Consider the following 144,179-nt stretch of genomic DNA (forward strand, 5'->3'; position numbering starts at 1 on the left):
ACTTTCTCTTCTTCCAAGTTATAAACTCCCACTGATTCTTTTTTTCAATCTACATCTCTACTTGTCTGTATTCCAGATTGAGTCCCTCTGGTGTGGTCAAATACAGTAGCCTCAAACTGGCCTTTCTGTCCCCAGCCTTGTGGCTGTATGACAGGCCCCTTCCTACCTCTAGGTCATCTTTCACAGGCCTGGACACATTGCATTCCAAGAGTACCAACTTCCTTTGTGTTCTACACACACTGCCTCCCCTTTAATGGATAGATGCTTCTGCTCATACTGTTTCTTTCTCTAGTGGTGGTTTCTTTGCTTTTCATTGTTGTTTTGCCATTCATACATCCCTAAATGAGAATGTAGTTCATTTTTGAACTTATAGGAATGCAATACTATTGAATATATTCTTTTAAAAATCTTTTTTGTTGTTGTTGACATTGGACCTTTATTATTTATTTTTATGTGGTGCTGAGAATTGAACCCAGTGCCTCACACATGCTAGGTAAGTACTCTACCACTGAACCACAACCCCACCTGAACATATTATTATTTTGTGCCTTATTTTTTTGAATCAAATGCTTTTATCTGTGTTATGTATAGCTGTGGTTTAATGATTTTTCCTGGTTGTGCAGTATTCTATTGTCTGAATATGCCACAATTTATCTGTTCCACTGTAGCTAGATATGTGCACTTTGTTGTTACCTATGACAAACATGGTACCATAAATATTTGTGTACATGTCTTTTAGTGCAGAGTTTCTCATTTCTCCAGGCCATCTCTATATTTAAGAGTAGAAATGCTAGATACTATGGTAGGTACGAACTTCAATTTTACCACATAATGTCAATTATTCTTCAAAGAACTGTATGAAGTTACTACTGGTGTACAGTCTTGCCAATGCTTAGGACTGCCGACTTTTAAAAGGATAGCATGGGTGTGGGGTCATATCTTACTGTGGGTCCAATGTATATTTCCCTAATTACAGATGTGGCTGAATTCCTATTTCTCCTCTCTATAGAATCTTTATTGTTTTGCTCTATATACTTAAGGCATACATGATATTTTTGATACACACATAGGGAATGTTATTATACTCAAGCAAATTAGCATATTCCTCATCTCATAGTTATCTGTTTTTAAAAATACCTAAAATCTATTCCTTGATCAAAAATACAGAATACAATATTATTAATTATAGGCCTCTAGACATCTCCATCCTATAACTTTTTTGCTCTAATGTAGAGGGACATAAAGCTCCAGAACATCCCTGAGTTTTCACAGCCAGGGGTTTCCTTTACTCACTTGAAGTGGTTACTCAACACATATACACACATGATTAGTAACTTCTTTAAATTGACTAGACTTGAATGATCCTGCCAAAGTAACAAAACGTTTTGTGTCCTGTGGTTCAAGTGTCTGTACTAGGTCAGCTGTCACCAGAGTGCTTTTTCCTGAGGGCTTCTACTTCTAAAATATATACTGGGTCTGCCAGTGGATAGGAAATTCAATTGGCCACTTACCAGTCAAAAATGGACACAATGGTTGCTAGTAAAAAGAGTGTATGAAATAGATCAGAAAATAAGATGGGAACCATGCACATTTCAAACACATACACAGTCACATTCCTCAAAATAGAGTGTTAGGTTTTAGTTAATGTATTTATTACAGCAGGTCTTTAGTCATTTTTTTTGCCATGAAAATGTTTTCATGAAATTTCACAATATCCTTTAAGCCATTAGTATTAGCTTTCTTCTTTGTATGGAGTGACACTTTGTTAATTTATGAAATATTTACAGCGTTTACAAAAAGCAGGAGAATGTCTAATAAAATTGCTTATACTTACAAAATTCATACATTATACCACTATATTTGAGATGTCTTATTTGGTAGACCAATTAAGCTATGACATAAAATAATTTACAAAGATATATTTAATCTCTTATCTTAATTCATTGAAAACAAAACCATATTAGGTATAAATAGTCCTTTACAAATCATTGTAAAACTTATTGTTTTATCTCTAGCTTTAGCTTTTACAAATATACTTACTAAATGAATTAGTTCATATATCAAATAGAACTGCGCATTTAAAATTTTACTTAATACAATAAAACAAAACAAAACAAAAAAACTGAAAAAGCAAACTTCCCGGTACTTCAAGTAAAAATTTGTAGAACCAGTTTTTATGCACACTTGCGGGGAGGGAAACCCAACACCATTTAAACCAAAATACATAAACATAATACTTTGAAGAATACGCTCAACAAATGTACATCTGGGGCATTTATCTCAAAGAATGATGCTCTAGTAGTAGCTTATATATCCAAGATGGTGAACCTACATTTTGGCAAATAAGCTGCATTTACTAGAGCCACGTTTGCTGAAATATTCACCTAAAGCAGCAGAATGCACCTGGCATCCTTAAATAGAGTTCTATATAGGATTTTCCACAACTTGAAAACCATTTCAGAATTTTAGGCAAGCTCATGAAAGAATTTAGAAAATAGAACTGGCAAAGTAAAGGAAAAATCAAATCATATTTAATGGGTCCCACTAGTTTTTTAAATATAAAAATACACTTCTCCTGAAAATTAGGGGAAAACCTTTAATATTTCAAAATTTCAGAATAAGGAAAAATCATCTACATAGCTATTTCTTCTTAATTCACCATTTATGATGATATAAAAGTTGGCAATTATTTAAACACCTTACTTTTGAATAATACTGCGGAAGCTGAGCTCAATTTGGTTTTGGCAGTATACCCATCTTTCATATTTGGATTCATTTTGGATAATCCAAAGCAACTATTCTAAGAAGTCTGAGGAAAATCCATTTCACAAATCTCTCTCTCTCTCTGACTGAAAATAATGTTGTCTCAATTAAGATACATATTGTATATGTATCTTATGTATCAAAAATACATATTGTATATGTAGCATTTCTATAAAGGTATTAAATTTAAATTTTATCTTTCAAAAACTGCTTTTTAAAGGTGTCAGCATTTTCCAGATTTTCCTCCTCTTGGCTTTCTTCTGATTGCCATGTAGACACTGTAGTTTCTTGTAATATGTATTCTAGAAGGCACATATTCAAGAGTTTAAGATAATGTTAGTTTAAGTTCTACCTGGAGGCAAATATTTAAATCTATTTGTACAGATGCCCAAAATGAAAGTCAACTAATTCCTTTATTCAGAGCTCAAAGGCAGTGCCAGCAGGGTTCCCCCTCAGAAGTGAGTCTGCACATGGGACATCATTTGTGAAGGACTGGACGGTGATGTTGGGGGATCAGAAAGCTTGGCAGAATTGGCAAGCTGCAATTCCTCAAGCCGCTTTATGTAATCATCACGCAAGGCCAAGAGCTCCATGTAACGCTGCTCCACTGGATTCGGCTGCTGGAGAGAACCACACACATTAGTTATGCATTAGGCTGGCTACAGCACAAAAACTCATCTGCCTATACATCTGCCACAGCCACTGCATTCTGAAGAAACCCTTATCTCAAGGGTTAACATACATGTGTACTTGATTTAAATGCTGCACCATTCACACATGCCAACAAGTAAACCAGAATTCTAAAAACACCCAGCTATTCACCACCACCACCAAGAAATAACTAATATACATATCTCCTCACACATGCATTGCCATTTAAAAAAATATCAACTTGGACAAAGCTCTGGTCTGCCATGTTGCTTGTCCCAGACCCACTGTCCTCTTTTGTTCTGAATGATAACTATTCTTCTTGCACGTGGCCTGCCTTCCTGTGCTGGTTTGTGACACTTTTCCTCTAAGTGAGCATCTAGATATAAGATGCAGCAGGCATTACTTTATACTTATCAAAGGTTACATCACTGGTATTACTGTGTATTTATCAATTAATATTCTGATCCATCATTGTTTTTTTTTTTCTTCTTCTTCTTTTTTTTTTTTTTTTTTTTTGGTGCTGGTGTTTGAACCCAGGGGTGCTTAGCCACTGAGCCACATCCCCAACTCCTTTTTTATATTTTACATAGAGACAGGGTCTTGCTGAGTTGATTAGGACCTCACTAAGTTGCTGAAGCTGGCTTTGAACTCTTGATCCTCCTGCCTCAGCCTCCAGGGCTGCTGAGATTTCAGGTATGTGTCACCACACCTGGCCAACATTTGTGTTTTTTTAATTCAAACTTTATTGAGTCCCTTTGAAGGAATAAACCAATAGATCTATCCCACTGCTATGCTAAGGATTATCAGTGATTTAGAGGGCTCTTCAGTAGTACACATGATGCACATAAACAATTGTTTTTCTAAGGAATCTTTCTAGGTGTGGGATTGATGAGAAATAGAGTATGGTCTCCTCAACTTCATTGCCCTCAAGGTGGGGATATTACTTCTTCCTTTTGTGAGTGATGCCTGGAAGTTCCTATAGCTCAGTTTACCCATCAGAACTTGGAAGCATAAGATTATTTTTTTGCCAACATGGGGACCAGAGCATGTTGTGTCATGATAGTCGAGGGGGTTTGCCTTGCTCTTGCTCCACTATCTTTCCACTTGCTTATTGCCTGTGTTAATACATGGCTGAAAGCAACAGCTCTGATGCTCCCCAGCAAAGCTGTGAATCCTGTTTGTCTCTTACCAGCTATGTACCTTAACATTCTGTGTGCTGTCAACCTACCTATAATATGGGGATTAAAAATAGTATGCTCTTCCAGCATTGTTGTGAGAGTGAAGTCAGTTAAATACAGTCTGTTTTGCTACATTTTCTTTAGTGAGCAAATAGGGGATCATGCTCATATAAAGGCAGAAGTCATGCTGAAGCATAATGTTATTCTCCCCAGCCTAAGCATTTTTGAAACTTTTGTTCTGAGCTATAAATCACACACAATGCACAAATCTTAAAATGTTCAGCACAATGAATTTCTATACAAGTATATACTTAGGTAATCAGTATCTAGGTCAAGGTATACAACAGAAAAGCTTCCCACAAAGTTAATGTTTTCAAGCAATTGGAAGCAAGCTTTATAGAAGGCTTGAGCAACATAAGAACACATTAAGAAAAAGCCCCCAAAGTCTCTCAAGTACCTTTCTTTAGCATGTGTATTGGCTTCAAGAATTGCCCTACATTCCACTGCATTGAACTATGTGCTGAAGCTGTGAGCACCAATGAGAAATCTGTGAAAGTCATGCAGTGACAAAGAAGGCTAAGGAGAGCAGTCTCTAGGAGCAACATGCCTGCTCCAGGCCCTGTATACAGAGAAGCAAGCTTGGGCCTTGGGGGCTTAAGACTGCTATTAGTGTCCTGTAGCTGCCCTAACAAATTGATACAAATGTGAGAGCCTTAAAACAACAGAAATTGAGTCTATCATTGTTTTACAGGGCAGAAACCAAAAAATCAAGGTGTCAGCAGGGCCATGTGCCCTCTGGAGGATCTTTGGGGAGAATCCTTCCCTGTCTAATCCAGCTTATGATAGCTCCAGGGCTCATGAGAGCATCCCTATTGTTTCTGCCTCTGTCTTCTCGTGGCCTTCTCCCCTCTGTGTCTGTGTCTCAAATCTTCCCCTCTTTGTCTTATGAGAACACCATCACTGGATATAGCCCCCATGCTAAATCAAGGATGGATCTCATTTTGAGATTCTAAACTTAGTTATAACTGTAAGTACCCTAGCTCAAATAATTTCACATTCATAGTTTCCTGGTGGATATATCTATTTTAGGATGAGGCGCCATTCAACCCACTACTGACCGCCAAAGAGTGGATCCACTCAGACTAGGGGCAAATGTAACTGCACCCACATTTCTATTGGAATTTTTACCTCCATTAGTGCTCTGATTACAAAGGTCCAGAGGTTTGCAGAGGTCTCCTCCTCCTAATCCTATTCTTCTCATAATCACTGCTATTTTTAGTCAGAGACTTTGCAATGTGAGGTTTTTCAGAAATACATATATGGCCTTAGAGTAGGGATGTTTGGTGTAGCATGCAACACCCAGTAAATGCTGCTCATTAATATCCCTTGCCCACATTACTGTGTCCAATTGAGGTCTAGATGCTGCTCTAGGTACTTGGATCAGTAAACTAAGTTTGTTTCATGGCATTTATCTTCCAGCAGGGGGAGACAGACAAGCAACAAACATAACAATCCTGTGAATTATTAGAGAGACAATGTTTGATGGCAATCAATACTAGGCATGAGGTGATAGATAATCAATACTAGGGAAAAGTAGAGCAGAATAATAGAGTGGGGAATGGATGGGCCACTAGTTACACGCTAAATTGGGTGCACAGAGTGAGTCACACTGAAGACAAAGGTGACTTTTGGGGAAAGTCTTGGAAGAGATGAAGGAGGGAGCCAAGTATATATTGGAGTGTCTGAGGAAGAGCAGGAGCCAGTGTGCCTGAAGCACAGTGTGAGAGAAAGAGCTCTTGTTGAGGAGGCTAGGAGATCAAAGAGGGACAATGAGGGTTACATAAGGCCCCAGTGGCCACTGTAAGGACTTTGGCCTTGACTTTAGGTGAGGTAAGCAGCTACCTGGCCAGTTTTGAATACAATAATGGTATAGTCTGAAGTCTGCTTTACAAGGACTGCTTTGGCTGCCACTTTGAGGAGAGTCAAAGGAAGCAAGGGTAGCCTCAGGGAGTGCAGCTAGCTGCTAGAAGCCTACTGCCACCGTGTGGCCACTCCAGGGTGTTGTTTAGACTCCCAATGGGCTCTCCTGACAGATTGGACCTGGGGTGTGAGAAAGAAAAGGAGTCAAGGATAATCCTAAGGTTTCTGGCTAGAACAACTAGGATGGATGGAATTGCTCTCAAATGAAATGGGGAAGATAGGAGGAGGAGATCTTAGGGCAGGGCTTCAGGAGCTCTGGATTGTAGTTTTTGCAGTCCCAATACCATTTACTGAATGAATACTCTATCCTTTCCTCTGTGTGCTACGATGCAACTTTTTTACTATACCAAGTCACCACATCCACATGGGTATGTTTCTGGGCACAATTTTATTCCATATAAATCTTGATGTATAGTAGGACAAGTTGTTAATTTTCTCCCAAATTGTTTCAGTTATATTATCAAAGCCTCCCCTTTTCATATGAATTTAGAGTCAGTTTGAGGATTAGAATTAGTTTGTGACAAGTAATTAGATAAAAAAAGAAATCAGCAGTAACGGTCATTTTTGCAGATGACATGACTGTATAATTAGAAAACCTGAGAGTAAACAGAAAAACTATTAGAAATAAAAAGATAATTCAGTCAAGTAATGGGTACAAAATGTGTGGATGCCATTAGCCTAGAGATAAACGAAAACAACTTAAAGGACATAACAATTTAAAGACAGGTGACTTTAAGTATTACACTTCAATTTTCTTTTTGGTACAAGAGATTGAACCCAGGGGCACTAGACCGATGAACCACATACATCCCCAGCCTTATTTTGTATTTTATTTAGAGACAGGGTCTTGTGAGTTGCTTAGGGCCTTGGTAAATTCCTGAGGCTGGGGCTGGGGCTGGGGCTGGGGCTATAGCTCAGTGCCAGAGCACTTTGCTTAGCATATGTGAAGCACTGGGTTCGGTCCTTAGCACCACATAAATATAAACAAATAAAGTAAGATATTCTGTCTATCTACAAAAACAAAAAAAAATTAAGGCTGGGGATGTGGCTCAGTGGTTAAGCACCCTTGGGTTCAATCCCCAGCACCAAAATAATAATAATAAAGTCATTTAAAAAAAAGAGGGGCTGAGGCTGGGGATGTAGCTCAGTCGGTAGAGTGCTTGCCTCACATGCACAAGGTCCTTGGTTCAATCCCCAGCACCACAAAAAAAAAAAAAAATTGCTGAAGCTGGCTTTGAACTTGCAATCCTTCTGCCTCAGCCTCCCAAGCTACTGGGATTACAGGCATGTGCCACCACGCCTGGCTACGCCTCAACTTTTGACCTGGAAAATGAGTTATGAAGCAAAGTGTGCCAACTCAGCATGGTAAAGAAGACAGGCCATCAGCTAGTTATGGAAGTATTTTTAGGCTTCAAAATTTTTTCATTTTTCTTTTGAAGTCAATATGCCTTTTAACTTTCTAACTGAATTATTATTTTAGTATTTTCTAACTGAAAATACTATATAGGTCAGTCTATTAATATCTGACTGCTCATGTTCTCATCCTTTAGTTACCACTACAAAATTTGAATGCGTCCAGTGGAACCCTGATTAACAGCTACATAGAATGCAGTCGTTCCTAAAGTATAGTATGAGGCTCCATTGGAGCTTAAATTCCAGGTTTATGTGACAAATACAAACTTTTACTTTTGCCATGAATAATTTTCTCATATCAAAAGTATCAAATCTTCCTATTGATAGCTCATCAAATGGAAGCACTGGGCTTTCCATAAGCTCTGCTGAGTTGCATGTCACAGCAAGGGTTGGTGGATTTTGCTTTTAAAGACATAATAACCCTGTCTTTGTCAAAGTTAACAGCTAGGGAAAGGCTGTATATTATTTTGTGTCTTTTTAATGCTGATAGTACACCATTGTGCTGTGACTATTTTAGGTGTCCACTAATTATTGGTATACCTTCTGAGTCACACAATCAAATAATGATTTAATTTTCAAGTGCTTAAGTATGTTCTTATACATTTATATTATATAATTTCAAAAGTCATGTAATTTTACTTTGATCTATTTCTGTATGCAATAATGTTCTACATAAGCAGATCTTTAAGAAAATCTGATGTTCTTAATTGATACCTCTATTATCAAATTCATCCTTGTGCATTATAATCATCAGCTTATGTTACTGGCTACCCCCGCTAACCTGAGGGTGTTCTTGGGGGCAGGGACCACCTCTTCCTAATCTCTGTATTACCACAGTGCCTGACACATAGGAATATTCAATACTGGGTGGATGAAAATATATATACGTGCCTGAGAACATCAAGATGTATGTAGGATACTTCACATTCAGAAAATTACATAGAGGGGACATTTTCATTTTTGAGTAAATGTCAATGGAACATAATATAAAGCAATGATTGTCTCTAAGTAAAAACCTCTACCAGATAACATGAGCAATTCTAGCTGGCCCAGTTCCATTTTACTAAACCCTATGAAATAAAGGGGATGAATATATTATAGAAATTCTTCTAATGATATGCCTTCAAAATTGATCTTTCAGAAAAAGGAAAAAAATAGCACCCAAAAACCAAACTTGACTTGTCACAAAATTATCATCATTACCTTTCTGTAGTGAGAAATGAATTGCTCTAAATTTCTTGAATTTCAAGAATTTTTCCAAGTACAAATAGATCAAAGAAGACTCTGTACAGAAACTGCCAATACTTTGTAACTGCCAATAATTTTTTTAAAAGCCATGACAAATATAGAAAAGGCTTATTTTATAGGACAAACACAGTGCTCATTGATTTAGAAAAGTAATAGGAAAGGAACATGTTCTCTGAACCAGCAATTAGAACCCTGGAAAAAATTCCCATTTACCCTTTATTTGATATTCTAAACTCCAGAGCTACTGCTAAGTAAATTCCCTCAATGTACTTCTCAAATCCCAGACCAAACAAGTCAATGTTCTCAAGCCCTGGAACCTGTCACTTTTCAAAAGTATACACATTTCAACCATCACCAATTTGCAAAAGCCTTTCATGCAGTGGCAGAGAACTTGAAACAAGGGTGCGTCTCCCCAGTGAGAAGGGAGAGCACGGGCTGGCATGTGGCTAGTGTTTGAGTGGAATGAGCAACCTGAGAGACATGGCAGTCGCTGGCCAGCTCCTAGCAGGGTTAAAGATTGTGCTTGTGCTAGGCTGCACTGGAGAACAGGTAGTGGACCATTCTAACCCCAAGAAAAAGTGCAGACCTTTACCAAGAGCCATCACAAACACTGAGTATTTATAATGCTTAGAACAAATCAGTAAGTGAAGGTATTTCTGAGCCTCTACAAACAGGCCTTTTTTTTTCCTGTGGATTTGGGATGAAGTGGGAGAAAGGAAAGCCTAAATAAATGTCTTTAATAAAATACATAGCATTTCCCTTCAAACATCCTTATTTCTATTTTATGATTGACAAATGGCCAGCTGAATTTCCTATCCACTGGCAGACCCAGTATCTTTATTTTAGAAGTAGAGGCCCTCAGGAAAAAGCACTCTGGTGACAGCTGACCTAGTACAGACACTTGAACCACATGACACAAAACGTTTTGTTACTTTGATAGGATCATTGAAGTCTAGTCAATTTAAAGAAGTTTCTAATCATGTGTGTATATGTGTTGAGTAACCACTTCAAGTGAGTAAAGGAAACCCCTGGCTGTGAAAACTCAGGGATGTTCTGGAGCTTTATATTGCCTTACATTAGAGCAAAAAAGTTACAACATTCACATCGGCAGAGGAATTTAATTGCAACATCCATGGTTTAGTAATTATATACAAATTAAACTGTATTTAAAAGCAAGTGTTTTTTCCCTTCATAATTATAACATCATTTAATCTCAGAAGTAAACATTTGGTTTCTGTCTTTTAATTGTGCTACTTCACTTACTTGTTGCTTGATTCTGGGGTTCCATCTAATGTAGTAATTTACCCAGAGTTCCAAGTGACGCATGCTGGCAACTGGATATAAAACTCGATTGATTTCTTTTGTGTAGAAGGGGTTTTTGAATTTTTCTTTATTGACGTTGATTAGTGACCATAAAGAAACTGTTCTTTCTGTAACTTTCTAGAAGAGAGAGAAAGCAGACAGCCTAAGTAAACACGCACACAATCACAGAAACCATTTTGTAGCCCATGACAATCCAGTTCAGCATCAACTTGAATCACACATTTACATTATCCCCATAATAGCTCAAAAAGGTCAAGGGCCAGTGAGTGCTCACAGCCACTTACAGACATTTGCATACATAATGGCCTGGCTTGAGAGCCACTATTTCTGCCAGAAGACAGGGGTGCAGGATGCTGCACCATTAAATGCAATTCACTGACCTAAGAAGACTATTCCTGGCTAGGTAAAACATTTATGAACAGATGGGCAGTACACTCTTTTTAATTCAGTGAAAAGAAAAATAATCCTAAGATCCCACTGGCTTTTAAAATTTTTGTGTTTGTTAGAACTACAAAATCTTAACCTGTGTCTACTTGACAGCAGGCATTTAGACATTAAGTCATTTTATTATAATCAATCATCCAAATGCTTAATCCACATCATATCGACATGCAGACATTTGAAAACATCTGGATAACTGACCAAAATGTCTTCACTTTTTAACCTGGTATTCATTATCTTATAAAAATTCTCATATTTTCATTGTTTTTTATAGCTTTTTACCAAAATTTGACCATCAGTTTGGGGACACAATGAAGCTGGCAAACTAAAAATTTAAGAATTAAAATTACCATCAGTGAATTTTTAAACATTTCTTAGTAATGACTTCAAATAAGGAAGAAGAAATAAACTAAACCTAAAAACTAAAAAGAACACCCTTAAAATAAGTGACTAAAGGTTCCTTGGTATAGGTATTTCATTAATATGAATGATAATAATGATAGCATCACTTTGCCTTCTTCTGAATCTACCTAAAACTTCAATTGCATGTTTCTGGTACCAAAATGTATATTGCTTTGTGTTCATTTGAATTTTGTTTTTATTTTTATATATGCACATAGCTTAAAAAGCCATATACGGGCTGGAGATATAGCTCAGTTGGTAGAGTACTTGCCTCCCATGCACAAGGCCCTGGGTTCAATCCCCAGCACCCCCCACACACGTAGTTTGACAATGTTGATATAAATAAAAGTCTCACACATTTATGTAGAAGCAATTATATTTTTTCTCAGCTTTATTAAGGTATACTTGGCAAATATAAATTGTTTTGATAGACCCAACCTGATCTTTTCTTAAAATTGGGAGCCATCTTGCCACAAAGCCATGAAAAGCTAATTTCGGCTTTACTATAAATTACTGCAAATTCTGAACCTGCTTGGAATGCCTGCCCATGCCTTGAACTCACCCATGCCTGGCTCTCTGACCAGACAGCAGCCCTCTCTGAAACTTTAGTGACACCTCATAAATATTGGCCTTCCCTGGCCAGACAACGACCTTCTCTGAGGCTCTAATGGTCTTCATAAATTCTGATGTTGGGGCCAGCAAAAAACCAAAATGTAAACTACCATTAGTGTGATGCTTGTCAGAGTTCTGTTATCTGTAACCCCCCTTTTGTGTAACTTTCTGGGCTATAAAGTTGGGCTGTAGGAAAGGTGGGGCTGCTGTTTTGTTCCCGCGGTTTTGGGTGGGAGAGGCAGCCCGGCCGGTCGAAATAATAAGCTTGCTTTAATTTGATTTTAATTGGAGTCAGTGGTCTTTTCTTGCGTCCTGGTCTAACATTTTGGAGGCCCCAGTGAGATGACCCTGCCCGACCAGACCACAAGACCAGACTGCTGGAAATTCTGAAGCCGGCCTTCGCTTCAGGGCTCCAGGGCTGGAGAGCCACCCCAGGGGGTGCGCAATTTGAGACGTTCCAAGGCCTCGGAGTGAGCCTTCGGTCCCCGGAGCACTGCAGTGAACTGTCGCACTAAAACTATCAGCAAGCACCTGGTGGAAGAGGCCTCCATAGGTAAGTGGCGCCTTTATAACATCTGGTATCCGGTTAAGGGAGATCTCTTCTGATGACAGAGAGGTGGCCTGGCGAGGCTCACATATACTCCTGTCCTGACAGTAACGAGAAATCGTTCTGTCTTCTGTTCTGTTCTGTAGGGAATTCCTCTGGAAGGGTAGAGAGGTGCCGACGGGCATGCACGCGCTCCTATCCCGGAGCTTTGGCAAGACGTTGCATTGCTCCTCTGTTTTTCTGTTTTGGCGCCGGGTTTCTGTTTTCTTGTGTTTTGTTCTGTGTTCTATATGTTTTTTGTTTGTTTGTTTTTGTGCGTTTTGTTGTGTGATTTCTGTGGTAAAAACTTAAGGATATTGGACATGAAAATGGGTAATAAAGCAAGTCAGCCTGACACCCCTTTGGACTGTGTTTTAAGGAACTGCGATGAACTTTATCCCCCTTTGTTAAGCAGGAGGAGAGAAGCCTCTGGCTGGCTGCTGGAGCACACCCACTGCAGAGGGCAATGCCTGCTGGGGATCTAAGAACTGAGTATCTCCCAGGTTAACAAGTGAACCTCCTTTAAAACCCCTTGTCCCTCCAGATCAAGAGAGTCCCCTGTGTTTCTCCTTTGTTAGCAAAGCAATAAACCTCCCTTTTTCTTTTTCTCAAAACCCTGTCCTCATTATTAAATTGGCATTAATTGGCTTCAAGGTCAGGAACCGAACTTTCAGTTACAAATTTTGATACCCCCCCCCCACCCCCAGAACTTTTTGAGAACTGACTACTGAAATGTTAGGAGATGCAATGTGCCTGGGGTGGAACCGAACCAGAGGAGCTAATCCTGTAAGTAAAAGGAGGGACTGAGGGACTCCCAGCAGCTGCTGAAGCCCTGTTGCTTCGGGGAATTCCTGCCTTCCTTCCCTGTACTGTAAGGATTATGCCACCTCTGTCTTCTTAAAAAAAGAGAAAAAGAAAAAGGGGACACTAAATGCAGTAAAGTCACCATTGAGACCCTTGATTTTACATTTGAGGTTGCCCCTCTGTGAAAACATCTGGTCCCCTTGTGGGGACATCTATGGTGCCACTGGTGTAGGAGATTTTTCTCTTATCTGCTCTGTTTTAAAGGTTTCTGTCTGTCAGCCATAGTCTGGAGCTCCTTTCTGTCTGTCTGTCTTGTGTCTTTGTTTCTGGCCCTTTAAGACATGCGCAATAGTGTGTTGATATTATAAAATTGTTTCTCGGGAATGATCTTGGCTGAATGTGTGTCTAAAAGATGATGTTTTATTGTAACAATGTGGTATCTGAATGGGTTTTTGAAGCATTGCACAATCTTGCAGTTAAAAGTTGGGTTTAGGTAATTGTTTAGTTTATGATTTCAGATAATTCATGCCAGAGAACTTAAATACTTAGGATGGAAAACTAAAGAACTCTACTTCCAAGCTGGCAAGTAACTTCCCAATCATTCAGTCTTTTTTTTCACCAATTTTGAATTGGGTAGCCTGAGAAAATGTTACTGTGTGTACCAGTGCATTAATTTGGACAAGGATAGTAAATCATAGTATGGTATCTGTTGACAAAACAAGATGTAAAGATATAAAATTTTGTGAATTGTATCTTAAACTTGTATCATAATTTTCAACATCGGAACCTGAAAATTATGACTTATGGTTAAAATGCCTTAGGCCTGAGGTGTCTGCTCAAAATAGCAGTTTTTCCCTGCTCCTTCAGACCTCAGCCAGGACTTATGCTGAAATGCAAATGAAAGAAGCCTGCAAGCTCAGTAGGAGACTGATCTGAGACCTAAGGAAAAAAAAAAAGTAAATTGTACGGTATTTACTAATTACTGGCCAGTCATTTTTACTAGGACTCTTGTTTTTTCCTTAGATTCTGTATTTTTTTTGAGCTCATGATTTTGACCCTACAGACTTAGATTAATGTTTTTCTGATTAGTCCTATCTTTGACCAACTGTGGAGTTTTTGAAACACTGCAATGGAGATTTCACCTGCGAAAAGCTACTAAGGCCTTTACTATTGTTATGTGTGCACACTTTTGTTATGTGTTGTATGTCTATATATACATATGTCTGTATATCATATATATGATATACAAATTAACATATATAAGGAGCGCTCATAAAAACAAATTTTAAAAAATGGATCCAAAAATCTTTAATTCATGTGATTTAAATGGTTCAATTTAAATTGGATAAACAGATAAAAATAAATGTCTTTAAATTTAAGCTTACAAGTTTTTCTAGGTGTTCAAAAAACTCATAAAATATTAATGTCTATAAAATGTCTAATATGCCTTGGTTCTAGGACTTTTCCTTCAACCAAAAAAATGGTTTACACTGTTAAATACATTTGTCTAATATTTTGATAAATAAGTAAAGTAAATTTGATATGGGATTACTCATTCATGAGTACTTTTGTTAGATATCTGATTGATTTACTAAGGTCTGTATAAGTTTGTACTAAAGTCTGTATAAGATTGTAAAAATCAGTCATGTGTTAAAGAGACAAAAATTTCTTAAAACATAAGTTTACCCATAACATTGTGTTTATTAAGTTTTATTTTTTTTCTGGAGCAAGCAACCGTAAAAATTAAACAACTGGTTAAATAAGAACTGTTATTTTAGAGCACTGTACTGCCATTTCTTTAAAAGCTAAACTTGGTTAATGTAGAAACATCAATGTAATTGTGATGCTATTAATGTGCTCATATCTTCCAGGTATACAAGTCTGTAAGGTAGAAACTTTGAAAGAGCATTATATCAAGCTGGTGTTCGGAAGTTGTATGGTAAAAAATATATTGGGGATTTATTTACCTGTTATCAATAAGATATGTAAAGTTTTGTTACTTCTTACATTGGGGAACAATTTAAATGTATTTTTAAGTTAATGAGAGCCTAATCTATGTAAAGGTTAAAAACTTTCAGCCTTTCTTTAATTCATGTTTTAAATGTGATATCATATGGTGTTAGCTAATGTTCATGTGACCTCAAACAATTTATGTAAACTTTGTAAAATGATAATTAAAAATACAAAGATCAGCTTTAGAACTAAAACACTTAAGATTTATAAAGAGCCCTGCCTTACCTGAGATGAGGCTCTGTGTCCCATCTTACTACATGTGAGAATGACTATGAAAACAGTAGGCCAGATTTTAGTTCATTTAAAGTTATGTTCAAAAGTTTGTTTTTTTGTTTTTGTTTTTTTTCTGTCAAGATTACTAGGATCTCAAACAGGGGATATAATGTATAACTCAGCCAAAAATTCAGGGTAGCTGTTACACGAACTAAGTGTTTTTACTCTTGTTAATTTTATTTTGTAATTTCCTTATAAGTGATCTAAAGATTCCCTGTTAGTGTTTTACAGAAGTGTTGCTTTAAGAACACAACATGGGTTAGTTTGAGATAATAAGCCATCACCTACAAGACAGATAGGATAATACAGATCCCAATTAATAAAAAGATGAATAATTATAAAATTATAGACATTAAAGCCCAGTACTCTTAATATAAGGCTGTTAAAATTTATTTGCTGGATGTTTAAGATTAAGTTTTAAAATTAAAGTTAAATTAAAAGGGCCAGAAAAACCAATATTTGGCTCTTGCCCTCTGAGTCAGTCTGAATCCAGGGAACAGGGGACTTCTCTAAAGAGCTTTGCAACTCTGGGCCACATAACCTCTTGATCAGGGAGACTAATGAGACCACTGGAGAACAGAAAGCCAATCAGTGCATTTGCTATGAAGAGGAGAGTCATCAGAGAAGGGAGACATCTCTGATGCTTCCAAGGGAAGCCACATGGTCAAGCAAGACCTGGACCCATCCTAGCGCAAATGGCACTAGCAGAACTGAGAAGTTTCCCCAGGAATGACTCCCATAAAAGCTCAGCTGACTGTTAACAATAGATAGAAACAAAAGTCAGTTTGACTGCTTCATCTTAAACACTTAGCAAAGACAGTTAAAACCAAAATACAGCCATTCCTGGGCATTTAAAATAATAATGATGATGATAATAATAATAATAATGATTATTATTATTATTATTATTATTTAAGGTATACACTTTATGTTAGCCTCCCAAAATAAGTAAGACTGGAGGCTACAAAGAAGGATTCTCAGACAGAAATGCCTGATAACTATAAAAAGAGACTATGAAGAGGAGCTGCCAGAGACAGAAGTTTTTTTTTGTTTAAGGCCTACAGATATTCCTAACCTACACAGGTAGGCTTCGTGTTTGCTAGTATGATTATCCAGCCCTGAGTAACAGAATTAAAGGTTTCTCTATTAGACACAGAGCTCATACTAGTAAAAGGATTTTGCAAGATCAGATGACATTAAATTATTAAACTGTATCTTATGGGGAAGGACATCTGTAACACTAAAAGTTAAATGTTATGCTTACAGTCCTGATAACTGGAGATGTTAAAGCCTGGTGAGGGAACTTCTATACAGTGACACGTTCCAGCTGCTGCAACATTTACTCAGTACTCATGGTTTTTGTTTCTCTCATAGAAGCACCCATGCCCAGATGAATTTACAACCTGTTCTTCCCCAACCAGACTTCAAACCGAACTGACTTCTAAAAGGCAACTCATGTCCCTCAACTGACTTCTAAAAGGCAACTCATGTCCCTCAACTGACTTCTAAAAGGCAACTCATGTCCCTCACGCCATGCCCCCTCACGTCACCCTCTCTTAGCTCAGAAGAAGCCAAAATGAGTGACGCCTGTCTTCTTACAATAATGGAGCCAAAAATAAATAGATTATCAATATAAGTAATTAATTAAGTCAGGTAAAATCAGGGAGACAGGTTTTGGGTGAGTTCTAAAAATTTGGAGACTGTTACCTGAGGGATTAAAATTCCCTCAGTGCTCTTCCCCTACCCTATCAAAGATTTGAAAGGGACACATAAGAAAAGGGGGGAATGATAGACCCAACCTGATCTTTTCTTAAAATTGGGAGCCATCTTGCCACAAAGCCATGAAAAGCTAATTTCGGCTTTACTATAAATTACTGCAAATTCTGAACCTGCTTGGAATGCCTGCCCATGCCTTGAACTCACCCATGCCTGGCTCTCTGACCAGACAGCAGCCCTCTCTGAAACTTTAGTGACACCTCATAAATATTGGCCTTCCCTGGCCAGACAGTGACCTTCTCTGAGGCTCTAATGGTCTTCATAAATTCTGATGTTGGGGCCAGCAAAAAAACAAAATGTAAACTACCATTAGTGTGATGCTTGTCAGAGTTCTGTTATCTGTAACCCCCCTTTTGTGTAACTTTCTGGGCTATAAAGTTGGGCTGTAGGAAAGGTGGGGCTGCTGTTTTGTTCCCGCGGTTTTGGGTGGGAGAGGCAGCCCGGCCGGTCGAAATAATAAGCTTGCTTTAATTTGATTTTAATTGGAGTCAGTGGTCTTTTCTTGCGTCCTGGTCTAACAGTTTCTACTTAGGTTATGCAATTTATATATGATTTTTAATTTTTTAATATTTAATTTTTGTCATAGTTGGACACAATACCTTTATTTATTTATTTTTATATGGTGGTGAGGATTGAACCCAGGGCCTCACGTGTGCTAGGTGAGCAATGTACTGCTGAGCCACAACCCCAGCCCCTTGATTTTTAATTTTTTAAATTTATATTTTTGAGACAGGATCTCACTATGTTGCCCAGACTGGCCCTGAACTCCTAGACTCAAGTGATCTGCCTGAGCCTCCCAAACTACTGGGACTACAGGTATGCACCAACTTTCCCAGCCAACATAATACTTTGATTTGTGCACATTGTGAAATAATCACCACAATCAAGCTAATTACATATAGGTCACCTAACACAGTTACCATTTTTCTGTGGTGAGAACACTTGAGATCTACCTTATTAACCAATTTGAAGTCTATAATATGCCATTATTAACTCTAGTTACCAAGCTGCACATTAGGTCTCTAGTACTACTCATCTCTTAACTGAAGGTTTACACCTTTTGAACAATATCTCCTCTTCTCCCCTACCCACCTTGAGCCCTTGGTAATTATCCTTCCATTCTCTGTTACTATGGGTTCAACATTTGTTTAGATTCCATAGAGAAAAAAGATCGTACAGTATTTTTTTTTCTGTGCCTGGTTTATTTCACCCCAGCATAATGTCCTCCAGTTTCATTCATGTTATTGCAAATGGTAGGATTTCATTCTGTTTTATGGCTGAATAATATTCCATTGGGTATATGTACCACATTTTCGTCATTCATTCATCCATTGATGGATACAGAGGTTGTTTCCATTTCTTGGCTATTAGGAATCGTGGTGCCTGAACACGGGAATACAGATGTCTTTGACATATTAATTTATTTTCAACATATACTTCATAATGGGATTTCTGGATTATACAGTAGTTCTATTTTTACTTTTTTTAAAAAAATTAATCTTTACATTTTAACTGAAACATAAAATTGTACATATTTATGGGGTTCCATGTGATGTCTTGATATACATGTATAATATATCACCCTTGAGATCCCTCTGCCTTTTTCTATTTAGGCTTATTGTTATTGTGGAGTGCATACATTTCAGTTGCTTCCAGAGAAATAGTATAGTATGGGAGGCACTCTTGCAGCTGTGTGTATCCAAGAATATTTCTGTTCTACCTTCAAATTTTGTTGACAGTTTGGTAGCTATAGAAAGCTAGGTTTAAGCCACTTTCTTTTAGAATTCTGAATGCAATGCTCTATGCGGTTTCTAACTTCCAATACTGCTGTTGAATAATCCAAAGTCTTCCTGATTTCTGTTTCTTTGCAAACACAGGTTGAGTATCACTTATCCAAAATGCCTGGGACTGGATTTATTTTGGATTTAGGATTTTTTCCAGATTTTTGGAATATTTGCATATACACACTAAGGTACGTTTTAGAGATGGGATCCAAGTCTAAACATGAAATTCATTATGTTTCTTATATACCAAATACACAAAAATTAAAATTAATTTTATACAATATTTTAATGTGCCCATGTTTTGACTATGGCCAGTTACATGAAAATAGATATGAAATTTTCCATTTGGGTCATGTAAGTGTTCCAAAACTATTTAGATTTTGAAGCTTTCACACTTTGGATTAGAGAAGCTCAACCCATAACTCATTCATTTTGTCTCAGAGAAAAGCTGTGGGATCTTTGTCCTTGGTGATCAGAAATGTCACTAAGATGTGCTTTAGTATAAGTCTCTTTTCATCTACCCTGTTTGGCACTTCGTGAGCCTTTAAAATGACTTATCTATTTCAATTCTTTGAAATAGTCTTAAATTATTATTTAAGTTAAACTTTCTTCTCTCTGGATTTCCTCTTTTTCCCCTGTTTTTCCTATTATTTTGGATATTGGACCTTCAAGACTAATCTTTTTTTTTTTTCATTTCTTTTCTATTTTTCCTGTTTTTATTTTCTGAGATTTTTTTTTCAACTTCATTTTCTACCTCTTCTTGGTTTTTCATTTCTGTTGATACCATGGCTTTTTTGTTTTGTTTTGTTTTTTTGTGGGGGTGTTAACTAGGGATTGAACCTGGGGTTGCTTAACCACTGAGCCACATCCCCAACTCTTTTTATTCTTTATTTTGAGACAGGGTCTCATTAAGTTGCTCAGGGCCTTGCTAAGTTGCTGAGATGGTTCTTGAATTTGCAGTCCTCCTGCCTCAGCTTCTCAAGTTCTAGTGTTATAGGCATGCCTCACCATGCCTGGCTGGTATCATGTTTTTAATTTCAAAGTTCTTTTCTGGTCTCTAAATGTTTTTCCATATACTATCTCCTTATTTTCTGATGTTAATATTTTTCTTATTCTTCTGAGGATATCAGATAGTAGCTTCTTCTCTGTCTCCCTTCCTCTGTTATTTTTTCCAAGTTGTTTTTCTGAGAAAACTTAGTTTTCCCAGAGATAATTTTTTAAACTGATGTAAAAATCACATACCACAAAATAAAACATTTTAAAACTATAGAATTCAGTGGCTTTTAGTTCATTCACAATGTCATGCAGCTATCACCTCTATCAATTTCCAAAACATTTTCCCATTTACACAAATGGAAAGCCCATACCCACGAAACAGGCACTCCCTATGCTCCCCTGCCTCTAGCCTCTGGCAACTAATGTGCTTTCTGTCCCTATGGGTTTATCTATTCTGGAAATTCCACACACATGGAATTGTATTTTATGTAATCTTTTGCATCAGGTTTCTTTTTCTTAGAACAATGATTTCAAGGTCCATCCTAATTGTGATATGAATATTTCCTTCACTTTTATAGCTGAATAATATTATAATAATATCATCATATGGATAGACCACATTTTGTTTTATTCATTCATCCTGACAGATATTTGGGCTGTTAACATTCTATTGTAAATATATACATGTGTAGTTTTGGTTTCAACTCCTATTTTCAGTTCCTTAGAGTATATACCTAGGAGCGAAATTACTGGGTCAGATGATAATTCTGTATTTCCCTTTTTGAGGAATCACCAGTTTCTCATAACAGCTGTAGCATTTTCCATCCCAATTAGCAATTTAGGAGGGATCCATTGTCTCACTATCCTCACCAACAGAGATGGCTCTTTGGTGCTCCCATCTGAATGATGAAGACCTGGTTCCAGAACACTGGGAGGGAGTGAGGGAAGAGAAGTGGGGCTATCACAGTGCAGCACCTCTTCAAGCACCCTCTCTTGGCAGGAAACCTCTGCCAGAGTCTTTAGTTCCAGAGAGGAATGGAGGGAATTTGTGTAGCTTATTCTAAAGGGCTCTTCAAGGTATCTTCCTCCTTCACCCCAGATACTTACCTGGTAGAGTTCAACCTGGAGTTGTCCAGGGTTCATGCAATTCAAAGTGGCTTGGTTCTTGGCTTCTCTACTGTTGGTGTGAGATCTTGGTTTTCTGAAGCTAAATTATTAATCACTTATCTATGGGATTCCCAGCTTTTAAAATTTGTTGCTATATCTCTTTCTTTCCCCTATTATTACAAGGTTTATGACCTTTATAATACAATTCATTTCACCAACATTATCATGGATTTTGGGAGGGAAAACCTGCATGGCTTTAAAGTCATTCCTACTTTTTGTGGGCAAAGTCAGCATCTCACAAACTCTCATATTCTTCTTGATATATGGCACACTAGATACATCTTGGCAAGCCTTTACAGAAAGATTAGCATTTTTACTCACCTGTCTTTCTCGAGCAGATTCACAGTTGAATAGGAAAGTACCAAATCGGCAACTGTACAGATGATCCAAAATTGTAATCAAAAACTGTTCATTGAATTCAAAAGCTGTAGGGAACTAGACAAAAACAAATAAGCAAGCAAGGTATGAATGGCTGAGACTAATATTTTATAGAACCAAAAAGACCTATGGTAGGAAGGACCAAATGCTGCCACACTGTAGGGTTCTGAGAAGGACAGCAGGGCCTGCACTTTACACAGAACTGAGAAATTTCAATATGCATCAAGTAAAGGGAAAAGATGAAAAGGTGTCAAGAGTTTCATTTTCTGGATTTTACTTGAATTCTTTAAGGCATTACACGTTAGCAGACATGCCTACATCTAAATGCCCATATAGAATGAATATAAAAGACAGTTACATTGATCTTCCACTAGCAGAGATAATGCAGATAAAATTTAAACTTGAAAACTTTATTATGGGGGATTCCAGACATATGAATAGTAGTCACAATAATAAAATGAACTCCTGCATAGGCATCACTTGGATTCAACAATTATTCACACATGGCTGATTTTATTTAATCTTTATCTTGTCCTGCATATTTTGGGGGTAAAACCCAGATATTATATAACACAATATTCAATTTAAACATTAAATTGACTGTGTTTTAATCTCATATATTCCTTACCTGTTTTGACATCTGCCATACACAATCAATAAACTGAAGAAAAATAGGAGATCGGTCAGCATCAGCGTGGTTTTTATCACCATGACCTATTCTCTGAAATGAATTGGTGAAGATGACTTGTTTAATTCATGGGTATAAAACTGAGAAAGCATATAAGCCACAAAATCTGACTATACAATTCAGCAATCTTCCTTCTAAATGCCAAGTTTATCATAGTTAATAGTATATATTTCTGTGAAAATATAGATAAATAATAGAAGGTTTTATAATAATGGAAATTAGATATATAAACTATAAAATACCACTAAAATCGGTGAAACATCATAATCCTATGTTATTACTACAATTATTCTATATAACTACAGTTTTGTAGGAGTTGTGGACAGCTATAGATAGAACACAGGACTGGATTACCCTGAGCAGTGTGGTACAAGACATCTAACATAGTTATTTCTGTCATAAAGGGATTAAGTTCAAAGTTTCAAGGCTTGAAATCATATCCCAAAACTGTGATCATTAGAATTAAAACTTCTTTTGCTCTTAAAGATGAAACCAGCAACTTCACAATGCATTCACTTGTTAAATCACAATGTTTTCTACTTGAAGATGTTATTCATACATTCATACTACTGATAAAATATGGCTGAAGGTTAGGAATGGTGGCGCATGCCTGTAATCCCAGTGGCTCAGGAGGCTGAGGCAGGGGGATCTCGAGTTCAAAGCCAGGCTCAGGAATGATGAGGCCCTAAGCAACTCAGTGAGACCCTGTCTCTAAATAAAATACAAAATAGGGCTGGGGATGGGGCTCAGTGGTCCAGTGCCCCTGAGTGCAATCCACAAGTATCAGAAAAAAAAAAGGTGATGTCTGGGTTCCCTTCCTGTGAATCAGTGGGAAGCTGGTTAAAACACTTATTCAAAGGACATCTTGAAGCAAGACCTGAGAATATGGATTTTAAGAGATTCTCTTGATGATTTTTAAATGTATATCAGAGAAAAATAATAAAAAGCCTAAACTAAAATCTGGCATTTCTATAAAACATATTTGGCCTTATTAGCTATAATATTAGTTCAGAGTAAACTGTTATCTATCTTCTCTTTTTTGTGAAATTTCAATTTAAACATTTCTATGCAGACTCTATTACTTTCAAGTGAAACTATAAAGAGTGCAGATGGATAAACATGTCTCCTAAAACAACTTTTATCAACCTACGGCATCACACATTTTCAAACCTGTAAAGTGTTTCTTTATTTACATTTCTCAGATTTTTGTTTTGGTATTGAATACATGGCTTAGCAACTAGTGTTTCAATCCCAAATGGCAGTGATTTGATTTTTTTTAAATATTAGTTTTATTGGCCAGGCATGGTATTGCTTGCCTGTAATCCCAGCAGCTTGGGAGGCTGAGGCAGGAGGATTGCAAGTTCAAAGACTGTCTCAGCAACTTAGCAAGGCCTGAAGCAAGTTAGTGAGACTCTGTCTCAAAATAAAAAAATAAAAAGGGCTGGGGATGTGGCTCAGTGACTAAGTGTCTGTGGGTTCAATCCCCAGTACCCCTCCCCAAATTAGTTTCATTGTTAACTTACAGATGCAAATTTATGTCCAAAACTTATCCACTCTTTTTGTACCAGTATTTCAAAGCCTTCGATGCTCCTGTAGTAGCTATCCAACATCAGCATGGCCAGGGATGTCAGCTGAGCGGTCCTGTCCCATCCGTCACTGCAGTGCACAAGCACTGAACTCTTCCCTGAAGAAACTTTGTCTGCAACTTGAATGGCTCCTGTCAGAACAAGCTGTCAGAGAAAAATATGTGATTCAGAAGGCAGTGCTAAGATACTGCTTAAATTTAAAATATAATGTTCTAACTATATACAAAGTCCCGCTTTAAAATATCCATCAGTGTCTAGAAGAGAGTGAAGAAGATGGAACACTGGGAACCAGTGGATCTGTTGATTTTCGTCTGTCTACAGAGACTGCTTTTGGGTGTGTCTAGATGTTAAAAAACAGAGCCATACTGCATTTTGACAGTATTTCCATGAATGTGATTGTTATGTTTATCAAGGCTGCCATTACAGAGTACTAAAACTGGGTGGCTTAAACAATAGAAATTGGTTGTCTCACAGTTGTGGAGGCTGGAAGTCTGAGATCAAGGTGTAAACAGGGCCATGTTGCCCTATCTATGCAGGAGCTTGTTGCGTGCCACTCTCCTAGCATCTGTAAGTTCCTGGGCTTGTGGCAGCATAACACAAATCTTCACCTGGCATTATTTCTGTGTGCATGCCTCTGTGTCCAAATCATCCCTTTTTATGAGGACACGAATCATGTTGAAGTGGGGACTTACTCCTTAAGTCTCATCTTTTAAATCATCACAAGACTTTATCTCAAATAAGGTTGTCCTTTGAGGTACTAGGGCTCAGGACTAACATACAAATTTCGTGGGCACCATTCAACCTATAATAATTATGGGATTAAATTTAATCATTGGCTAAACAGGTCTATTCTACACTTTAAAGGCCTGATACAATGGAAATAACCTTTTGGCCTTTGAATTGACAAAATATGGACTCTTATTTGGCTCCTAAGCTGCAGAAAGAATACTTATTCAAAAATTAAATATTTAATTTAAAGATATGTGTTTTAAAGATAAAAAATTGAGACTTAAAAGAACCACTAAATTTTATGAATAATTGCTATGATGTCGTTTTTTGATGATGCAGGTATTTAGAGACAGTATGACAAGATTCAGTAAATTAATACAATTGTGCTATCACCACCACAATCCAACTATTGTACTTCATCACCCCAAAAGTTTCCTTGTACCATGTGAGATCAATCCATGCTCCTTCCCTCAGACCTATACACCCACTTATTTGCTTCTTGACTCTACAGTTTTGCTTTAATAGAAATTTCATATAAATGGAATCATACACTATGCAGTCTTTGTTATCAAGGCTCATCCATGCTGTAGCATGGATCAATGCTTCATTCCTTTTTATGGCATCTAATATTCCATGGTATGAAGAAACCACATGTTACTTTTCCTTCATCAGCTCAGAGACATTTGGTTATTTCTAGTATTTATTTATTACAAATAATGATTCTGTGAACTTTTGCAAACAAGTCTATGAAAGGGCATAGCATTTTCATTTTTCTTAGGAAAATAGCTAGGAGTGTGATGATTGGAATCTATGGTAGAATATATGTGTCATTATCAAAGTAATTGACAAAGTATTTCTAAAAATAGTTGTACCATCTCACATTCTCACCAGTGTTTGAAGGTTTCATCTTTTTATGTGCTTATCAGCAATTTGTATATATTTTGTCATTTTGACTTTTTTTTTCTTTGTTTGTTTGTTTGGTATTTTGTGGTACTGGAGACTGCAGTAGTGGGTATACCAGAGACTATTTCCTGTTAGACAAGCACTCTACCACTGAAGGACATACCTAGCCCTTTTTAAATTTTATTTTGAGACAGGGTCTAAGTTGTCCTTGCTGGTCTTGAACTTCTGATCTTCCTGCTTCAGCCTCCTGAATAGCTGGGATTACAGGTGTATACAACCATGACTGGATGAAGTTGAGTTTTTAAGATTTTATGCCACAGAGCTCTCGAAATTCTAACAGCCATGCTTAGATATATATTGCTGTCATTTTAACTAATTTAAGGAAACTGAACTACTAATTTATTTAAACTAATTCAAGGAAAAGTCAGACCATGTAAAAATCTGACATGCAGAGAATTTTAAAACAAATGTAACTTTATTATTTTTACATAAACAGTAATGAGAGATAAGTAGACAAAGTAGTGCTGAGAAGGAAAGGTTAGAGGACCTAAGTATGAGAAGCCATCAATTACTTGTACAAAACTCATTGCTTATAAAACGACTGGTGCAGTCCATTTGTTTAGGCATATTGTATTCTCCATGCAATCCTGTTTACAATTTTAATTTGAGGTAATTCTGAAAAAAAGGGCTGTTGAGAAGCATTTTCACAGAGGGCAACTCTCACCCCACATACTTCTCTCACAATAAAAGGGATTCAATCTCAGTTATATATATTATACACATGCCAGAGAAACTGCATTGGATGTTGTTACGCATGTCCAGCTGGACTCCCGAGAATCCTCAGATTTCCTCTTATTTCATCAGAGGACGGTGACAGTTTTTAAATTTTTTTTTATCCTCCTCACTGTGGACAAAACTATAAAATCTGACAAGGACCCTTTTCATTTTCCACATTTCTGAAGTCCTAACTTCCCACCTTTATCTTTTGCAGATGGCCTTCTACCTAATTTCCTCAGGCATCTGAGCTGTTCAATGGTCCCTACTTTGAACCAGAGTAGAGCTTACCCACCTCTCCAATAACTCCTATACCTGGACTTTCTCTTTTTAAAAAGTCTTTCTACAGGGCAGGTTTGTGGCTCAGTGGTAGAGAACTTGCCTAGTATGTGTGAGGAGCTAGATTCAATCTACAGCACCACATAAAAATAAATAAATAAAATAAATGTACTGTGTCCATTGACAACTAAAAAATATTTTTTAAAAAGTCTTTCTACCTTCTTTACTGAAGTGATACGTAATCATGAAAAATGGAGCAAACAAAAGGACAAAGAAAATAAAAATAAACACAATCTTTTCAGTCTGAAAAAATACATTTTTACATGTTGGTAGATACCTTTCTAAACTTCTCTATATACAAACATATCCCCTTGCCCCATTTTTGGCATCAGGGATTGAACCCATGGGCACTTAACCACAGAGCCACATTGCCAGCCCGTTTTATTTCTGAGACAGGGTCTAGGGCCTCACTAAATTGCTGAGGCTGGCCTCAAACTTGGGATCCTCCTGCCTCAGCCTCCCAAGCCACTGGGATTACAGGTGTGTACCACCAGGTCCAGCCCTATCTTTGCTTTATTTGGGGTTTATGAAGCATTTTTCACTTTTATATACTGAGCATTTTCTCAGGTACTATATACTAGATTACATAATTTTAATGGTTATACAGTATTTAATTATATAGATGTTTTCCTGCTTATTTAAGTACATTTATTTTATTTATTTATTTTTATTTATTTATTTTTATTCCTATAAACATCCTGGTATAACCATCTTTTCAGATCTGTGTGATTATTTCCTTAAAAAAAAAAGCCTAAAGTGAATCTTTTCTTTTGTCCACAAAACAGGCTGAAGCTTCCCAAGATCTGAAAAGTCCTTCCCCTAATCACATGATCCTCAACCCCCAACTATCTAGCTTTTTGAAAGAATAGTCTATGTTCACTATCGCTATTTTTCTTTTTTTTATTATTGGTCATTCAAAACATTACATAGTTCTTAATACATCATATTACACGGTTTGATTCAGGTGAGTTATGAACTCCCGCTTTTACCCCGTATACAGATTGCTGTATCACATCAGTTACACTTCATTGCTTTACATATTGATATACTCATGTCTGTTGTATTCTGCTGTCTGTCCTATTCTCTACTATCCCCCCTCCCCTCCCCTCCCCTCCCCTCCCCTCTTCTCTCTCGACCCCCTCTACTGTAAATAATTTCTTCCACTTGTATTATTCTTCTCTTACCCCTCATTTCCTCTTATATGTAATTTTGTATAACCCTGAGGATCACCTTCCATTTCCATGCAATTTCCCTTCTCTCTCCTTTTCCCTCCCACCTCTCATCCCTGTTTAATGTAAATCTTCTTCTCTAGCTCTTCATCCCTACCCTGTCCTTAGTTACTCCCCTTATATCAAAGAAGTCATTTGGCATTTGTTTTTTAAGGATTGGCTAGCTTCACTTAGCATAATCTGTTCTAATGCCATCCATTTCCCTCCAAATTCTATGATTTTGTCATTTCTTAATGCAGAGTAATACTCCATTGTGTATAAATGCCACATTTTTTATCCATTCATCTATTGAAGGGCATCTAGGCTGGTTCCACAATCTTGCTATCGTGAATTGTGCTGCTATGAACATCGATGTAGCAGTGTCCCTGTAGCATGCTCTTATTAGGTCTTTAGGGAATAGACCGAGAAGGGCAATAGCTGGGTCCAATGGTGGTTCCATTCCCAGCTTTCCAAGAAATCTCCATACTGCTTTCCAAATTGGCTGCACCAATTTGCAGTCCCACCAACAATGAACAAGTGTACCCTTTTCCTCACATCCTCTCCAGCACTTGTTGTTTGACTTCATAATGGCTGCCCATCTTACTGGAGTGAGATGGTATCTTAGGGTGGTTTTGATTTGCATTTCTCTGACTGCTAGAGATGGTGAGCATTTTTTCATGTACTTGTTGATTGATTGTATATCCTCCTCTGAGAAGTGTCTGTTCAGGTCCTTGGCCCATTTGTTGATTGGGTTATTTGTTATCTTATTGTCTAATTTTTTGAGTTCTTTGTATACTCTGGATATTAGGGCTCTATCTGAAGTGTGAGGAGTAAAGATTTGTTCCCAGGATGTAGGCTCCCTATTTACCTCTCTTATTGTTTCTTTTGCTGAGAAAAAACTTTTTAGTTTAAGTAAGTCCCATTTGTTGATTCTAGTTGTTAACTCTTGCACTATGGGTGTCCTATTGAGGAATTTGGAGCCCGACCCCACAGTATGTAGATCATAGCCAACTTTTTCTTCTATCAGACGCTGTGTCTCTGATTTAATATCAAGCTCCTTGATGCATTTTGAGTTAACTTTTGTGCATGGTGAGAGAAAGGGATTCAGTTTCATTTTGATGCAAATGGATTTCCAGTTTTCCCAGCACCATTTGTTGAAGATGCTATCCTTCCTTCATTGCATGCTTTTAGCCCCTTTATCAAATATAAGATAGTTGTAGTTTTGTGGATTGGTTACTGTGTCCTCTATTCTGTACCATTGGTCCACCCGCCTGTTTTGGTACCAGTACCATGCTGTTTTTGTTACTATTGCTCTGTAGTATAGCTTGAAGTCTGGTATCGCTATACCGCCTGATTCACACTTCCTGCTTAGCATTGTTTTTGCTATTCTGGGTCTTTTATTTTTCCATATGAATTTCATGATTGTTTTATCTATTTCTACAAGAAATGCTGTTGGGATTTTGATTGGCATTGCATTGAACTTATGGAGAACTTTTGGTAATATTGCCATTTTGATGATGTTAGTTCTGCCTATCCATGAACAGGGTATATTTTTCCATCTTCTAAGGTCTTCTTCTATATCTCTCTTTAGGGTTCTGTAGTTTTCATTGTATAAGTCTTTCACCTCTTTTGTTAGGTTGATTCCCAAGTATTTTATTTTTTTGGGGGATATTGTGAATGGAGTAGTTGTCCTCATTTCCGTTTCAGAGGATTTGTCGCTGATATACAGGAATGCCTTTGATTTATGCGTGTTGATTTTATATCCTGCCACTTTGCTGAATTCATTTATTAGCTCTAATAGTTTCTTTGTAGACCCTTTTGGGTCTGCTAGGTATAGAATCATATCATCTACAAATAGTGATAATTTAAGTTCTTCTTTTCCTATTTTTATGCCTTTAATTTCTTTCGTCTAATTGCTCTGGCCAGTGTTTCGAGGACTATGTTGAACAGAAGTGGTGAGAGAGGGCATCCCTGTCTTGTTCCAGATTTTAGAGGGAATGCCTTCAATTTTTCTCCATTCAGAATGATGCTGGCCTGTGGCTTATCATTGTTTGTTTTTACAATGTTGAGGTATGATCCTGTTATCCCTAATTTTTCTAGAGTTTTGAACATAAAGGGATGCTGTACTTTGTCGAATGCTTTTTCTGCATCTATTGAGATGATCATATGGTTCTTATTTTTAAATCTATTGATGTGGTGAATAACATTTATTGATTTCTGTATATTGAACCAGCCTTGCATCCCAGGGATGAATCCTACTTGATCATGGTGTATAATTTTTTTGATATGTTTTTGAATCCGATTTGCCAGAATTTTATTGAGGATTTTTGCATCTAGGTTCATTAGAGATATTGGTCTGTAGTTTTCTTTCTTTGAAGTGTCTTTGTCTGGTTTAGGCATCAGGGTGATGTTGGCCTCATAGAATGTATTTGGAAGTTCTCCCTCTTTTTCTATTTCCTGAAATAGCTTGAAAAGTATTGGTGTTAGTTCCTCTTTAAAGGTTTTGTAAAACTCTGCTGTATACCCATCAGGTCCTGGGCTTTTCTTAGTTGGTAGTCTTTTGATGGTTTCTTCTATTTCCTCTATTGTTATTGGTCTGTTTAGGTTGTCTATATCCTCCTGACTCAATCTGGGCAGATCATATGACTTAAGAAATTTATCTATGCCTTCACTATCTTCTATTTTATTGGAGTATAAGGATTCAAAATAATTTCTGATTATCTTCTGTATTTCTGAAGTGTCTGTTGTCTGAAGTGTCTGTTTTTCAACTCTTGCCCCACCCCACTGCTAGACACCTGTGCAGGTCTACTTCCAAAGTCATCAAGGATCTCCCTAACAAACTTTGAAGTATCACTGTTTCTTCTTGGGTCCTTTCTTGACATTCCAATACGCTCTCTTCATTCCCTAGTATCTCTCTTTTGCCTCCTACACTGAGCTCTACTTCTCACCTCCTGTTCTGAATACAAATGTGATCAAGGCCCTGTTATGAGGATTCTAATCTTCTCATTCATCTTCTTCCTCAGCTTCCATACTAAAGGGCTTGACATGAGTACATTGCCTCACAGCTTGATTCCCAAACCAATATGTCAGCCTTAACCTTGGAGTTCCACTTTGCATGAAAACTTGCCTATTAGACATCACCAGGGGATAACTGCCACTACCCCAAATGCACATATGCCAACCAAGGTCCTGATGAGGACTATCCTTCATCTGCAAATGGTGGCATCATTCTCTCAGCTAGGCTCACACTCTTGACATTGTCCTGCATTTCTTTAGGAGAATCACAAGTCCTTCCTTGGTGTTATGGTTTAGATAACAGGTGTCCCTCAAAAGCTCATGTGTGAGACAATCCAAGAAACTTGAAAAGTGAAATGACTGGGTTATGAGAGCTAAACCTAATCAGCGACTTAATCCCCTGATAGGGTTTAACTTGGTGGTAACTGTGGGCAAGTAGGGTGTGGCTCAAGGAGGTGGGTCCTTGCAGGCATGCCTTTGGTGTGTGTGTGTGTGTGTGTGTGTGTGTGTGTGTGTGTGTGTATAGTACTGGTTGAGCAGAGCTGTCTCTCTTTCTCTGTCTCCTGGTACCATGTCCTGACCTGCCTTCCTTTGCTACATTCTTCCGCCATGGTGCCCTGCCTTACTTCAGGTCCCAAGGAATAGAATCTGCAATGGACTGAAACTTCTGGAACTGTAAGCTCCCAAATATATCTTTCCTCCTCCAATTGTTCTTGTCAGGTCTTTTGGTCCCAGTGGGGGAGGGGGAAACTGACTAAAATACTTGGCAACATCTTGTGTCTATCCCTTTTCTAGTCCCCTCAGCCCTGCACTGGTCATCATTACCCCTTATCTTTGCACTATTGAGATGGTTCTGTTTTCTCTGTCTTCATGTTCTTCCCTTTCCTGTCTATTCTATAAGTAGCTACCAGAACATTTTCGTAAAGTACACAGCTATTCTCAAACCTCATGAGTCTCCCCACAGTCTATGTTGACAGTCAAGGCCCATGACCAGGTCTCTGCATCCATAGAAATCCTCAATCTTGCTAACTTGAATTCAGCCATTTCTATTTCTGGATTTGACTGTCTACTTTTTCTAGGATGCAGTCCCCTATTCCTCTTCAAGGACCAGATCCAGTCCCACTGAATTCCAAAGGGCCTGTTCCTTCCATTGACTTTGATGTGAAGGCCCATTTGGTGTGGAACACATGGTACACTAGAATAGTAGAATATTATGCTCCTCAACCACACATGAACCTCCCTAGAAGCAAGAAATATATCTTCTCCTTGTTCCCATTAACAGGGTCTGAAACAATAAGCTCATGAGCCCCACCTCCATGTTTGTTTTTTTTTGGTACCAGGGATTGAACCCAGGGGCACTCAACCACTGAACCACATCCCCAGACCCTTTTCATTTTTTAAATTCAGACAGGTCATATCAAGTCACTAAGGGCATTGCTAAATTGCTGAGGCTGGCCTTGAACTGTGACCCTCCTCTCAGTCTCTTGAGTTCCTGGAATTATACATGTGCAACACTGCATCTGGCCATATGAACCCTTTTATAAAATAAACATTTTAATTTTAGAATAGTTTTAGGGTCTGGTGATATAGTGCAGTGATAGAGACCTTGCCTAGCAGGGCCCTGGGTTTGACCCCTAGTATCTCAAAAAAAATAAATAAATAAAATAAAGTAGAATAATAAATAAATAGTTTTAGATGTATAGAAAACTTAGAAAGTACTATAGAAAGATAGTTTCCATATAGTCAACCCAATTTCCAGTCTTATTGACATAGTACAGATGTTACAACTATAGTGTATCATATAATATCATATGTTTGTCACAACAAGTGAACCAATATCAATATACTATTAACTTATTATTAATGAGTTTATTATTAACTTATTATTTTATTTTATTTTTTATTTTTTTTTTATTCTTTTTTTTTTTTTTTATTGGTCGTTCATAACATTACATAGTTCTTAATACATCATATTACACGGTTTGATTCAAGTGGATTATGAACTCCCGCTTTTACCCCGTATACAAATTGCTGTATCACATCAGTTACCCTTCCATTGATTGACATATTGCCTTTCTAGTGTCTGATGTATTCTGCTGTCTGTCCTATTGTCTACTATCCCCCCTCCCCTCCCCTCCCCTCCCCTCCCCTTTTCTCTCTCTACCCCTTCTACTGTAAATCATGTCTTCCATTTGTATTCTCTTGACTTACCCCTCCTTACCTCTTATATGACATTTTGTATAACCCTGAGGATCGCCTTCCATTTCCATGCAATTTCCCTTCTCACTCCCTTTCCCTCCCATCTCTCATCCCTGTTTACTGTACATATTCTTCTCAAGCTCTTCGTCCCTACCCTGTCCTTGTTTACACCCCTTATATCAAAGGAGTCATTTGGTATTTGTTTTTTAAAGATTGACTAGCTTCACTTAGCATAATCTGCTCTAATGCCATCCATTTCCCTCCAAATTCTATAATTTTGTCATTTTTTAATGCAGAGTAATACTCCATAGTGTATAAATGCCACATTTTTTTTATCCATTCATCTATTGAAGGGCATCTAGGCTGGTTCCACAGTCTTGCTATCGTGAATTGAGCTGCTATGAACATCGATGTAGCAGTGTCCCTGTAGCATGCTCTTGTTAGGGCTTTAGGGAATAGACCGAGAAGGGGAATAGCTGGGTCAAATGGTGGTTCCATTCCCAGCTTTCCGAGAAATCTCCATACTGCTTTCCAAATTGGCTGCACCAATTTGCAGTCCCACCAGCAATGAACAAGAGTGCCCTTTTCCCCGCATCCTCTCCAGCACTTATTGTTGTTTGACTTCCGAATGGCTGCCAGTCTTACTGGAGTGAGATGGTATCTTAGGGTAGTTTTGATTTGCATTTCTCTGACTGCTAGCGATGGTGAGCATTTTTTCATGTACTTGTTGATTGATTGTATGTCCTCCTCTGAGAAGTGTCTGTTCAGGTCCTTGGCCCATTTATTGATTGGGTTATTTGTTATCTTATTGTCTAATTTTTTGAGTTCTTTGTATATTCTGGTTATTAGGGCTCTATCTGAAGTGTGTGGAGTAAAGATTTGTTCCCAGGATGTAGGCTCCCTATTTATCTCTCTTATTGTTTCTTTTGCTGAGAAAAAACTTTTTAGTTTGAGTAAGTCCCATTTGTTGATTCTATTTGTTAACTCTAGCGCTATGGGTGTCCTATTGAGGAATTTGGAGCCCGATCCCACAGCGTGTAGATCATAACCAACTTTTTCTTCTATCAGATGCCGTGTCTCTGATTTAATATCAAGCTCCTTGATCCATTTTGAGTTAACTTTTGTGCACGGCGAGAGATAGGGATTCAGATTCATTTTGGTGCAAATGGATTTCCAGTTTTCCCAGCACCATTTGTTGAAGATGCTATCCTTCCTCCATTGCATGCTTTTAGCCCCTTTATCAAAAATAAGATAGTTGTAGTTTTGTGGATTAGTTACTGTGTCCTCTATTCTGTACCATTGGTCCACCCGCCTGTTTTGGTACCAGTACCATGCTGTTTTTGTTACTATTGCTCTGTAGTATAGCTTGAAGTCTGGTATCGCTATACCGCCTGATTCACACTTCCTGCTTAGTATTGTTTTTGCTATTCTGGGTCTTTTATTATTCCATATGAATTTCATGATTCTTTTATCTATTTCTACAAGATATGCTGTTGGGATTTTGATTGGCATTGCATTGAACTTATAGAGAACTTTTGGTAATATCGCCATTTTGATGATGTTAGTTCTGCCTATCCATGAGCAGGGTATGTTTTTCCATCTTCTAAGGTCTTCTTCTATGTCTTTCTTTAGGGTTCTGTAATTTTCATTGTATAAATCTTTCACCTCTTTTGTTAGGTTGATTCCCAAGTATTTTATTTTTTGGGGGGATATTGTGAATGGAGTAGTTGTCCTCATTTCCGTTTCAGAGGATTTGTCACTCATATACAGGAACGCCTTTGATTTATGCGTGTTGATCTTATATCCTGCCACTTTGCTGAATTCATTTATTAGCTCTAATAGCTTCTTTGTAGACTCTTTTGGGTCTGCTAGGTATAGAATCATATCATCTGCAAATAGTGATAGCAATACTAAAGCATAAGCTAGGCCTGAATGACCCACCATGCTCATTTGACATCATGAGAGCTGAGAGACAGCTGGGGGCAACTGATCTCAATGTGGCAGGGTTTACAAATAGCGCCAAGAAACTGAGTTCTGTTAGATATTGCTATGAGCACAAAATGGCTTGTATTGGTTCTCAGTTCACAAAGTGCAATAAGAACAGAAGAAATGCAGTTAATCCTGGCACCAAGCAGAGCACTAGTAGGCTCGATTTCACTGACAAAGAACAATTCTTCCTACTTATAATCTTATAGAAGATTCTTCTACCAAATCACTTCTCCAATCCCATTAAATAAAAAGAGATCAAAAACAGTTGAATCAATTGCAATACAAAAATAAGACCCTGCAAGCACCAAAGAGATTGTATGAGTTTGGGGGTGATTATGGAGACAGTAGCTTTTAAATGAAAGCTCCTGATAAAAATCTTGGTTTTTTAAATTTATTTTCCCTTTCTATAAAGCAAGAATTACATTGTATCTGGGCAAATGGCTTATAATATTTCACAAATTCTGCAAAGAAATATAAATTTTTGAAGTGTCATTTTCTATTAATATTCTTATAGAAAGACTTTTAGCTGACAATCCCATAAATCTTTGAGACATACTATTATGAAGTTGCCACAATATAGGCAAAAAGGGTAGGTAACTTTCTTTTTTTCTTTTGTCCAGATTAACAGTGTTGTTTTATATTCTGACTCTTCAGTAGACTTGAAGACAATCTGGCTTATCAAGTATTCCCTTTTAAGGTGTGTCCTTTATTTCTTTGGCATGCAAGGCTGACAGGACAGTCCTACTTCTACATACAAATAACCTTCTTCAACACTCAGATGATAAAAAACACCTTCATGTGTTGGGGTTCAGGCTAATGTTGAGAACCAAAAATCTACAAAAACTCAATTCATGTTTTTTAAATACTTTATATGGTAAAAATACAGCAAAAATAGTATCTTGTTCAAAGACGAAAATATATACTGCTATGGTCACGGTTCTAAGGATGATGTAAGTAGTCTCTGGCTCCTCAACTGTGCACTGTACTGTAGGTTAACTCCAACCACAGCTTCTCCGGCTTCAGTCATTTATCAAAGCTAAAATCATACTATAAAGATACATGAAGAAACAGAGCAAGTGGAAACCAAGTTTGATCATGGCTTCTTTCATGTGTGACTTCAGTTGCCCTCGATTGTGTATTTCCGTTGGATCAAACACTCCCATGTTGCCACTTGGTACCATAATAAAACGATATATATTCCAAGTAGCAACAGGTAAGTTGAGAAGGAATATGAACCAGTGCAATGAAACAAGCATTAATACAGTGACAACAGTATGGCCAATCAATTCTGGAATTACCCACTTGTTTAATTTCGAGCAACATGATCTAGCATTAATGTAATCACATTCTAAATCAGACAATGTAATTATGAAGTAGACTGAGAGGAAAATGAGCGCGCAACAATCGAGGAGAGAGAAGACGAACACTACTGCCTCCATCCTCCTCCTCCTCCTCCTCCTCCACCTCCTCCGCCTCCTCGGTCGCCGCCCTTAACTTATTATTTTAAAAGTTCATATTTTATTCAGATCCTCTTAGTTTTGAACCTTATGTCCTTTTTTGTTCCAGAATCCCATCCGTACACCACATTACATTTAGTTGTTACAATTAATTTTTGTGCAATTCATTTTTTAGGAAAAAATTTTAAAACTGAAAATATAAGAGGTAAAATTTTAAAAATTTCTATTAAGTAGGAAAATATAATTTCACTAGAGAACAATTCATCTTAATAATTCACCTCTTTAAAGTAAGCTTTTTAAATAGAATTAAATGGCTTCAAGTGTTAGTTCCCTTAGATAGCTTCAAGTACTTTTTAAGAATAGAGGGTTTTTAGGGCTGGGGGAGTAGCTTAGTACTAGAGCACTTGCCTACCATATGTAAGGCCTCAGGTTCAATCGCTGGCAATGAAAAAAAAAGACGAAGAATTGGACTTTATAGAAGTATAAAACTAATTCTTTAAAATTATTCAATTTGAGATCATTTTTTAAAAAAAATTACTTCTTTGGAGGTCCATGGGGGCCATACCCAATAATGGCTAGATAATAAACTGGTTATTCCTAAATAAGCCTGCATGACAGACTGAACTATTTACTATTGACAAGACTGAAAGACACATCTTTCCAAACTCTAAAAATAAGCTAGAGTGATGTTATAAAATTTTTAATTTTGGTAAGCAAACTATAAAGAAACATAAAACTATCAAATGTAAAGTCCTCTACTATGAATAGTTTCACTGTTCAGTTTTTAAATATATAAGGAATGTATCCTGTTCCACTAAACACATGTTTTATTCTATATATACAAATTTTTAAAATATACTTGCCTTGATATGTTCCAACCAATGAGTAGACTCCAAACTGGACAACCAATGAGATTCTTCTACGTTAGGATAAACAATGTCTTTCACTTTTTTTAAAGATTCCCGCATAACATGAATATTATGAATGTCTAAGAAGGAAAGTTCTATGTTATGATATGCATCATCACTTTCATATCCTCCTCCTGTTGCCTAAGAAACAAGACATACAAAACAATAAGTTAGGTTTTATATTCTATCAGTTAAGTTGCACAACTATTTCAAGAGTTATTTTTCTTTCAAATCTCAACACAAACCCCTCCAATTTAAATAAATAATTGATGTGAATTGACTTCCTAACCAATAGTAAGCCTAAACATTAGTCATACTTTGAGTTAGAAAAAAAAGAAGGCAAGCAATTTTCTGGGGATTCATGAGTCAAAATTCTTCAAAGTACACTGTAATTACTGGCTGTTCTTCTAGATCTGGAAAGAAGTTCTGAAAGATCCTTCCCCTCTATTATCAGCTTTGTAGCTATAATATTACTTACTCGTCTGGGGAGGTGGAGGCAGTGAAATTGACGTAGCAGCAGGCACCCCTGGCTGTGTCACAATACTCACATAGGACAAGATAAGTTAGAGGAAGATGACAGGCTTTGAAGTCAAACAGACCCAGGCCAATAATGAGAAAACAAACTGAGAGATGCTATTTAAAGCTAGTGGAATTTAAGTCTAATGTACCTTCAAAGCTGCATCTTTTCTATTACATCATGACTACCTCTCTGCTATGCAAACATGAAGGACAGAGCACTGCATGTAGTGTGATCTCAAATAACACAAAGTTCCTGGAGGTGACAAGATGGCCACTACCTAACATAGCACCTGCAAGTATTAACTTGTCAGGGGAGGGTTTGGTTCACTTCCAAAGCATGGTGAAGAGTGTCTGTTTTCCACATTGACAGAAAGAACAGTAGTGGTTTTGTTTAGGAACCTGGCTGTACTCTGCTTAAATGTTTTTAAATGCCATAGGACACATGGCCTCAGGCCCTTTAAGAAAAAGTTCTGAGACTTGAAAAGAAAGCAACATTATGCTAAGTTCTGACTGCTTCTAGAAGGAGAGCAGGGAAATACCTGCCTAGGGCCAAAGAGGAAAGAGGAAGTCCCCAGACAAATGTGCCTTCACTACAACATGGCTTTTCTTTTTCTTTATGACAGTGGAAGGAATATAAGCTTGTATCCAGGTTGGGAAGGGACAAAGTAACCTACAGTTTTGTTTTGGAGTTTGGGTAGTTATAGAGAAGGCTTCCTGCAGTAGAAGGAATGTTCCCACTTGAACTTCCAACCTGGAGACCTATGTAGCCATCCAGAGGCCTTTGATCTCTAGACTCTAGGTGAGGAAATATATTCAGGCAAAAATATCTCTTTAGCACTTACTCTAAGCAGCATCAGTAGTAAGTAGACAATGAATCTTTGCCTTGCTGTTTTTAAAGAGCTATTAGCTAATAAATAAGCAGACAAATGGACCAACTTCCTGGCCTCTTGGTTATCCAGGCCTCAGGGAAGAGTGTAGGGAGAGGCACTCCTGTCCTCCTGGCAGTCACTTTTGTAAAATGCAGGCAGAGAGTGTGGAGGAAGGGGCTGGCCTATGTTTTGATAGCTTTGAAAGTGTGTAATACAATGACACATGTCAGCCTCCCAGCAGAGGACTTGCTTCTTCTGCACGTGTGCCTTTTAAATAATTATGGTGGTTTTCAAAGAGATCCTTGACACTAGTGTTCCTTTCATAAATAACTGAAAATGTTATGTAAAAAAAAAAGAAAGAAAAATACACTTTTTACTCATTGCCAAAGCTTCTGACAAAACAGATAGTAATATGCTTCCACTTTAATTCATCATGATGTATTGCCACAAAAATAGAAGTGGCTTGGTGCTACATCTTAGCAACACCTGAGTTTTGTTTGTTTGTTTGATTTAAAATGATGTGATGTTGGGGGCTACATCTTGGATTGTAATTTCTATATATCTATGAGGGAAGAGCAATTAGGGTCAAAGAGAACAGAAGTCAGAAAGGGTAAAAATCAATTAGTCAAGCAGAGACTGAGTTACCCAAGGTTCAAATTCTCCAACTCTGGTTACTTTTGAAACCTCTCTTTGGTTTTCCTTTCTTTGACAGAAAGAAACAACCTAAATTAAGTAGTACAATGGTATGAAGGTTCAAGGGCCTGTTACTATAGATGTACATAATAAAGGGACAGATATGGCTTGGGGAGGAGGGGAACCCAAGTGTGGTTTCTGAAAGAATGATCCAGAGCTCTTTAAGGCTTAGTTTTTTTTTTTCCTTAATATTTTGCTTCCATTCATTCCTAGGAGGACTAGAAACAGAGGCTCATTTCCCAAATGTTAAAAGGGCACTCAAGAATTCTGTTGTCATATAGTTAATATAATGAAAGCATGCATTTCACACATTTTAGTATCTTAAAATATTCTTTCTAAACACTCATTTTAATGCTACATAATATCTGTTTCAGGCCAAATACATGGAAATATTGCATTTATACATGTATTCAGACCTAATTATATATGAAAGTTAATAGAAGCATAATATATAAAATTAAGGATAATCCAAGAAGGCATTTATATTTAACTTCCTAAATATTTTGTAATTTTATTATAATTTATATTACATTATATTTTATTATAATTCCTAATTGACTTATTTAAACATCCTGATTGCTTTACATAAAAAGTTCAAAATAATTTCTAAACAAAAAGCAACTGTGGTAACACTTATCTAAAAGTACATATGGGGTGAAGGGTCTCCCCAGGACTAAATGTATAGGATAGATGATCCATGTGCAAATAATGCAGAGCTGAGCCCCACACTCACCCACAGTCTGGCACACCCTAGTGGAGAAAGATGTCACAGATTCCATTTAGGAAGCTGCTGATCAAAAACTTGCTTTGCTTTCAAGTTCTTGATGTGTGTTCTGAATAATTGAAGATGTCATATAAATGACCTTGGAATAAGCAAAGTATTAAAGATGATGAAATTTAAGCCTACAGCTGATGAGAAACAATAAATCTGAAAGGCAGAATGAGAGTGGGTAACTCAGGGCAGGCCCACTGTGAACATTTGTAAGTGACAGCTGGCAATGATAGGAGGAAAAAAACAAAAAGGAGAAATCAAAGGTAAAAGGGCCATTTAGTACAGAAGCAAACAGCCTTCCACCATGCAGCAGCTTCTGAGGCAATAACAGGCAGTTACTGATGTTCAATGATGACCCTAATCAATTTCAAGTACATTTGGCATATTCTGCTTAAGCAGGCAAAAAAAAAAAAAAAAAAAAAAAAAAAAAAAAAAAAAAAAGATTGACAAAGATTTGTTTGAAAATATTAAACTTCTATGTATGTGTGACAGGAAAAATTCATATGTGTGGATCTATTCATTACTTGAATTATATTAATAAGAATGTACATTTGAGTGTGTGAGTGTATGTGTATGTACAGTTTGGACAAAGCTACAAATTTATGATTTTAATAATTGCAGCTTTTCACAATTTCTTACAGATGCCCCACTAGTACAATGAGAGTGATAGACCACAGCCAAAGAGCACCAAGGACATTCTAACTTGGCTGAGATCCAAGACAAAACTCAAGTTCATTATAGTTTATAGTTCTAGACATGCCTATTTACCTAAAGTTTATTTTCCTTTGATTATACACACACACACACACAAACGCGCGCGCAGGGTTATAGATGGACACAATACCTTTATTTAATTTATTTGTTTTTATATGGTGCTGAGGATTGAACCCAGTGCCTCATACATGCTAGACAAATACACTATCACTGAGCTACAACCCCAGCACTTTCATTTGATTTTAATCTAACTTTTAATTAATATTATTTTCTATTTAAGAACACTAGTTTTCCTAACTACTAATTTAAACTCATGTGCTTATAGTCCCAGCTAATTGGGGGCTGAGGCAGCAGGATCATTTGGGCCCAGGAGTCCAAGGCTAGACTGGACAACATAGGATGACCCCAACTCAAAAAATAAATAAATTAAAAGTAACAATAAACTCATGTGTTGACATACCATTGCAAAACCATTCAAAGAAGACACTACTGCACTCTATGTGAGCTAAGTTTCCATCATATCATCAAATGCACTCACCTTGTTGGCCACTGCATTAACACTGGGTCTTGCATCATAGATTGTGAGTTTAGAAATCTGTCTATTAGTTTCCCTGATCACATCGAGATATTTCTCATCATCTTTATTTCGTTTACCACTCATACCAACAAGAGGCTGACTGCAACGCACAATGACCGTCTTGTTTTCTGGATGAATCCATGACAGCACCTATGGTTATTTCAAAAAGTTTAAACTATCAAGAAACCGAGTCTCAGAAAAATAATTAAAAATGAAAAAAAAAAAATACTAACCATTATAAAGAAGTGAATCTGTTTGCAATTTCACTGTGTAAGTGCCCAGAAACACATGTTGAACACTAAGGACTACTTAGAATCAGACAAACCAATTGTCTTACTGGTCCCTTATTAATTAGCACCAAGAAGTTACATGTTTATCTCAAGAAAGTTTTATCACTTAAAGGTAACAGAAAGCTTCTGATATTATTTTAATTCCACAGCTTTCACTAAATTTGTTATCATATGGAAACAACTTCAGCAATAAGTGACAGAGGAAATAGTCTCTGTTATAATATGTTGCTCATGATTTTAATGCACATCTACAGGTCATTTCCCCAACAGTTGCAATTGCAGGAAGAAGAAAACTTAAGGAAACAAAGATCTTGGACTGCCAAGAGAGCGGCCAGTCTTTACAATGCAGTTTGGAAGATTTCTCTAACCCTTTTGATGCCCAGCTTCCTAGCTTACAGCTCATGAGAAATGAAACACGTGAAAAGAGTTAACAGCATAACATCCTGAAAACTACTGAGCTGAACACCTAAGCTTGGGAATGCTCAGAGGGAAGTAGATCTCTTGAAAGTGGAGAGGCCTATTTCTAATGTTCTCTAGGACCACAGGATAAATAAAATGGACAATAGTAAAATATTTCAAAATAGCTACTAGAGAGGATATCAAATGTTTCCAGAACAAAGAAATGATAAATTTCTGAGATGCCAGGCCAATTAGCCTGATCTCATCACATTCTACACACATATTGAAATGTCACACTGTATCCTCTAAATATGTACAATTACTATGTGTCAATTAAAAAGGAATTATATGTATAGATATAAATGGATGTGTGTATGTATATACATATTTGTATATATATGTATATTTATGTATGTATATGTATATATAAAAACAGAGAACTGCAGAAGTATGGTATAGTATAATATGTGGGCTTTGTGGGCTTTGGGGTCATGTGCCAGCTCTAAACTCAGGCACTTAACTCACATCCTCTCTGGTTTCCTTCTCCTCTTTGATTAAATGGGAAGAAAATCAGTGAACACAGAGGGCTACTGGGAAGACTGGATAAATGCCCTTAAGGTATGCAATGTTTAAACACAGACTCAACATTAGCTTCCAGAGGCGGGGCCAGCAGCTAATAATGTCATGTCCAAATATGAAATGCAGACACAAGAATAAAAGAAGCATAATCACTTGGGCATACTTAATATAAAATCAAATACCAAGACATTTCTGAAGTTGTCTCCCTATGATGGCAAGTGGCAAACATAAATGTTCATAAAAATTGATGTTTTATTATGACAATGGGCTTCTAAGGGGAGATTATATGATGATAATATTCATTCATTCTCAGAAACAAATAGCTAAGTCCTTCCACGATGCTAGAGGCCATTTAGACACCACTGCATCCCCTGCCTAGAAGTGTGTAGAGGCTCAGGACCAGGGATCTTCAAGAAAGGCACTGACCTGCCCTGAACCTCCCCCTCCTAACCTACAGTGCGAACATGAGCCCTGCCCTGCCTACCTCCTATAGCCCATGTAACAAGAGATGTAAAAGACATAAGACCTCCTTTAAAAAAGAAAATTACTACATATTTGAGAGATTTACTATTTGAGAAAATCTCTCACCAAGTTTGAATTTAACTTGGTCAAAGGCAATGGCACTGTCCTATGCCAATGCCTGCTCTTCCCCCCATCACACTTGTCTCTGTGGTGCAATGTTAGGAAATTCCACTCCCCAGAGTTGTTTTGCCTCACAAATTCTTTTGGGGGCATTCTGATTAGATTTTTTAAAAGAACGCTTATTATAGAGTTTAACGGGTACAAATAATGCTCATTCCACAGTATCACCTACTGTGTCATGTTAAAGTGTATGGTACTATATTATTCTTATTAAAATTAATATTTTGAATTCACAGATAACTAAGAATGTACACAAAAATTTATTGACTAAAAGATGTTTACCACAGCATTATGTTTTTTAAAATTTTAGTTGTAGATATACATAATACCTTTATTTTCTTTCTTTATTTTTATGTGGTGCTGAGGATTGAACCCAGTGCCTCACACATGCCAGGCAAATGCTCTACCACTGAGCCACAACCCAAGCACGTACCACAGCATTGTTTAAGAAGCAAAAAGTTAAAAAGAATCTAGGTATCTCACAATTGAAAACCAACTAAATAATACATCTACATACTAGAATATGAGCAGATCATATTTATCACTATGTAAAGGTCATCAGGATATATTGCTGGGAAGAACAAGTAGATTGAGATATGAAGCATAGGACAATTCCATTTTTTGGATAAATAAATAAATGCATGGAAGGAAGCCTGGAAGTATATATAACCAAAATGTCATTGCTCTCACTAGGTGGCAGACTCCCTTTTGCTTATCAGTATCCTCTAAAATGTCTGAAATGAACATGTACTACCTATAAAGACTTCCACAAAATCAAGACAAACGTGTTTGAGAACAAAGGAATATGTATTCCTAATGGAAAAACTAATGCATTTCTACAATTTCATTACCCACTGATATTTTATTATACTTTATATCTTATTTATATGCAAAAGAACAAGCTATTTTTCAACCACTTTATATTTTTATATGGGCTTTTTAAAAGAGCTATCAGGTCTGGGGCTATAGCTCAGTGGCAGAGGGCTTGACTAGCATGTGCGAGGGTTTGATCTTTAGAACCTCATAAAAATAAATAAATTAATTAAATAATTATATTAAAAAAGAACTACCAAAAACTAGTGATTTCACACTAAAGACATGTAGGTTTTAAGTGAAAGCTCTGAGACTTACATTCAAGAGTCAGATAGTTAGCAAGAATATTGGAAAGGGCATATTACCAGGTAAAATAATACTTAATAGTAGAGCATTATAAATATGTAAAGGTGAGGGGCAGCATTGCCTTAATATTTGTTTTTAGGAAAAATAAATGGGTAGCCACTATCCACAAAGTAAGAATAATTAATAAAATGGCTATATAAAAAAGGAGATTTTATCTGTTCTGCAGTGGAGTCCTATTCATTCATTATGATGGGGATCATTGGATCAAGATCACAGAACAGGCACAGTGGCTTGGGCACAGTTGTCTCATTTCGTCTCCTGCCCCATCTCCATGAAATGCACATAGATAACATACACACAAATATTTGATATAGTAGATGTGAAATAAATACTGAATGAATAAGTGACAAAACCAATCCACATTACCCTTGCCTGATTGTCCCTATGGGTAAAGCATGTACCAGCAAGACAACAGGCTACAGCTAGGATGTGGTCTATGGTTCTGGCACAGAAAAACATTTCCAAGCAGAGCATAAGCCTACTGAACCTGTAACCTTAGCTTCATGAGCACTGATTTCTAATAAAATGAACTGAAGAACATACTTTGAAGTATAATATATAACACAAAGATATGAATCGTCAGAGAATCAAGAGAATTTTAAAAGTTACGACTCATTTTAGGTTGACAATATACCAAGGTTTCTCACAAATAATCCTTTTAAGGACAAGAATGTCTAAAATTAGTAGTTTAAGGTAAGATGATATTAAATCTTAATTTCTTCAACCTTTGTTTCTAAAAATCTACTATTTTGAAACAAAACCCAATGTATTTATTATGACAGATCCTTACAAATTACTGAGTAAAAAAATCTCTAATTTTTTAGTGAACAAAATGTATGTACAATGGAGTCTGACATATCCATAAATATTTAAGGACTAAAAGGAAACTTTGTGAACAAGGTTCAATAATGTGTTACACAAATAATCTGTACTTGCTGTACCTTTAATAAGGGTACCAAGGCAGCCTGCAAATGTGATAAGGACAAGCTCATCTTAGTAACCATGTAAGAGGTTGAACTTATATACTCTACAACATAAGATAGTGTGTTCTTTCCATCATGATTCATCTGACTTTTATAAAGAGCCTATGACAGGTCAGGTATCGTGCTACAAAGACACCACAAAGAGCCTTTGTGTACATCCTTCCTTCCTTCCACACAGCACTTGGTTCATGTGCCCTCTCCCACATAGAGCTCTTTACCTCAGTTCCTTTTTAACCCTTGATTTGCAGGTGTTATCTTGTATCTTTTTCCTGTTTGACAAGGTGTTTTGCATTCAGAAGGCACTTGATAAATGAAATGAAATTTCAAAAAAGTGTTTCTCTGAATTACCTGATTACTGTTCTTACAGAATAAAAGGCATTCATTGACAGGAATGTTAATCAAAGTACTCACTGGAATTCGATTTCGGGATCTAAAAGTTGCAACCTTCCTGAGGTCTTCATCTGAGGCACGATAGGGAACCACCAAAAGAGCAGGGTAAGTATCACAGAGCTCATAACATTTATTAATAAAAGTTATCCTCCACTGGTGATTGGGCAAGCCCTGGAGGAAAAAAAAATCCTCAATCAGCACAGCATGACTTCATCTCTGGATTTGACTTTGGACCTCGTTTCTCCTTTCTAGCATTAGGTGCACATGCCTCTTTGATCACAAGGTGATGATGACCTACCTATTATTGTAACAAGGGTGTCAAATCAATAATCTAGACAACGTAAGAACACAAGACAAAACACTGGTGATTTCCATGATTCTAAACTATCTTTTATAAATACAGATTGTTTTGAATTTGAGGTCTTCCTTTATTTCATGACAACATATTCATTATTACTTAGAGAACCCAGATAAACCCAAGTTCATCCCCCACCCATGCATCCCTGCCCCAAAGAAAAGTACCATATGCAATATTAATCTCTGTCTAATTGATGAAAGAAAAGAGATCAGGCAACTTCCTCTCCCTGCTCAAAACAGAGAGAATGCTTCAGTCTGCTCCCAAGAGAAAAGGGGCTGGGCTCATGAAGAAAATCACAGAGGGGAAGTAAAGGAAAACCCCTCTGGGGAGGCTCATTTCGCCACCTCCAATGAGTTTCTTAAATCAAGTTGTTTGGGATTGATGATTTGCTCTCTTTATATATATATATATATATATATATATATATATATAGGTTGCGTGAGAAGCAGAGTCATCTGCATTTTAAGCACACTGCTAATGTGATAAGGAGACTCAAAAGACACCTCCCATCTATCATCTCCCCACAAAATTGTGTCTACTATGGACAAGATGCAGAGGTGGTGGAATATTCTCTCCCCATACTCACAAATGCACAAATACACACATGAAAGTGAGCTAGGTGGGTGTTTGCTTTGCGGACAGACATTGTACCTTTTCTTTAGGTCTGGCCCTATGAACCACGGACCAAACAGATGTTGAGTCTGATGTTGAGTCCAATTAGAGAGTTTTAAGTCCCATCAGAAAGTTATAAGAAAAAAAGATTGAATATAATGGCAGTCTAGAACAAAATATCTTCAACAGTTCATACATGCATGCAGTCTTAAAAACAGGAACTGTTTTTTTTCCAAGCTAGAAGCTTTGAACTAAAGAAAAGTCTTAATATTATCAATAATGCTCCAGAAATAAGGTAAATTATTTTAATACTTAATGTTAAAGAGGTTTCCAAAACGTGCAAAATGTTTTAATGGTCTTCCTTCTACCTCAGTAGCTGGTCCAGAACAGAGATCATTAAATAAGAGGTATACACAGCTTTCACAAACTCAACAGTCTCAAACTGATCTATGGAAAGAATAGGGCATACTACCTCGCCTGAATAAATAAAAAATGGAAATCAACCCAGGTTCATGGTGGGATAAGTAGTGGTTAAAGGCTCTTCTCAAGCCTATGGCTCTGCAGTTTTGTTTTACATTCACTGCCTTTTCAAACAAATCATGGGGGCTTGATCTGATTCTTCAAGTTCATTCAACAAAATTTTCCAATTATGTGAAGAGCTTTGTAGAAGAGCTATGAAAAAATCCATTCTGAAACTCCTAGCTACAGATTTGGTTATACCAGAGGTCAAATTGTGGCTCTTGTTACATAATATATTCCCGATCTTCACAAAAATGCTGTGAGAGATCTTTGTCCCCGAACAGCAGCAATATAATATCATGTCTCTTTATTATAGAAAATAAACATGCATGTAGGTGAGGTTTACATAGGAGAGCAGTATGATAATTACAATATCTACTCATCAGTGTTCTTGTGGAAGTTAGCCTTATAGGAAGATAGTACGACTTCATTTGAATCTTTAGTTCAGAATGAATGTGATTTAAATCTAATGGCCAGTAATAGTTAATCTCCCCAAATTAGAAATACATAGCAACACAAATCCAAGTAAGGTATAGAAGTTTGATTTTTTTAGACTCTAAACATACAATTCATTTCATAAACAACACAAAACTGATGTTCCTCATTTAGGGAAGGAAACAGTTGGAATGTGGCAGTGGAACAAGCTTATAAGTTACACAGTGATAGAACGAGCTACATGCCATTAAAAATATATTTAGAAAGGATGTTATTGGTTCTCAGAAGGCATGACTGATGACATTGTGTCACTATGCATGTTTGAGATGCAAGACATACCAGATAACAGTATCTATCAACTTACCTGCCTTCTGTATTCTTCCACTGGATTATAAACAGTCCACCCATCCACATTAAACTTCTCTTCATTTAAAAATGCAAATAATGGCTAGAAAAGGCAGAAAGTAACAACAATAAAAAGAATTTAATGTTCAGTGTGAAGGAGCAGTGTATTAATAGTACATCCTTTGATTTTTTCACAAAATAAATTTCACCAGATTTGTTGACCATGAAATTACAACCAAAACCGAGATATATAACAATCAACCATGAAAAATTCAGACCAGGCTTACACTATTTCTATCTTGAGTAACAATTACTTTTGAAACCTCAATTTTCTATGGCTGCAAATAGCTCTTTTCTTTTTTAATGCCACTCCAAAAAAAAAAAAAAAAGATTTCCAGACCAAAATGTCCATATTGATTTTAAAGAGTATTAGTGATTGATCAGCAAAAGAAGAAAATGAAATTCAAAGTGAATTTTAAACAGTGCAACTATCTCAAGAGTACACTGACACAGTTAGCTATTTAAAGAGAGATAGGACATTAGGAAAACTCTTAATTAACTGCTGACTGAATTTTGAATCAATGTGCTGGTCTCTGTGAAATGACAGGACACAGACCTCTCATCACTTCTCTCTCTATGATCACTCTCAAGGTGCTATTGATGGATTTCCTAGTTTCAAATACCATCTGTACCCTAGTGAACACTGTCTATTGCTCTCGAGCATACCCTCTGAACTCTGGACATGGCTATCCAAGTGCCAACTTCACAACCTTCCAGACTGCCCTCAGAGGCATTTGGGGAATTCTGAAGCTAACACCCAAAGCCAAATTCTTGACTCTATCTTACCAATCCTGCTCTTCCCAGTTTCCCCCATTTCAGTCAATGATAGCTCCATCCTTCTAGTTGACTGAGCCAAAAGCTGTCGAGTCATCCTTGTTCCTACTCAGCTACCAACCTGGTCTAATCCTAAATCATCTCTCACTCGGATTATTACAATAATCTCTAACTGTGCCTATCTTTATACCTCTAAGGTCAGAGTAACAGTGTCATAAGTCAGATCAAGTAATTCCTCTGCCAAAATCCTCCTGTGGCTTTCCATCTGGCTTAGAGTAAAAGTGGAAGTCCTTCCAATGGCTGACGTGGCTGTGTGCCATCTGGCCACCAACCCCCCCGAAAGACATGGTTTGTCTTTGCTCATGACCCTATTTACTCACTCAGCTCCAGCCACATTGACTTCCTGTGCTACTCCCTTGAAGGACCAAGCACGCACCAGTCTCAGGGCCTTGGCACCCACTGTTCCATCTGCCTGGAATCCTTTTCCCTCATGGCTTACTCTCTTAATTCTTTCACATGTCTGATCAAGAGTGACCATAATCAAGACCTTCCCTGACATCTTATAGAAAACCAACACACTACCCTTACAAGATCACCCCCTATTATCCTTCCCCTGTTTTACTTTCCCCTATCACTTATGACCATTTGACTTATTATCTAAGTACTTATTTACTATTGGACCCCACTGTCCCCTTATGTGGAACATGGGCTCCACATAAGCAAACACTTGCTTTGTTCATCTCCTCTATGTCCAATAATGAGAACAGTATCTGGTCCCTGGTAGGCAGCACACATATGAATGAATGAAAAAATGAAGCCCTTTCTCTAGGACGTGCCAGGTCTGGGTACTTTTCCTCTAGGTATCTCCTTCTCTTTCCCCTGCTAGCCTATTGTTTTGCCTACCAGTATCCTCTCCCTTACATCACAGGGATTTTCTGGAAAACCATTACCTAGCAGCAAAAGTTTTCTATATTTGAATGACAAGCTTACGGTAAAAACTGATCAAGAACATGCTGGAACCTTTTTTCTTCTCAAACACTCCCAAGCATGCAGCATCCTGAGCAGGTCTCAACTTGGGCAGTGCTAGGCCTGAGTGCTGTGTGCTCCACTGAGGCCCTCGCCTGATACCGAGTCCACAGCAATGCTCAACTACCCAGTACCACTGGGGAAAATAAAAGATTCCTGTTAACTGAAGTTTAACTCAGGGACTCTTGGTGAAAACAGAGCTAAAACATTAGGTGTACTTCTTTATTCATAAACAGAATCTATGGAGCACACCTAAGCATTCTCTTGGTAACATATCTTTGCTTTGAATATTTGATAATCTACTGGTAAGTACCTGGAACAGGTAAATGCTCAAAACTGCTGAGTGCTATGCTGTTGACATAGTTGTAGATGCCGGATGGTTTGAGATATAAGGATACATAGTCACTCACTTTAGAAGACTTCAACATAAATTTTTTGTTCCTATGCTTTTAGTTACTTGCATCTTTGGCATGGAACTCAGGAGAATATTGCAACCTTTTTAAAAAATTCCTGTTCCTAAATCAACAGCCTAGATAAAGGTTTTCTCCAGAAAAATTATCAAATATAGTAATGGTATCACTATTCTTTAACTTGCCAGCTGTATTTTCAAGGTAAATTACTATTTCTCAATTGCTCATAATAAAATGCGTTTGTATCCTGTAAGACACTTACCAATAAGTTTACAAAACTATTATCAGAAGATGAAGGCTATATGACCCAAATCAAAATTATCTCCATAATGTCCTTAATATGCTTAAGCGAACTTAAGCACAAGCAACATTAAATTGTTTTTGTCATTAGCATGAGAATGAGACAGTATCCCTATGGTACCTATGTATCAGGTGGCCTTTCTCAGGAGATTACTTCTACAATGACACTTCATACTGTGAATGAGGTTCAGAGGAGGCAATGAACTGGCATCCTTTACCCCTGGAACATGCCTATTACAACTTGGCGACAGAAACAGCTCCCAGTTGACTCTTCATGCTAAGAGCCAGGCTTGAACCTCAATTATTTCAGGAAAATTTATGAATCACATATCAAATATTTCTCATTATGAAATAATATGACAATACATCTAACATTGCATCAGAGCTCAGGATGGAAAAGACCAGATGTATAAACCAATATTTCCACCATCCAAATAAATTCACTTCTAATTACTGAAAACCATTTTAAAAAAGCATTACTGGTTAGGGTTTACATGGTGGTTTTTCTTTAAAAACTAGGCTTTCCAGGGGTAAGACAAGATAATACAAATGGAAGAAATGATTTACAGTAGAAGGGGTAGAGAGAGAAAAGGGGAGGGGAGGGGAGGGGAGGGGGGATAGTAGAGAATAGGACAGACAGCAGAATACATCAGACACGAGAAAGGCAATATGTCAATCAATGGAAGGGTAACTGATGTGATACAGCAATCTGTATACGGGGTAAAATTGGGAGTTCATAACCCACTTGAATCAAACTGTGAAATATGATGTATTAAGAAATATGTAATGTTTTGAACGACCAACAATAAAAAAAATAAATAAAAAACTAGGCTTTCCATATACTACTTGGCTCAAGTGAAGCAAGCATTAACAAAGAAGTAATGCTGAGATTTTCTAAAGTAAAATGTACCAGATATTTTAATTTTCCCTCTTTTTCTTAAAGACTCAGAAAAGAGAACAAAGCAAGGATCTTCAAATAGAAGCTGTCAGTGGAGTAACATAAAGGTGGATTATTACAAAAAACAAAACAACATTAAACATTAAAGCAAGGCTAACAATATCCATTCATCTGAACCTCATTATTAAACAGTGCAAAGCTCCCTGCAAGTGGTGACTGGTGACAAGCCTAATTAAAGCTCCTGTCTGAAAACTATTCAAACCTGAAATTAATGAGTTACATGTCTTGAGGTTTTTAGCTGTCATTTATTTTCTTTCCAGACAAGACATTTTTAAGGCTTTCGATTTTTTTTTAGTACTTTATGAATGGGTTGACATTCCAACAATTGTTCCTAGATATAGCCTCGGGTGGGTCTGTTTTGACCCTCAGTTCACGTGGACAGAGCTGGTTCTAGAGCATTTTCCATTCCAGCCACCAAGCAGGAAGTCTTATTTGCCAAGCGGGTAATGGTAAAGTCCACCCATGAACCCTCCAAGCACTGATTTCATTTCTCTGCCTACAGAAAACTCAGGAATGATTCATCCCCAACCTAGTAAAATCTTAGAACAGCGAGGGTGTTGGGTTGAGTGTTGGTGATCAGTAGATGATCAGTGTCACCTTTGCAACTTCCTTCTAGGGCCTACTCCTTGCCCACGGCTCTGCCTCAGAATTGAACTGGGGTAGGCCTGGGCCCTCTTTCAAGATGCCATAGGATGCCTGTGCCTTGCCTCACTCATACTGAATCAGAATCTCTAGGAGGTGACCTACCCATGCCCTGGACCTTGGATACACCAGAACCATTAGGAATCTGTAGTGAAGCTATTAGGGGGTGCTGTTTTACTTATATTTAGAATGATTTTGAAGTAATCATAGATTTGCAGGAAGTTGCAAAAAAAATGTATGAGAAGAACACATGCACCCTTCAGCCAGCCTCTCCCAATGTAAACATCTTTTATAACTAGAACACAGTATCAAAACTAGGAAACTGGCATCAGAAAACACATTCTCAAATGCTTAGCCCTTGGCTTCCTTGAGTGAGCAGGTCTTTCTTTATTTTGCTATTAATGTTGGGGTATGTCAACAATTATGATACTGGCTAGTGTAGAGATACCATGCATAGAGACTTTAAAAAAGCAATCATGTGCATTTTTCCCTAATTAAAAATAGCACAATGTAACATTCGAAAAATGTTAAAGGACAAAGTTGAGATGAAAATCTCTGATTTCACACTAGGGATTAAAAACAGCTCTGACATAGGGAATACAGCTTGTCATTTCTATTTAGCTACATTTAGCATTGTTGTATCTTATAGGGGAAAAAACTCTGAAATGACAACAGATTTTAGTTTTCACTTAATTAGCTATTATTTTTAAATAGCACCTTTATAAAGATGCACTGATTTGCTTAAACATCTACAGTGGAGTTTTTTGAATTTACAGAATCTTTAAATCTCAAACAACTCCTGAGTTGCCTTTGAGCAAGGAGAGCTATCTATCAGGATTATCCTGTCAGCTCAGGATTCCTCCATCTCACACAGCTCCTTCCTCAAAGACATGTAGTATGGGGTACAGAACTGGAGGTTTGAGAATTAGATTGGTAAAAAATCAATATAATTTCAAATGAGAGACAGTTCAGAAGAAAATCATTTTTATAGTATTCAGAGGAATAAACTGATCAGCTATGTACATTTAAAAGTGTTTTCTTTCAAGTGATGTTACTATCACATAGTAGCTACTCATCAATGGGCATGATTTTCAAGAGGAATATTACCCATTTTTCATGAACAAACTTGTCTCTGAATACCTAACCTGAAATTTTCAGGGAAACACTCACTACTTCTTTTCTAATCAATCTTTGTTATATATGAGCAAGAATTTATGTGAGTTTTTTTCTAACTTAATTTCTCAAATTGGAGACATTCACCTTTTGAAAAGCTTCCATCTACAATTTAAAGGTGCAGCAATGTATAATTACCTCATTTTCATCTTTTAGATTATGCTTAAGAAACAAGAACATTTAATCTAAGAAAAAAATTACTTTCATTGAAGTTGAGGTAGCTAAAATTTTTAAGAACCTGAGGAGATATTGAATTTGAGAAAGTATAATTCTAAGATCTTAATGCAAGCTAATGCCTTCAGTATAAGTATTTCAGATGACTTGACATAGCAAGGTCATTTACATTAGTGTGATGCACTTATTCCAAAAATCTGACAAAAGTTTCATAGGTCAAAAGAAGCTAGCACATAAATTATCATTTATACTTCCATTTGCATAAATAATTCTCCTGATTCTATTTCTACCACTGACAAAATCTATAATCCTGGGCAAAGTGGTTTAATATTCCTGGTCAGTTACTTTAAAATATATATGTGTGTGTGCGTGCATATGTATATATGAAAGGACCACAATCACAAAAGTACATTTGAAATGTCACTTGAAAACATCTACAATCGTAATCATTTAAGGCTGACATTTATCAGGGTCTGCACATTGCACCTCTTCTCACTGTAATTCTCTCTCCTAGCAATTTTGGCTACATTTATGAAAATGTCAATGATTACATCCAATCCTTCCAAGTAATCCTCTCCCCATTTCAGAACCCAAGGTCTATGGAGTCACCTACCTCCTAGATCTGTACACCTGGTTGTCCCATAGATACTTGTGGCTCAGTAAATGTGAAGGGGATATTTCCCATCTTGGTCCCTGGCCCCACCATCAGCTTGGTTATCCAGGCTGGACTCTATCATTCCATTCCCTTTCATAACTATATTCAATCATCAAATTCTACTGATCTTACAATCTAGATCTTTCTGAAATCCAGTCTCTCCTGTTCCTTTTATTGTTCCATTTCATCACAGAGCAAGGTGACTAACAAAGATCCCCAGAAATGGTCTCTTTCCTGCCTCCATTCTTGTCCTTTAATAGACTACCCTTGCACATAGCAGCCCGTGTAATCTTTTTGAAATAGAAACCTAATCATGTCATATTCTAGCTTAAAATCCTTAAATAGCCAGGAGTGGTCTGTAATAGTAGCAACTCAGGAGGGTGAGGTGGAGGATCTCAAGTTTAAAGGTGCTTCAGCAACTTAGCAAGACCCTAAGGAACTTAGTGAGACTTAGTCTCTCAGTTAATAGGGCTGGGGATGTGGGATGTGGGTTCAACTCCTGGTACCAAAAAGAAACCAACCAATCAAAAAACCCTTAAATGGTTCCCTTCACCTTAAGATAAAAAAGCAACACTTCTTGATAAGGCAGGTTGAGCTCTGAAAACTTTGGCCAGGCCTTACTCTGCACTATTTCTTTCTTTCCCCCATGCATATGGGTGCCCCGGGCACCAAATCCCTTGCAGGTCCAGTCTGGTTTTTCACATTTGCACAGACTGCTCCTTCAGTTTGGCATAACATTTCTTCCTAGCGAATGCCCATTTTTTCCCCAGAATCTTCCTCCTCTAAGCTTTCCTTTAATACTCCAATGACATCCCATGTGCCACCATACCACACTGATCTGTTTGGCCACATCACCCAGGAAAATGGGATTCCTTGGGGACAAACAGTAGGTATCAACTCTAGATCCCTGAGTTTAATTGTAATGAAGGCTTTCTGTAAATGTAGGCTTGCCCTCTCATACAGTATAACATCTTATAAGACTTCAACAGCTGGAATAGTGCATGAAGAGAAACACTTAGAAATCAGACCAAATTTGCAGAGGAATTGTGTGTGAAATACAGGTGTATTTTATATTAGTGAACTAGTCAACAAATGTTGTCATAACACATGAGAAGAAAGAGAGAGGTCCATATATACATTTTAACTCTGAATAAATTCCAAATTGATAAAATATTTAAATTTTTAAAAAGAAACCAGAATACTATAGGAGCACAAGAAAATTCTTATATAGCTCTGATTGGAGAAGACTTTCCTAACTGGTATATAAAACCCAGAAGCTATAACAAAAAAAGTGTGCATAAAAACAATAACATCACAGGCCCGAGACTGCTTTCTTTTGGAGGGCCTGCTTACATGATTGGCCCTTGGCTGACACCTGGGAATCTGGATTTTGGAACTGTTCCCATCATTCTCTGATAAGAGTGGTTTACTGTGCCTGAGCTGCTCATATAAACAATGTGGTTCATGATGAACCCTGCATTCCCTTCTGGAAGTCTGGAATTTAGGTTACGTGCAAGTCAGTGGGTGCCTATGTAACTAACCCCCAAGAGAAACCCCAGACACTTTCTGACAAGATTTCCTAGTTGGCAACATCTCAAACATGTTGCCACAACTTGTTCCTAGAAGAATTAAGTACATCTTGAATGACTCCACTGAAAGGGAATTCTGGAAGCTTAATCCTGATTTCTCCTTGACTTTGCCACATGTACTTTTTACCTTTGCTGGTTTTGTTCTATCATCTTTTTTTTTTTTTTTTGTTATTTAAGACCTTTATTAATAGGTGCTTGCAGTTTGTTGACTTTTTTTGAAAAAATCAAGTTGTAAACTTTTATTACAAATTAAAAATGAAGTTCTTAAAAATCTCAACTTGACCAGATATGAAACAATTTAAAAACCTTTAAAGGTGTATTGAGAAAAACCAGGCTTTTTTAAAAAACACGTTTGTCATTACCAAAAAGAGACGTCTTTAGGTAAAAATAATAAAAACCCCATGCTGCATAGATAATGCAGATAGTTCTAGTTATCTGGTCAACGGGCAAAAAGCAAGCACTTAAGGTCTTCAGCTCCAATCTTTTGTTCATTTCTTATTGCTGGAATTTCATATTCATTTCTTCTTGTTGGATGTCTAAACCGGATGATGGTAGAGATGGTAAGCCGGCATTTACTCAGCCCCGCCCTGCTCAGCCTCGGGAGCGGACGAATTCTCAGCTGGTGGATCGGCTGCTTTTGTCTCTTTGCCATCTTGTGGTTTAGGGTTTTCTGGGCGTCTGCGTCGGTAATTGAAGTTGCGTCGGTACCGACGTTGGGGTGGCTGCTGACCTTGGGTCTCATCTCCTTGATTTTCCTTATCCTCTTCATTGCCGTCCTCTCTAGGCTGTCTTTGGCGAGGAGGGCCCCTGCGGAATCGTGGTCTATAACCCCGATACATATTCTGTCTCACTGGTCTACCTTGTTCTCCTGCACCCTGGTTGTCAGCACCCTCCATCACTTCTCCCTGCACAGGAGGGTTGGAATACTGTGGTCGACGCCCATAGGGTCTCCGCATGTAGTAAGGTGGGAACCTTCGCCTGCGGTAGGGCCGGCGTTGTTGGGCCTGGCCTTCGGGAGCACTCTCCGATCCCTCATTCTTTTCCCCACTCTCACTGTTCTGATAATTCTGCTGATAATTGCGTGGAGGACCCCTACGACGTGGATAGCGTCTATAATGGTTACGGTCTGCTGCATATTTACTGCCTTGAACTGGAACTCCACCAGGGCCTGTAACATTTGCTGCCTCCGCACCCTTTTCTCCTTCAACAACATCAAACTCCACAGTCTCTCCATCTCCTACACTGCGAAGGTACTTCCTGGGGTTATTCTTCTTTATGGCAGTCTGGTGTACAAATACATCTTCCTTGGTGTCATTCCTGTTGATGAAACCGTATCCGTTTCTTACATTGAACCATTTTACTGTTCCCAAAACCTTCGTTGCGATGACCTTCTTGTCCCCGCCGGCAGGCGCCGCCGATGTAAGGCCGCCCGGGCCGCCGCTCCCTGCGCCGCTGCCCGTGGTGCCGGGCTTGGTGTCGGCAGCGCTGAGGGCGGGGGCGGCGGGGGGGGCGGCGGGCGGCTGCTGGGTCTCGGCCTCGCTGCTCATGGTTGCGGTGATGGTGACTGGGGCCGGCTGCGGCAGCTGCGGCTCCTCCCGGGGTGTGATGGTAACTAGGCCGGCGGCGGCGGTGGGGCTGCTCAGGGCTCTCTGGGGTCCGCTCTCCGCTCCCGCTCTCTATCATCTTTTGATGTAATAAAACATACCTGTGAGTTCAACTGTATGTTGAATCCTGTGAGTCTTCCCAGTGATTCAATGCACCTAGCGGTGGTCTTTGGGACCTCAATACTAACAGAATAAATTCTACCAAATAAATATTTCAAAGATTCTTCATAGCAAAACCACCACTGAGTATGGTCAAAAGGCATATGGAAAAATATTTGCAACACACAAGTCAATGTAGCTATTATCATAAAGAATATCTTTATTAACAAGAAAAATTAACCCCCTAAAATACCAAAAACCCTGAATAAAAACAGGCAGAAGACAGAGAATGTAAAAATAGAAATACAAATGGTTTACACCAAAAGATATTCAATTCTATTCAAATAAGATAAAAACAAAATAAAACTATGAATCTACATTTTCATGTATTAGACTGGCAAAGATCAAAAAATTAGAAAATAGCCAGATATGGGGTACATGCCTATATTCTCAGTGATTTGAGAGGCTGATGCAGGGGGGTTGCAATTTTGAGGCCATAAGAAACTTGGTGAGACCCTTGCTCAAAATTTAAAAAAAAAAATTAAAAGGGCTAGGGATGCGGCTCAGTGACAGAGCACCTCTGGGTTAAATCTCAGTACCAAAAAAAACAAAAACAAAAACAAAAACATAACAAAACAAAACAACAACAAAAAACAAACAAACAAAAAACATTGAGTCAATATAGTAGGCAGAATAACAGCCTCCCAAAGATGTCCAGGTCCTAATCCCTGGAACCTGTTATGTTACTACACATAGCAAAGAAGAATTGAAGTTCCAAGTGGAATTAAGATTGCTATCAGTTTACATTGAAATGAAGAGAGTACCCTGGATTAGCTGGGTGTGCCTCATGTAATCATAAGGTCCTGAAAGTGGAAGACAGAGGTAGAAAGGTCAGAGTTAGAAAAGAAGTGATGATGGAAGCAAAGAGTGATTCAGTTGAGAAGGCTTAGACCCACTACTGCTGGCTCTGAGGATGGGGCAAGGAACACAAGTGGTCTCTGGAAGCTGGAAAAGGCAAAGGAGAAGATTCTCCCTTGGAGCCTCTGGAATGAATGCAACCCTGTTGACAACACCTTCATTTTAAACTAGTGAGACCCATTTTGGATTTCTGACCTACAGAACTGAAAAATGAGACTGAACCACTAAGTCTGTGGTGAGTTGTTAGAGCAGAAATAGGAAATGAATACCTTGGCAAGGCTGTCTGGGAACAGGCACTCTAACTGCAACTGCAAACTATGAACAAAATATTAAGTGGAGAAAAAGAAAAGAAAGACATGGCTACCCTCTTTAAGGAGTTAGAAATGCTTCCAAGGAAAGAGACAAAGAGGACAAAAAAACTATGGATCATGTTGAAAGGAAGGCAGTTAAGTGTCAAAAGTGAGAGAGGAAAAGCATGTTGGGACTGTGCCAAGGTTTACTTCCTGACAAACAGGCCTAGGGAGACATTGATGACATTTGAGCTACTCTGAAGGATGTCATTAAAAGTAACTAAACAACAAAGAAGAGTAGTTTGGGGGGAATAAGAGAGAGTCATTTTAAACAAGCATTTGGTGTCACTTAAAGTTACATAGCAGCTATGGAAAAATATGAAGCTATAGATTTGGAAACCATGTTCAGAAAGGCAATGCTTATAGATATGAGAGTGAGAAGGACTATTGAGGGGGTAAGATGGGACAAGTGGAAGCACAGATTTTTCTAAAAAAAAAAATCACAACTTGAAGGAAGCAGGGGAACCAAAAAAGAAGTGAGAGGTAGAAGGAACATGAGATTAAGGTCTCAGAGACTATAGGGAAAGATAAGTTTAAAAAAAAAAAGAGGGAGAAGCATCTGGAAATATGATAGTCTAAATGGTATCTGAAGACTTCTGCTGAACACATTCAGAAGTGCTAGATACAACAGAAGTTTTTTTTTTTTCTTTTTTTAATGCACTAATGGGTCTGTGATGGAGGAATAAACACCCAGAAGCAGGAATGTAGAGAGCAAGAGAACATACTGGCTTTCCCCTTCAGGGTACTCACAGAACTGGTTTTTAATGGCCTCTTTGGGGTACTGGAGATAGGACATGAAGTCTCAGGCCCCCCAAAGATGGAGTCAAATTAGAAGCCTAGCCTCCTAAGTGCTACTACTCAGGAAAGGGATGAAGGGGGAAATAACCACCTTGAGGCTCCAAGAGAACTTACCTGTCTAGAATTTTGGGGGTTGAGGAAGGGAGGAAACAAATCTCTACCACTGTCTGCCACCAGGAATTTATAGCCACAAATCAGCCTTTAAGTACTTTATAGCCCAAATCATAAAACCTGGATGGACCCCAAAACATCAAGTGTAGAGTTAATTTATAACCTTCCCAAGTTGGTGGTGCCCCAAGATGTCTGGCAGAGAAAAACACCAATCTTCTTTCAGTAAAACTGCCTTCAATTTCAGCCTGTAAGTATTCTGCAGATAAAGTTCCAAGGAACAGGAGTTTCCAGGTGATAATCAAAAAACACACCAGGAAACTAAGCACCACTTTTTTGTAGGAAAAGGCCATAAAGATATTGGGTATTATATTGATCAGATGCCTACCATAAGCTCTGTTTAATATGCTTGAAAAAATAAAAGGGTCAAGATTAAGAGTTTATAAATAATGGACATACAGATCTAAGAGAATCAAAAACAACTTTTATAACATAAAAACATAATAGTGGATTGTCATGTATGTAAGAAATAAAAATAAATAAATAAATAAAAACATAATAGTGGAATGAAAAACGCAATAGATCAGTTAGAGTTGTAGTAGAAGATAAAACCAGAAGAAATTACCCGGCATGCATTGCAGGGGTCAAAGGATGTTCCTTTAATCAGTATTCTTCATATTTTACATGTTTTGTAAATGTTCTTTGATGTCTACTCAACATTAAAATGATAAAACTTTGAGAGGAAGGAGTGGTAAGAGTCAAATAACTGCACAGCTGAAGAGGGTAAAACAAAGGGACTAAAAGTTTTATAACTTTCAAGGTATGAATTGACATTCAGAATGGTTCCCCTGGAGCAGGAGCTCTAGAGATCTGGTTCCAATGTGTTATGGAGTGGATTCTGTGGGGGTGAAGGTGGGCAGGGACCTGATGCTTCTGTGGACAAATGAGACAAGAGCTCCATGAGACAGGCAGTGAGGAGAAGAACCAATCATGTTCAAAGGCTTAGAGGGACATGGCAGAGGTCAGAGATCAGAGAACGGAGGGCCCAGCCTTGAAGGAGGCAGGAAGGGAAGACATTCAAAAGCATGATTAGTTCTTCAATTAGCCAAGTTCACTGCTTATTCAAGAAAAAAAGTCCTGACCCAAAATAAAGCAGACAACTAAGACATGCTTTAGTCTTAAGGCCTCATCTGGGTGGAAAGAAGGAAGTGTGTGCAGGTACTTCTCATTTCAATCCCCATGTGAAAGTGAGTTTTTTTCCATTTACCTATTAATTTGGTAATAACCCCCAAAAGTAATGGTCCACTCAATTTCAGCTTCATTTATTTTTTAAAGATTTTTTCCAGTATTTTATTTACTTATTTATATGTGGTGCTGAGGATCAAACCCAGTGCCTCACACTATGCTAGGCAAATGCTCTACCACTGAGCCACAACTCCAGCCCTTCAGCCTCATTTAAAATGCCAGTGCAATCTTTAGTACTTTTCCCATTTCTCAGCAAAGCAACAAAGACACCAGAGGTGTGGAAGACTTCCCTCCCATCCTTTGGATGTGGGACACAGTGCAAAACCATCAGTTCCTGGAGGGCTACTTGGCACAGCAAAGGCCTTGCAACCCAGTTGCTTCTCTCCTGAAATTCAAGTCAGCAAGAACAAGGTCCCTCATGTAAAGGTTAAATGTACACCCTCCAAAACAAAAACAAAAACACCACCTTCATGACTATAATCACCTCGTAGAAGATAATGAGCAGGAAATACTGCAACACTAAGGAACTCAATCCAGAATGTCACAGAAAAAGGCAAAGTGCATAAACACAAACTTGACCAAATCATGTTCCCCTGAAAGCACTAAGCCTGAATAGTCAAATATGGAAGGAGAAAAGGGAAAATTATTTGTGAAGAATTTTGTCCATTATATAGCTCTGCTTCCCACATTTCCCATTTCTAATTCAGTTGTTTTCTGGACTTAATACTGTGAAATTGAAGAATTTCAACCAATACTTTCTCAAAGTACAACCTGTGGTTTATTTATAATACTACTAATCTTTATGTAGCATCTTTCCTTTGAAGGGCTTAAAGTGTTCCACATATTATCACAATTACTATATTAATAGTCTTGGGGGAAAGTATATTGAGGTAATCATCCTTATTCCTTATACCTGCTGGGAAAATGGTGTGCTAATAACAGAACAGCTGATATTTATTGAGCACTTATCACATAGCAGGTAGTGTCATAAGCACTTTACATTTAATCCTTACAAAAACCCTATGGAATAGGGACTGTTATTATCCCCATTACAGATAAGAACACTGAAGTACATAAATATTATGGGACTTCCAAGGTTGCAAGCAGGGACGTGAGTGAATTGGATTCACACATGGGCCATTGGACTCCGTGGTCCACACTAGTAACCACAAACTGGAAGGGCTCCCAAACAAGTCCCTTCAGGAGTCTCCCAGGCAGTGGCTGCTATAAAACTGGAACTGGGTCTTGGGCTTCATTCTTCTAGCTCTAGACTTCCTGCATGTGAGTGTGCATCCCATGTGTTTATTCACAAACACAATCTTCACTTCAAATTCAAGAAAATTCATGTATGCCTAGAGCCGTGAAGATAGATTTGAGCTTATTAATGCTGATGTTAACTTAAAATTAATGTTATTCTACCGTTATCTGAAATAATGTTTTTCAAACTTTCTTGACTATGATTAACAGTAAGCAACGCTCTTTAACACTATGAACACACACACACACACACACATACACACACTGCACATACACACATACATATACATACATACACACACACACACACCTGAAAGAAATGTTTCATGAAACCATACTTACCCATATTAGGTTATGCTCTTTATAGTTTCTATTATATTCATTTTAAAAATTCTGGTTGCAATCTAGGACACTGATTTTTTTAAAATTTTTTTTGATGCTGGCAGTTGAACCCATAGGTGCTTTACCATTGAGCCACATCCCCAGCTCTATTCATTTTTTTAAAAAATTTTGAGACAGGGTCTCACTAAGTTTCTTATGGCTTCATTAAGCTGCTGAGGCTGGCCTTGAACTTGTAATTCTCCTGTCTCAACCTCCTGAGTCACTGGTATTATAGGCAGGCGTTGCTGGGATTACAGGTGTATTCTGCCACACCTGGCTCTAGGACACTGATTTTATGGGTCACTAATAGGATGGTTTAACAAACTCTCATCTAGAATTTATACTATCTCTGTCCCATCTGAGTACAAAATGAGCAAACTATAATAAAGGAAAGCAATGAAAGAACTTTGCTCCTGAATACATCACCCCAACAAACTCTCTCTTTTTTTTTGCAGTGCCATAAGGTCCTGCTCCTGTGTGCACAATTTTGGTTTCTACCTTTATAAAATGACACAAATCAGGATTTCAAAATTTCTTTTACCTAAAACTCATATTGAGTTACATGCCATTTATGAAAATTCAGTACAATTTCTAGTGATTGAAAAGCAAAGCAAAGATAATTCAAGAAAAGAAATGCTTTGGTTAAAATAGAAAATATTATCAAAAAAACATTCAACAATCAAGTTAATGGTTTGGAGTGGACTCTGTGTTGCTAAACAGCTCAAGTTCAATTTGGAGTTTAAGTTCTGACTCAAACATACTGAGTGGTGAAAATACTAATGGGGAAGGAGGCAGAGAGAGCCAAAGGGGTGGTCTGAAGTAAGAAAGCCCACTCACAATCCATTCATCCCACGGCTGGGTTTGGAGCCCAGCTCTCTTGGCCTCCAGACACCATTTCATGGATACAACAGCAAGTTTACTTCTGCCTTCAAATGGCAGTGAAAATCACTGCAATAATCTGCAGCTGGTATAACAGTTGCAATAATATTCATGTAGTGATATTTTTCATGCAGGGACTTTTGTATTGTTCAATGCAATCGGGCTTAGAGCATGCTTCCAGGAAATCCCTTTTTGGCACATTCTCACATTCCCTACTGTGGCAGTTTGGAAACTTTTCTTCCCCTCCTGTCTCAGAGGAATAATTGTCCCTTCTCCTTTCCAAAACTGCCCTACAAATGGGGTTTAATCCCATCCCCCTCTGCCTTCTCCAGGATCTTGTTTGAGAAAGGGTCCCTTCTCTCTTGCCTTGAAAAGTGGCAAGATTTCTTTTCCCCTTTCCACAAATACAGTCATTCACTGTTCTCAGATGCCAAGGGAGAAAAACTTCTTCCTTGGCTATGGCTGCTACCCCTACTTTTTATTTCAACTACCTACTCTCCCTTTAAGCCCCTGCAAACCGTTTGGCTTCTGTCCCCTCTCTGAGATCCTTTCCTGGAGTCCTAAAAGTTAAACAAACTTAAAGCAGGCCATGGCCGAGGCACTGGGGATACAAAGATAATGAAAGAACATTTCTCCTCCCTTCCATATGTTTCCCCAATTAAAACCTTTTCTGAACTCCCTACTGTCAACAGCCTCTCATCCTTCCTACCACTCAAGCCCCAAACACAATGACCAAGGCAAATTCATCCCTCTTCTCCGACCTCTCTGATGAAACTGCTGCCCAAGTCTGTGAAATCCTTGTCCTACCCCTTTCCACCTGCACACTGGTTCAGGCCCTGCAGCCCTCTCATTTGGATCTCTCAGGCATCTCCCCAGCTTCCTTGGCTTTCCCTTCCCACGGGTTCTACATAACGTTGTCTTCAACAGTATCACTATTTCTGAACCTTCAGTATGTCTCCATTACTTCCTGAGACACAAGCTCCCCACCCTCACATAGCCTTCCATCAGGTGACTCCAAACCTCTCACTGCAGCCAAAAGCCATGCGTTTACCTTCTTAAACCCCTTGCAATGCTGTGAGCTTTCCCTCCACTGTGTGGAGAATCAGCTCTTGTCTCTATTGGAAATTCCACTTCCTCTACCTCCCCTGCCCACTGGAAATTATATCCATCCTTCAAGGCCCCACATTAACAACTATCAATCCCATGCAGGTTTTTCCAGTCTCCTTCCTGTGAGCCCCCAATGAACTTCCTTTCCCTTTCTCCCACACAACTGCATGCAGAGTATCCTACATTAGGCCATGCGTATTTGTCATATCACTTTCCCTATACCTCACATCCCCAAATGAAACTAGGTATCATTTGTCCTGTACTACTTTCTCAAATGCCCTCACTGCTTCCTGACACAGCTCAACACAGAATTCCAAAATGGAAATCCATTTCTGAAACAGTTGCACCTGTTGACTCGCTTATCAGGGACTGGCATTCCCCAAACAGTGTCAATACCAATCTGTTTAGATCTGCATCTTGTATTGTTTTGGTGACTGGCTTAAACATTTTTTAAGCATGAATTTTAGTGATTAAAACTTAAGAGAATGCAATTTCCAAAACTCTGTATGAGCAAATTGGGTCACTCCTTTTCTTTAGTTCATTACTTTATTGACATCCTAAAGGAAGAGATAGGGATTCTCAGCATAGATATGAAAAATATAGCAAAGTGCCACAGCCTGGAGAAAGCAAGCCCTCTGTGGAGGACTGCAGTAATAGCAACACAGAATCCCAAGCTCTGGTACTAGATCCACAATACTCAGAAACTGTCATCATCCTATTGGTTTCCATATGAAGATTTTCCATCATATTCTACTCAACATGAGTAATTAAAAAGCCATCATTATAAAATTCCCATGCAGTGGCTAGGTGTGGCTCAGTGATATATCACCTGCTTAACGGGTCTGAAGCCCTGGGATTCTATCCTCAGCACTGCAAACAAAAACACCAAAAACAATAGCAAACATTCTTCCCATACAGAAGTCATTATGCTAAGGGTGGAAAGACAGATAAAAGGTGATTCCTGACTTGATAAGCTCACAGTATAGTGGCTGTTAGTGACAGCAATTAAAACATAATTATTACATAAAGCAAACTGAGGTTAAGTGTTCCAACAGAAGGACCTGCAAACTCTAAAATGTGAGAGGTTAAGATGAACCCACCCAGAGGGTACACGCATGGCAAGGAAAAGGACCCTGGACTGAGCAACATATTGAAAAACTAGTGTGTGGAGGATGGGCATTTAAGAGACAAGGGGGGTACAGGTAAAGGTAATAGCAAAATCCAAACTTGGAAAGCACTGTGTGTGCCCGAAGACCACAGGGCAGTCCTGCATGGCTATAGTGTAGGATACAAGGTATGAAGAGATCACTAAGTTTTTGGAGGTAGTGGGCTGGGGAGGTAGGGACACAGAGACATGATTGTTTAAATTCAAAACAAAAACAAACAGAAAAAAGGGAAACCAGGTGGAGAACATTGCTAGATTAGGAAGCCCAAGGAGAAACAGGAAGAAACAGTTGAATTTTTAATGAGCAGAATCTATAGGAGTTGGAATTGATGCGCCTATGGGACATGATGCAGAGCAAGAATGAAAATAAGTGACTTCAGATTATGGAACTTGAGCAATTAAGGATTCTTGAACTTGCAGGACTTAAGAGGACAAAGAGCAGGCTTCCTGAACTGCAAAGAGGTAGGGCACCAAGGAGCTTACAATTCATATGGACTTCCTAAGGAATATTTTTAAAAATTTTTTTAACTTTATTTTTTTTATGTGGTACTTAGGATCGAACCCTGTGTCTCACATGTGCTAGGCAAGTGCTCCATCACTGAGCCACAACCCCAACCCTTTGTATTTTTGGGGGGGGCTACAGAGGCCACTCAGCCACTGAGCCACATCCCCAGCCCAATTTTGTATTTTATTTAGAGACAGGGTCTCACTGAGTTGCTTAGCCATTGCTAAGGCTAGCTTTGAACTCATGACCCTCCTGCCTCAGCCTCTGGAGCAGCTGGGATTACAGGCTTGCACCACTGCACCTGGCTCTAAGGAAGATGTTTGAAGGTTATACTAGTTACACTCACTCAAGGACTCTAACAGGGCAAGATTTAGAAGTCATCTACACAGCAGTGACAGCTTAAATCATAGGAGTAAATGAAGTCTTTGAGGTGCAAGTGGGTAACTCAAGAAGAGGGCTGAGAGTGGAACACTGACAAGATGTTTACATTTAAGGAGAAGGCACAAGCAGTAGACTCTATGAAAAATATTCAAGATGGTGTGGGAACACAGAAGCCAAGATGTTCAGGAGAGTATTCAAATTTGTTGAATGCTAAGGAGAGATGGCAGACAATTAGGATGGAAATGAGCCACTAGATTTGGCCAGTAAGAGGTTTTGAGCTTTAAGAAGATATCAGCAATACAGATGGATACTGATGATGAGGACAGGCTAGAATATTCTTCTCAGAATTTTGTCACTAAAGTGAGAGATGAGATAGTAGTTTAAAGAAAAAGCTAGCCTAATAGTTGACTTTTTTTAGGGGAAAAGATAGAGAACATGCCAGAGAAAGGGAACTGCTGATGATGCATGATTTCATGGAAGGTGGAACAAGGTCTCAGTGCCAAACCTGCTATGTGAGCCAGTCCTGCAATTTCTGATAATGAAGGGCCAGGTATATATAAATCAAGACAGAACCTATTTCCTAACCAAACTTTCATAAATCTCATTCTCACTTTCAAAATAATTTAGAAGATGTGTTCACATAAATCATTATATCCTAATAAAGTTAGAAATGTTCCATATAGAAATATTTTAAATCATGTTAAATCAGAAACTTAGAGAAGGGTGAAAATGGATTCAGCGATAATGCTATCAGTGAATTTGTTTTCAAGCATTACATTTTTATCTACAATCAACATGAGACTCATGGTGAGTACTTCATATCCTTCTAAACTCTACAGCCTCCGTGAATGGTTCCTCCTTTCCACCACACATGAACTTCCTGTAATTGGAACAACTGCAGGTGAAAGTCAGGGAAAAAGAAACCTTATCTCATTAGATTTGATAAACCTCTGACATTTATTGCAAGAAATACAATAATAAAAACTTAAAACAAAAATCCCCAAACATATTAAAAGACAGCTAAAGAGCTACAGGAAGAAAAGCTAGAACACAAAACAGCTCTTCTACATGATCTCTCTCATCACCTTCAGTTTAGTCTGCAGTGTTAATTATCCTCTACTTAAAATATAGGTGTAATATATCCTCTACTTAAAATATTTTTTGAAGAATTATGTACTTGCCCTCTACTTAGCAGGCATTCACCTCCATCAACCAGAAGAGGAGAGGGATAAGAAGATGCAAGCAAGGCATGACAGAAAAAAGGAAGCCAAGACTGAGACACAATATAATGAAGAACTGAGGGCAAGACTCATGGAAAGGTTTAGCTCAGTCACATGGTCAACGCAAGTGTTCCTGGATTGTTTGGTAAAGAAGTAGGAAATGTTTTAGGTAGACTTAACACTGGATTTCTGTTATAAATTGAATTTAGAATGACCTCCAAAGGCTCAGGTATTGAAGGCCTGGTCCCCAGCACAACCATGTTCAGAGGTGGGACTTTTAGAAAGCGACTGGATCATGAGGCCTCTGACTTCATCAGTGGAATAATTTGATCGAAAGTGGTAGAAGCTGTAGGAGGTGGGACCTAGCTGAAAAAGTGGGGCCTTGGGGTAATGTTCTAGGGAACTATATCTTGTCCCTGGTCCCTTCCTCTCTGCTTCCTGGCTGTCATTAGCTGAGAAGCTTTCCTTTACCACACTCTTCCACCACAATGTTCGGTTTTAACCAAGATTCAGAGCACAGGAGCTAGCCAACCGTGGACTAGAACCACTAAAACATGAACTAAAATAAATCTTTCTTTAAGTTGTTCATGTCAGGCATTTTGGTCACAGTGATGAAAAGCTGACTAACACACTGTATTTCCTTTTGGACTAAGTCATAGATTATAACTAATTAAATGTGAAATAAATCCATCCTGCAAATATATACTAAATGTTATGAAATGACATTTGAAATGTCATTATTTTACAAAATAAACCTGCCTGCTTATTCAGGTGCTGGATGTAGAACCTATATAACACATATGTATTTTAAAAGTACATTTGTCTAAATGGCATTTGGGATCAGAGGATATGTTCCCATTTATAAGAGGAGCCACAAAAGCCTGATAAACATTCTCCATTAGCACCAAAGTGAGGAACAATGAACTCCAAGAGCAGACCTCATAGTGATACACAGAGCCACGCCATCCTCTATTCCCTACATTTAAAAGGGCATAGTCAGGGCTGGAGAGCACAAGGCATCCTGGGTAAAGCTCCTGTGCTCAGGCAGGGCTCCCATTGGCCTCCTGGCACTGAGGTTCAGTCACCTGGGTCAATCCATCTTGCAGACTAGCAGGAGAGAGACTTACTCCTCCTGGAAGTGATTAAATCATATTTAATAAAACACCCCCACATACAAATCACACCAGGAAACACAAGGCAGTGAGTGAGTAAAAGAGAATCCCAGCCCACAGGCAGTTTACACAGAGAAAGCCTGAGAACCTTCTGATGCTTAGGAGAGCCCTAGAATTTACCAGACTGTGGGCCAGAGGAAAGGCGAATCTTGTGAGGATCTCAAACATATCTCTTCTGCTGTGGCCTTCCTGTTTCAAAGCAAACCTCAGGTTTCTCATATCCTAGGGGGCAAAGGAGAAATTTGACATTTCAGTCTACCAATAAAGTCACATGAATTAGCAAAAAATATTCCATTCAATTAAGGGATTAGAAGATTCACTTACCTAAAATGACAATGAATCTACACTAGTAAAAAATTACTTTACTTTATGTGGTATTTTGAAATAACTCGTTTAAGAACACCTGAAAATATTCTATTATAGACATGAAAGTAAAGACAAGACAAAGGAACAAGCAGTAACAAGAAGACAGAGCTAAGCATCATTTGATTAAAAGAAGGAAAACAACCCCTGCACATCTTCTACCATGTCTACATTTACTGGTTTCTAAGAGAATTTTTAAATTATCAAACGACATTCTATTCATACAAATTTTCAAAAGAGTACCTGCTATCAAAGATAATCTCAACATTGTTAAACATGTCATTAAAATACAGAAGCTCTCTCCCTAAATGATTGGCATTTTAAGCTCTCATACAAGTAATGGAGTAATATAATTTTACTATCCAATACTGCTTTCATACAGTTTCTATATAACCACACTAAAGTATCTCATATTAGTAATAACTTTACTTTCAGGAATTAATGATGATAACCAGATTTTAAAGGTAGCTTCCCACTATCATGTATAATTATAATGCACCAATGAAAATAATTAAAATATCTTCTAATACACATCTTTTTAACAGGCAGGAAAACCTTTTTTGAATCCAAATGAAATGAGCTACTTTAAATTTCAATTTGTATTATGTATAAAAATATAATACTCTTATTGTCAAGGCTGAATTGTTTTAAGGTTGTCTCTTTAAAACAATCAATCATGGTGCTGGGGATAAGGCTCAGTGGTAGAGCACTTACCTAGATACATAAGGCCCTGGGTTTAATCCCTAGTACTAAGAAAAACAAACAAGAAAAAAAAAAGCTTAACAAGCAGTCATGGTGACTCTGAAAACATTATACTTTGCAATAAACTCTGAACTGTCATTTCAGAAAAATAAGCACTGTGCTACGCCCTGCAGCTACCTCAGGAGTGAGTCAGCCCCAATCCCTGCCCTATTGGGCATCACAAACTTTATACTGTTCAGAGTGATTTTTTGTTAGTTATCCCCAGGTACTCTTAAAGATTCATAAGTCGTCAGTCTGAAGGACCAAAAAAGGCTTCATCATCTAGAAGACATCCCAAAGGGTAAAGGAAGTATGAATGAGACTCTCAGATCTCTAATGAATACCCTGAGATCCATCACTCTCTATACAATAACATCTACTGGGCCTTACCAGCTCCAGGATTCTGTGCTTTTTTTTCTCCTATCATTCTTGGGACGAAACCTAAGGCCTTGCACATGTAAGGCAAGTGGTCTACCACTGAGCCATATCCCAGCCTTTACTTTCATTTTTAACAGCATGTAACTGAATAAAATCCAACAACCAATTTAAATCATGTCCCCAATACACTGGGATGTTATTGTCAGTTCAAACACAAAGCAATAATCATCTGAAGGGAAAAATCATTTCAATGGGATGAGATATGCTAAAAGGTACAGAAATGGAGACTTGCAAACTCTGGGCTCAAGGACCTGTGAGGGACTTTCTTCCTAATAGCCATGGGTCAATGATAACTCTGCAGCATCATCCTTTTAACTGTTTGGTCAAGAATTAGACTATCTCTAACTTAAATATTTATTCTACTCTCTCAGGGATTTAAACAAGTATTTTTCATGTGCCAAAGCACAACTGATTCAAGCAACTTCTTTTTGCCATCTGATTCAGATGCAATTAAAGACACTTTCTTGCCAACAAGAAAATTGAAGTGGAAAAGGCAAATGACTCACAGGCAGTAGATCACCAAATCTGTAACAGAAATAGGAGCATACACTAACTGCTAAGTTCTACCTGGCCTCCTCAGAGTTTGACTCATCAGGGCAACTGGGAAAGATCTCCCAGTCAGATCTTCAATCTATTTATTAACTGGGTCTTATGCTGATATGATTGATTTAATGAGGTGCCAATTTCTAGAAAGCATTTCCAAAGAAACAACACATATCACTGCTGTCTTTGAGTCAAGTACATGAGAATGAGGAAGAGAAAGACAGAGAAGGCTCTGTAATAGTATGGTTTTGCTCTATTTTTTTTAAAAGATTCCAAATATTGAGCAGGGGCTACTATGAGTCCTGCAAGGCAAAAATTCGTATATGCAGAGCTACCTTCTCCCCTGGTACTGGACAAGGTCCCCTAGGACTTATGTTCACCATGTGAACATTGCTATTGGCAAGTATAAACCCTTACACGCATAGTTGGGATAGCTAAATGTGTAGGGGTTGTTAGACTTGCTTTGGAAGACAAATGCAGTTGTACTATGGTTATTGAGTGCAAGTGCAAGAGAACCTATGAGTGAGTCTTGATACCACTGCAGCAGATTTCTCTGTAACAACTTAAGGTCTGTTACTGACAATATGAGGTATAACTCTTGCAATTTTGGTGCATCTGGGAGATAATTTAGCTAAAAACCTATGCTACAACATTGTATACATATGTGTGTATGTTTGTGTGTATGTATGTGTGTGTATACATATATATTTGTATAAGTAAATGTAAAAATAAATTTTTTATATTTTATAAAAATATACATATATTTATCTGTACATATGTAAGATTTGAGAATTATGCCTAAATGAGTGTTACTAAGCATTTTGTTATTATAATAAACAAAGGGTAAGAATGTGCTTTTGTTTTATTAATTTGGGGAAATTCATATTTAAGTAAGTTTTCCTATTGATAAGGAAGCAAATAGAATTTTTAAAAATTCCTCCTAAAATTAGTCACTCCAAAGTCTTCAAAATATCAACCATGGACTGGGGCTATGGCTCAGTGGTAGAGCACTTGCCTGGTTTGAGTGAGGCCCTGGGTTTGATCCTCAGCACCATATAAAAATAAACAAAGTAAAAAATCCATTAGCAACTAAAAAATATTTTTAAAATATTTTAACCATATTTTTCCTTGAGTGCTTTAATGCATCACTCTACTTCCCAAAAATCCTTTTATGCAAAACTCAAAAAAGTCCTTCAAAGTAAATCTCCATACTTCTAGATTCCAAAGGGTAGACAGAAACCAGGATAATAGATGAGGCACAAAGGTAGTTCAGATAAAAACAAAAACCAGATAAGGTGGGGAGTAGTGGAGAATTTCAGTTCAAGCTTGTTTCTAGTAGAGTGCACTTGTTTTGATCATTTATAAATAGAGAGAAAAATACTGTACTGGATTCAGAGTCCAAACCTAAGGAGAAGAGGTTGGTCTTTAGAAATCACAATGCAAAAAGCCTTGGAATAGGAGACTTGGGTTTTCATTCTGGCTCTTCCATTGGCTCCTTGGACAACCCCAGGCAAGTCATGTTGTTTATCAAAGGCCTCATTTCCCAATTCATGGAATAAAGAACTTAGATTGGTCAGCAAACTTCAGCCCAGGTCACTTTTTGTATGGGTTCCAAGCCAAGAATGTTATTTTATATTTTAAAAGTGTTGGAAACAAAAACAAATTTAAAAAATTAAAAAAATAAAAGTGTTGGAGACAGAGAACACAAAAAAGAATAGGTGAAAAGAAACCCTATGTTGCCCACAAAGCCAAAAATATTTGCTATCTGGCCATTTAAAGATAAGGCTTGCTGACCTCTGTGCTAGAACCATGGGATGATTCACAGTCACCTGACACAGTTGGAAGCATTACAACCTTCCAGGTCCCAACCTTCAGAGATTATCTTAAAGTAGGATCTGGGGTAGAACTCAAAGACCTACATGTTTTTAAAGTTCCCTAGATTGTCCTGATGCATATCTAGGTTTGAAAACTACTGGGACAAATGACTTCCAAATCCCTTCCAACTCTTTCTAGAATTCGGCACTATGCTACACATAGTAGTCTTCTGATACCCAATAGCTGGAAAATGGGTTTCTTTGCCAGAAAATTTGGCCTGCTGTTTACAAAATGATTGATTACCTTACTGTCTTTGGAGTCCAGGTTTGGCAATTTTGGGGAAATTTTAGTAGTCACCAAACTCTTTGAGCCTTGGGTTTGCCATCTGCAATCTATCCACCTCTATGTGCTATGCTGAGGACTGAATGCAAATAACCTTGCCTGTTTTTGGATGGACATGGTTGCTCAATAAACAGTTACTATTTTATCTAAATTTCTCCCACTTACCACCCTAAAATACAACAGACCACTACCTCTGAAAACTAAGCAAAATTAACAAAGTTCATTGGAGGTAAGGGCACATCCCATTTAAAATCTCTTGAATTCCTTTTTCCTTTCATGGTATAAAGGTGTCTAAGCTAGTAACACATGACATGAAGGGTCATTCAGAACAGACTAGAGCAAAAACCAAAAATGTTTAGATTTCATCTATAAAGTTTTCTTCCTACTCAGTCACGCTAACAAACGGTCCAGTTCTTCCAGTCCTCATGCACGGTAACCACAGAGGGTCTCATAGATGAGAATGCACACTCAAGGCATTTCTGGAAATCTCAAATTATAAGGGGAGAACCATTTCTAGAACCTTACATGAACAAGAGATTTTGAAGTTTTAAGCCCACATTAAATTTCTACTATCATTTTCAACACTTATGTGTCTCTTTCTTTGTTTAAGAAAAGTACTGAATCTCTTACTTTACAAGTAATATCTAGACCATAGGAATTTTCTCCTCTACTTGTCGCGCCTCCCATTTTTTCAATTCTTGAGATCACACCCAGAGGAACATCAAGTATTAGAGCAGAATCCTGTAATGGACAAAAATACAAAAGTCAGTATTTCTGTTGGTATAATTAAAATATCAAAAACATGTAAAAATAACCATAAGATTTCAAGGTGGGTTTCTTTTTTTTTAGAAACCAGGCCCTTTTACCACTTTCTGAACAAAAATATGATATAGATCACACATGAAAGAGCAAGCATTAAGATGGCCATATATGCAATCAAAATGCATCCCTAAACATTCTCCATTGCACATTGCCTACTGGACAGAAACTAAACTCCTAGGTACATAATTCCAGGCCATGACATTACTCACAGTCTGTTTCTGTAGCTTCTCTCCCACAACATTCTGCCTCCAGCAAACTGAGCCCCTCCCACATTATTCAGACACTCCATCTATCATCAAGACATATATATGCTTTGCTTAAGGCATTTCTTTTGCCTAGAATGATTTGTCTTCCCCAGCTACCAAAATTCTCCCTATGGGTACAGCCCTGGCTTAGCAAGAATCATCTCTAATGAAACCTTGCTTCCCATTTAGATCGGCACAATTAACCACTTCCTCCTTCAAAGTTTCCACAGCACTTGAGACAGACTCCCATCACATCACTTTCTTCGCTCTGTCTTGTTACCATGACTTTATGTCTTTATTTCCCCATTAGAACCTGGAAGCAGCACTTGTCTCAAGCATGAGTGCACTTCCCAAAGCAGAAGGGCCCAAATACACAGCAATGCTTCTCTAGCATTTGCTAACCAATGCTGGGTACAACTGGTCCATAAAACTGCAGGCATGATGGAATCGGGTTAGTGAAGTAATACCGCAATCATAACAAGAGCAGCAGCTGCCACAGATGAAAACCTCATCTTGCCAAGTACTGCCATAGAGACTGTTGTATGCATTTTCTCATTTTCTCCTTACAACCATCCCAGGTTGAAGATGGAGGAACCATATTTCTGGCTGTTGCAACCAAAGTTTTAAGAACCTTTAGTAACTTGCTTAGTGAATATGGGGTAGGGTTGAGATTCATCAAAAGAGCCATAACAACAGCATTACACTTTGACCCAATCATTTCACTCCTAAGAACTACAGCTATCCTTCAACAGGAAGAGAAAAAGATACATGCATGAAGATGCTCTTTGGAGCCAGAGGTAGCTATCAGGGTAGAAAACGTTAATCAACTCAATGGAATGAGTTGTGGTACATGATCAAACAAGTCCAAGTGGAAAAATGCAGCATATCAGTATATAAAATTCACTATAACAATAACAATATAAAATCTATATTCATATGGTTGAAAGCATAAAGACTACATAGTTTTTTTCAAATCTTCATATGTTACATAGTTTTTAATCCAAAAATTTATTTGATGTTGTGTTAAGATGACTTTGACAAAAAAGAAAAAAATTAAAAGTTTTTAAATTTTTGTTCCTTAAAAATATTCTTTTGTGGGATATAAAAAAGTATTTCTTTTATTTTAGATGCTTCTCCTTAAAAGATCATATAAACACTAAGTTTCTTCATAAAATATAAATATAGCTCTAGATTATCTGGATTATCTAGAAATTCAAAAAGTATAATAGAAGACTGTGTTGCATCCATACTATGGAATGATACTCAGCAACAAAAATGATTGAATTAGCCAGGTACAATGGTGTACACCTGTAATCCCAGGAACATGTGAGGATGAAACAGTAGGATCACAAATTTGAGGCCACCCTGGGCAACTCAAATTTGCCTGTCTCAAAATGAAAAAAAAAAGTGAAAAGGGCTGAGGATGTTGGTCCATGGCAAAGCAGCCTTGGGTTCAATCCCTGGTACTGGGAAAAAAAAAGAAGAAGAAGAAGCAGTAGTAGTAGAAGAAGAACCAAAGATATATGCTTCTTGGATGAACTTTGGGGGCATCATGCTGAGTTATTAAAGTCAACCTCAAAAGATTACATACATAAAGTGAATACATAAAAAAATTAGTAAAATTCAAGTATGGTCAGAGTCTAGTTAACTATATCATGACAAACAACTTCTTGGTTTTGATAAAACAATATAATTATTGGGAGAGCTGGGTAATAGGTACAGGTAATCTCTCTATACTCTTTTTGCAAGTTCTTGTGAGTTCATAATTATTTAAAAATAAAAAGTCAAAAGAAGTGTAAGTATAGTTATCATGCAGAGAAAAGAGCACAAGCTCTTAACACGGACAAAATTGGAGTTTTGACATTTATTAACTGCACAATTCTGGCAAATCACTACTACCTCTAGGCCACATTTACCTGTAAAGTAGGGATGATTAGAGATAATGGATTTAAAGTACCTGGCACAGTGCCTGTCAATGATAGCTAGAAAACAGTGGAAGTCATTATTATTATCATCATTATCAATGATGACAAAGAACATCTTAGTATTTGGAAAATGTAATTGTGCTCTGCAAATATAGCAGATTGGTATGCTCTAGCAAGCAACTGACAGATCTCTCTGTAGTTATAAGGAGGCATTTTAGCTATTCTCATGGGGCCAGACACTTCACCACATATCTTAAATCGAAATGCTCAAAAGGAAAAACACTACTTATTAACAGTGTGCATACACAGCTGCATATGATGCTGTATTTACTTCTCACTACAGTCTAATTAATAAAAACATTTTGTTATGCTTAGATTATATTGAGATTTATGAGTGTGAACTGTATCTAAATGTCAAATTTACACACTAAATATATAGACTAGTTGCTAAATAAAAGTTTGATACTTTAATATCAACATGGAAACAAGAATGTTTAAAAGTGAAAGGAAACCTTGCTCTTCTCTGTCCTTTCCTAGAGAAAATTATATAGCTCAGACTGCTCTGGCCCTACACAAAAGGAGAAAACAAGACCATGAGGAGAACCAGCCAGGTCCTAATCAAAGGCACCTACAGTCTAATAAGACTACTTGCCACATTTTCCCTGAATGACACATTCAAGATCTGATAACTCAGCAGGCCAAACAGGAAAGTCCAGGAATAGGAAAATTAGCCTGTCTGGAGACCTGAGTCATCACTATCTAAATATCACTCAATATTAAAGAAGACTCAAAGGTCTGCTCTAACTTAAAATTCTGTGCCTCTATACTTCTATCTAAAATAGTTTAGAAACAAGTATAATAAACAAGCTAAAACAGTACATTAGTTTCCTCCCTCCCTTTCTCATGTACAGTAAGTAACAGGAATTGGGTAATGGGGTTCATGAGGATAAGCTGCACAATGTTATGGTTTGGAAATGTATTGTTCACCAAAAGCTCATTTATGAGACAATATAAGAATGTTTCAGAGGTGACACGATTAAGTTATGAAAGGTATAAACTAATGAGTGGATTAATCCATTGATATGGATTAACTGGGTGGTTAACTATAGACAGGGTGTGGCTAGAGGAAGTAGGTCACTGGGAACAAGTCTCTAGGGTCTATATTTTGTCCCTAGTAAGCAGAGCTCTCTGCTTCTTGGTTACCATGTTCTGAGCTAATTCCCTCTGCCACATCCTTCCATCATGATGTTCTGCCTTACTATGGGCACCAAGCCATGGAGTGTGTCGACCATGGAACCTCTAAAACGGTGAGCCAAAATAAACTTTTCCTCGTCTACATTGTTCTGGTCAGGTCTTTTGGTCACAGAGATGGAAAGGTAACTAAAACACAGAATTGATCTCAAGGAACTCAGGCCCTACCTCTACTTGTTATTTCAACAATGTTACATAAATGGAATCAAACAGCTTGTGACCTTTTGAGATTGGCTGAGCATGATGCCCCTAAAGTTCTATCAGGGAGAGAAGACATGTGTATCCAAATACACGTGATACAGTTTGTATCCACACAAATTCCCTGGGGAGTATGGCAGGGTTAGGCTCACAGTGAGAACCACGGAATGCTTTTTACACCTTTTTTTCCTGGTAGTGTGGATGAACTCAGAGCCTCACATATTGAAAGCATATGTTCTTGCACCAAGCTGTATCCCAGCCCTCTTTTGAAAAGAGGAATGCCAAGATCAAATGGTGTATTATGAAGATACGATTTATCTAGCAGCACCAAGCATTCTGGACTAGTAGAGAGAAGATGATGCCCACTCCTTGATATCATAGAGGCTCATGCTTTAGTACAAGTGAGAGACTGAGGATCTAAGAGTGGACGGCAACTGAGGTAGAAAGCAGAGAAGGAGATTAGCCTGGGAAAGAATCAAAATGACCAGAATTAGGCCCAGATCTCTGGGATGGATGAAGATGGTTCCACAAAAGATGTGAAGAAAATAGGAGAGGGTTTGGCAGAAAGATTGAGATGATCAGATGTAGACACAGAGTTTGAGATTGTGATGAATTAACCAAATACAGATGATCAGGAGGTAGCTGAAACTATAGAACTGAAAGAGATCCCACAGACACCTCACACTCAAAATGTCCAAAACCAAACATACGATTTTCCTTTTTTCAAACAAGGTTTGGAGAAATCTTCTCCAAGGTATTCTACCTCGGTAGCTGGCACTACATCCCTTAACCCCACAACCACTATTTCAAAAGCTACAAACCAGGGAGTCATCCTTGACATTCCTTTCTCCACTAGCCTTGACCTAATCACCATGTTTAGCATGAATCAATCTCCATTCTGTCAAACTCTCTCCAACTCTGCAAGCAACTTCTCTGGACCACTGCAATAACCACAATCGTTCCTGAATCCACCATGGTTCCTATTATTATCTGCCCTGACATAGCAGCCAGGGTGATCTTCTGGAGAAGCACATCTGATGCTATCATTACTCTGCTCATCCCCTTTAAAGCTTCTCATTGCTGAATTCTAAAAGCCTAAACCCCAGGATTGGGGGGGGCTCTTGGTCCAAGGACTCAAAAATTCAATTAGGTAGGAGGAATCAGTTCAAGAAATCTAATGTACAACATAGTGAGTGACAACAGTTAATAACATATTGAATTCCTAAAAAATCACTGAGAGAATAGATTTTATGTGTTTTTACCACACACACAAAAAATAAGTGTATGAGGTAATGTATATGTTAATTAGGTTGATTCAGCTGTTTCACAATATATGTTCCAAAACCTGTTGTCCATGATAAAGGCAATTTTATCAATTTAAAAAGTAATTAAAATAAAAATAAAAACTAAAACAGAAATCCTTAAGATGCTTGGTAAGACCTAGGTCATCTGGCCACCATCTACCTCTCCCATCTCATGCCTCTTGATTCTCCTTCCAGTGCAGCTACAATGTCATATTTCCATTCTTCCTTTGGTCTCGGGTCCTCCCACATGCTGCTCTCTCAGCTTCTTTTCACCTTCCCAGACCCTGCCTTGAATCTAGGTAACTCGCATTCAGTCTTCAGATCATAAGTACAGTACTATTTTCTCTAGAAAATTTCCCAGGCTCCTCAAACTCATGTGTTCCTATATTACTTTCACATGACATGCCTACTGCTAGTTATTAGGCATTGCTGTGATTACATAACACCTATCAATCCCATTGGGACCATAAGCTCTGTGAGGGAGAAGCCACATCTGCTATGCTCCCCACTAGATCCTAGTGCCTGGCACAGTGCTCAACATGCATCAGGCTCTCAAACTTTCCATGAATAAAAAATAAAAGATTAGGACTGGAGCTACAGGATAGGAAAGCAACTGACAATTGAGGAAAAGGACAGAACTTGGGGGAACCTATAAGTTTAGGAGGTCAGAAGGAAAAAAAGAAGCTGTATAGAAGGCAGAAGTGGGAGAAGAACCAAGAATGCTTGGAGAAAAGAACAAGAAAAGAGAAGTGAACCCTAAGGATCACTGCAGAGAAGTTAAAAAGTCAAGTACTAAACCAAGGCCTTTGGAGCTGAACAGTGAACAAGTAGTTTCAATAGGGAACAGAGAAGCCAGACCACAAGAAATTCAGGAGTCAATAGTCCCAAAGTGGAAGTGGCATGTGAGGATTATTTTTTTTAAGTTTGGCAAAGAAATGGAAGAAAGAGGATGATCATATCAGGAGTAGCATGGATATAAGAAGTTGATATAAAAATAAAGACTTGAGTAGACCTGCAGAGTTGGAGGCAGATCAAAAATGATGAGAACCAAAAAAATGTAAAACATAGAATAACCACTGGTTACTACAGCTCCAGAGGAGTTAAAAAGAGAAAGGTGGGCTGGAGATACAGCTAAGTAGAGACTGCTTGCCTAGCATGTACAAGGCTCTGGGTTCAATCTCTAGCACTGTGGGGGTTTTGGGGGGCGATTCAAAGAAAGGGATTTGCTATGGAAAAGAAGATATCTAGTTCATCCCTCTCATATTGGAGGGAAGAAAATGTGGTGCAAACAGACATCATAAGGTGGTGATGAAGGAATATATGGGAGCTCAGAGACTGATTTGTTCAGTAGTACAAAAGATGCAGTCAACTACAGCGAAAGGAATATTTGTCACTGAAGTGATGCAGATGGTAGCCCATAAACTCTCCATTGAGCATAGGATAGGAACAAGGGCTAAAGGAATCCAGGGTATTGACAGGAAGTTTTTAAAAAACTTGTTTTAAAACATCATGACAGATTTCAAAGTATTTCAGATATTAGATTAGGAATGTTCAATCTGTAGCAAGGATCCTATTTTCTCAGAGAAGTGCCCATTTATGGACACATTAGGATGTCTTATTATTATAGTCTATCTAGCATTATTTCACTTCCTTTAAAATGAAAAGAGGTACCAAATCCATTAGACTGAAGAACCTAAAAAAAGAAAATTTTAAAAAAGTTTTCAATGTATTTTCTGAATGAAAATTACTACAGGAATCCTTTTAGCTTATGATGAATGGGCTGGCCTTCTTCTGAGAAAAAATGTAGGTCTGGCTTTTAAATTCCCACAATGGAAGGTAAACTTTGCCTCCCCTCTTGGTCTTGGTGGTACCCAAGGCTTACAGCTCCAATGGCAGCCACTGAAGGCTATAAAGGAAATGAAGCTCTGCTGTGCTTGTTTGATATTTTTAAGTAGCATGATACCCAGCACTTGTCTGAAGGCTATTTCGAAACCAGGTATTTTAAAGACAGAGTTTCACATATATACAAGCTGCCCATCTTGATCCTGTAAGTTCTGTCTCTACACTGAAACCCAACAGAAAAGCAAAATAGTATGCACTGGCCTAGTCCTTCACTGAAGCAACTATAACAAGTAAAAAAAATAATGTTGTAAGCTCTGTTTTTATTGAGGGTGTTATTCACCTTTTCATCACCGTGATACAAATACCTGATGCAAACATCTTGGAGGAGGAAAGGTTTATGTGGGCTCACAGTTTTAGAGGTTTCAGTCCACAGTTGTCTGGCTTTATTGCTCTGGGCCAGATATGAGTTGGAACATCATGGGAGGACAGGGCAGAGTAAAGCTTCTCAGCTCATGACAGCTGGGAAACAGAGAGAGGGAGGGGAGAGGACCAGGGACAAGATGTAGTGCTCAATGGCATGCTCCCAGTGACATAGTTCCTCCAACCAGGTCCCACCTGCCCACAGTAGTACATTTGAATTATTTATCCATCAAACAGATGAATCCACTGATGAGGTTAGAGACATCATGATCTAGTAATTTCTCCAGTGAATACTGGTTGAAGACTTGTCCCCTAATGTGAAATGGGGACCAATAACACGAGTGTTTTGGTGACATTCCAGATTCAAACTATAACATAGGGTTAACAAAAGAACCACATAATTAAACATGATTTGAAACTCTTTTGGTAATACTCTACCTAAAGAATTGACTCACTGTTATCATCCTTTAAAGAAAAGTTAAACAACAAATTTCTCCTTGAATTTAGTTCAGGAAGAAAATGCTGTTTCTGACATTGTCAGAAAATGAAAGCTGTCTACCAAACATGCTTCTTATCTTGCCAGCAATCTTAAACCTAAAGCCAAATTCTAGTGCCCAAGAGTAATAATCTGCTCATCTGGAAGGCCACCAGTCCTTTTGTTTCCTACACATCTCCTATATTCCATTCTAGCTTCAAGAGATATGCGAAATAAATCTAGAGTGAGAAACACCAACTTTAGGAAGGTGATTACTTCAGGAATAAAGGGGAAGAAGAGGATGGCAGTTCTTCAGCTGCATACTGGATCTTTATAAGGAATGCCATGTAGGTGGGGCAACAGCACCAGAAAGGATGAGGCAAATACAAAGAAGACTGCAAAGAAATGAGGACTAGGAGACAGATTTAACTCCAGGGTAACAGGATAAAAAGTAACACCATTAAGACAAATAAGAACACCTACGGAAGGAATTAGGGGAGGGAGAAAGAGTTGAATAGTTTCACTTGACCCTGAGTGTGAGATGCCAGGAAGAAAGTCAAGAGAACTCTAGCAGGTGGTAAAAAGTGAGAAATTTGGGTAAAAAGGTTAGCACCAGGAGAAAAAGGATAGGAATGAGCCCAGGTAGCATCTGTTTTGCCTGCCAGTTGTCAGGCTCAAATGAAAAAGTGCACAGGAAAGGGCTTGGTAAACCCTAAGGAGCTTTGTCAACACACAATTTTATATTCAGAGAAGTGACTGAAGTCAAGGGGAGAGATGAAGCCATAGGGACAAGAATCAATGAAGAGGAGCTTGCTGAGGCCTGGAAGCTGCACAAGCTTTACAGCAAGGACAAGGAGGAAAGGAGATCAAGAGAAACCAATTGGACTCCCCTCTGCAGGATCTTTTCCCAATGGGGCTCCTCGGGGACACCCTCCCTGACCTATTCTCATTCTTTACCTTTCTGACCCCTGCTCCATTTCTGCTCCCTTCCTTCCTGAGATGCTAATCTCCTCCTGATTTCTACCACACCCTGTTCTTGGGAGCTTGTCTGTGGCTGTCATGGCTCCTGCTTTGTTTTCTCCATGTGCTCTTCTTTCTTTCCTCACCATGGAAAAAGGTTTATTTAGGCCAGGGTTTTCAGCTCACCCACGTCCCTTTTCATGCTACATACTCATACAAAGTGATCTCACAGACTTAGGTCATTTTCTTCATTCCCAATATACTATTAACTTCTGAAGCTTCAGAGTCATGTTTCCAACTGTGACTGAGACATATTCACCTATAGCTATATAGCTGTAAGCCCACATCTTCACAACTATTTCACCACTGGGCTAATATACAACATACTCCTTTCTGCTGTAATGTCTTTTTTGATAAATGATAGCATGTCCAATCATTCAAGTGAAAAACCAAGGGAGTCATTCTTGATTGGACTCTTTCCTTCAACTTCTACCTTCAAATGGTCACCCACGTTTCCGTTTCCCATGGCTATTTCCTCCTTTATATCTCTACTACAGCTGCATCAGGCCCTTCTCACTTACTTGGAAAACCAAAACAAATTCCTTGTGGGTCTTCCTGCTTTCAGTCATCCCTGCCACTATTCCGGTTATCTATGCTTCAACCAGAATTCTCCTTCTGAAATGTGTATCTGGTATATCATTCTCCATACAAGATATATACTGCTTAACTATGACTTATGCCAGGCATGGTGGTGCACACCTATAATCCCAACAACTTGGGAGGCTGAGACAGGAGGCTTGCAAGTTCAAGGCCAGCTTCTGCAACTTAGCAAGACCCTTAGTAACTTAGTGAGACCCTGTCTCAATTTTTTTAAAAAATGGACTGGAGATGTAGCTCAGTGGCAGAGTGCCCATGAGTATAATCCCCAGTCCCAATGAAAAAAATTGTGACTTATGAGACTCCTGAGGTTGCCTCTTCTTCTAGCCTCATCTCCTGTTGTCCCCCACTACTCTCTCCTGAGTTTTCAGCTCCCATAGAGCACTCAACCATCCCCATAGTATAGATATCTGTATATCAACATGGAAAAAGCACAACATGGATATGGAAACCCTCTACCTGCTATGTTCATCCTGTTCAGTTGTTACCATTTTTCCACATCTCAGTTCAAATTTCACCCCCTCTAAAAACATTCCATGACTCATCACACTGGAGTGACCATCCTCTTCCTTGTTTCCTCACAGCATTATGTGTACTACTGTGGGTGGGCTGTGTTGTATTTCATGTGTCATCTCTATGTCCCATAAAGCTGTGTGGGCCTGAAGGCATAGCATTATTCACCTGGCACAGTATATGATTCATCATGGTGCTCAGTGAATGCTACTGGTTGAACACATGAATATGTGAATGAGTACAGGGTTTTCTTTCTCATCCACCGCAGGACCTAAATCCAGTGTGTTCCTGTGTAGGAAATCTAGAAGCAATTTTTTTCATGCCAGTCTTCCAGATGGGTATTGTGTCCATAGTAGTCCCTTTTAGGGTCACAATATTAACCCAAAATCAAGTTCCTTGGCACCTTCAAGGTCAAAAAATAGCTATGGGATTTCTGAACTCCAGAGGCAATGTTGGTATGCAAGATGCCACAATTTGGTAGGGTCCACACTGTGGTCAACCCAGTGACTAGTCCTTCACAAATGTCTCAGGAACACCAACAACTAGAGCCTATTCCCTTAGGGGTTCACTTGAATATACATTTATTAAGCACCTGCTGTTTACTGAATGCTACACTAGCTAGGCCTGGAGGACCAAAAGGACTAAGCATTTGGTAAGGCCACAGACAGATCAGCAAGCAAATAGAATTCATTTGTTCAACACATTCTGACTGAGCACATATGCCAGGCTCTATCCTAAGAGCATAGAGAACACAGTGAACAAACAGATAAGCATCTCTGTCCTCAGACAGACAAACAATAAACAGGAGGAACCAGAGATATAAAATAGGAGGAAGTAACAAGTGCTCAGGAGAAAAAAAACCAAAGATGAAAGAGGGTATTAAAAATGTAGCTAAGGTGGCCAGGGAAGGTTTTATAGCAATAAGTATTAACAGAGGCTGCAGGGCTGTAAAAAAGAAGTGAGTCCTTCAAGGAAAGCTGGAGAAGGCTCTAGAGAAGACAAGACTTTTGAGGTGGGTTCTCAAGGACAAATAACAGCTTTTGAAAGGGACAGAGAAAGGGACATTTGGGTTTGGTTAGAACAACACATGCATGATGGGGAAAACGAAGGGGCTTTGTAGGGTGGGAGAATAGTGTGTTTGGGGAGGAGGGATGTGAGTCAGAGCTACAGAAGTGAGGATTTTATACCATATCAAGAGAAGTGATTTTATTCTATAGACAACAGGAAGCCAATGACAGTTTCAGAACTAAGAAACCAGTTGGTTAGCCTGGCATAAAGGAGGATCACTGTGGAGGTAGTGTTCAGGGCAGACTATACAAGGAGAGCCAGGTAGAAAGCAGCCACTGTGGCAATAAAGCATGTACCACCATTCCTTGACTTCCCAGGGAAAAGGGAGGCAGGGAATCTGTCCGTTACACCTTACAAAATAGGAGAGCTGACATTGAAATCAGACTGCACACATCTGCACTCATCTCTCCCACTACGGTGTTTACATACCTGCAACAAACAGGTGTCCACTTCAAAATGCCAGTGAGATGACAGCTTTTTGTCAAACACACACAAAAAAAATTTTCACATTTTACAGCAGAATCCACAATTAACGTTCTTGTTTAGGACTTTAAATGAAGAAACACTATATGTTGACTCTTTTTAGGCATCGAAATAGCATTCATTATATGATGATTTTCTGCTATTAGCTGTTTTCTTTTGTACTTGCATTAAATGTTACGGCCAATTGCTTATAATGCTCATGTCAAACTTAGTGGAAGAAGAAATATGTTAGCAATCACTGTCACACAGGCATTTGATTTACCCACTAAATGCTAATCCTTATCCTGAAGTGTGCCATATGAAAACAAAATAAACAAAATTTGTTAAGTGATTTCCCAGCTAAAAAAGTGATACATACTCATTCTAGGTATTTTGAAAAATATTGACAAGTAAAAGGAAGAAAACAAATCATGTGCAATTCTACTCTGGATATCCCAAGTGCAGAAACTTTTGGTTTATTTCCTTTTAGATTCTTCTAGACATTACTTTATTTGTTTTATGTAGTTGAGATCACACTATAGTTACGATCCTGTCATAGCTCTACAGTTTAAATTAATTTTCTCAGTTTGTCACCAGTGGCAATATAAAATGGAACTCATTTCTCTGTCCCTTCATTAACCTGGTTCTATTTGTCTGAACTCTATCTAGAAAAGCAATGTCCCTCCTAAAATGTGCCACCTGGACTTGAACCCATCACTTCAGATGGGGTTACCATCTCATTTTGTGCAGGCATTATAGTATACTTCTTTCTGTTAATTCACCTTCCAGATATATTAATTTTTAATCATTCATATCCCATAACTATTTCAAAATCACTTAGACCCATGTCAAGAAAGAACTTCTTCATCCTTTAATGACACAAATGATTTTTACTAAGTAAATGTTATCTATGCTGATTTTATATTATAAATTTTATATAGTTTTGCTCTAATATGCCAGCTGATTAAGATCAATTCAAATCCCAACTCTGTCATCTACCACCTTGACTAATTTGCTGCTTCTGACATGTTGGCTATGCATTGCATTAGGGGCACTGCAGAGGAAAGGCCTTGCACAGCAAGATGTTAGTGACCATCCTTCTTGGCTGGCATTAAGCCTTTAATACACAATCTATAACCCCATGTAAAATGCACTGCCACCACTTGGCACAGGTCTAATAGGGGTTGTTGTATGCCTTGATAATATGTTCATACCACTCCCATTGGTTTCTTTTTCTTCTAGTTACTTAAGTCATCTATTTAAAATGATGAACTGTAGAATTTTTACCAGTTGTTGGCAAAGGTTCACATCCATCTCATTGCTGTGAATTTCCAGAATCTTCTTTCCCATTCTGGAAAACTAAAATATTCACTTATCTCTGGAGTCTTACCTAGAAGTCTGACCCAATTCACAGAAATAAAATGCTCAGTCCCAGGACCCTGTGGCTTGCTCCATGTACCCATCCCTATGACTACCTTGCTCATAGGAGATACAAGACTTTACAAGTAGACTCTCATAGCTAAGGTAATATGGGTAAGAAATAGCACTTTTCAGAATAGAGACATAATAATGAGCATAATAAAAGAATTAAAAGTTACAAACTAATCTAGATATGAATTATCTGAAAGAAAAAGTGGGCTAAGAATAATAAAACAAAAGCTAGATTTTCTTCACTGATGGACTACTCTCTCAAGTGTCCTGAACCTATGTGCCCTAAGTCCATCCCATGGAAGTGTACCTACCCCTTCAGGCTAACATGAGCAATGACAAAGTGCCTCATCTGATACAAGTTCTGTGAGAGCCACAACAGCTATTCATTATCTCTTCTCCTTCTAGGGCATCTCTGTTCCCCATCATTATTCCATCAGTGGAACATTCCTTGAAGTTTTGTGGCCAAAAATTGAAAAGGTGCCAATGGCAGTAAGCCATACCAAAATGACCCTAGTTCTACACTGCTGCCTAGTTGCTTTGTAACTCAACACTTGGAAATCTCCACAGTGGTGGGCCTTCACCAAGGATTCATATTCAACATACTCCTCTGGGATGTTTTAGAAAATACTACTGTTCCTGGACCATAGGCCTCAACGTTCTGAGGCAGTAAATCTGGGGTATCTTTACTACTTGTAAGCTGCACAAGTGGTTCTCATCTATGCTCCTGGTAAAAACCACTGTTCTACACCAAACTAACTTCTCCAAACTACAAAAGGGTTATAGTTGCCAACCTCTCCCCATTACTATAAGGGAGAAAAAGTTGATTTTTTAGAGACAGAAAAAGTTTTGAACACGTAGTATGTGTTGGACATACATTAAACATTTCTGCATAAATTTTCCTATTTAATCCTCACAGTTACTCAAGGAGGTAGGTACTATCTACATGTTAAAGAAGAGGGAATTGAGGCACAGAAATTAAAAACCTGCCCATAAAATGTATTTTTAATATTTATTCTATTCCCTACATAAAAAGATGTTAGTGTGAAATGAGTTTTGCATAAGCAAAAAATTAAGAGTTGAGAAGCAAATCTATCCCCCATGTTAATCTGATTCATAGTCAATCTTGCAAGGTAGAAGAAACACAGTTTAGTATTATCTTTAACAGTTAGGGTCATCTTTATGGTCTTATAGTCTACTTACCATTTCCAAACTTCTTAAATAAAGACGATAATTTGTGATGTAAACTCTTCCCTTAATGGGGCCATTGAAAGGACATATGTAAATAACTTCTTTGTCTAGTAAGATAAAAAAAGTACCCTAAAATAATGGAAATATATACCAAGATACACAATAAATGGTACTAATTTAATATAAACTATTTGGCTAAGAATAACTACAATAAAAATTACTGAAAAGGTTGAAAGCAAGCACTGGCAATGTTTCCACATTACCACGCTAGGTTGTATCAGGGCAGTTGGGGAACTAGTGGGGCCACTTCATTTCCAGGCACTAGCAGTGCTTCCCTGAGTTTTCCCATAATGCTGTCACTATCTGGGGCAAGGGGATAACAGCTAGTGAAGCAGAAGTAAATAAGGGTAAAACTGCTGCAACCCTCAGATGATTGTAAAATAATTATGCACACTACTTCAATCAGAGGATGGCAATTTATATAGGATAATCTCATGGAACTACCTCTGACCACACAAATATCAAGTTTTTAATAAATGAATGCTAATCATAGAAATCTATCTATAGTCTATTTTTATTTTTTAATAGTCCAGAGAAGAGCTTAGCTATATTCTTTTCAAACATTTAAGTCATATAAAACAGATGGACAAAGGAATAGCACATCTTCAGAAGAATCAAACAAGGACAAACTTAATCAAAAGAATTAATTAATGATAAAGAAATATATCATTCTCTTATACTTCAAGGATGTCCTTGAATGTGTTAATGATCTTTAATTTTTTAATGAGTTTAAAATCCCTTTTCCCTCATATGCTAAATGAACAATACCCAGTAAGGCTACTTCACACCAATTCAATTGATTACTACCTTGATTTAGGTTTGGGCACTGATATTTAGCACCAACACTTTATATGAAGACCACTGAAAGTGAAAATATCTTCTTTTCTCTAATCCAAAAATTGAAATGGACACATCCTGTTGGTTTCTATTTCAAGACTAGAATTATATGTGCAACTCTGTAGACACAGAATAGTTTCTCATGGTGCATGGCTAATTCACAAAAGTATTTTTTGTCTAGGATCTTCATCTAATTAGTGCCATATTTTAACTATTTAAATTAAAAACCTTGATCTTAATAAATTGAAATGTTCCTTGAAACAATGGTAACCTATGGGCTCTAAGTACACTGAAATGTGAGAGGTGGATATCAACCCTAACATACATTAGCACTTGGCTCAGAAGATGCGGATGCTTGTGCATTCTTATGTCAGAATGATCTGGCCCTTCCAAAGTAGATACCCTCCTCTTGATATAAATTTATCTTTAAAATACCCCATATATCAAAATGTTACCTTGATATTACTAACTTCTATTTTCTGAAAAATTTAAATGTGTGTGTGTGTGTGTGTGTTTTGTACCAGAGATTGAACCCAGAGGTGCTTAACCACTGAGATACATCACAAACTTTTTTTTTTTTTTTGAGACAGGATCTTGCTAAGTTGCTGAGGCTGGCTTTGAACTTGCAATCCTCCTGCCTCTGTCTCCCAAGTCACTGGGATTAATGGCATGCACCCCAACATCCAGCTACAAATGAATATTTTTTTAAATACTCTTTTTTACAAAAGATTTTGATGGACCTTTATTTTATTCATTTATCTATATGTGATGCTGAGCATTGAACCCAGTGCGCCTTGCCCATGCTAGGCAAGCACTCTGCCACTGAGCCACAGCCCAGCCCCTACAATTTAAAACAAAAAGATCTATTATCTCACAGAGGAGAATCCATAAGCCTTTAAGTTCATCATTTTGAAGCATATTATCACAGACTATAAACCTTAATAGTATTTTGTTCTTATAAGTTTAAACCATGAGCATGTATAGCTCGGGTAAAAACATTCAAGAAATAATCCATGTTTTTTTGTCCAAAATCATTCTCAGTCTTTGGTACAGACAGAAGAATATCACTATCTCTATGAGTACAAAACTTCTGAAAGAACTCTGTTCAAGAAAGGAATGTGGAGCATTCTCTGTGTTAAGGCTTATAAACAAAGCTAGCCTATTTGTCTCTGATTTGTACAGAGTAAACGGTACTGAAGCCACCTGATCCTGCCGCACTGCTCATCCAGTTATGTAACCCTAGCATCCGAGGGTTCTTACCAGTAATTAGCATTTCTCCTGGGAGTCTAGGAACAGTCTCACTGAGATCCCGATTCACTCCATCTTGAGATGCCTGGAAAGGAAGGAGAGGAATCAGAAATAATAACATGACGTGCACAGGGTCTTAAAACAGCCAGGAATACAGCAACCAAAAATATACTTTTCAAAGAAAAAATTAAGAGATTTAGCATGTGAGAAAATTAGCAGAGAAAATTCAAACTGAAAATTCATACTACAGTCTTGGCTGGGGATATAGCTTATTGGTGGAACACTTACTGAGCAAGTATAAGGCCCTGGTTTCTATCCCCAGCACTGCCACCAAATAAAACCAATCTGGCATCAACATTTATTAGATGTGCTAACTCTCAGCATACATTTAAATACAGTTTACATGATTTTGAATGATACTAATTTTCAATTTTTAAAGTCAACATTTTTCAGGAAAATGATAAAATATAAATAGGATGTATTAGTTATACATTGTATACCACACCAGCTTTCTTTTTTCATATAAAATATTCAGTCATCTTGGTCATAGGCTTACTCAGTTGGTAGAGACTCATACAATCAGTCATCTTTTGTGAAGGGTAGGAATGAAAATTTTAATTCCAGGGACTTTAACTGAACCACAGGACAGTGATTGGCCAGCATTTTATTACAACGTCAGAAAATAAGTACCATGATCTTTTTGGTTTCTTGTTTTACTAAGACCCTTTCTCACTTTTACTTCCTCACCTTTATTAAAAGCCTTGTCCTAGACAAGAGGAAGGATGTTCTGTCAGAGGATTTTGTTTTTGTTTTTTTATGTGGTGCTGGGATTGAACTCAGAACCTTGTGTATGCAAGGCAAGCACTCTACCAACTGAGCTATATCCCCAGTCACAGAAAACTTTTGAGTTGATAAGGGCCTTAAGAACCATTTTAATTCTCCAGTGACTTTCCTATTCCTCTAGGTCTCCCATTTTCAAGGTATACCCTTCCAGGCATGGCCTCATCCACTTCAGAAGCTCTGCCAAGCAGGGAAAGTATTAACCACTAAAATTCACAGGCAACTTCTAGGAGTCTAGTTTACCAAAAATATCCACTGTGACCCGCTTGCCCAGTAAAGGCACCTTTCAAGGTATTCATGCCATCTAGTATAATGATCCATTATAATGTGGCATGCATTAGTTTTATGATGTATGAGGCACATTGATAACATCTGTTTGGGCAAAAGGCTTTTTCACTACTATTTTTAATTCATTTTTTCTAGTTGTTCTCCAAAACCAAATGACATTTCATGGATAAAGTTAGCTGTGCTGCCCTCAGAGGTGTTTTTTGTTTGTTTGTTTTTGGCAAATATTAACTGAAACAAAACACAGTAGTGCACCTTTATGAACTATTAGGGGCTATGCAAATGGAAAGATTTATTATGAAATAGGAGAAATGTGCATTGTATATTTAGATATAAGCTGTGAAAGTGAGGCATTTGCTGGATTTTTAATGGTTCTATCTTTTCTATTCAGACATAAAATTAAAATTGCTAGCCATTTCTAAACATTTTTACTACTTGTAAGTGTCTTAATTGGAGGGGGGCAGGATAAATTGTTCCCAGCCAGGAATTCCTTCAATGAGAAACAAAACTACACACCTTACATAAATGAGAAAACTGGAAAGAAATTATTATCCTTTAATACTGCCTCTAACTAAAAACAAATTCAAGGGGAAATGTTCTATTCAGTATGCTTTTTAAATACCACAGTTCAGGATCAATAGGATAAAGCATAATCCAAGCCCAAAATGAGAAAGTGAATGTTTGATTAACACAGAATAACATGGGATTAATACTTTATATCAGAGCAGTATCACTTAAGGACTTATAATTATATTCTTGAAGGTAGTCTTATATTTAGAACTGATTCTTGTATCAAATACCAAAATAAAATATGATAAAAATCTATAATAATCTGGGAGATGAAGAATGTCCTTATAGATAACAAAATAAAAAAGATAAAGATTGACAGATGTGATTACATAAAACTTTGAACCCCTATATTTCAAAATCAAAACAAAATACCATAAATTAAAAGGCTAACAATAAATCAGAAAATACATGCATATTATAAAGAGAGAACTATCATAATATAAATAACACTTAATCAATAAAAAAAATCCTCTCAAAACACCCCAAAGCAAACGGGCAAAAGACACAGTCATGTCACAAAAGAAATGGATGATAAACACAGTTTTCACCCAAAAGATCCATATTGTTAGTAATGAAGGAATACAAATTACAAGACAGCCTTTGGCTCCCTCTGATTGCTTGAGCAGCCTTATACACTGATGGATGGGAGTAGAAATTAACCTTTCTGGTGGATAATCTTAAAGGCTGACAGGGCCATGAATAAAGATGACTTTAAATTCACTCCCTTCTTTTCAATATATGTTCCCAAATCTCCCACTAATTGTACAATTTTCCCCTGGCTATTCTGAACCATTTTTCTGTTAAAGTTGTATTTGTTTTGATTATGCAACTCTTTCTTCATCATAATTAGAAAATAATGCCAATATTTAGAAAGGCTAGGTAGCCTGCTCAGTCGGCCTTGGCCTTCCATTACCTGCTTCAGAAAGCTTTCTGGGACAGAGGATTGCCTGGAACCTGAAATGTAATGTCTGACAGAAATTCATGAAACACAGGTTCCCAAAATAAAGATACAACTTATGAACTTAAAAACGTAAAAATCACTTAACACATAGAAGGTGTTCTATCTAAAATCTGTCCTTAAATGAGGTGGGACAATAAATAAGACCATATTTACACTATGTGAATGAAGAATGAAATTCATAATTCAATAAACCCCAAATGATTACCTAATATCATGCAGAGAGAGAAAGATACAGATAAATCTGGAAACTCAACTTACCCTCTTAATGGATTCATTCTCCAAGGAGTGTGAATTATACTTAGAAGTTGATGCAGAGGCCATAATGGAAACTCTACCAAGAAAGACAATGTTCTATATTAATTGAATTTGTATTATAATTTCAAACACAAGTGACATTAAAGATTTAAATATTTCAACTAAGACCAGTACTACTTTACAGGCTCTATTTCCTTACTAGGCCCCAGTAGAACTAACCAAAGCACAGGTAGTATGGGAAAAAGCTCTAATGAAGTTTCAGGAAACTTAGAAGAACAAGAAAAGTGGAACTAAATACAAAAGGGTAAATTCTATGGAAGACATCACACATACTCAAGGAATTTTTGTTCATAGTGTTCAAGTAGTTACAAAAAAAAAAATGATTTTTGGTTTCTTAGTACTAGACGTTGAACCTAGGGTCTTGCACATGCTATGCCAGCACTCTACCACTGAGCCACAACCCCAGCCTGATCTGATGTTTATCAATGGACAACAGGCCTTAGGTTTCCATACTTCTTAATTTTGAAAGATAATCTAGAGTCAGCCAAACAGAATGATAAAATGGTGGGCAATTTAACTCATACTATTTTCCCCTTCAAGAATTCTGTCTCCCCAAATTAAAGCAATTTAACGTGGCATGGACTTGATCAAAACCAAATTTACAAGATTTGATTTAATCAGTATTTTCTAGGGAAAGTACATACTTCATTTAAATAATGAATATTTATAACAATTCAGACATAAATGAAAGCATCAAATTCAGAACATACACAAAAGCATTTTAACACAAGTATTTAATTTAGACTTGACAACAGGAAACTAAATAATGTTTTGGTTATTTATCAAAAAAAGGTTTGTTTGGGCTGGGATTGTAGCTCAGTGGTACAGCACTTGCCTCATATGTATGAGGCACTGGATTCAATTCTCAGCACCACATATAAATAAGTATAAAATAAAATTCCATCAACAACTAAAAAAATATTTTTAAAAAAGGTTTGTTTGTTTTTTGGTACCGGGGGCTAAACTGAGGGGCACCCTACCACTAAGCTACACTCTCAGTTCTTTATATTATTTTGAGACAGGCTCTTACTAAGTTGCTGAGCCTGACCTGGAACTTGAAATCCTCCTGTCTCAGCCTCTGGGATAACAGGCCTGTGCTATCACATTCGGCTTTATTTATCAAAATTAGTGGCACATAGATAGATATGAAATGACTGGGAGGTAATCCATATCCAATTCAAAAAGGTAATTGTGAATATCCTAGGGCTAACTGCATTAAAATAACATTACTCCATAAAAAATAAGTATGGAAAATATCAAAACATTTTGGCACAAATCCTAGTAATTTGATAGTTTTACAGTCCTTAACACTGTCCTTAAGAATGGCCTGCAAGAGGTGACCAAGATGCAGGTAAGGAAACCACGAGGATGTGGACTAGTGGCCACCTGACAGCAATCTTATTATTATTAGGACTGTCAGGCTGCCCCCACAATAGACCAACTATACAAATAGAAGACTTCTGTCCATTTAGTTCATGGCCGTACCCTGGCACACAATGATGCTCATAATTAGTGAATGAATGGGTATGTGGAAAATATACAATATCATGAAACATTATGATAGGGCCAATTTCAATACTGGTTTACCCCATTCACAGAATACTGGACCTAGAGAACTATTATTAAGGCTTAAAATGAACAATTAGCAGGGCACAGTGGCACTTTCCTGTAGACCCAGCTTCTCAGGAGGCTGAGGCAGGAGGATCAATTGAGCCCAGGAATTCAGGGACTGCTTGAGAAACATAGTGAGTCCCTGTCTCAAAAAAGGGGGGGGGGAGTGAACAATTGAGGACATACTCAAATTAAAGAACTTGAAACTGCTCAAAGTAGGACAACTTAAAATTAAAATAACTTGAAGAATTGTGAAAAACTCCAAAATGAATTAAATTCAGACAAAATAGTGTATGATATTTTGAAAACCCCCTCTAACCTTAATTTCATGTCCAAGTAAAATAATCCATTCTTTTCAGAGACAGCAGAAATTGATGAGATTAACTAGATAGAGGTTAGATATATATGCCCTGAAATTATTGTATGGAATAAACAAGACTATATGCTAGGTGGGATTCTTCAGTAATGGATATGAAATTAGTTTTTTAGCAAAAAATCTACACTAATATCTAATAAGTCAATGTTTTAAAACCAAAGTAATCCGTCAGGTCAATAGAGAATTTTTAAAATGTCCAGTAATATGGTCCACTCAGTCTTCACCTTCCTTTTCCTATTTGTTCATAAATCATAAAAGAATGATGACTCCTCTTGTTTTCTTCAATTCTCATGAAATAATTCAATTGAAAATGAATATAAAGGAAGAAAGCCCTCATTTTCCTTTCATTTAAAACTGTTTTATTGAGATATAACTTACATACCATCTAATTCACCTTTTTAAAATGTAAAATTTATAGGATTCTATTTATCCAGAATCATGCAACTATAACCCAAATCAATTTTATACAATATTTATCACCTCATAGAGACACTGCATACCCATTAATTGTCACTCATCATTCCCTAATGTCCCAGATCCCCAGCAAGCATGGATTTACTTTCTCTTTCTCTCTCTCTCTCTCTCTCTCTCTCTCTCTCTCTCTCTCACACACACACACACACACACACACACACACACACTCGCCTATTCTGGGCATTTTATATAAATGAAATCATACAATGGGAGGCCTTTCACACTTCTGGAGTCATACCAGACACTCCTACTGTTAAAAGGATGATGATTAAGTATGAGCCTAAGAAATTGAGGGTCCAGGTTACATGTGCCAGTTCCATGATGAGCCATGCTTTCAAATCTCATCAATAAGCCTTTCTTTTTTTTTTAAGAGAGAGAGAGAGAATTTTAATATTTATTTTTTAGTTTTTGGAGGACACAACATCTTTGTTGGTATGTGGTGCTGAGGATCGAACCCGGGCCGCACGCATGCCAGGCGAGCGTGCTACCGCTTGAGCCACATTCCCAGCCCCATCAATAAGCCTTTCTGTTGAATGATTTCAACTAATTGCTGAAGTCTGCAGAAGCAGAACTACCTGATGTGGAGAACTAGACACCAGATCTGGCTCCATTCAAATCTCAACTGCAATGCATGAACCATATGACCCTGGGCAGGTTATTTAACTTCTCTGACTTCTGTTGTTATTATCCCCTATTTTACTTCATCATTGTTTGACAAAATGAATGAGTTAATACATGTGAAGAGCTTAGAGCCACTCCAACTATCTGTTAGCAAAGTATCAGCATTTTTAAATTTAGAAAGGATAATTATTGAATACCTACACCATAACCAATTCTTCTGCAAATTATTCTTGACCTTAGAAATACTGGGGAGAAAGTCCAATATTACAGGGATTTTGCACAGCTGATTGTGACTGCATTATAAAGCTTTTTTAAAAGTAATATAATGGCTGAAATAGGACAAGAGGCAGCAGAGTGGCACTGTGGAAAATGTGCTAGTCAGTTGACTACAGGCCCTGAGACGTCTGTAACTCACCAAGCAAGGGAAGTTCATTATTAGTATCTTTATCTATAAAACAAATATGTTGTGCTAAGTGCAGTTTGATAATAATCAGAAACTATAGTGAAGTTTACAAACCACACACATATACACACACACACACAAAAAAAAAAAAATAGCTGCCCTTTTGGTTTACAGAGCATTTTGTCCCAAACCCCTATTATGTTTTAATCCATTTTATTTAAAAAAAAAACATTGATTTTTCGCTATCCTGGCTTTAAAGCAAAAATTGAAACTTAATTCCCTATATATATGCTAATTACAGGAGCCTAAGCAAAGGTAGACTTCTATTATTTTTGATCCTCCCCAAAAAAACCTTTGTGATGATTTAAGCACAATTCTCTCCTGTGACACAGAAGACAAGGCCCTGATACAAGTTATTGGCAGGGCCAGCTCAGGACCAGGTCTCCTAATGCTGCGGCATCCTTTCCTTCTAGAAAAGTCTTCCAAACATCCTTTTAAAGAAACCAGGTGCAGATCTGACTGGTCCCAATCCCAGCAGAGGAGTTTTCAACAAAGAAACACGAATAAGAGAATTCAAGTCAACCAGCCAAAAGCAATCTTTGGGACCTCTTAGCCCCTTCAAATAAGGCTACATAATAAAGCTATAGCAAATAAACCAGATTTTTGAAAAAGACTGAATGTGGGAGCCCCTCTAAACCTGAGCAGTGTCTCCTGCTGAGAGTAAAGGCTGAGGGGCAGCTACCTGACCCTCTAGCAGACTGTTTGTCTATCACAGACTAAACAAATCTGCATATGTATGTCCTGCCTTTTGTTTCACTTTGTCACCTGACTCCTCTGAAAGCTTTGCTTCCCCTTCTACCTTCCTTCAAAGGTGGCTTGGAATGAAACCTATTTTCCTAACAATTTCACTGTGAATATTTCTGGAACAGTGAAATCCCTCCTCTCCCACTTGCAGGAATTAGTGCCACCCAACAGCATTTTTAAGTCACAGCATGGCCTTCATTTTCTCTGTTTAAATTCAAGACCATCTCAACCTTGGTGGGCCTTCCCTCCCTCCTTCTAGCACTTAGCACCTTTCAGATAATAATAGTGGTTACTGCCTACTTCCCCGACAAGGAAACAAACTCTCACAGGAATACAGGCCCCATCAAGATGGATACTGCAGATAAGGATTCCTGTCTGCTTTATTTACTGCTATATTTATAGCACCTGTAGCAATGCCTAGCCCCTAACAGATACTTAATAGGTATCTGTTAAATAAATGAAGAACTGAGTATAAAGACTTTGCCAAGGAACTTAGCGGTTGTTTACCCAATATTTCACTAGAGTCAGGAATTCAGGCAAGCATATATATATACACACACAAGTCCTTGGCTAATCAGGATGTTGTTGTGGGTATGGGCTCTGGGCAGTTGAACTGCAACATTCATTTATATCACTTTTAAAACATTTGCACCAAAAAGAACTAGAACAATACTAGCTTCCACTATAAACTTTTCCCAGGAAGCAGACATTTCAAATGAAGGTACAAGAACATCTTCTCACACACAAAAAACCTGTTTTCCCCTTTCTGTCCTATAAGAAACACAGATTACAAAAAACACCTAGAGTGGACATAATTAGAAACACTTTAAAACAAATGTGGGCCTATTTAGCCTTATTTTAAAAATCTAAAAGCAGAATTAGAAAGTCATTTTGACCTCTGCCTCACAGGGCCTTTGCTAGCAAAATCTGAACACCCAGGGTAGTTCTATTTTCTACAGTCACCTGATTTGAGATCAATGGGCCTTGCTGAGTGGTTTTGCTGAACTTTCTTGTGTACAGACAAAATAGTAACAAGAAGTATGCAGGCTTTCTCTTTTGATCCTCCTTAATGTGGCTTATTAATTTAAGTCAATTTGAGCATGCTCTTTCTTCTGAGGCTCCCCTGGTGGCTGTGGAAAACTAACCTGTCTTAAAGTCTGTCTTCTACAGGTTGCTAGAGAACAAAAAGGTATGAACAAACTGCCTCAAACAAACTGCCTCTGAGTTCAAAGTTATGGTCTTTCACAGATTGCTATCCTTACTCGGAAGTCTATTTTGAAAAAAAAAATATTCAAAATACTTAGGGCAGTGATGCTTAATACAATCAGGCCTGATACTCCCTTTGTTATAAAATAAATTTCTGTAAAACCTCTTTTGCTATATTGAAATGAGAGTTACAGATACTATCAATCTAAATACAATTTATTTAAAAATCAACATACTGCTTTAATTCCAGTACAAAGGAGAAATAAAATAGTGATTTTTTAAAAATGTATTTTTCTATACATTACACTAAAACCCAACACCCTTCCATTTCTGATTTGGCCTCTAGGGGGAGCATTACCCCCAATGAGGACCACTCTCAAAAGAGTTTCTCTGCTCTGTTCTTGGAGTGCCAGTAAATGCAGGATTTACAAGATTCAGTGTATCCTGACTTTGTGCATTAAGGCACTGTTGACTGTAGCCCATCTAGGAGGCAAGAAAATGAAAACACAGTGTGCAATGTACACAATCAAACCACTCTCTGGACAAAAAGAGAAATTCTCAACATCCCAGCCATGTTGAGATCATGAACACCATCAATTTAGTGTCTACATTTGCTTAGCTGAGTGGAGGGGTGCTCAGCCCACATGAAAATAAAGTATGATTTGCAAAAGTAGGAGTGTATTTCATTTTTTGAAATCTAGTTTTCTCTGAAGCAGGGGTTGGCAAACTTTTACTGTGAAGGGTCAGATGGTAAACATTGTAGGCTTTGTGGGCCCTAAGTCTCTGCTGCAACTACTTAAGTCTGCAAGGTAGCAATAGATCAGGGACAGAGAGTTGAATGAATGTGCTGGAGTCCAATAAAATCATATTTACAAAACAGGCTGTTACCCCCTGCTTTAAAGTATTAAAAGAAATTATTTCCAAATGAACTTTCTTCATCCAAAGCAAATAATAATCATGCCCTCTTAACTTCAAAATAAACAATTAACTCCAACATTCATCGTTTGTCCGGATGCCACTATGCCCAGCTGTAAAAGAGTGCGATCAGATCAATTTGAGATTCCAATCCCAATTCTGTCACTTAATAAGAAAGGTCACGCAACTCTGGACCAAGTGCAGTTCCCTGTCTTTCAAATGCACATGACACCATCCAACCTCATACAGTGTTGAGGGAGAACATGAGAAATGATAATACAGCAAAAAGTGTTCAAATACTAGTTCCTCTCCTCATACTATTAAGTGTTTTTGATGTTTTCTGAAGTTACTTGTCAAACTAGTGCAAATATACAAGGCTGGATGGCCAGAAATGGCACAGTCTCTCCAACTAACCAGCCATTCTGCAGACATGTTTTCTATGATCAATCTAATCTTGATAAGGCCCTGAGCAGCCAGAAAGCACTTTATCTTTAAAGTATGTCGACTTCCACTAACTAACACACACACACACACACACACACACACACACACACAAACTCCCATCCCACAGAAACTTTCCATGGGATCCCCATCACAGAGATCTCATCTCATTACCTTTTTTCTGGCTCTGGTCATCTAGAAATAGACTTACTTTAAAAATGTTCTAGATGGGCACAGTGGCGCAGGCCTATAATCCAGGCAACTCAGAGGCTGAGGCAGGAAGATTTTGAGTTCAAAGCCAGCCTCAGCAACAGTGAGGAGCTAAGTAACTGAGTGAGACCCTGTCTCTAAATAAAATACAAACAAGGGCTGGGGATGTGGCTCAGTGCTTGAGTGCCCCAGAGTTCCATCCCCAGTACCAAAAAAAGAAAAAAAACTTCTAGTCTAATCCCTTCAATTCAGCGGTTTACAAATAGACACATATAACCCATATGTATTAGAGTTTCTCTGTTTGTCTTGGACACTTCAAATCTCAAGGTTGAAGGTATTTGGTTTGATGTTTCTTTGGAAATTACAAAATTTTAAATAGTATTTCATTTGGAAACTCATATTTCATATCATCTTGATATTTGTGATTTGTCTCAAAGATACATTGACTTTTACTTCTTTAAATGCGCAAAGACCTTTGATTAAAACCAATATAATCCAGACCCAGTGGAGAATGCATTTTGAATTAGTGATAGTTTGGGATGATCCATTCACCCTATTTCTTGGTCCCCTCATGATAAATGGCACATCTTCAAGACAGCTGATTGGCTTTAGGGCATAAGCTGTGGCCATGGAAGAGGGTAACTTTAGAAATCCTTCATAAATTGAAATTGCTATAGCGAACATATTATTTAAAAAGTCAACTACCATCAGGGTATATTATTTAATGTAAAAAGCTACCTAGAGATATAGCAGACATTTAAACAAATCATTAAATTCACCAATGGATTTTGTAACAGTCAAATACCTGCCAGTAAACAGTTTTAAAATAGGAACAAGATCAAATTCCCATCCACCTGTCAATTCCCAAACCCACAAATCCAGCTGATATGCTCCATGCCAAAAAGTCTTGTTGATTTTCCCCAGTGAGAATTATTGCCAAAAGGGGCATCTAAATTTTTAAGAGGTGCCTTCTTAAGCAAAAGTTAAAATGATAATTGTTGAGGAGTAAAAATGTAAAGTTCTAATTATTACAATAATGAATATGGCAGTTCAAAATATCTCCTTATATTCTAAGAGCATTCATCAGCTCTGGACTATGGGACCCCAAAGAAAAACCCAGGGATTGGGCAGTAATGACAAATAACCTTCTGGATTTAGTGGTGGTGGGGGAAGAGATGAGAGAGGAACCCTCAAGTAGATATGCAGAGTTTTCTAGAAAAAGGGGGAAGGGCAAAGTTGCAGAAGGTAACCTACCATTTGAACCACTTCCCCTAGGGTTTAATTCAAAGGTAGAAGCAGGCACTCAGGAAGCTTTTTCAGCCTACTCATGCATTCACACACATACACACACACAGAGTCATACTTCATTTCTCTGGATGCTGCTCACATTTGCAATAGTTCACGTCTCATGCTATATGGTATCTACCCATTGACACTGTATGTCTTGTCTGTCAGAATTCTAGAGCTTCCTAAGGGAGGTAGTTATGTTTTCTGTTATGACATTAGCACTGAGCAGAGTTTGGGCAAGCAGTGCTTGGTGAAGAAATGAATCTAGCATTACACCTCATAAACTTCTATGACTGTGGAGAAGTTCATCTTCACCCATTACAGGTATTCCAACCTACCTCCCTAGGGTAGATTTTTGTGTAACTCCCTTGAATATTTTTATCATTTTCTACATATATATGTCACTAAATAGTATGATGATTTTACTTGTTTCTTAGCTTTTATGTAAATAGAATCATTCAACATTCTTCTGCCCCTTGCTTTTCTCCGATTGTTGGGTCATAAAAGTCGATGCATATTGTTGAGCTCCACTTATTTCCACTGCTGCATACTAGTTCATGGCTCCATACTTCTCTTTATTCTCTTTGTGGTTACCTGAACTGCTTCCAGGTTTTGCTATTATAAATAATGCTGCAATAAGCATTGTTGGAAATGTCTCCATTCCTAGCACATAGGTGTAAGAACTGAAATGGTATTTTAGGGTCAGATTTCCTTATATCTTTGCCTGATCTAGCAGCAAATATATTCTGAAAATCAGAGTATATGGAGAAGATTTATAATAGTCAAAAATGTAGACAAATCCAGGGCTGTGGTTGTGGCTCAATGGTGGAGCGCTTGCCCAGCATGTGTAAGGCACTGGGTACAATCCTCAGCACCACATATAAATAAATAAATAAATGTCCTTTGAACTAAAAAAACTTTTGTTAAAAAAAATGTAGACAACTCCACCACTTGAAATAAAAACAAATCACAGGCTTGTCTACACTCTAATCCAAGCAGTTGGGTAGTGTATTAGTTTCCTAGGACTGCTATAACCAAGTACCACAATCTGGATGGCTTAGAACAACAAACACAGATTTTTCTCATGAATGTGGAGTCCAGAAATCTAAAAGCAAGGTGTCAGCCAGACCAAGCACCCTCTGGAGTCTCTAGGGGAAGAAACTTTCTAACTCTTCCAAGTCTTGGTGGTTGGTACTCCTTGGCTTGTTGTTGTATCACTCCAGTTTCTATCAGTGCTGTCACATGGAATTCTCCTTATGTCTCTCTTTGCCCCTGCTATCTTCTTCGGAGAACACCTGTCATGTTAGATTAAGGAACCCACTTTCTCCACCATGACCTCAGCTTACTAACTAAATCGTAATAACATTATTTTCAAATAACATCACATTGTGCAATACTGGGGGTTAGAACTTCAATAGAGCTCTTTGGGGAACACAATTCACCCTCTAACAGGGCAGGAGGTTAGCTACAGAAATAAACAAACTACAAATAATCATATCAATATATGATTACATTCAGAACAATTCAGTTTGTCTATCTATAAGCATTCAGTGAACACATTAAATTTAAATAGTACCAAAATATTAATATGGCTTCTTAGAATAATGAAATTACACCAGGGCAATAATTTCTTAATTAAACATATGTAATTATTTAATCCTGTTTCCAAAACAGTTCAAAAATCAGCCAATAGATGTATCCTAGAAAACCACTCTGGACCACAATGGCAGATTCCCAAAAAGTTGAGAGAGGTTTTCAAAGAGCCAACAACAGTGTTGGGGAAATAATGAACAAATACAAGTTAGATGGCAATAAAGATAACTCATAGGCATAAAAAATAGGAACAAAGATGATAACAGAGGTGATATAATATGATTGAAGCAAAACTAAGCTGGGTGCAGTGGCACATGCCTGTAATCCCAGCAGCTTGGGAGGCTGAGGCAGGAGGATCATGAATTCAAAGCCATCCTCAGCAAAAAGCAAGACACTAAGCAACTCAGTGAGACCCTGTCTCTAAATAAAATACAAAATAGTCTTGGGTATGTGGCTCAGTGGTCAAGTGCCCCTGAGTTCAATTCCCAGTAAACCCCGCCCCAAAAAAGAGCATTTGATTATGGATCCTGATCATAGTTTCCATTTGCTGAATATCTGGGGAGTGGTGGTATGGATATGGATGTGGTAATATAATATAATACAATCAACTGGGCTATTAATACCATCTTCCTGAAGACTGCATCTGAGACATAATTTCTATAAACATAATTCAACATCCAATCATGACAACAAAAAAAGCTTCTAGCAAATTAGAAATAACAATATGAAAACTTATAGCTGACATCACACTTAATGGTAAAAATGAAATGTCTTCTCACTGAGATATAAATAAGGCAAGGATGGTCACTTTTATCACTTGTATTTAACATTTTAGAGAACCTAGCAAGTTCAATAAGTCAAGAAAAAAGAAATAAAAAGCATAATATACTGTAAGGAAGAAATAAAACTTTTTATAAACAACATGATTATGCATATGATAAATCATAACAATACTACAGGAAAGCTACTAAAATAAGTAAATTTAGTAAGGTCACATGCTACACAAGATCAAAAGAATTATACACTTACTGTCAACAGTGAACAAATAGACATGAAAATATTAAAATGCCACTTGTGATAACAGAAAAATTAAGGTATTTGGGGATATAGTTAACAAAATATAATAATAAAAATCATACACTTAAAATTATACAATACTGCTGAGAGAAATCAAACAAGACCTAAATACATGGAGAGATATGCCATGCTCAAAGATCAGAAGATTCACCATTGTCATATCAATATTGATCCTCAAAGTCAATGCAGTCCCTGTCAAAATCCCAGTGGATTTTGATTGTAGGAACTGATAAAATGATTCTAAAATTTGTTTGGAATGGCAAAGGAATAAGAATAGTTAAAAACCATCTTGGGGGAAAAAAGAGGACAAAGTTGGAGAGTACTTCCAATATCTGATTTCCAGAGTTATATAATACCTCAATAACCAAGTCAATATAGTATTGGTATGAGAATAAATCAATGAAACGGAACAAGACCATAATTAAGCACACTTTTTGGAGGTCCTAGCAATGATCACTTAGCTTTCAACAAAAGTACCAAGGTGATTGACTGAGTTGGGAAAATGATAGTGTTTTCTATAAATGATGTGGGGACAATTTAATTTCTATTTGGAAGAATAAATGAACTTTGATCTTACTTCACATAATACAAAAAAATTAAGCTGATATGGAACACAGGTATATTAGTTGAAGGTTGCTGCATGACAAACTTAGTAACCGTAAACACACATTTATTATCTTACAGTATCCATGGGTCAGGAGTTGGGGCCCAACTTAGCTGGGCTCCCTGTTCTGGGTCTCATAAGACTGCAGCTGAGGTGGTGGTAAGGCTTCATTCTCATATGGAGGCTAAAGTGGAGAAAAGTCTGTTTCTAAGCTCATTCATATGGTTGGCAGAACTCATTTCTCTGAGGCTGTGTGGTTGAGGGCCTTGGCATTTTGCTAATTGGAGGCTACTGGTAGTTCTTAGATACCATAGCCAGATCACTTTCTCAACATGGCTGCTCACATCAACAAGCCTTTGAGGAGAATCTTTCATGTCAGAGAGAACCAATTCACTCAAACCCAACTGTTTTCTTAATTACAGCTGTAGAATCCTTTCCATGTTCTATTGGTAGAACAAGCCCTAGGACCCACCCATATCAAGGCAAAAAGATGGAAATCAGGGTGGCCACCGTGGGATCAGTCTGTCACAGTAGATCCAAACATAAGACCTAAAACTAAAAAAAAAAAAAAAAAAAAAAAGGTCTAGAGGGGAACACAGGGGAAAAATTTTTTGTGAATTTAGGTTAGATGAAGATTCCCAGAAGACAAAAAGCACACAAACTATAATATCACAGAGAATAAATAGGCCTCCATCAAAAGTAAAAATCTTTGGCACAGTTAAGAAAATAAAACAGCAAACCATAGTTGGAGGGAAAAAGTATTTACAAATCACATATATGATAAAAAAAAAACTTGTAACCAGAATATGTAAAGAACTCTCACAACTTAATAAAACAGACAATTCAATTTAACCAGAAACAGGCAAACGAACCTGACAGACACTTCACCAAATAAGATAAGCATAATGGCCAATAAGCAAATGAAGATATGGTCCCTATAATCAATCATTAGGAATATGTAAATTAAATCACAAGGAGATACCATTTCCACAACTACCCAAATGGCTAAAACTTAAAAAAGATAATGAACGGGGTATGACAGTGGTGGAGCAGTTGCCTAGCATGCCTAAGGCTCTGGGTGCCATTCCCAGTACTGAAAAAAAAATCAGACCTTCAAAAACAAGCCACAACACAACAACAGGTATTTATTAGAATGTTCCAGAGGAACCCTCTTACTTTACCAGTGAGAATGCAAAATGGCACAATGGAGGGACCACTATGGAAAAGAGTTTGATGATGTCCAGTAAAGTTAAACATACACTACACATATGACCCAACAATGTTTTGCCTAAGTACAGTATTTACACAAGGCAAATGAAAAACCTGAGTCTACACAAAGATGTAAATGAATGTTCATAGTAGTTTTACTCTTAATGGCTCAAAACTGAATCAACTCAAACGTTCATCAACTAGTGAACATTATCACCATACTAGACTACTATTCAGCAATAGAAGGTAAAGAACAATTGATATGGGCTGGGGTTGTGGCTCAGCAGTAGAGCACTCGTCTTGCATGTATGGGACCCTGGGTTTGATCCTCAGCACCACGTAAAAAATAAATGAGTGAAATAAAGGCATTGTGTCCAAATACAAAATAAATATTAAAAAAGAACAATTGATACATGCAACAATATAAAAAAGAATATAAAAAAATTATGTTCAATGAAAGAAGCCAGCCATGAAGCACCACAGAAACCTATCCGTGACAAATTTGAAAGAATGGCTATAACTGACCCTATATTCTCTGGCCATGATGAAGTTAAGTGAGGAATCAGTTTTGAAAATTCATAGAAAATATACTTGCAAATTAAAAGTATACTTCTAACAGCTCACAGTTGAATGAATTAATTACAATGGGGATTAGAATATAGTTGATAATAAAAATGAAAATATTATGTTTTGAAACATCCAAACAGTGGAATAAGTCCAAAGAGACAAGAAGCAAATGAAGAAAAGTGATTTCTGGGATATATATATATATATATATATATATATATATATATATATATATTTTTTTTTAATTTATTTATTTTAAATCTTTATTTTTTATTTGTAGCTGGACACAATACCTTTACTTTATTTATTTTTAAGTGGTGCTGAGGATGGAACCCAGGGCCTCACACATGCTAGGTGAGTGCTCTATTGCTGAGCCACAACCCCAGCCCCATGTGGGAAATATTTTAAGTGAAAAAAATCAAGAGTCTGAATAGTATGTGAAATTCAATTTTCTGTATATAAGAAAAGGGGGGAATGCAAATATATGTGTTTTTATGCCTGCTCAAATTTGCAAAAGAACCCACAGAAGAATGAACTAATAAACTGATTATGCCAGCGAGTAGTATGTCTGGCTAGATAAGGAAGCAAGACTCTTCTGAATATATCTTACTCTAAATTTGACTTTAAAATCATATGAAGTTTAAGCTCATTAAATTTTTACTTAAAAACTGTAAAATACATGGAAACAAATGAACAATCATTATCAAGTTGATCCCATAATCACAAATGATAAACTTCTGGTAAGAGTAATTAAAAAGAACAAATGAAAAAAAGAAAAAAAGGCACAAATAAACCATAGTAAGATGCAGGAATTAAGACATCACTAAAGATATGGCAGACATCAACTAGTAGTTTCAACTCTTCCAGGCCGAGATGGATCTATGAGCAAGTTCTATTAATTCAAATAACAGATAACTCCAATCATACAAAAACTTCCGGAGAGCACTTACTTTATAAGGGTAGCATAATCATGATACTCAACTAGACAGTGACAATACAAGAGATTTAAGGCCAAATCTCACTATCAAATATAGATATGAAAACCCTGAAGAAAACTGTATGAATCAAATCCGGCAGTCAAGAAAGATCATGGCCACAGTGGGTTCATTATAGTGATACAAATTTAGTTATAGCTACAAAGTTGTATTCGAAATCCCTTAAAATGGCCCACATCAACCATCTCCTGCATCAGAAACTTGAGGCATGATGCCAGGGAACTTGTAGTGCTACACAAGCACCTCACGTGGTCCTGATATGGCTTGCCACTCAAAGTGGCACTCAGAGCAGCCACCTGGGCATCATCTGGGAGCCTGCTGGAACTCAGACAAGAGCACTCTCCTACCTCATCCCAGACCCACTGTCAAGGTGGTTCATACTTAACACAGAGAAGTGCTCTTAGAGCAGCTGCTCTCAACCTGAGTTGCAGGCCACCATCACCAGGAAGCCTTTAAAAAAAAAAATTCCCATGTCAGTGTCATCCCAGATTAATTAAACACAAATGTCTGTGGGTGGGGCTCAGGTGGCAGGTATTTTAAAAGTCCCCAGGTGGTTCCAATGAGCAGGAAGCATGGCAAACCACTGCTCTGTAGTATTCCCAAGAAGAGGAAACTTCTATTCAGAGACTCTGCACCCTCTCTGAAGAGCCAAGAAAGACAGATACACTCCTCAAGCCCTATGGCTTTACCCCCAGAAGAAAGCACGTGTTTGTCACACATGCCATGCCAACAGGGCTGTCTTCATGCAGCTTACAAAACTGACACAGAAAGAGAACTTGTAGTCCTGAACTCTGCAGAAGCTACAGCCCAGACTATGAACCCAGAAGTCAGACTCCCCTGGGTTTCCATCCTCTCGCAGCTGCTTCAAAGTGCATCACCTAGACCTAACTTCTCTGGAAGAAATTCCATAGTGATGTTAATACTTTCTACCTCAAAGCAGTGTTTAAGGACTCAAACAAGACATTCTGTAGAAGCAGAGGGCCAAGGGCTTGGCAAAGATTACGCCTAATGTTAATGTACATTACTACTGAGGCGGCTGGTCAGATATTGGCAACAACTCTAAATGAAATCATCAACAAATCCAGGCCAAAAGATAACTCTCCACACCATGCTAACACGGTAGCAACTAGTATGTGCAACTCCTGAACACATGTGATATGACTACTCTAGATGGAGATGTGAGGCAATAACAAAATACATCCAGGATTTGGACAACCTATTACAAAAGGGGTCATCTCATTAATTATGTTCACTACCTGTTAAAATGAAAGTATTTTGCACCAACTAGATATATTAAAACTGACTTCACCTGTTCACTTTTTTTTTATTGTGGCTAAAAAAAACTTTCAAACTTCACATGACTCACATTACCTTTCTTTTGGCTAGTACTGTCTCAAAGGCTTAGGAAGCCAGGGTGTGAACTGGTACTCTCAGATTAGATTGGCCTTTTATAACTTTAATTTACATATGGCCGCCTGGTGGGGGTCTCATTAAAATGCAGATTCTGATGGAATATTCTGCAGTGGTTCTAACTGAATGTGGGACCAGGCCTGAGATTCTACATTTGTCACAAGCCCCCAAGAGTGGCTACTGAGGAGTGAGGGCATCCAGACAGTATCAACAACAAAAAAATATTTTATGACAGAAGTGATGGGGGCCTCTGGGGAAAATTAGAGCTGATAACAGGAAGAAAGTAAATGTGCTGTAGGATCAGACTGAGCCTCTCACAGTGAGGAATACAAAGAAGTGGGGGCCAAAGAAGTGGGGGCCCATCTTGAACAGGTTGCCCTTAGAAGCCGGCAGCAGAGAAGGGGAGATGCATGCTTTCCTCTCCCAGATCAACTCAAAATGGAACACTGGCTGGGGTTACATCCAATGTCACACAACCAGTGTTAATGGCAGTGCCCTTCTAAGATCTTACTGAAATCAAGAGCAAACTTTCCTTCTTGCTGTTGCCCACCAATAGTAATGACCACCTCTGCACCGTAGCCTGGGTCACTGCCATACAGGTATATTTATTATCGCAGTTAAACAGCTAAGGCCAATTCCAGGCCTGCTAAAAGTAAGGGCAGTCCCCATTCTCCTGCATCCTCACCTGAGTAATCTCAGAGCTATAAAGGAATTTAAAGCACCACCACCCAATGCTAAGAATGTCCTTTAAAACCTACCTCTGCCTCAGTAGCTCCCATGGAGGGGAAAGGATGACACTGACCTGATGTTGCAGCCTATTCCATGTTAACAGGCTCAGAAAATGGATTGATTTCTTCTCACAGAAAGTCCAAGGACATGATATCAAAATATAACAATTACCACATGCTACAGAAAAGGCACCACTGTGTATTGTCAAGATTTGTACAGGGCTGAAGAGCTGAATGTATTACAAAAAAGTTCATTTTGTTCTTCCTTTCAATTCTTAATCTTTGACTTCCTCCTCTACCCCCCCCATCCCAAACATAACAGCAAGCAAAGCAAAAACCTATACTCAAAGCGTTCATGATGACACAGTGCAAAGATTAAAAAGCTGGGAGGAAAGGGGTGTTAAGCCAATGTGAGAGATCTGTCCCATCACTGGATTCTAAGAACCTTCTTATCCATTTTTTATTTGCCCATGGAGAGAAAGGCTAAGTACAAGCTCCATTTCATCTCACAGACAAGGAGCACAATCTTCAGAAGGATTAAAGTGAACATGTCCAAACAATGCTGTGCCCCCCCCCATCCAGTGCAAGTCAATGAATGTTTACTGTTTACTGTGTGCACTGGGCCATGTTCGGTTTCACACACCCAGAAAAATGTCTCTGACCTCAGACCTCTTTATTACAAGTTTGGAAGATGAAAAAAATTAATACTGAAATATGTAGGAGTTGCCTATAAAGAAAAAGAATCAAGGACCAATCATATAAAACTAGTGTAAGTATGTGGAATTGCAAAGTTAGGAGTCCTTTCAAGATACTGAGAAATGAATTCAAGGGCATTCAGGCCCAGGCCTGAGGTACTGACCTGATGAGCAATCAAGTCTCTGGATCTCTTCTCCAGGGCCCGGATCACTTTTCATCCTAACCTAGGAGCACAAGAATCCAGTCTATTATGGACTGAGGAATGCACAGGGCCTGAAGCTGACTGAAGAGCCAAGGTTGGGTCTTGATCAGAAAAAGGTAAGACTTCCATTCTGAGACACTTGGGAAAGGGGCAGGTAAAATTCCCTAATGCAGGAATCACCTTGCTATCACCCTGTAATTGTTGGTTATACAGTACTACCTTTTAGGAAAAAAATAAAATGAAAACTCATAAGGTAAACAAATGGCTTCAGGCCATTTTCACTAGGCACTAAAACATTTGCATATTTTAATGCTGACAGCTGTGAGAGACTGAGGCAGAGAGGCCACACCTATGGTTAAGGAGAAGATGAGCTAAGAACAGGAATGATGGTTGCCGTCACAACCAGTTCTCCAAACAACTATGACTTGTATAACATTATAGTGCAATCACGATAATGGTGTACAGCTTACAGAAAGCTCTGATGCACATCTGATTCTCTGAAGAACTCTGAAAGCTTGGGTGTTATTAGCTCTGTCTAACAAATGTAAAAGCCATCAACAGTGAGCTAAAATGACTTGTCCAGTGTCACAGAGTTAAAGCAGAGAAATGAGACTTGAAACCAGCTTCTGGAATCCAAATGCAGGAAGTTTCCTATCACATCACATGGACAACATGTTCGTTTACCACTTGTTCCTGTTAGAAATAGGAAGAAAGCACTTGTACATGATGCCAATTTTCTAAAGAGATGCTTCAAATTCATAAAAAGAATAATTGTCAAGGTACTGGCTATGAAAAAAACACACAGCAAACATTTCCAATGAAAGCTCGTCCTCCAGCTACAAGAGAAGGATCACAAGGAGGCATTCTTTTTCTATGGCTGTTGTTTGTGGTAACGAAAAAAACAAAACAACAACAAAAAAAAAATTTGGCCCCAAGTAAGCAAGGAATTTTTAAATCCAACTAGTAAAGGAAATTAAGCTATGCAATAACAGAAGACACTGCTAACAATGCCATCTGAAATTAAAATCTCGTATCAACAATGAAATGCAAAAGAAATGTCTAGAATATCCAGCTTACTGGATTTCTAAAATTTTATTAGGACATGGCTAGGAACATTTTTTTTCTCGAAAATAAGAGGTCCAAATAGTTCAATTTAATAACAGCTAAATTTTCTTGAGTGCCTCTATGTACAAAACTGTCCTAAGCATTACACACACACACACACACACATACACACACACACACACACACAATATCTACTCAGTCCTCCCAACATCCCTTTGAGAAGGTACTATCATTATTTTCATTTTACATATAAGGAACCCCAGGGACAGAGGCAAGTCCCTTGCCCAGGGTCACATAAGTAATAATAAAGCCAGGATTCAAATCTGTGGAGACCACCTAATCCAGAGCAATAATGCCCCCCATCTGCCAAAAAAATGAATAAATGAACTGAGAAACTAGAAAATAAAGAAAGCAGAACTCTGAAGGGGTCAGAAAGAGGGAAGGGAAATTACTAAATGACGAAAACAACCTATTATTCTGTTATAAAATTGAATAAACTTTAGAAATAAATAGAAACTCAAATCTTTGTAATCCTCTGGCCACTGGTTAAGAATGTCACCTACTGAGCTTTGAAGAGTCTCTGCTTTTCTCTTTATTTTGGAGCCTTCAATAAGACCAAGAGCTGTGTGTTTTCAGTGGTTTCTAAAGTAAGTACATTTTGTTAATCCTTTTCTCATTTTGGAGGAAGACTACTGGAGTATTTTTTGTAACTTTATTCATTTTCAGAATACGTAAATTTAAAAAATTTGCTTTGAAGATACTGAACATACAGAATTTGGGAGGACTGAGTGGTACCAAACAGATGAATTTTTACAGTGAGTTCTCACTAATGCCATTTTATTAGTGAGTGTTCTTGTTACTAAGAACTTGAGTGCTTCTTTACTCTGGAGCTAGTTCAAAATGAACTGGTTTGTCTTTACAAATCACACAATACAAAGATTGAGAATTATTTCAGATAACAGGTTCACAGTACAAACCAGCATGCAGGAAGAGGAACCATGGTATAAGGTGGCCTGAGAATCCAGCAGAGCCTTCTGTAGTTAGAGTCAGCTATCTACAGAAATGGGGATTTGAAAACCACCTTTCCAGGTGTATGGAAACACTGTTGCATGTAAAGAGGAAAAAAGCAAGGTTGTGATAAAGTTATCTAAGAGGCACTCTTGGGAAAAATGATGACTCCACAGAATCTGTTGGATTCAGACAGATTTGCTTTTGGATTTGTTTGCTTTAGTGGCGCAGCAGCTGACAATCTAAAACTAGCAGTTCAAAGTGATGTCCAACTCACTCTCGATCATGCCTGTTTGTTTTACTGTCATTGTAGAGATTTAGAGTTCATTTTTTCAACATTCAGCTCTGCTGGAAAATATCATTGCTTATTTTTTTTAATTGTCTGAATCCCCACACATAAATTCCAGAAGGCCTCCTCAGTAGTGCGCTGTCCTTAGGACACTGTGTGAACTTTATTTAATGAATGAAACCACTAACAATTTAATAAATATAAGTTAGAAGTTTAAGGTAAGGAGACAGGTCATTTAATAACCATAGTAGCTTCTATATGCCCGAATGAAGGTATTCACCTTCAAGCACATCAGGAGCACCACCACTTTGAATTATTCTCCATGGTGTGGAATCTCTTTAAGGTTTGATTTTGTTAAATAGCCAGAAGTCATTCAGTCAAATGTGATGAATACCTGATTTGCCCAATAGATATCCTGGATGAAAGCAAAAGGTGTCTAAAGTACAAGCCCGATCATCTCAGCTAGCTAGTAAACTGGTTTTGAAGGAAATCCAAAATGGTCTGAACCACAGTAAAACTTCTGGCTCAGTCTCACGACTATAAGATAGAGACTTCTATCTTAATAACATGGAGATGTAGTACAAAGAACCCAGATTAGACATATAATATTCTCCCTGATACCTAGCTTGTGATACTAGTTTTGCTATCTATATTAGTTAGCCTCTCTGGGACTCAGTTCTCCCATCCAGGAAACAAATTATGTGAACTTCGAGGTCTTAGTCAATTGTAAAATGCTACAATTCCGCTCTTGCAAAGATCTGTCTTAAAAACTAGTCACAACCCACTTCGTCTGATATGTTGTATCCATCCATAAAGTTCATAATATAATTTTGTGCAACAGATTCACTTTATAATACTAATTTTTTCACTTCCTGAGCGCAGCAAAAGGCACCCCGACCGAGGGCGCTTGCTCGTGCCTGTGCATACTTCCGACTGCGTATCAGGGAACTAACCGTTCCTTCTCAGACCTTCCCTCAACTGTAGCAAAAGCAGATAAATCTCCCGTGCATACACAGAAACACTGGACCAGAGCGACGATTATGGTTTCTCATCCAGTGTCAGGCTGAGTCCACTCCGCAGAGCCCACGGGGGATGCGGCGGGTGCCCACCCCACGCAGAAGGCTAGGGCGAGGACCAGCCGCAGCGCGTCGCCGAGGAGGCAGGGCAGCCGCCCGGCCCGCTCGCCTCCCCGGGACAGGGAAGCAAAGTACAGGCAGCACCTACGACATATGCTCCCCGCCTCCCGGCGTTGCAGCCCCAATTCCCGTCCCGACCTTCGCCCGCCGTGAGCCGAAGAACTGGGGGAAAACACAAGCACCTGTCTTCTGCTTCCCGGCCTCAGCCCTGCCCCGCGGGGACAGCGAAGAAGCTCGGGTGAACCCCACCCCCACCCCAACGGGTGCGCTGACGCCCCGCGCGACCCGGCGGCCCGTGGAGTCCCAACTTCCCGCTGCCAGTCTCCCCATCACAGGTCCCCGCAGCGGCCGGCTCACAGCCAGGCCAGCCGTGAGCGCGCACCCACCTTGGGCTCCCGGCGCCACCGCCGTTGCCAGGCTGCTCAGCTCCAGGGCCCTGCTCCGCCCCCTCCGCCACCCGCCCCGCCCCCGTGGCCTCCCCGCCCCTGGCCACCGCCTGCCGCCCTCCTCCGCGCACCGGTTGGCGGGTATGAATCACGTGACAGAGGCGGAGGCGGACGGAAGGCTCCGCGCAGACCTGAGGAGCCGCTCTAAGGGGCGGAGCTCTTCACCTCGAGGCTGCCGGGAAGCCTTCTATGTAAGGGTCCAGCCTGTAAAGGCAGCTGGGAGTCGTAGTTCGCGACTTTGTGCCGGGAATGGGCAGGGCCAAGATGCCAGGGGACACCCTAGTAAGGGAAGTTGGAGTCAGCGCCCAGCGGAGGCAGCTGGGAAGCGTTGTCACAGGACTTTTGGCTGGGTCTCACTGTTTTCCTAAAATAAGAGGGAAAACTTCTCTAGAAAAAACTTTTGCAGATGTCACCAAGGTAAGTCATTACCCAGTACATCGGATTGGCTGAATGAAGTTAAGATACCATAAGGAAAAAAGGAGATTTTCACTGCTGCAAGATCTGCAGTTCACAAACTCAGCTAATATAAACATTTCAGGTCAAATTTTCTTCTAATTTTTGAGGTTTTGGACAGATGACCATTAATACAGTAAATGGAGACAGAAAAAAGTTAAGGGAGACAGAGTTCAAGAAGAAAATTCAGAGTGTAATCAAATAAAACAGTCTTGTCACATAGAATAATGGCTATAATGTCCCTTGTGTGGTATAATAAAAAGAATACATATGAGCACTTCCATTAAGTGAAATTACTATATTTTGATCTTTTCCTCTTATATTTGTTAGTTCTCCAGTATGTAGAAACAGCCTGTTTTGCCCTGTACCAATCTGAGACACACATAAATACTCACATATCCTAATACAGCAGTCCCACCCTTATCCTCAGTTTCACTTCCTGTAGTTTTTAGTTATCCATGTTCAATATGGTAAAAATATTAAATAGAAGTTTCCAGAAATACACAATTCATGTTTTAAGTTTCACAGCATTTTGAGTTGATGAAATTTCTCAATGTCCAGCTCTTCTATCCCACCTGAGACATGAATCATCCCTTTGTCCAACATCTCCACACTGTGTAAAGTTCCTGCCTGTTAATCACTTAGTAGCTGTCTCTCTTTTTTCCAGTGCTGGAGATTGAACCCAGGGATGCTACGTCCCCAGCCCTTTTTATTTTTTTATTTTGAGACAGAGTCTCACTAAGTTGCCAAGCCTGGCTGTCAACTTGTGGTCTTCCTATCTAAGCTAAATTGTAGGGACTACAGGTGTGTGCCACTGCAGATGGCTAGTAGTTATCTTGATATCAGGTCAACTGGCATGGTATTGCAGTACTGTGTACAAGAAACCCTTGTATTACTTAATGTCCTCAAAGCCCAAGATTAGCAATACTTTTCATTATAATTGTTCTATTTTATTTTTCATTATTACTGTTAATATTTTACTGTGCCTAATTTATTAAGTAAACTTGATCATAGCTATGTAAGTATAGGGAAAAAACCTATTATGTGTAAGATTTGGTACCATCCAGAGTTTCAGGCATCCATTGTGGATGTTAGACTGTGTCCCCCAATGATAAGGGGGTCTTTTGGATATATACATATATACTCTACTAAGGATCTCAGACTTATAAGGAACAAAAATGCCCTTCTGAATCCAACCAAACCCATGCATCTCCCAGTATACCTCTTCTCTTTCTTCACCCCAAGTTCTGGTCTAGTCACAAGGAACTTCTTTCTATTCTCTGGATATTCCTGGTCCTTTCTACTTGTTCTTTTCCCCCAGAATAACAGTACTCCTGAAGAGACAGCAGAATAGCACTTGCTCCTGGGCCTTAGTCTTAGAAGCTCCTCCCAGAGCCCTTCTCATTGTACTAATGTTATCATTTGCTTGCAAGTCTGCCCTGCCAGCTCCCCTCCCCAGACTATGTACGTATTTGAATAACATTCATATTTGTGCTGGATTTCAAAGCATTCTCATTAAATCTGCATGTCAGAGAACCTCCCTGGTGGGCTGCTGAATAAACGGATTCCCAATATCTGTGAATTTGGGGGCAGAGGAATAGAGAAAAATGTGGGTGAGTACAGGAAAGATAGCAGCTGGATGGGAGACATTCTATACAGTAGACACGAGTATTGGGGGTAAAAATGGGAGTTCATAACCCACTTGAATCTAATGTATGAAATATGATATGTCAAGAGCTTTGTAATGTTTTGAACAACCAATAAAAAATGCTTCTCTTAAAAAAAAGAGTTCAAATTTGCAGGGAAATGGATGGCACTAGAGCAGATTATGCTTAGTGAAGCCAGCCAATCCCTAAAAAACAAATACCAAATGTCTTCTTTGATATAAGGAGAGCAACTAAGAACAGAGCAGGGAGGAAGAGCATGAGAAGAAGATTAACATTAAACAGAGACACGAGGTGGGAGGGAAAGGGAGAGAAAAGGGAAATTGCATGGTAATGGAGGGAGACCCTCATTGCTATACAAAATTACATATAAGAGGTTGTGAGGGGAATGGGAAAATAAACAAGGAGAGAAATGAATTACAGTAGATGGGGTAGAGAGAGAAGATGGGAGGGGAGGGGAGGGGGGATAGTAGAGGATAGGAAAGGTAGCAGAATACAACAGTTACTAATAGGGCATTATGTAAAAATGTGGATGTGTAACCGATGTGATTCTGCAATCTGTATTTGGGGTAAAAATGGGAGTTCATAACTCACTTGAAACTAATGTCTAAAATATGATATGTCAAGAGCCGTGTAAGGTTTTGAACAACCAATAAAAAAAAAAAAAAGAGTTCAAGGATGAAGCTGAAGCCCTTTGCTTGGGTTGAGCATTAGGGACTGGGGGAGGTACAGAGTAGAGAAGGTTCTTTTCCTAAGGAAATATGTGTTAGTCAGTTTTTCATCACTGTGACAAAATACCTGAGAAAAATGGCTGAGAGGAAAGTTTTATTTTGGTTCATGATTTCAGAGGCATCTATCCATTGTCACTTGTCTCATCACTTTGGACCTTTGGCAAAGCATAAGATCATAGCAGTGAGTATGTGGTGAAGCAAAACTGCTTACCTTGTGGTAGCCAGGAAGCAGAAAGAGAAAGGGGCCAGTAAAAACTATAGTCCCTAAGTAGCCACTCCCTCCAACTAGACCTCACCTCATAGGTTTCCATCACTACCCAATAGCCCATTAAATTATGAATCCATTGATAAAGCCCTCTTGATCCAATTACTTCCCCAAAGGCCCTACCTTTGAACCCTGTTACCTTGGGACCAAGCCTAAAATGTGGGAAAAATTTAAAATCTAAACCATAACAAGGTAGTTGCTAGAGAAGATTTCTCCAGGGTCCACCTGGGTCCAGCTCCCACCCAGCTCCATATGTGGAATAATGGAATCTAAGAAAGGGGCAGTAGAGAAGATTGGCCTCTGGTCTGTGGTAGTGACCCCACCTGTGCCTTACAGTATAGGTGGGGAGATCAAATGACCTGAAGAGATGTGGAAACTCTTTAAAAATTATAAGGGTTATGTTTTCTAGAGGAGTAACCCCCGTGCCCTTTGCAAAAATCACTGTACCAAATCCTACCCTCCTTCAGGTTAGGGCTGCATCTTAGAATTCATTGTGTGTGTGTGCGCGCGTGTGTGTGTGTGTGTGTGTGTGTGTGTGTGTGTGTGTGTTTGTGTTTTGAGGGATTCTTTAGGCTTCTCTGCACTTTACACACAGTCCCCAAGATGCAGGCACCTGTGGGGAGATAGTTGGCCTCCTAACTTGGAGCTCATGGACAATAGGGTGAGGTAGTAATGGATGTGACATGAGGCTGATTCTTCAACAACCTTTCTGGGCTGCACATCTTACACCTAGTGCCCCCCTCCATAAGTTTTTCTGCTTCTGCTAAGACACATTGGAAGAGACTCTTGCCCTCCTTATCTTTATTCTTTTCTCTGAAAATGGAGGAGTAGAGTAGGAAGGATCAGGAGGAGCCTGCACAATAATTCTGGCCAGGCATACCCTTCCTTCAAGAAGCTGACCTGAGAGAGATAATGCCAGCTTCCTGTTCCCTGCCTTAGCATGCCTAACACCTCAGCTCCTGAGCTCTAGGGCTTTCATCTCTCAGTTCCCACACTATGCCTTGGAAGGGATCCAGGGGTAGGGGAAGGTAGAGGAAAGGGAAGGGTATCTTTATGCAGGAAGGAGAAGTCTGAAGAAACAAGTATTTGGGAATAAAGACAAGAATGTAGCTGCAAAGCACCATGCTGTAGGAGGCTGCACTTGGATTTGGGAAACCCAATTCAGGTCCCAGAAATTCTACTGACAAGCTGCTGGACATGGGAAAACCATTTCACTTCTCTGATCATTAGCTGCTTCCTTATGCCATTTCTCAGGGGTGTTATGTCCTTGTATAGTGAAGATAAATGTGTCAATTTGGCAACATTTCAATGCTACCATAATGGTCACTGGGCAGAGAGTGGGAGAACACAGGGGATAAGTTTCTGGGCACTGGCATGAAAGCCCCAGAATTCAAATCCTAGCTCTTCTATTTGCAATGTGAGTGACTCTAGGAAATTCTGTCTCCCCAAGTCTCAATTTTTCTCAACTACGAAATGAAGATATTAGTATCTACTTCATAAGTTTGTGATAAAGAATGAAGAACAGTGGATGCCAGGAGTAGCTTTTGCCTTAAGGAGAACAGTAAGAGGTCCCACACTTCCTCATTTCAAAACTTACAACAAAGATATGGTAATGAAAATTTTATGCCAGAGGCTGTGGCTGTGGCTCAGTTGTAGAGCACTTGCCTAGCACGTGCGAGGCACTGGGTTCGATCCTCAGCTCTCATATATAAATAAATAAAATAAAGGTATGGGTCCATCTGCAACTAAAAAATATTTAAAGAAAGAAAAACTTTATGCCAGACCAGTGAAATGGAATAAACCCTCAAATTATATAATGCAATGATTTTAGACAAGGGTACCAAGACCATTCAATGGGGAAAGGAGACATCATTTCAACAAATGGTGATGTGGAAACTAGATAGTCACATGCAAAAGAAGGAAATTGAACTCTTATACCATATATGAAAATTAACTCAGTATTGGAGTGCTTACCTAGAACTTACCTAGTCCTGTGGTTGATCCCCAGCAACACACACACACACACACACACTCACACACTAACTCAAAATGGATAAAAGACCCAATACAGGAGAAAATCTTACTTTCTTTTCTTTTTGTAGTACTGGGGATTCAACCCAGGGTGCCCTACCAATGAGCTATATTCCCAGCCCTTCTATTTATTTATTTATTTATTTTTAAATTTTGACACAGGGTCTCGCTAAGTTGCAGAGTCAAAAAGTAAATAGCTTAAATTTCCATCAAGAGGGAATGGTTAAACAATGGTGGTATATGCATAAAATGGATTATTACATATCAATATAAAGGAAGAATTACAGATTTTTGCTACAGCATGAGTAAATCTAAAAAAAATCTAAAAAGTATAAAACTGTTGCTATAAACTAAAAATAAACTATGCATAAAATATTACAGACTATATGATTCCACTAATTTTGTTTTTGCAATGCTGGGAATTAATCCCAGGGCCTCAACATGCTAGGCAGGTATTCTACAACTGAAGTACACCCCAGTCGCTTATTACATTTTGGAAAAGACAAAATGATCATGATCAAGAAAGCAGATTTGTGCTTGATTTGGGTCAGAAACCAAGATAGAGGTGTGGGAGAGAATTGACTCCAAAGGGGCAAGAACAATGTTTTGGGAGTGATGGAAATGTTCTATATTTTGATTGTGATGGTAGTTATGCAACTGTATGCAACTGCCCAAGTTCATTAACCATAAATATGATGTGAGTGAAGTTTATTTTAAATAAGTTTTACTTCAATAAAGTTGAGGTTAAAGTGTGTTGTGAGGGGTAACCTCAGTTAAGGTTCTGAAGCTACACAGAAATTGCCAGTTTCTTTTTGTTTGTTTTCTAAGAGTCTTGGGACCTTGAAGAAGAAAGGATGGTGAAGCTTGTCCCATACATTACCAAGGATGTGCTACACCAAGAGTTTGAATGGGGCTAGGGAAAAGCATCCACCAGGAGAAGAGAAAACCCAGCCACATAGCAGTCGCACAGAGAGTGCCTACCTGAAATGAAGGAGACCAGGGGGCTGTATCCGGACAGAGGAAGCTCACCCTATTGGGCTCCAAGAACTAGAAATTTCCCCTACCTTTTCTCTGGGCTCCTGAATGCCATGGCAGCCAACCAGGACTCTTTACAGAAAATATGGGAGCACTACTGCTTCTCCTGGTATTTCACTTGTATTTTCTCATAGAACTGATGCTGGGTTGGGGCATCCTTGGGGACGCCCGTCAGGTCAGCAAGTTCTATTTTCCCAGGTGCTAGGTGGAAGTTCAAGCCCAGTAATAAGCTATGAAAGCTTTCACACCCAGAGAAAAACCCAGGTTCTTTGTACAAGGCATTCTTGAACGTGGGGGCAAGGCTTGCTGGGCTTATTGTTGTGACATCACAATGTTTCCAAAGATCCACCCTATTTACTTACTTCATCACTAGGCAAATCTAGGGTGACCATGGAGAACTTTGAGGTCTAGTCTACAAGAAGAATGGGGAGAAAACTGCCCCAAAGTTCAGTAAAAAATCAAAGCCACTGAGAAGAAATGCCAGCTCTCAAGATTCCCTCTCTGTGCCTCCAATTGTGAGATTATGGTTCTTAAATCTCAGTTTCTTACACTATTTTTTATAACTTTATTTGATTGATTGATTTATATGCAGTGCTAAAGGTTGAACCCAGTGCCTCACACATGCTAGGCAAGTGCTCTACCACTGAGCTACAACCCCAGCCCTACAATATCTTTATTTTATTTATTTATTTTTATGTGGTGCTGAGAATTGAACCCAGTGCTTCACATGTGCTAAGCAAGCACTGAGCCACAACCCAGCCCTTACAGTATTTTTTTTGAGGAAGTAAGCCCTATAAGTAAATGTAAAAAACAGATTTGAATAAAGGCCTTATATTTTTATTTTACCTATTTCATAACAATGTGGATGTAGGATGCTGCTTCCCAAACACAGAATAATTTGGATATTCAAGATTAAAATCAAAAGAGAATGATAAAAAAGGGAAAAATAAATATGAAAAACCCAAATGTCAGCAAGTAGTCACTGTACCTGAGTGAAACTGTTTAAGATTAATCAAAAAGTAAACTAGGTATAAACTTAATTAAGGAGGAAAAAGACTTGTACACTAAAAGCTATTGATGTTTAAAGAAGTTTTAAAAGACACAAATAAATAGAAAGGCAGCCCAGTTCATGGATTGGAAAGCTCAATATTGTTAGGATATCACTAATCCCTAAAGTAATCTACAAATCAATTCAATCCCTATCAAAATACCACTATTTTTTAACAGAACAGAAATAGAAAAAAAAAAAAAACCTATCGTAGAATTCACATGGAAATCAAGGGACCCAGAAGAGTCAGTCTCAAAAAAAAAAAAAAAAGTGAAATAAGCTAATCAGAAAAGCTCAAATACTTAGGATGTTTATATGAAGGACATAGAATATTCAAATTCATAGAGGCAGAAAGTAGAAACTTGGTTGTGGGGCTTGAGGAAGGGGAAAGGGGGTTGTTTTTTAGCGGGTATAGTTTCACTTTTGGAGGAGAAAAGAGTTCTAGAGTTTGATTGCACAATAATGTGAATGTACTTAACACTGTTGAGCCATACACTTAAAATTGTAAAAATGCCATTTTTAAATGTTATGTGTGTTTTACCACAATTGAAATAAAAAAGGATTAAGCCTTTCCAAGAAGCTGGAGCTGAGGAGACCAAAACCTCAGACTCATTGACAATATTCTCTGTGTTTTGTCTCAAGTGGGATTGTACCTCTCAAGGTCAGCCTCTACCCAGGATGAGAGGTCTTATGTCCTGCTTCAGAAACAAAGCCTCCCACAGGGAGCCAAAGTAACTAGGACCCCAAGACCCAGGCAACCAGAAGCATGAGGGAACCAAGAACATGTGTCCTTTCCAAAACAAATACTACCCACTCTTTGTTTCACTGCCAGAAACTCCTGAGGGTTGTGAAGGGGGGATCCTTTCCCAGAATATCTTCCCAGACCCTCCTCTCTTCTCAGGAGAACAAACATGGGAGAAAAGGCCAGCAGCATGTGCTGGTGGGGGTGGGAGGCAATGGAATGGCCCTAGAAATGGCCTGCTAAGGACCTCACCTACCTTCAGGAAGCGGGCATTGAGTGCTCCTCTGACAGGTTCTGATGAATGTACTCCTTTTCCCATTAGAGCTTCCAGGGATCATTTCAAAGAGGTCACTTACCAGTAGGGCACATGAGCACCCTTCAAAAGAAGCACATAAACCCTATGAGTGTTCATGTGGGGGCTTTCAGGGGTAGCTTTTTGGGGGGAGGGATAGTGTAGGTTAAACCCAGGAGTATTCTACCACTGAGCTACATCCCCAGTCCTATTTTGTATTTTGGGACAGGGTTGCTTCAAGTTGCCTAGACTGACATTGAACTTGTGATCTTCTTGTGTCAGCCCCCGTGAGTTGCTGGGATTACAAGTGTGGGTCCCTGTGCCAAGCAGGGTGACTATTTTTAATAGAATGGGGTCTCAGCAGCCTCCTGAAGCCCTTACCCTGCTCTATTGGGGCCCTATGGAGTTAAAGGTGTGCGTTTAGTGGCAGTGTTTCTACTGACAGTTGTAACACCACCCACTAACCCTTGCTTGAACTGTGGGGGCTCATGGGAACAAAGCTGAAATGCTAGGGAGTGGGAGTAGTAGCAGCTTTTCAGACTGCTGATAGTTTTCCAGAAGAGCCTGGGGATCCAGGAGTGCACCTGGAAACACACCTAGGCCCAGCTCCCAAAGCTGCCACACCTTCCTTCTACCCTGCCCCTGACACAGATCATTGTTTTGAGCCCTTTTTTAAACAGCCTTATTGAGATATCATTTACACAATATGAAATTCACTCATGTAAAGTGTACAACTGAATGGTTCTAAGTATATTTGCGGAACTGTACAACCATTGCGTCTATGTATGTCTAAAACACTTCATCATCTTCCAAAGAAATCCTGTATGCATTAGTAGCTGCTCTCCATTTCTCCCTCCCAACTACCACTTTCTCTGTGGATTTGCCTATTTTGGACATTTCATATAAATGTAGTCATACAATATACAGAGTTTCGTGCCTGGCTTCTTTCACCTAGCATCGTATTTTTGAGGTCCATCCATATTTTAACAAAAAGCAATGCTTCATTCATTGTTAAGTCTGAATAATATTCCATCATATATACATACAAACAATCGTTTTTTTGTTTGTTTTTTGTTTTTGTTTTGTTTTGTTGTTTACTGGGGATTGAATCCAGAGGCACTTAACCACGAGCCACATCCCCAGCTGTTTTATTTTGAGACAGGATCTCACTGAGTTACTTAGGACCTAGCTAAATTGCTGAGGCTGGCCTAGAACTAGTGATTCTCCTACCTCAGCCTCCCAAGCTGCTGGGATTACAGGCATGTGCTGCTGTGCCTGGCACTGACAATCTTTGGTTTATCCATTTATCTGTTGATAGAAATTTGGGTTATTTCTATCTGTCAATTATTATGAATAGGAGTATTTATGTATAAGTTTTTGTGTGGACACAGGTTTTCATTTCTGCTGGGTATATAGCAAGGAGCGGGGGTTACTAGGTTATCTGATAGGTCCATGTTTAACTTTTGAAGGAGCTACCAGACATTTCCATAGTGGCTGCCCCACTTTAAATTTTCACCAGCAATGTATGGGGGGTTCCAAATTTTCCACATTTTTTATCAATATTTATAATTATTCATCTTTTTATTATAGAAACTTTACTGGATGGGAAATGGCACCTTATTTTGGTTTTAATTTGCATATCCTGATAAGTAATGAAGGTGAGGAAATTTTCATTTGCTTAATGGTCATTTGTGTGTCACCTTTGGAAAAAAGTCATATAAAATATTTGCCTGCTTTGTTAAACTGTGGAATTCATCCTTTATTATTGAGTTGTAAGTGTTTTTTATATATTTTGGATACAAGTGCATTATCAGATACTTGCAAAAATTTCCTCCCATTTTGTTGTTTTGTTGGTTTCACTTTCCTTTCTGGATGGTTTTTATTGAAACACAAATGTGTTCATTTTGATGAAGTCCAACTTATCTATTTTCTTATTTCATTTTCTGTGCTTTGGGTACCATACTTAAGAAATCATTGTCAATCCACACTCATGAAGATTTATTACTATGTTTTTTTCCAAGAGTTTTATAATCTTATTTAGCTTTTATATGTTGGTCTATAATCTACTTGGAATTAATTTTTGTGTCTGATGTGAGGAAAGGGTCTAACTTCACATTTTGTATGCAGATATGCAGTGTGTCAGTCTCACATGTTGAATGTTCCTGTATTTAATTGAATTGGCATCTTTGTCAAAATTTGACTGACTATAAATGTGAGGATTTATTTCCAGATTCTCAATTCTATTCCTTTGATCTATACTGCCAGTACCACACTTCTTTCTTCTCTGAGTTTACTGGGAAGGCCACTTTGGATATTTCAAGAATATTCAGTGTTTTCAAATTCCCAAAGCACTTTCAACCCCTCCTATCTGACTCACACAATAGCCTTACAAAACAGAGTAATCATCCCTCTTCTACAGATGAGGAAACCAAGTCTCAAAAAAGCTGTGAGTAGCTCAAGGTAGTTGTGCAATAGATGGTGGCACTGGGAGCATAGCCCCATTTTTTTTTTTTACCATAAACCCAAGCTCCCTCCTAGAAAGCAGACTTTTTAAAGTATAAGGTATGATTTAGACCTGCATGAGACCCTGGGTTGGATCCCTATCACCAAAGAAAGTATGACTTTGTGTATACACAATGGAATACTATTCAGTCATTTGTACAAACATGGATGGAAGTAAGCAGATGCAAATACTGCATGATCGCATTCATATGTGGAATCTAAAAAAGTTGAACCCAAGGAAGTAAAGAGTAGAAGTAAAGAGTAGAATGGTGGTTATCAGGGAAACAGTGATGGCCCACACTGCCACTGGCCAGAAGCAAGTGATGAATTGCCATAATGGATACAAACTCCTCCAAAAGCTCATTGCAGTCCAGGTTATAGTTCTTGAAGGAAGGAGAGTCCAGAGCTCAATGAGAGCAGTGAACAGAGCCCTAGCCTAGTGAGGAATCTAGGGAACCTCTCCAAAGAAAGTCCATTTGAGTTGATGTCATAAGTGCTGTAGGTTACAAGTGTATAAATTGCTGTGGAATTCAGAGGATGAACTGATGAATTCTTAGGTGAGGTATGGTATATTTCACAGCAACATTGATGTTTGGAATGGGCTTTGACGAAGGAGTAGCAGGTAGAAAAGGAGGGGATGGTCGCTCTAAGCTGGAGTTAGCACAGACAAAAAATTAAAGTGAGTGCTAGAGTTGTGGCTCATTGGTAGAGTGCTTATCTAGCACATGTGAGGCACTGGGTTCCATTCTCAGCACCATTAAAAAACTAAATAAAATAAGTTCATAAAAAAATTATAGTGACCATGGAATATATAGTCTAAAGCAGGGCATTTTGCTGGGAAAACAGGCATCAACTTAGGTGGCCCTGATTGAGTACGATAAGTGGTCACCCTAGCAAATATACACAATGGAGAGTGCCGGAAGCATTTAGGGAACACAGCAACAGGTGGGAGGAGGGGTTGGGATGAAAGCTGAGTGCATTTGTTTTCTGGGCATCTTCAACAAAGCACCCCATATCTCTATGGCAACTTAAGTAACAGGAATTGATCTTCTCACAGCTCTGGAGGCTTGAAGTCAGAGGTCAAGGTGTTGGTAGGGGCAGGCTCCTCTGAAAGCTACTCTCTCAGCTTCAGGTAGTTCCTTGTTTTATGGTTGCACAACTTCTGTCTTCTCTGGATGGTCTCCCTATGCCTGTCTCTGTGTTCAAATTTCACTTTTTAAAAATTTTTATCTTTTATTTTTTGAGGAATCTCTATGTTTCTCAGGTTGGCCTTGAACTCAAAATTGCCCTGTCCAGTCCTCCCATGTAGCTGGGATTGTAGAACTGTACCACCACAACTGGCTTGAATTTTCTGTTTTTATGAGGACACTAATCACATTGCATTAGACCTCATCTTAACTTCAACATCCCCAAAGAGCCCACTTTCAAATAAGATCACACTCTCAAGTACTGAGATTAGGACTTCAGTATCATTTTGGGGAGACACAATTCAACCCTTAACAGTGAGGCAGAAGATAGTTACAGCTGTGAAAGAAGGATACACTGAAGAGTCTAGACTATGCTGGAGGTCACAGGCAGTTGATACCAGTTGGTAAACTTGATTGCAGCAAGACTTGTTTTGAAACAGTCACCCTAGTAGCCCAGCCCTTCCATTTGGTCCAATTAGAGATAGACAAGGCTGCTTTCCCCTCTCCTTTTGTTTGCTCCTCATAGTTACAAAATTACCCTTTTTAATATTATGCTTCCATTTTGGAAATCGAAGAAAGAGAAATGTACATCCCCAAAGCAATGAGATCCCTCCTCACTCTACACTCATTTGGAGCACCCTCGCCTATAGGATGACAATGGCTTTCTCCATTATTGTACACAGTGTAGACTGATTCCCAGCAAGTGCTCCTGCTGTTTCTGCACCCTCCCTGGCACACCCCAACAACACAGCTGCAGGAGCACAGCAATTTGCTGCTTTCTTGCTGCCTTGTCCTCTTTTTCACCAGCTCAGCATGGTCTGACCATAAGCCTGAGAATGCCATTGGGAGAAGTCTAGACAAGAAGGGGCAAGTCTGACCATTTCTGCTTCTCCACCTTCTTTCTCAAGACCAAGATGTCTCTCAGTGGTTACACAGTGATTATAGCAGCAGCTCAGGCCCTTCTTACCCTGACCAGGCTGGGCAACACAATTTTTGTGGACAAACATTAACCAAAGCAGCCCCTGCTCCATGCCTTCTTCCTTACATCCACTCTGCATACTCTCTTGTACATTCTCTGATAGGCCAACAGGAACTTGGGGGTGGTCAAGCCCATGCAGATGAGTTTTGGTTGCTTCAACTGTAGGATCCATAGTTTGGAAACCCCTTTTGATAAATCCATGTCAGTGAAGCAAGAATAGTAGTCATTGTGTGAATGAAATGCCTCAACCTGACTCACACCCTTCACTGTCTCAGGGCAATTTATTTGCTCCAATTGCCCCAAGAGTGCCCATTTCCTGGGCACCAAACATACCATATCTTCCTATATCTAATCTTGTTGATTTCCCACAGCTGCCCTGCAAGGCAAGGATAATTATTATGTCCAATTTGAAGATGAGGAAACAGAAGTTCAGAGATGTTTATGGACCTTCCCAGCACCACATGGCTCTTAAGTGGCACAGCAGTTTGAACTCAGGACTGATGGGCTACAGAGCCTTCATGTTCCCTCCATGCCCTGCTATGCCTCTTGTTTGCAGATAGAGAATGAGCTTCAGCAACAACCACATCAACCCAACCCATAGGCAGCAGCTTTCCTTCTCCTTTTCCTTCTTCTTCCTATTTTTGTTTGTTTGTTTGTTTTGTTTTGTTTTGCTACCAGGGATTGAACCCAAGGGTTTTTAACCACTGAGCCACATCCCCAGCCCTTTGAAAAAGTATTTTGAGACAGGGTCTCACTAAGTTGCTCAAGGCTTAGGTGAAGTTGATGAGACTGGCTTTGAACTTATTATCCTCCTGCCTTAGCCTCCTGAAACAGTGGGATTACAGCAGGCATGCACCACCACATCCAGCTTTTGCATTTATTTCTATTTCTAAGACCAATGGGCTGCCTCTAAAGCCCTCTAATTCTTACAGGAAATATATGGACAACCCTCCTTGGGGGTGCCTGTTTCAGAGAGCTTAGTAACTTAAAAATAAATTTCCTTAAATGCCTCTAACTTATGTAAAAGCACAGAATCATTAGTAGTTTGGAATTTACTTCTTATTTACAGCAGTGAGCATGTTCATTTTAGGCCAGATTAAGTTCCACTTTTATGTGGACTGTGTATACTTGTGTGTCTGGGGCCCTTCATAATCCATGTCCACAGTTAATTAGTTCTCACTGATGAACCCTGGTGCCCCCTCCTCCCTATTTTTGGTGATTCTGGGATGTGGTGGTTGTAGCTATGGTTTGCAGATGTTCTCAACTGAGAAGCCCCAATGTGGGAAAAGTTCAGGCAGCTCTTTCACAGACTGGCCTTCCCAGTTTGCACTGCTGCTCCTTCAGATAAGTGCTCATAGGGAAAGCCTGGCAGGTTTTTTCCAGATACCCTCAGAAGAAACAGATAATGAGGGCTGGGGATGTGGCTCAGCGGTAGTGCGCTCGCCTGGCATGCGTGCGACCCGGGTTCGATCCTCAGCACCACATACCAACAAAGATGTTGTGTCCGCCGAGAACTAAAAAAAATAAATATTAAATTCTCTCTTTTCTTTGTCCTCAGGCTCTTCACAGCTCACTCCTGTGGACAGGCAGACAGGTAACCACTGCCTTGCCAGGCTGGGGAAAATGATGATTCCACACTTGAGAGAGTTCTCAGGGCACTGTGTCTGTGTGTAGGCCCTGAATGCCATTTAGAATGCCTGCAATCATCTGGCCACCAGCCTTTTTCCTCGGGTGAGGGACAATCTTTCTTCCTCTATTCCCCCCTCTCCTGCTGGAGGCTTCCCTCCTTTGTCACTCAGGTTCACTCCTGCAGGAGGATTGAACAAAGAATAAGTTGGCCACCAATTGCCTGCCCTGGATACCAAGACACATTTTCATCAGAGGGGCCAGGACTGGGAGAATCTAATCAACAGGGCCCTTGCTCTTACCAGACAAGTTCACCTCAGCCCATTCTCCTTACCCCACAAAGTTGCCCAAATTGGAAAATAAAAACACAGGGTACCCAGTTAAATTTGCATTTCAAGTAAACAATTATTTTTTAGAATAAATATGGTCCATGCAAAGTTTGGGCTATACTTATACCAAAATGATTTTCTGTTTGTAATTCAAATGTAACTGGGCATCCTCTGTTTAATCTGGCAGCCCTCCTCCCATGCCCAGCCCAGCAATTCACCGTTCTCTGGTGTTTGCACAGGACAGCAAGTCAGACTCCCAGCCCAGGTTGGAGACCAATGCAACCAGCTGTCACGTCAACAAACATATTTGAGCTTTCCTTCCCTTCTCCACTCTTGCTCTCCACAGAATGCCTGGCCCATCTCAGACTGCGTAGTCTGCTGAGCCCACAGAGTCATGCCTGTGGCACAACCCTTACTGCCTTCCAGTATAATTATTACTTTTCATGTCTCATTCTCCACTGGGATTTGAGGTTTTTTGTTTTTGTTTTTTTTTTAAGAGAGAGAGAGAGAGAGAGAGAGAGAGAGAGAATTTTTTAATATTTATTTTTTAGTTCTTGGTGGACACAACATCTTTGTTTATATGTGGTGCTGAGGATCAAACCCGGGCCGTATGCATGCCAGGCGAGTGCGCTACCACTTGAGCCACATCCCCAGCCCGAGGTTTTTTGTTTTTTAGTTTTTGCAGTACTGGAGATTGAACCCAAGGGTGTTCTCTCACTGGGGTACATACCCAGCCCTTTTGATTTTGTTATTTTGAGATAGGGCCTTGTTAAATTACCCAGGCTCACCATTCTCCTGCCACAGCTTCCTGTGTTGCTGGGATTACAGACATGCCCACTGCACCAGGCTGCCTTTGAGCTTCTTGAGGGCTGGGAGTGGAACTGACTAATCTTTCTTCCCCTCCTTGTGGTGTCCAGCAACATTCAGGACCCAGGATGGAAAGAGGTCAAGAATAGCTGGATGAGTGAACACATGTGTAAATAAATGAGCAAATACTTCTGGTTGCATTTAATACAAAGGGGCTGACTTGTGAAAGGAAAGGCCTGATATGTCTTGCTTTATCCACTAGAACTGTAGGTTTCTAAGGGCAAGGTTTTGCTCCCTGATCTATCCCCAGCACTTCTCAGGGTGCTGGCATCCAGCAGGTGCTCACCCTACACTCATTGCATGAATCAGTTGTTTTATTAGTAGATGGCTGGCCCTAGAGTGTGTCCTACAGTGGAACTCTTTTCCCACCACCATTAACATTTCTGAGGTGCCTGATCCTCATCTCCCACAGAGCCAATGAGTTGAGTGGACAGTGAATCAGGGGCAGAGAAGTCCAAAGGACAGGGAAGAGAGCAGAAGGGAGTTGCACTGTCTCTACTGGGGGAGACTACAGGAGTGACTGGGGGAAAGGAGAAAGAGGCTCACTTAGAAAGGGAGCAAGCAGTGACTCAGGCCAGCAACCAAGTGGAGCCAGGGCATAGGTGCCAGGGAAGCAGCTGAAGTCCAGCTTTCCCAGGTCAGCTTTCCCCTGAGGTGGGAAAGGGATGGCACACAGTTCATACCCAAGCTGATGGGAAGGATGCCAGGATCCTGGGCATAGTGGTGGCTCTGTCATTGGCTGTAACTGCAACTGAGCATGTGACCCATCTGGTCAATGGGACAGGTAGCTTGGAACCTCATCTGCTGCTGGAATAGGCTGAGGTCTTGTGGGATCCTTGCCACCCCTCAGGTCCTAGGGAAGGGGTCTAGGTGCCCTGCTCCACCTCTGTAACCTACTTGGGTTAAGTCCTAACCCAGGAGGGTCAGAGCTTTTCACTGGTTGCTGTGTTGGTGGGAACAAGCAAGGTAGTGACTGCCAGGGACCCAGCTGAGATTCCCCCTAGAACCTAGTCCAGAGGGCCAAGGACACTCCCTCAGGCCTGCCCAGGGGAATTCTGGGATGGGTACATGTTACCCTCAGACTGCCACTTTCCAAGGCTCTGCATTGCCTCTCTTTCTAGGAGCTCTAAAGGCCCACCTCAGGTTATGGCAGGAACCAGATTCTGAGCACCCCTCCTTCCCTGTTGCAGCCTGAAGGGCAGTTGAAGAGATACCTAAGCCCTGGAGGAGGGTTATGAGAGGCCCCCATGCCATCTGCTATGAGGGCTGGGTTATTTCTTCATCCCTACACTCATTCCTAGCCTACCACACTACCTCACAGCTAGTAAACACTTAGAAGTGTTTGCCACTGAAGAAACAAGTGGATGAAGGTATGGTACCTGGCAGCTGTTGCTGAGGGTGAGGTCTGGTCCTTTGTGGGGGTACCTCCTAACTGCAGGTGTCTCCATCTGGGTGACTGTGACAATTCTTCAGTGCAGGGCCATGGGAGAGGAAAGTTGTCCTCTACTAACAAAGTGGGCCTCAAGCCAAATAACTGCAGTGCCCACTTTGAGAAGTGTCACAAGTTTGAACAATGTGGTAAAAGAAATCTTCTTGTCCCAAGTCCACTACTACTAGTGCCTTTGTCCTTTAGCAGAGCTTCATTGATTTCCATTCTGGGAGCACACCATGGGACCCTACTCCCGTACCTCACACCTCATTGCCTTAAAGGTCCTTTAGTTCCACCAAGGCAACTGCCTGTACCTCTTTCTGCAGAAAGCCACCCACCTCCTTGCACCAAAGGCAGCAGTTCCTTCACTCCCCAGAATATCCCCAGAGTATTGTGTTGTGTGTGGTTCCACCCTCTGAGCACTTCCCATTTCCTGGAGTCTGAGAAATGTGGATTGGAATACATCCCCACTTCCTAGCTTATATTTTTGAGCCTTTTATCTGCACCTGTAAAATGGGACGATCCAAATAGCACTAGGATTACTATGACATCTGAGCACAATGACTTGTATAAAGTGTCTGACGTAGAAGTAGTTCTTGAAGAATGGCAGGCTTACAGCTCCAGGAGGATAGGTGCTATATCTTGTTTACCTCCATATCACTTTCTGGTGCCCAGTAGACAGCCTGGTGTGTGGTAGGCATTCTAGAAAAATGTATTGAGTGAACTACTGCTATGTTGTCTTGCTTGGCCAGGAGTGGTTCCCAAACTGGGCAGGGCTGAGCTTGCAGGCTACTGATGGTGCTGGGGAAGGAGCAGGGGCTGAGAATCCCAAGATGTAGTTAACAAAGTACCTTTCACTGAGACCAATTATTTTAAAAATTGGGTGTAGAGAGGGATCAGCTTCCTTTGGCTGACTTCATGGCCCAGCACTGAGAGTTCTTACTGTGCCTGGCTGCCTCCCTATTCAGTGCAGTCCACAAGATGGCTGCTTCTGGAGGTCTGGGCAGAGCTGGGCTGAGCTTAGGGAGACTTTCCCCCCTGCAATTTGCCTAGTAACCCAGATTTGTAGCCAGACACTGGTTTAACTCCTGCCTGGTTTGGCTGGTGCTAGGGTTTCCAATTTTAGCAAATAAAGATACTGGATGCCTGGTTAGATCTGAATGTCAGCTAAACAATGAATAGTTTTGTAGTATAAGTATGTTCCATGCAATGTTTGGAACATACTTATGCTATGAGATTATCTGTTGTTTATCTGAAAAACAAATATAACTGAACTCCCTGCATTTTCTCTGGCAAGCCTAGCTGGAGTTCGTCCAATCGCTGGGGATTGTAAGGGAACCAACCTTGGGGGAGTGGAGTGGGAGGGAACTGCTCCCACCAGAAGCACTTTGAATTGATGTCAGAACAATGGCATGGGTTGTTTTGTTTTTCTTTGCACAGAAACAGAGCATTCCATGTCACTCAAAAGAAAACAGAACCAGAACGGTGAATTTCTGCTCTCTGCCTTACTCCATTGATGTTGACCCAGAACATGCCTAGGTTCTGAAAGAGATACTGACTGTTAGACAAGTGACTCTTTCATTTTTCTCTGCAATGCTCCTTCTAATGCTTGGTGTCCACTACCCTGTGTCCTGTTTGCAATATGCTCGGGATGAGATGTGTAGTGGCCATTTGCCTCTCCCGAGGGTACTGTTCTACTTTGATATTCAGGTGTTCCAGATACAAAGGCCACTTAGTCCAGTGGCTTGATGTGTGAACTAGGGAACAGATAGATATTATAGCTAGACAGTTAATTTTCCAGATTTCAGTTTCCATATTTCACAACCTCTAATACTCATAATGACTCTGACTGGCCATATTATTCTTCTGAGGACCAGGGAGGGACATGTCTTGTGCATCATCATACAGCAACTGAGTGGTGACATGGCATTTCAAACTCTGTTCTCTTTGAATCCAGTGCCTAAATGCTCCTCCGTTGTTATTCTCTGTGACTCTTGCACCAGGTGGCTTGCTCCCTAGTTTTCCCATTTGTTAATTGAGGGGGACAGACAAAGTGATCTCTGAGATCTCTGAGCATTCATGGCTTCCCCCTTCCCTTTTTTCCCCTGCACTAACTCCGGTCCATTCTTTAAATCCCTGCTCAGGGATCCTTCTCTGTCCCCACTGGCTCATGCATATAAAGTTCAGCACCTGCCAATGGTTTCCCAGGTGGCCTGTGCCTATCCCTCCGGGATTGGTTATTTTGCAGTCTCTTAGCACATCTGTCTCCCACACTGAGCTGTGACAATTTCATCCAAGGCTTTTGCATCTTGTCAATATGGAGTGCTCTTTTTCCTGCTCTTTGCATGACTAGCTCATTACTTCCCAGTCTCAGCTTAAATGTCACCTCCCTGTCTAGCCCTTTGTTGAATTCCTTGCCTAAAACCAGCCCCCACCTCACCCTGATTATTCTCTTCCAATGTCTATATAGCAATGATCACTGTGAAAAATCAAGTGATGTGTTTGCATTTTTTTGAAATGAAATTCATAGAACATAAATTTAACTACTTAAAAATGTACAATCAGTGGCAGTTATTACTTTTCCAAAGCTATATAATCATTATCTCTATCTATTTCCAAAACATTTTCATAACCTCTAAAGGAGACCCTTACTCATTAAGCATCACTCCTCATTCCTCCTTACCTCAGTCCTTGGCAACCACTAATCAGCCTTCTGTCTCTATGGATTTGCCTTTTCTGGATAATCCAACATAAATGAAATCATCTAATATATTTTCTTTTGAGACTGGCCTTTTTCACTTAGTGTAGTGTTTTCAAGGTTCATCTGAGATATATTATGTATAACTACATACTTATTATTCCATTGTATGGTTAGACCACATTTTGTCTGTCCATTTACCAGTTTGGATTTTTTTTTCCTTTTGCTTACTTTATCATAAACGCTGCTTCTAAGAACCTGGGTGCACAAGTTGTGATGTGAACATATGTTTTCAGTTATTTGGGATATATACATAGGAGCAGAATGGCTGGATCAAATGATGACTCAATATTTAACTTTTTGAACAACCACCAAACTGGTTTCCATAGTGTCCAACACAGTCTTTTGCATTCCCACTAGAAAAGCACAAAAGTTCCAATTTCTCCACCTCTGTGCCAACATTTGTTATATTATTTATCATTTTGATTACAGACATCCCAGAGGGTGTGAATGGATATCTTGTTGGGGCATTTGTTTTTATTTCTTTCTTGTTTTTCCCTCCTGAATATGGGCTCCATGAAGTCAGTGGTCATGTCCAGCCTATTTGGGACTGTCTCTCTACTATCTGTCTTGGTACATGGTAGATTTTTCATACATAGAAGTTAAGCCAATGCCTAGAATAATGCATTCTCACTGAAACCTTGGCTTCCAGTCCAATGCCTTCTGCAGAGAAAGCCTTCTGTGACTGTGTTGTGTGTCCCAATGCAGTGGTCCCAAGGGGAAGAGGCTATTATGACCACCCAAATGTTAGGACCTCAACCCTGTGGGTTGGGGCTCAGAACAACCATCCTTCTTTCATGGGACCCAGAGAAGAGGCTCAGTCCATGATAAGGACACTTATTCTAAGAGGGGTTTGGAGTAAGATGGGCAAGCAAGGCCAAAGCACCCCTCAGTTGCACTGGCTCCCCCTATGTGATACTCCCTGTAGCAACCTCTTAAGAAGTTTCATCTAGCCTATCTGCACTGTCACACTTGTCCTTTTGGGATTTTGAGACAAGAGACTGGGCTAACAGCCTGGAAACTGAACCTCTTCAGATGCAGCTGCTGGTAATTGGCCCTCAGTTGCTCAATCATGGAGGTGGGAAAGGGGACAGTTTGGTGGGGACTGCTCATGCTGATACTCTTCTTAGCCTGCCTGGATTAGCTCTTCTGTGCTCTGGGATGGGACATGGTAGAGCCTGAAGATTGCAGACCTCAAGTCTCTGGAGCTTTGCTCCCTAGGCACTGCAGCAGGCATCACCACGCCATCAAAAAAAAAAAAAAAAAAAAACCCCAAAACAAAAACAAAAACAAAAACAAAAAACAAAAAAAAAACACTTTTGTGTGTTCTCAAAAAGTTAAGCATAGAAACACCATGTGACCCAGCAATTCCACTCCCTAGTACAGGCCCAAAATAATTGAAATAGGTATTCAAACAAAAATGCCCATGTTCATAGAGGCACTATTCACAATTATCAAGAGGTTGAAACAACCCAAGTGGTTATCAACTGATGAATGGATAAACAATACATAGTATTGTCACACAATGGAATATCATTTAGCTATAAAAGGAATGAAACAATGATAGATACTAAAACATGGATGAAGTTTAAAACATTATTCTAAGTATGCAGGTCAGCTTTTTGTCACTGTGACAAAATACCTGAGGGAAGAAAAAAACTTGAAGAAAAATTGTATTTGGCTTACAGTTTCAGAAGTTTCAGTCCATGGTTAGATGGCTACATTTTTTCTGGGCCTGTGATGAGGCAGAACATCATGGTGGAAGAGCATGGCAGAACAAAGTGGCCCACCTCTTGACAACCAGGAAGCAAAGAAAAAGAGGAAGGGACCAGGAACAAGACATATTCTCTAATGGCAAACCCCCAAGGACCTACTCCCTTCACAAGGTTCCATCTCCTATAATTTCCACTATCTCCCCATAGTCCTTTCAGCTATTAGTCCCTCAATGGATTCATCCATTGATGGGATCATTTCCCCAAATCCCCATCTCTGAACATTGCTGCACTGGGAATAAGCCCTCAGCACGTGAGACTCTGGGGGACACTTCATAATGTGAGGTGTCCCTCAAAAGCTCATGTGTGAGACAGTGCCAGAAGTTTCAGAGGATAAATGATTTGATTGTGAGAGTCTTAACCCAATCCCTCATAGGGATTAACTGAGTGGTAACTGAAGGCAGGTAGGATGTGGCTGGAGGAGGTGGGCATTGGGGGCTTGGCTTTAGGGCATTTATTTTATATCCAGCAAGTGGAGTCTCTGTTTCTTGATCATCAAGTAAGCTGCTTCCCACTGCCACACTTCCATCAAGATGGAGCCAGCTGTCCATGGACTGAGACATCTTAAACTGTGAGCCCCCAAATAAACTCTTCCTCCTCCTCTAGAATTGTTCTGGTCAAATCTTTTAGGCACAACAGTGAAAAAAGGTGACTAAAACAACTAAGAGAAAGAATCCACATACAAAGGACCACATAATATATAATTCCATTTATATGAAATATCCAGAATAGGCACATTTATAGAAACAGATTAGTGATCACCAAAGGCAGGAGGATGAGTTTGGGAGTGATTGATTAATGGGTCCAGGATGTCCTTCTGGGTGATGGAAATGTTTTTAACCAGGTAGAGATGTTAGTTGCACAACATAGTAATTGTACAAAATGTCACTGATTATATACTTTAAATGGTAATTTTATGTTATATGAATTTCACCTCTACTTTTTAAATGAAATCAATCCTCTCTACTTAATGCCTATTTAAGCCTCAGGATTGTAAGTCCTCATTGGGGATCAATTTCAGAAAAAAGGCAAACAATGGTGGATAGCTTTATGCTCAAAAATCACTGGGCCTGGGAATAGGAACCCACTCAATTTACCTGAGGGCCCATTGTCCAACTCCAATAGAATTTTTTGGCATTTTTTCTCTGGAGATGGATAACCAAGTCAATATCATTGACTGTATCCCTTCTGAGTCAGTGTCCAGAACTTATGTGATTAGAGATTCCTGTGTTCCTTCACATCTGGGTAATCCCCAAGAAACTTCAGGGGCTGACACTGAGCCAAAGTGTGGGAGGTCTTATACTCAAATTGGCAATGGGAAATAGCAAAAGAGAGTTTTTGCTAGAAGGTGGACAAAATCACTTCAGAGAATGATTTCTGTTTCTTTTTAAGGCCAATGCCGCAGTCTGGCTGGGCACAATTCAGGAGCCACTTGTCAAAAGAAATGAACTTTATTTTTAGAACCACACACACCAAACAAAACAGCTCCTCAGGAAAAACCCTCAGAGCCCAACTGCCACCACCGGCTTCCCACAAGCCTCTCACCCCCAACACACGCCTCTCCACCTCCCACAATCCTCCTGCTCTTGAGGCCGATTGGCTGGGTCGTGTGGGCGGAGCCAAAATAGTCCCCCAATGAGCAGCTCCGTGGTATGAAAGGGCAGGGAAACAGCCCAATGAGCATCACTGCAGAGGAGCCAATCAGCTAGATGTTGCTGGGGCCTCTGTGAGCCAATCATCAGCTGGCAGTCTGAAAGGGCGGGGAAACAGCCCAATGAGCATCACCACAGAGGAGCCAATCAGCTAGATGCTGCTGGGGCCCCTTCGGCTGTGGCTCTCAACAGCCCACAGCATGGTGAATGATCCAGAAACCTGGTCTCAACTACTGGGGAGGTATTCAGATGAGTAGTGTTTTTAAGTTAGGTCCTGCTGCTCCCTAAGGCTTCTATAAGTGCAGAGAGCCTGCAGAAGACCTCAAAAAGAGCAGTGAGGCTTTCAGCAGCCACACTACCTTTATAGAGAAGGCCCCAAGAGATTCTTTCATTAGAAACTTGAGCCCAACAGTATCCTTAGGTCAGCTAGAATCTCACAAGGCTGGGCTGGTCCTTCTGACTGTGTGAGGATAGGAGGGACCCACCCATTCAGCCCAAGTCTGCTCTAATTCTAGAAATCTTCTTCAAATCCAGTTTTGAAGCATGTATGGACTAATTCATATGAATTAGTCCTAACAAGGCTTCAATCATATGTCTAGTGTCAGAAAGGTCTTTCTAACACACAAATCTAAACATGTCTTGCTTGACTCTGCTTAATAGACCCTGGGCCTATTCATTGCCTTCTGGGTGAAAATGAGAGCTCCCTACTTGACATTTTAGAATGTTTGTAGATTTACGGTCTCTCATCATCTCCCACCACTTGCTTGACACTCTGGCCACCAACCTCTTGCACACCTCCCTTCTACCAATTCACCAATTGAGTGTGGTGATGTTTCAACCAAGGCCTGCCTTCCAGAGTGGAGGGTCTGGTGTTGGCCTTGTTGAGCCAGGCCCTGGAGTCCAGAGGGGACAGTGAATCATGAAGCTTCTGGGGGATGCCACCAGTCACTCAGACATATGGCCCAGGCCCCAAGACAATAAGCTAGGTTCCAAAATTCAGAGCTGGTGTGCTCCAGGTGTGCCCTGAGCTTCCCTCAGTGGGCTGGAGGTATCTCCTGGCTTTTGCTTTGAAGTATCTTAGAATTGCCACCCAGGCCCTGTCATACAACTGAAAATCCAACCCCATGGAGTCTTTCCTGATCTTTGTCAGGGAATTCTAGCCTTGTGTATCACTTCAGCTTGCCATGCCTTCATGTCCACTTTTTAAATTTTAAACATAATAATAAACATTATTGACTCATATAATAGGAAGTCCAAACATAGGGCAGACTCAATTATCATCAAGCCAGGTTTTTTTTCTGGCTCTCTTCACTGTCATTCATCTAAAGATTGAATTCTCTGTATCCTAATAAGGCTACCAGTAGCAATTCTGACTATATAATTGTTTTGTTTAAGTCTCCTGGGCAAGAGAGCCAGTAAAGGTCTCAGTGGACCAACTCTGTTCACCCTGGATCAAGGACTGTCACAAAAGGAAATGCCATGTGTCATTCAGCTAAACCTAGGTTCTTGCCCTTCATTAGGAACTATGGGTCAACAGGCCCCATCCTTGTCTGCACCCCTAGACTGAGTCAGGTAGACTCCTCTCATGACTCCCCCAGTCCCCATGCTTCCTCTATCACAGCACTTCTGCCACTGTGTGGTCATTGAGGTATTTTTACTGTCAGCTCCAGGAGGACAGGGCCTATCTTGGTTGTTCTGTAGCCTCAGAGCTCTCTGGCCCAGAATAGCTGCTTCATAGTACTTGTTGAATGAAGAGAAGAAGGAGTGAATGAATGAGTGGGTGGATGTAACAGCTGAGTAGTGTGGTCAAGGGACTAAGGGTCAGATGGGGTGGGTTGGGGAAAGCCATTTCTACAGGCAGGCTCCTGTGTGCAGAGGCTGAGTAAAACAGGGCGTGCCTATGTTTGAGTGCCAAAGCAACCCAATGTCCCAGCTCCTGCTCCAAGTGGGAAGCTCTGACATCAGGCACAGGGAGCCAGAGGCAGGCTTGCCAGCTCCTTTAAGCAGCAGGGCTCACACAAATTCTGAACTATCTTCCCTCCCTCATGCTGGCCTTTCCTGGCCACTGACTTCATCCTCCTCTGCCTGTCTGTCCTTGCCTCACCTTCTGGATTTCATACACACTGGTGCCCTCTGTCTGGTTATTAATAATACTCGAGAGTCATGCTAATAGTGCCTGCTCCCAGAGTGCTTTCTTAGTGCCAGGCCCTGGACTGGAGCTACACTAGGCACAGGATCTCCTTTCGAGCACAGTGACAGAAATTACCCAATATCCAAAGGGGCATTGGTTGGGGTGGAGGCATCTGATCCTACCCAAAGGGTTGTGGCATCTTTATTGAGCCAGAGGAGGCAGGACCTTAGCTGAGGCCCATGTCGGGGTGCAATGCAAAAGTGGCAGATCTCTTTTTCAAGGGAAACATTAGGTCAAGTCCCCATAGATGAATGAGTCACAATGGAACTGCTCTGGCTGGGATTTGGGGGCAGGAGTTGTACCTCCTCATCTTCCCATCTCCTGCTCAGTGAACCCTGAGATGTAACCTGTGCTCAAACAGCAGTTCTGTCACTTACCTGGTACCCTAAGCAAGTGGCTTTACCTCAAGGCCCCAGTCGTTTGTACTGAGGGGATGGGTGCTATGAGAGTTGTCACCTCAAAGGATTCTGTTGAGCTTTACATGAGACAGTGAGGCATGAGGCATGTGTAGTTCCATACACAGGAAGAGTTTGGTATTTGCCTGGTACCCAGTCATTGTTCAGTGGGATGCCAAAGTACTCTCCTGCCTCCCAAGGACCCATTCAGAATGCAAGGCCATTCTGCAGCTCTTCCTCTCATCTTTCAACATGCCTTTTATTGCCCCAATTATCTCCCCACATCTATCTACCCTTTCATTTATTCATGGGAAAAGTATCTGTTGGGCACCTACTATACGCCAGGTACCACACAGAGACAGCAACCTAGGCCTCTGCACTCATGAAACAGTTTTGATAATTAAATGTCAGGAAAGCTGGACTAGGCAAGCCAAACACCATGAGATAAATCCATTCATATCTCCCCAGGGACCTCTTCAACTGAAGATTGGAACATAGCCCCATCCCCTTCTCTTTCTACAGGGGAGGCTCTGAGGTACTCTCTGATGATTCTTGGAGAAGGCAAATGATGTGATGCCAGCCTTCTGCCCACCCTGCTTGCTAGACATCTCGCAGAATTCTGCTGGAGCCTTCAGACATTCAGTCATGGAATGGGCACACATGCTGGAGAGTCCTGAACCCAGGAGGCCCTCTTGGGGCCACTGTGGGTAAACTGTTTTGTGCTTAATTCAATTAGCTGGAAAAACTCTCCCTCCATCATGAACCTAAAATATTTTTGAAATTTTAGTCATTGTAACTGAAAGGAAGTTACAGAATCCCACATATACATAAACTACTTTCTAGGAACGTGCCACAGCTTTGAGTCATTTTCTGAGCCATCCTTGCTTTGTCAGCCTCTTCTGCCATGGCCATGGACCTGGGTGGAGGGAAATGCCCCATCAGTGGGACAGTCATACTCCCTCTTCTTCCCCCAGATCCTTCAATTTGGGCTAAGAGATCCTTGCTGTAATAAGCTGGGCTGATACACTTACAGATGCTTACCCCCAGGCCACCTGCCTCATGGAGGCTCTTGAAGACCCTTAGCTAAAAAGGGCAATGAATTTTCTGACTGTTATAAATTTAGTGTTCCAGCAAAAGCATGCGTTTTTAGCTTCACCTGGGATGTTCCTCCTTCCTTACGGCCTCTCAGGCCTCAACAGAGACTTTACTTCCTTGGGGAGTGGCGCCTCCCTCTTCAGCCCCTGCCCCTGGTCAGGCTTGGCCTCCTCTCTAGTGGTCTTACAATTTCCAGAGCTACCCTTGGCCATGGAAATTACCATTCTGTGATATCACATCTTTTCCTTCGTGTCCCTGTGAACACTTCCTGGCATCACTTACAAGTACTTGACATACAACAAATGCTCCAGTTAGCAATCCTCGATAGAGAATATCAAGGGCAGGAGAGACGAGTCATGCTGATCTCACCCAAAGCCTCTGGTCTTCCACTGTCTTAAGTGGTGGTAGGCAGGGCCCATTGCCAAGCATTGGGGCATGGAGGGGGCTGGGTACTGCATGGCAGAGCGGTGCAAGGTCCTGAGGGGCAGAGAGCACACACACAGCCTGCCAGGAATGGCATGGGGCTGGCTGGAGAAACAGGTGCCAGCTCTGGGGTGGGGTGGGGTGGGGGTGAAGAGTGAGTAGTGACCTTCTTGGCTTGAGCCTTGAAGGCAGTGTGCAGGAGATACCTCCTGCTCCCTGGGGAAGGATAAGCGGTGAACACTTGTCAGTGCTGAATGACAACTTGGTAGTACGACAGGCCTCTCCAACTGGGATCTCTACAGCCTTTGACTCATCTTCCTGGAGGGTTAATTTTACTCTAAAATTAAGGGAAAAGAGTTACTTTAGCTGGTAAGTAACATAAAGATTATTATATTGTATCAATAAACACGGATGTATTGTATATCAGAATGCAAACTTCATATGGGTTTTTAAGCTGAGTATAAAGTTTGGGCTATAGCTCAGTGGTAGAGCACTTGCCTGGCACCTGTGTGGTCCAGGATTCAATCTCTAGCACTGTAAAAACAAACAAACAAACAAACAATCCAACCACAACAAGGATAACAGCAACAATCAGGCAACTTCAGCTGTGCTCAGACTGTTAGCATCTCATTCTTCTCACCTGTTAGGGAGGCTATGCAGAAGAATTTGAGAAGCACTAGCATGTTAGGGAATAAAGGGGTCTTTGGCAGACAGATGTGAATCCCCATCCCAGCTCCCCATCAATGAGCTGGTCTCCCCATCAATGTGCTGGCTGAGATCTTGAGCTTTGAATGCTTGCAAGTGATGGTTCCTGCCTTGGAGACTGGCATGAGGACTAGAGGCTAAAGAGGAAAGGAGGGTCAGCACAAACACCTGCCTGAGACCATAGACCAATGACTCCCCATGTGGAGAGCAGGGTGCTCATGTGGCCTAGTGCTGGATGTGGACTGCGCAGTGGCACTTTGATAGCCTGGTTCTGACTGCCTCTCTTGTTGGCTGGTAGGGGTGGGCGTTCTTGAGCCAGTCTTCACATGGTGTTCTCCCTGTATATCTTTCTCTGCCTCTGGTCCAGATTTCCCTTTCTTATGAGGATGTTAGTCATACTAAAGGGCCCAACCTACTCAAGTTGGACCTGACCTACCCAATTTTATGTGTAATGACCCCATTTCCAATAAATACCCATTCTGAGTCACTGAAAAGCTAGGACTTTACCATTTAAATTTGGGGTGGGGGACAAAAATTCAACCAATAAAAGAGATGGAAGGGAGCTTTTCATTTGAGGCCAAACTCCAACATGCTGATTGTTTTCAAATTTTGCTGCTGTGAGTCTGCCTAACACCTGAAGATAAAGAAATGCAGCCCCCCACCTGCATCCACGAGAGACCATGGCAAAGGGACTTTGAGCAATTGCCTCCAGTGCCACCCTCCCAGGACATCTTTGCTCAGGACTGCTTGCGGCTGTTTTGCATACCTTGCTCTGCTTCCTATAAGCTTCCTTCCCACACCCCTGGCCAAGTCAAAGGTAGCTTTAAGCTAGAATCCTAACCTTGGTATTCCAGTCCTTCTCCCAGAAGGAAGCCTGTCGAATCCCATGGAGAAGACCCCACATTGGTCTATTCCAAAGAGCCCCAGAGTACCTTGAGTGGCACCCAGGTTCAGTTGCCATGGGCACTCTTACTCCATGTCATTGTCCCAGTCATTTGTGGCATTTTCTAGGCTGGGAAATATTTTACTTTGGCTTGGGCATCTGGGTTTGTTGGCAGCCTCCAGATTGCGTCTTGAAGAATGATCGCTTTGGGGACCATGTGGAACC

General features: G+C 39.2%; 3 protein-coding genes across 5 annotated transcripts; all 3 read right to left on the bottom strand.

Moving 5' to 3' along the window:
• Window positions 1–1,654: 1,654 nt before the first annotated feature.
• Window positions 1,655–114,887, bottom strand: Mtm1 (myotubularin 1). Of its 2 annotated transcripts, none has more exons than XM_026403524.2 (15): window positions 114,841–114,887; window positions 93,471–93,543; window positions 90,569–90,641; window positions 88,424–88,518; window positions 74,281–74,391; window positions 69,529–69,630; window positions 48,478–48,561; window positions 46,211–46,360; window positions 41,689–41,877; window positions 37,539–37,724; window positions 24,000–24,206; window positions 22,417–22,509; window positions 21,732–21,845; window positions 10,497–10,673; window positions 1,655–3,380 (listed from the first exon to the last, which is right to left on the bottom strand). In XM_026403524.2, the coding sequence occupies exons 2-15, from the start codon at window positions 93,531–93,533 to the stop codon at window positions 3,216–3,218; spliced, it is 1,809 nt and encodes a 602-aa protein (XP_026259309.2). In that variant the 5' UTR covers window positions 93,534–93,543; window positions 114,841–114,887; the 3' UTR covers window positions 1,655–3,215. The 2 variants fall into 2 exon arrangements, with proteins under 2 accessions (XP_026259309.2, XP_026259308.2); XM_026403523.2 differs by having other exon boundaries at window positions 1,655–3,383.
• Window positions 35,162–36,682, bottom strand: LOC113193147 (protein cornichon homolog 4). Of its 2 annotated transcripts, XM_077793926.1 has the most exons (2): window positions 36,408–36,682; window positions 35,162–36,360 (listed from the first exon to the last, which is right to left on the bottom strand). In XM_077793926.1, the coding sequence occupies exons 1-2, from the start codon at window positions 36,655–36,657 to the stop codon at window positions 36,266–36,268; spliced, it is 345 nt and encodes a 114-aa protein (XP_077650052.1). In that variant the 5' UTR covers window positions 36,658–36,682; the 3' UTR covers window positions 35,162–36,265. The 2 variants fall into 2 exon arrangements, with proteins under 2 accessions (XP_077650052.1, XP_077650051.1); XM_077793925.1 differs by having other exon boundaries at window positions 35,162–36,682.
• LOC144250758 (Y-box-binding protein 1) lies at window positions 56,444–57,887 on the bottom strand. Its single transcript, XM_077793755.1, has one exon. It carries the CDS (start codon window positions 57,764–57,766, stop codon window positions 56,792–56,794), a length of 975 nt encoding a protein of 324 aa, XP_077649881.1. The 5' UTR covers window positions 57,767–57,887; the 3' UTR covers window positions 56,444–56,791.
• Window positions 114,888–144,179: the final 29,292 nt, after the last annotated feature.

Source organism: Urocitellus parryii, chromosome X, assembly GCF_045843805.1.
Source record: "Urocitellus parryii isolate mUroPar1 chromosome X, mUroPar1.hap1, whole genome shotgun sequence".
NCBI classification, from domain to species: Eukaryota; Metazoa; Chordata; class Mammalia; order Rodentia; family Sciuridae; genus Urocitellus; species Urocitellus parryii.

Bases quoted from the DNA above. Each gene is read 5' to 3' on its own strand.
- LOC113193147 (XM_077793925.1), bottom strand. From the start codon at position 36,657: ATGGAGGCAGTAGTGTTCGTCTTCTCTCTCCTCGATTGTTGCGCGCTC.
- LOC144250758 (XM_077793755.1), bottom strand. From the start codon at position 57,766: ATGAGCAGCGAGGCCGAGACCCAGCAGCCGCCCGCCGCCCCCCCCGCC.
- Mtm1 (XM_026403523.2), bottom strand. From the start codon at position 93,533: ATGGCCTCTGCATCAACTTCTAAGTATAATTCACACTCCTTGGAGAAT. The intron at 10,674-21,731 runs GTGAGTAAAAAT...TCTCTCTTCTAG, and splicing joins AATCTGCTCGAGAAAGACAG to AAAGTTACAGAAAGAACAGT. The intron at 3,384-10,496 runs GTAAGTGAAGTA...GGTTCTCTCCAG, and splicing joins ACCCCAGAATCAAGCAACAA to CAGCCGAATCCAGTGGAGCA.